At 39.9% G+C, this 144,179-nt stretch overlaps 1 protein-coding gene across 1 annotated transcript; it reads right to left on the bottom strand.

Annotated features, from left to right (window-relative positions):
- Nucleotides 1–42,626: 42,626 nt before the first annotated feature.
- Nucleotides 42,627–137,745, bottom strand: PHEX (phosphate regulating endopeptidase X-linked). Its single transcript, XM_057419614.1, has 22 exons — nucleotides 137,117–137,745; nucleotides 133,085–133,153; nucleotides 130,501–130,662; nucleotides 114,621–114,707; nucleotides 113,344–113,570; nucleotides 109,706–109,774; nucleotides 108,766–108,882; nucleotides 105,387–105,470; nucleotides 104,936–105,081; nucleotides 98,759–98,852; nucleotides 95,021–95,149; nucleotides 91,387–91,488; nucleotides 75,003–75,080; nucleotides 73,277–73,380; nucleotides 65,805–65,863; nucleotides 57,719–57,773; nucleotides 54,568–54,635; nucleotides 52,663–52,793; nucleotides 49,530–49,595; nucleotides 49,318–49,422; nucleotides 47,572–47,648; nucleotides 42,627–44,060 (listed from the first exon to the last, which is right to left on the bottom strand). Exons 1-22 carry the CDS (start codon nucleotides 137,226–137,228, stop codon nucleotides 43,958–43,960), a joined length of 2,244 nt encoding a protein of 747 aa, XP_057275597.1. The 5' UTR covers nucleotides 137,229–137,745; the 3' UTR covers nucleotides 42,627–43,957.
- Between the last annotated feature and the right edge of the window lie 6,434 nt (nucleotides 137,746–144,179).

The raw sequence follows: 144,179 nt of genomic DNA, 5'->3' as shown, positions 1-144,179 counted from the left end.
TTATGCCTCAACACCCTCAGGTCACAAAGTACTGGGAATTTCAGAAGCAAGCCAGTCAGGATTTTTACTGCAGAAATGCAGCTTGGATCATTCACTCTAATCTGATCAAAACCTCCAACATCAATTTATGACCCTTTCAGCTTGTTTGCCATTTACTAGTCTTGGCAGAGCTCCATTGAAACCAGCATCCTACCACATCCTAAGGTCAGACCTCATATATAGTTGATGTTAACCCCCTGAACCAATTGACAGATGCATGGGTCTCCTTCTTTGCCAGAAAATAGCAGCCGGCACCATTATCCATATAAGCTTATTTTATACAAGGTCTTTATACAACTTTAGTTACTAACCTCAATTCTTACTTACATGGGTAACACAGTCAGGTTAGTTCAGGAGAGCTCCACCAGAGTGTTGTCAAAGCCAGCAGAGTCAGGCTGATTAATGCCAACTGCTGACTTCACTCTTCTCAATTTCTCTTCATCCCCCTTTTCTTCACATGTGCATTCATGGGATGACAGAAACTCATTGCTCATTACATGTGTTCTTACTCACCAAATTCAACAAAGCTCAACCCCTCCTCAGGAGACTTTGCTACTAGTAATCCAGAACTCCTGTCCTTCTGTTAGGTCCATAGTAGCCAGCCAGAGGAGACACTAATAAAAGGATTTGCCCTTCAGCTGCTAACATTTCCTTAGTAAGCTGTTTTATTCAAATACAATTTTACTGTCTATGACAAGTGTGAAAGGCTGGATGCAGCCTGTATCTTCATGACAAATGACCTGGGCCATGTTACTTTTGGTTTGTGCGTGTTCCCCTGCCCAGTCTACCTCTTATTACTGTCTTCTGAACATTTGCTATTTATTACTATTGTCTGTAAGCTAGAGGTTGCTGGAAGCTGAGAAAATACATTGAGTAGGATCCTCACAGTTTATTTCTCATTTCTTACAACCTTTTCTTGGGCATATTCATAAAAAGCTGAACAGTCTTTTGGTCTTACCCAGTGCATCCGTTCTCACATCACTAAAATATGTGTTAGTCTGCAAAGGTTTTTCTGCTCTGCAACAGGGGAAGAGTTCCTCATACCTGCTCTAGAGCTGTTACTAGACATGTGTCTGCGTGTCATACAATATGTAACTTTTCTTTGGCAAAGTTGGTGTCTTGAAGACAAGCCTTTAGCAGCCAATCCATACATCCTCGATGTGTTGGGAAAATGAATATATGAATGATATTTTGAACAAATGGAGTAACTATGAAGATGGCACTTTGGCAGTAATGATGGATTAAACTGGGTGCGCCAGTTTGCCTGACAAGAAACTTCATTAAATGCAAGACATTATTGTGTTTGCACTCATTGGAAATGCAGAAATATTACAGTGATTGCAGTGTATGGAAATGGGCATTTATCCTGAAATTATGGGATTCACCTGTCCTTGACCCTCTCTTTCCAGGTAACCAATATCATACTTGTCACTATGCATACCACTAGATTTTTAGCTAGCTTTGATATCTGTTTAGTTTCAGTGAGTATTGAAGTCTTTCATTCACTAGTTCCAGTTTTCACTTTTTTTTTTTTTTTTTGCGCACAAGCCTTTTATTTTGCAGGTTTTCTCATACTGAATATTGCTTGCTGATTCACCAGGTACCTTTCTGACAGCTTGTGTGAAAGAATAAAAGATGACTTATTTCCTCCCTATTGACACCACCTCAAATCACCTCAAATTCAACATGCTTTCAAACTGCTGTGCTTTGTTTGCTATATGCCTTTAATTACTGCTCTTTTTCTTTTCGAAGAGTGGGGTTTGCTTTCCTATCTCCCCAGTGCTGTCCTGTTTCCCCTAAAGCTCCTCTCCTCTCCTCTCCTCTCCTCTCCTCTCCTCTCCTCTCCTCTCCTCTCCTCTCCTCTCCTCTCCTCTCCTCTCCTCTCCTCTCCTCTCCTCTCCTCTCCTCTCTCCTCTCCTCTCCTCTCCTCTCCCATTTGACAGGATCTTCATTAGTATCTGATTCTGTCACCTTTATTCATTAATAACGTGGCTCTGTCTCAGACAAGTGTTTTGAGAATTAAGGTTATGCCTCTGCAGGCATTTTGGAGCAAGGTCAGCATGACCCTCGGATCCCTAGCCACTGTGCCCCCACCATGGCCCAAGTAGGCCCATCATATCCTTACTCCACATGTGTCAGGTACCTCTGGAGCTGTACCAAAGGCAAAGAGAAGTTTGGATAACCTTCATTTAGCAATTAGCATAGTAGTGAGGGCAAGGAACATCCTAAGGTTCTTTAACAGCTCTAGTTGTTTAACTGCCAGGATAGCAAGGACAGCCTGGAGGGTGAGAGCTTTGTCTCTCCTCATACACTTCATTTTAAAAGCATTTTCTTGCTGTGCTTCCTGAGAGACAAAGTTAATACGTCCTTACTAAACATATAGCTACGACAGGATGATGTTTCCTAGGCAACGTTCCTATGGAAAAGCAGCCTACTGACCATTCTTACACTGCTCTTGTTAAGTCAAGCAGTAATTTCATTTATTATTGTTCAAAAATGTGGTGGACACTTTGCAGGTGAAAAAGAAGACAGAGTAGCCACTGGTATTTAAAAAGAGCCACAAATTAGTCTTTACACACTGGTCTTCAAACAGCATACCTGACAAAGTGCTACATAGGATCATAATCATTCCTGTGAAAATTAGCATCACCTATTAGACCTAGGTGTTCCACAATTGAATAAACCATAACTAGTCTTATTTAAACTAGCCATAAAATCCATGTCAGGACCCTAGATGGAGGTGACAATAAGTCTCCAAGCTCTGTTTGTGGAGGCTTGTGCTGGCTGCTGAGGTTAAAGTCACACACTTCAAATGCACACAACACTGCACAAAAGCTAGGCGCTGTTATTGAAGTGCTCCTTTTTTCACCATGTCTGTCTCTAGGGCACCATGAAATTTGTATTTCTGTAAGCTAATTCAACCCTGTCTCCCTGATAAGCATGTCTATAAACTCAATTTTTTTTTCTTTTCTAAGGAGGAGGAAGGAAGGAAGTAATAAAGGAAGCATCACACACTGATAGAATCAAGCACAGGAGAGAAAACCAAAATCCTTCAAGCAACAGGTAGCACCTAAACAAATGGTGAACAAGGCATTTTGTCGATATGCTGGTCCTGTGCTTCCTGGGCTGTCTTTCTCTCCTCAGATTCTTAACTTGACGGACTGTTGATTGCCCATTTTTTTCAGGAGACGGCACTAAAGCCTGTCAAAGGAACTTGCCGTGTCTATTCTTAGCCTCCAGATCTATTGCAGAAGAGAGGTGGGGTTCTTCTGCTAGCTGAGAGAAAAACGATCCAGCTGCCTGCAGGCTGATAAAGCAAACCTACAATTTCCATTTATTTTTCAGTTTCATATATATGGTGTTTGGCTGCATCAGCTCCCTGTCAGTGCAAGATTTGGCTTATATTAGCAAAGCTCATGTTGGGGGGGAGAGCAGCAGTAGGTAACAGAAGAGCTACTCCACTTTCTCATTAGAAAAGTGACTCCCAAGCAAGAAATAACCCTGTCCTTGCAATCACAGCAACAGAAGAATACAAAAGTATAAAATAGGTGGTGTGTTTTAGGTGGTTCAGACATGAACATGACACTAAACTGAGATTTTATACTCGGGAGGTGGGGATTCATTCTTCTCTGCTTCAACCTGAACAAGACATAGGAGAATACGAGCTGTGAGAGCAAGGTGCTGGCCATCAGTGATCCCCAGGGAATTTTCTGTTCCAGCTCCCTCAGCCTAGCAGCATTTACCACCACTGTAAGATTATGCAACTAGGTCTAGAGCAGAGTAGATCCATGCAACCCAGAGGCACTGACAGTGCAATTCTGAGTCCTTGCATGAGGGAACTAGTTGGCCTCACAGAAAGAATATGAGATGATATAGTTGTCTTTATGGGTCTCACCTCTGACCCTTAAGCATTCAACCATCAGGCAGAAAAGCTCCCTCCCCTCCACGCTCTAGAGGGATGATGCAGGTCACACATGGATGAAGGCAGCAATTTCACAGTTGGTTTCCAAACGGTACAGCATGCGCGTCTGGGGAGCGAGGAGAGGAGGGAACAAGGAAGGAGGAGGAGGAATGAAAACAGTGCAGTGGGTCTTGAATCTGCTCCTGAATCATTTATGACACTGGCTGGATCTAAATGCAATTCACTGAAAAGGCTTTGTTTGGGGGTTTTGTTTGCTTTTATCTTTATAACTTGCCCAGGAGAGACTGGAGCTTTTATTAACTTTGTGGGGTTTTGGAGTTCTTACGTTTTCTTTTGTCCTCTTTCTTTGGCTCAGTGTAGTTTGAGACTGCCTAGTTTATTTCCCAGTCATGAAATCCTACAAGCTGCACTCCCAATGCCTTTTAAAGTTTTGGGGTTATTCATTAGATACACTTGAAAGGAACAAACTAGATTAATTTAGCAATTACCACCCAATGCATACATGGCAGGTCAAACCCAGTGTAGCTTTTCAAGAGATATACCTATTTCAGCTCACACATGCTGTCCCTGATTCTGCTTTATAGATCTTTAGGTCAGTAAAAGCCTAAAATATATCCCAGATCATCTCGTATAGTGGAGAGTGATGAGGGTAATTGTTCGTGCCCCTCAGTATGCATGATTACAAGCCATGACACTTTCATGAAACCAGAGGGAAGCCTGAGTGAAAACTGCCTGTTAGATTTATTATATTTAGGTATATTTGCAGCTCAGGTTCTAAAAACTTTCCAGAAAGAAGAGGAAACAATGTTCAAATCTTGCTGAGGGAAGAAGTTTTGAATCAAATAATCTAAAAATATTTTCCACAATCACATATTTTGAGAGAAAAAATATATTTAGAGAGGTGGAAGAGTATTCTTAAAAGTGAGCAAAGGCAGCAAATGGGTGCAGAGTTATAGTTTTATTCCTTTTCTGCTTTGGGCTTACATACAGGATTTAGTATGAGTGTACTCAGTCTTAGAGAAAGGTCTCCTGAATGTAGCTTTTTAAACAGGTGATGGTCACTGTTCGGACAACTGGTCAAAAAAAATTGTTTCTCTTACACTTTGGCACAGGAAAAATAGCTTGGGGGTGTTAAAGCTATTGGCATGTATTTGCCATGGGCAGCACTAGGAAGGCTGACAGGTTTCTTCTTTTCAGGACCCATGTCACACTCTGTCAGAGACTGGTATCCCTGCTTATATCAGGCACATCCTGACTGGGATGTGTATCTGTCCCTGCAATCCTGTTCTTACAGCTTAATTTATAAAAGCCTGCACACATTAATTTTAATTCCTGTGACTATGCCAAGCTCTAAATTGAGGCGGTTCATGAAACATTCAGCTGGGGAGGCAGCTTCCAAGAGAGAGGCAAGGCAACAGTTGTGACAGCTAAGCCTCCCCAGCTATCCCAGGTTTCACTTGCTCCTCTAGGGCAGTATTCTTATTTACTCTGCCTACTGCAGTAGCGCAAAGACAAAATATTACCACTTCCCTGCAGCTTGTTCAGCTTTCCTCCTTCCAGGAGCTAGTCAGAGCTGTCAGCTCACCCATATTTGTCCCTAACCAGCTCCCAATGAAATGAGAAAAGAAAGCCAAACAGCTTCAGATGCAGCTTGTTGGTAAGAAGGCCCTGTTTGGACTGCAAGGGAGAGAACTTGTCTCAGAACCTCAAGCAGTAATTCAGAGGGACAGAGAAAAACAAGGGCGGGGCATGAGCAGTTGAGTTTTCCCTGGGCAACCTGGCAATAATGGTATCAGCATCAGTGGTATCAGGGGTATAATCAGAGATTATCCCAGAAGCCGGAGAGGAAGGTGGTGTACCTTACATTCTTAGTCATGGAGGAGTGTACAGAAGAACTAGAATGCTTCTGGAGGCAGGGAAAAGTGTGGGCCAAAGATGGGATGTTGCCTCATTATTATATTGTGTGGCTCACAAGCTAGCTCCTTACTTCTGCAAAGGGGAGCAGTCCTGATCTGCCCTGTAAAGATTTTATCTTAAGAAATCTCCCTTGAGAAGTCACACTCCCTCATTTCTATTTCCCAAGATCAAGGGTCTCGGTCTCCCTCTGTATCTGAGAGAAGGAGGGCAGCTTTTCCCCAGGCTGTGATGCACAATGCATGACAATCTGGGCAGGGCTCTTGAGCAGCTCTCCCACTCCCAGTGTAACTCAGCCCTTGCCTGTCTCCTAATTCCTGTGTGGTAAAGCACAGACACCCACACAGATACAGCTCTTGGCAATGCTTTTTCCATGGGGGATGCAAGAGCTCATCAGTGGTACCAGGGTCCAGCTCTCTGGTGGCTGTCTGAAGCTCAGTAGCACAGGGTTGTCCTTGGTACTCTCCTTCGTCTCCTAAAGCTCAAGCAAAATGTAAGGCATAAGTATGTACCCAAAGAGTGCCTCAAACTGAGTGTCTGATGAGAACGTGCTACTTCTGAGTCAGCTTTGCAGTATAACGGGAGTCTTTAAGACCAGTCAATTGAGAAGATGAAGGAAGCCTCAAAATTACTTCATTTGTATTGTATCAGTTTTGCAAATACCTTAGAAGGGTATAGCCAGAAACATTTCTACCAGTAGATAGCATTGGCTTTGCATAGTAATGAGCAAAAAGTGAAGGAAAGGAGATAATAATGTTCTAAGTTGCGTTATGTCTCCTGCAGTTCAACCAAACAACTCTCTGTTTTGAGCTCATGAACATTTGCTGTGTGCATATTTTATGCGCTCTGGGTAACTCTTCTCAGTCAAAGGATATTTTTCAGCACATATGGGCTTCCAAATATAGTGAAACCAATTTGCTTTGCAAAGCAATATATCTGCTAAAGGGCAGTTTTATTTTCCTTTAGGTAACACACATCTTTTATGAACAGCAGGATCCTGAAATACGAAGCTGTCTAATTGGGGGCAGGAGGAAACAGCCTACTAAAACTAGTTAAAAACTCAGTGACATATTTTAAAATCTCAGAGGATCCTGACCTCAAACCTTTTATAGCAGCTATTCTCAACTATTCAAGCTCTTGCCAGCGCTTGAGCAAGAATGAGCAATCTCTGTTTTACTAGCTGTGTCTATTAAATTAAAGAAATTGTTTATACATTTGAAGGATTCACTGTGAACATGGTCAACAGTGAAAGCAGGTCTGCCAGTCAATGAGACCTCTTCTGCAACACCTTGTGTACTGCCCAATTCAACCCTGACTATCCCACACTTCAAGCTCTGCTGTCATGAAGAGCTGAAGCTTGGCTTTCTTTTCTCTTGGGGGTGTAACTCTGGGAGCTAAGGCCAAAACCTGGAGTTCAGAGATATTTGGGGTCTAGATGCCATGTCCAGCCAGCTGAGGATAGCAGGAGTCAAAACTCTACAGTCTGAGAGGAAAGTTGCCAAGACTTTGCCAGTTGGACACATTAGCAGTGTGATCTTGCTGGCAGAGTGCAATACTTAAAGCTAAGAGTGCTATATGTTAAGTGTCAAGATGTCAACAACATGCCAAGACCCCAGCTGCAATCAGTGGGGAGTCAGGTTCCAGTTCAGCACTCCAGTGTCACGTCCTGGTGCTATTTGAGACAGCAAAGGGTAGCTGAGATATCCACACGGGGCTGGGTAATGTGATGTGGAGCTTAGGGAAGAGCTCAGCCTCCTGGAGAGAGGAATAGTGTAGCATTTAAGCAACTGAACCTTACCCCTGCTGAGTCCAGTCGCAGGGGCAAGGAGGTTTACCTACAACAGATGCCAACTTTTGGCCCAGTCACTAGTTCTCTGGCTCAGTTAACTGTATTGGCAGTATGGTCCACTGACTATAATGGGAGCATGGCCACCAGGTTCTTATGTATACAGCTGCATTTTGCTGTGTTAAACTGGAGCTGAATCTCACTCTAAACATAGTAACGCACCCAAATTCCTGCTTACCTCTGGAGTGTACGTGCTTCCATCCTCATGGGAACAGAGCAGATATTCTCTGCAGAAAGTAAGTATACAGCTGAATGAGGTCAGGTCTCCTTAAACAGCTGGTGAGGCCTGTAAAAGTGCTCTACTTTTCCAAAGCAGTTGCCATACACAGCCAAGCATTGAAAGTCATGGGACAGAAAGGTCCTTACTGCAGATGGAGCACTCCCATCGGAAAAACGATGTAGTTCTTGATCTTGGATTGTGAGGCTTGCGGGCTTTATTTGAGTTAGTTAGTTTGTTGTTTGTTGATTTTGCAGCAGAGGGGAGCAGTTAGTTATGGGTTGAAAAAAAACTTCATTATTCCCTGTACCTGGAAGCAATGTCTGATACTTTTTCTTCCCAAGTGACTAACTGGGTAAGCTAGAGAGCTCAACTCCCACTTGCCTGTTCTTGCCCTGTGTCATTAATATCCCTAGCTTCATCATGCTGTAGTGGAAAAAGAAGTTTTGGGGGGCCTCAGGAGCCTCACATTCAGTTACACAATGAGGAGGAAAAACTGAGAGAACTCTTTGCTGCATAAGCATCACTATTTGAAGAGAATACCAGGATAGAGAAGACATAAGTTTTCTACTGAGGGTATTTCTCAAACAAGAAACATAAACAGTGTCTTAGTCCATAGGACAACACAATACCCAGTTATAAACACAGCACAACATGTAAACAAAATAATACCCTGTAGGGATATTTGAATGTTAAATTATATTCTGAGAATCTCTCTATAGGATCTGGAAAAGCTTCTTCTCCGAACAGTGCAAAACCAGCTTTTATAACTGTGTCCACTGCTGACAAAATGGCACCCACCCCCTTCTGCAGTGACTCCACAGCTAGGGCTTGTGCCATCTCTAGCCGGGACAGGCATGCCTGAATTGTTTCCAGGACATTAAAAATGGTTAAATTTCATTAAAAAACAGTTAAATTTCAGCAACAGCTCTTTTCTTCCACCACATTTTGGCCTGTCCTTATTATGGGAGAAAAGGTTTTTTTATTACTATTCAGTATCTGCCACAATAAATCAAACTCCATATATTAACAAGAGGCTCAGAGTAAGTTAAATATCAATGGATTAACAAAATATGATGGATAATAATTCCTAGCTAACACAGGCATTTGTAAATGTATTGCGTGTTTTAAGAAACAGTCCTCAAATTAATTTTTGAGGACAGTGTGCATTCTGAATGCATGCTTTCTGCCTTCCCTCCCTTACCCCTCTTCAATAAGCATTAGCTACAGCTCTCATGTGATGGCCAGCTCCTCTGCATATGGAAGCAAGTGCTCCCTGGTTATCACAGACTGACATTCAGCAGCTTCACTGATGTGTAGATTATGTCAGCCTGGAAAGGTGGCGGGCAGCATCTTGTCCAACCTTCCCTGTGGTAAGGGAAGATAAGCATCTCCAGCTGTCAAAAACCTCCTTCCTTCTGTATGCAAAACTTACATCCCATTTGTGGCAGCTGAGAAGGAGAGATATGCCCTTGGTTTAACATGCTTTGCAGTTAATCCTCTCCAAAGTGTATTTTAAAGCCAACTGCAGTAACTCAGTATATTAAGGGATTTGGTCAGTGACCATATTTTAATGGCCATCAGATTGATGGTGTCTGTCTTTATATTGTAATTCTCTTGTGATACTTATTTATGTATTGCATGTACAAGCAAAAAGGTAGGAGGGAATTTAGTAAATCCTGGGGCCTGAGAGAAATACAACTTTTGCCAGGAATGAAATGTGCACCATTTCATTAATTTTTGTATCATTACCTATCTCAGCCTGCAGAAACAAGTTGCTTATAATTGTGATGAACAGACTGATGTATGATAGTTAATATTTTAAGCACTTTAAATAGCACTTGTTATAAGCTGAAACTATCATACTTGCTCTGGACAGTAGCCTAGTGCAATGTGATGACATGAGGTGTCAAATTGGAAAAAAAGAAATCAATCAAATAGGCATAGGTACTATAAGTTAAATTATTTTGGTAATACAAGGAAACATTTTTTTGAGGCACTGTGAGAGTGGCGAGGCACTGGCACAGGTTATCCAAAGCAGTGCTAAATGCCCCATCCCTGGCAGTGTTCAAGGCCAGGATGGACAGAGCCTTGTGCAACCTGGTCTAGTGGAAGGTGTTCCTGCCCCTGGCAGGGAGGTTGGAACTGGATGATCTTAAGGTTCTTTCCAACCCTAACCATTCTGTGATTCTATGATTCTATGTTTTTTAAGCCTGGTTTCCTGAGGTTTATGTGATTGCACTGAGTGTGCCTGTGTCTACATTTTTCTGAAACCTGTTGAGTCAATAGCCAATTTCAACCAACTTTCACAGAGATTCCAAGCTATCCTGCACTTCCCAGCTCTGTGACATGGGGTGTCTGAGTAGAGGTGAGATCCATTTAATACCTTCATGAAGGAAGAGGGGGAGATAAAAAAGGAAGGGGTAGGGAAGGAAGAAAGGAAAAGGAAAAGGAGAAAGAGAAAAGCTCTTGTCTTACTAGGCATCAGCACACTTGCTGCCAGACACAAACCTTAGTGTATTCACTGCTTGCCTTGCCCTGACACCAGCACCATGTAATACAGCCTGCACACAGCAGCTAAAAAACAGCAGCTGGACTTTAAACCCGGCTATACTCAACAGCACAAACACACCTGGATTGACTGCTGTAGCGTTTGTTCCCTGTGCTGCACCCTGCAGTGTGGATCTCCATATGCTGGGGGAGAAACAAATTCATGGCAAACCAGGGAGCTGGAAGAAGGCTTACCAGAGTTCCGCATCTAAGAGCTGATTACTTCTAACCACTACTGTAGCTTGACATCAGTTTCTCCTGAGTATTCGAGTGCAATTGCACTGCAACCAATGGGACTCTGAGCAGCCGTCTCTCCCAGTTCATACTACAAATCTGTTGGAGCAGAGGAAGATACAGATCCCAATCTCCCACAGCCTGGTTGTCCTGGGTTCAGCAGTAGCAGTCATTTTTCTCCTCCTTGGTAGCTGGTGCAGTGCAGTGTTTTGACTTTCGGCTTGGGAACAGAGCTGATAACAAGGATGTTTTGGTTTGGCCAAGGACTTTGTGAGCCTCATGCTCTGCTAGGGATGAGGGGAAGCTGGGAGGAAGCAGAGACAGGACACCTGACCCAAACTAGCCAAAGAGGTATTCCATACCACAGCACATCATGCCCAGGATGTAACTGGGAGTTAGCTGGAAGGGCTGGGGGACTGCAGGGTTGGAGGAGGTATGGGTTGGTGCTTGGTCGGGCTGGGGGGAGCGAGTTATCGGTCGGCTGGTGGTGAGATGTTGTATTCTCTTCCCTTGTTATTTCCTTTATCATTATTATTATTGGTGGTAGCAGTAGTGATTTGTGTTATACCTTAGTTACTAAACTGTTCTTATCTCAACCTGTGGGAGTTGCATCCTTTTCGATTCTCCTCTCTGTCCCTCTGGGAGTAGGGGGAGGGCAAGAAAGGAGGGAGTGAGTGAATGAGTTGTCTGACTGGGTTTAAACCACGACACTGGTGGAGAACTTTAACTGCTGAGTTGTTAGACAGTAGGACAAGAATGTGCCCACTTTCCTGAAAGAAAAGATTCACAACTTTCACAATGTTTTGCATCCATCTTGGAGGTAGGCATTTTACAGCAACTGAAGAGGCAAATTTTAATATCCACTGTCACCCATATTCTGTAGAGAGTACCTTTGGTATCTATGCTCTTGGCACTTTAGGTTCCATGGATCCTTTCTGTCATACCTTACCCCTCCTGTGCACTGCACAAAGGACCCAGGCCCCACACTCAGATAATATTGGTTCCTCCAGCCAAGTAGTGCCTCGCACTCAGTGCCCCATGCTAACCCAGTTCTGTTCATGAAGCCACAATCCTGCAGTTGAAGAATAGCCTTCCCAGGCCTGCAGGCAGGAAGACGCTTCTGCAGATGGTCAAGTTCTAGCCCCAGCACTCCAGATATGTCTCACGAGGGCTAAGTCACCTCACTTGTCCCGCTGGTGACACTGCCTAATGCAGCACAGGGTGCTGTTGGCCTTATCTGTAGGTAGGGCACATCTCCAACCTGGTGTCCACCAGACCCCTTCATCCTTCTCTGCAAAGCTGTTTTCATGCCTGTTGGCTGCCTGCATGCACTGGTGCATAGAGGTGCTCCTCTCCAGGTTCAGGACTTGGCACTGGTTGAACTTCATGAAGTTCCTGTCAGCCCATTTCTCCAGACTATGGAGATCCTGCTGGATGGCAGCATGACCTGATGGTGCACCAGCTACCCCTCCAGTTTCATACCAGCTACAAACTCTTATGCTTTCCCACAGCCAGCTCACTACTATGGGATGACACTGTGCTTCAGTGTGAGCTAGCTGCATTGTTTCAGCAGTTCTAGCCAAGGCTGAGCCTGCTGTTTGGGGTGGTAAGGGCACTTAGAGGCCAGGGCAGGAATCTAGTCAATTTACAGATCTAAATGTAAATGTACAGTTCTAGACAATTTATAAAGGAGCACACAAACTCTGAAAAGCCTCAGGTGTGTAATCGCAGGGATCATGCCCTGAGCTTCTTTTACATAGCCCACCTTCAGTTGTTAATATCTGCTTTGCAACTACTTGTCTGAAATGGTATTTCAGCTGAACTAACTGCTGTGCAGGACCTGAGCAGTATTTTGTTGTGAAACATGCTACGTGCAGCAGAAACCACATTTCTACCTCCAACACAGATGATTGCCTCCCTCATCTTATGTTTGCTCAGGCGCAACAATAAGTTATCTGCCTTACATTGTTTTTTCTACTGGTAGCACCAAAAATCAGTACAAACAAATAAAAAGTGTAAAAACCTCAGAATCTGAGAATTTTGGTGCAGTGCTACTAGAAATACATGCCTTAAATAGGCAGCTATATTTGGCTAGGTTAGCACAATCAAAAAAGGAGATAAACGAAAATACAATTATTTTGTTGGCATCATGACTGCCTGTGTTACCTTTCCACAAGCAGTAATAAGTTCTAAAATGTTGGGTTTTTTTTTGCCTGAACACATAGCATTTCACATGTATTTTTACTGCAGGTGGAATAAACAGAAATAATGGCAGGTAAACAAAATGAAAAATGTGTCTGCGGAACAGTAGGGAGGATGCCAAATCACACCTCTGTCAGCACGGCTGCTCACAGCCCTTGTATGGAAGAATGGTGCTCTCTAGGTATGATGGAGATCTATAAATAGCTGCACCATTGTATAACACAGCGGCAGTTTCATTCCCTTTCTAAATATAGGCTCTGCAGCAAAGGACAGTCTGGGGATGTGTTGCTGCTGATACCGATTAATAGCTTGACTCACACTGCCCAGCTAATAAAAATGAAATGTGTGCTTTGGCTTGGAGGTAATGCACTGGATAGGGTATATCTGTAGGAGAAAAAAAACCCAAACAAACACCAAAACCCACAATAATATTGGATTTGGGTTTGTAACTAGTGGAGAGGAAATTGAAATCTAAGCAATTTCATAATGCAGGGAAATGCTACATTATGTTTCCCTACTCATAACTTTAAAGAAAGGTGAAGATATCATTAATGAAATGTCTACTGTCCTGTGTTCTGTTCATTTAAAAAAAAAATGTTTATTGCCTTTGAGTAATTGCAGAAAACTCATTTGAGGGCTCATAATGATCTCACATTTCCTAGATTAACCTGGCTGGCATGCATGGGATGGGTTCAAAGGTGTGTCACATTCACTCAGGACACACATGCAGAGCTCCCACTACCAATCCAGGTTGCACGTGCAGAAGTGAGGCACAGATTTCTGTAATATACAAATTATCTTTATGTAAAGAGCTTTGACATCAATGCAGCAAATTGCATCTAACAAACACTTTGCCCTTCAAACTTCAATTATCATAAATAGTGCATTCATACGCTTGTTCAGTCATACTGCCTGTGTACTCCCTCACATCCAATCTGTGCAATCAATGTTGCCAATTCAGATACAAGGATTTTACATCCACCTTTTTTGTATTTCCAGTTAAGGTGCTCTATCTGGTGAAGCCCTTGCCAATGTCTGTAGTTCTTTACTTGGAGAAGGTGAATGTCTCACTTTAAGCTGTGAATTTAACTGATGGAAAGTGCTGCAGTGGAGTTCCTTATAGCTTAGGACACTGGTCTTTGCTCAGGAGTGAAAGATAGCCTTCTGTAGCAAAAAGCAACATTGTTTTGTACCATTGTCTCCACCAATTTGTCCAGACTTTTATGTCTGAATTTAGTTGTCTTCCAGAAGCCTCCTTTTGCGGTAAAGCAGTTCTCAACATGAGTAAAGGTCCTGAATTAATCTAACATGTGTTACTAGAAAGAGATTTCTTTGGGAATTAAAGTAGCCCCTCCACGCTTTGCATTAGCTAAGCATACAAGGAGGGGAGCTGAGCTCAGGTCTCCTATTTCTGTGGGACATCTGCTGTTGTTGCAACAAGGGCTTTCACACTTCCCTTGTGCAGTTGCTGCAGATCATTGTCTGCCTTTTGTCTAGCTCAGTATAACCCGGAAGCAAAACTATACCAACTCCTGGCACAGCAGGTACCCAAGTGCTTTGGTCACTGTGGGAAGCAGCCTCAAGGACACTGCATGGGTCCCCCTGATGTCTGGTGGAGCACCTGGGAAATAGGAGATCTCTGTATATCTGGTTGCAGCTGGCAATGGTCCTGGTGTAAAATAAGTGTACCCTTTTCAGCAGCTCAGTCATCCCATTGCTTCCAGCCCCCAATATTTGGGTTACCTCACATCCCCAGACAGTGAGAAGCCCCAAAGCCTGGCCCTTCCCTTCACTTGCAGGGAGAGATATGGCACTCCTGGCTTTGTTCAGCCTCTAGCACGAACATGGCTGTGGGATGCTCACTGCCTTCGCTTTCATGCTCACCTCTTCTAAACCGATCTCTCTGGTATTTCACACCCTCATTTGATTTCATCTTGTGAGTTAAGAGGTGGGTGGACAGACCCCTTGGTACCTGATGTCAGGAAAGACACCAGGTCTGGCTACCCCACTGGTTTGGGATAACTCTGCACCCCAATACAGACATGCTCCTGCTCAAAGCCTTCTCAGTGTCATTGGGCAGGTGAGGTAGTGTTTGCCCACCACTGAAAGAGGTGTTGCTGTTGCATGAGGCTGAGGTTTCCTACTTAGAAGGTCACAGAAGCATCAAATGACATGATCTGAAACTTGAGTCTCGACTTCCTTCTCTATTTTATTTGCCTCTTCTTCAGACTCCAGCCCTACTGTTCAACACTAAATCAACCATTTCCTCACAGCGCCGCATGGTATATTGATGAAGAAAATCTTATTAGTTTAGCAAGCACCAGAGAAAAGGTAGTGTTACGATCTTTTTTGCACAACTTCTCTGACTTCTCCCAGTTTCTTGTTTCAAGCAGTTCAATTCGCATCTCCATCAGCCACAGTGTCACTAATTCCTAACTTTTTTCCTAACAATTTAGCTGAGTTTCCCACCAAAGCAATGTTTTTTCTTCTTTTCCCTCAGGATGCAGAGCTGTGCTGCAGCTGCTTCCCTTTGACATATTTACGGTAATCAAAAATGAAATAAGAAAACCCTTACTCTTGCTTTCAAACACAAATCTTTTGTGACAGATCAGACATGGAGGGGTAACCTACCTGGCTGGAGGAGTCAGGTATTTATCTGCAGGAGTGCACAGCAATATTTAGCAGAGACATGGTACCAGCAGCTTGATCTTGGTCATGTGAATAACCTTAAAACCTTTAAACCCCAGGGAAATGCTTAAGAGATGCTCAAAGGGAACTTGCACAGAAATGACAAGCCTTATCCATGAGGAAAGTTTCTGCACTGAAAGCCTCATCTCCATTACTCAGCCCTTGCTGTCCCCACAGCTAAGTGCCTACACAGTAGCAGCAGTCAGCCCACGGCTGCCCCATGCCCCAGAAGATGACTCAAATCACTGAAATACAACTCTCAGGGGCTTCCAAGCCCAAGGACAAGTCAGGCACAAAGAGCTAAGCTACAACTCCGGTGAAAAGTCATGTACATAAAGATTCGCAGTGTTCCTAGGTGTATCTATCAGCCTTAAATGGGCCTGAAGAGATACTAACCCTGATGGACCCCCAGGCAGAAGATGACTTCCCTCCAGACCCTACTTTAATTATTGATCTGCATTTTTAAAGGAAACATAAAACATATGGATACTTTGGAGTTTATGGCACAGTGGCACACTGCTGCTTGCATTTAATGCAGGAGGAGGCAGAGTAGTGCAATTTAGATACCTGTTAGATTGTGAACTTTCCAGGGAAAGCCAGACTGTTTGATCAGGAGAGTGCAGATCCTGTGGGAGGTTCTGGGACAGGTGTTCTCTGATGCACCGGGCACATGGAATCCCACACAGCAAGGAAACACAGAGTAATTAGGTCTGAAGGCACATGCAAAAAGTAGCTCAATGGCGACACAGTAATTAGGTCACCATGCAAGCACCAGGAGAGCAGGGATGCTAGTCTATTCTGGTCTCTACCAGGAAGTGCTTGCATGTTCTCCATCACTGGACACGTAGGGAGGCCACCCCACTGGCCCTGCAGACTGCCTCACAGGCAAGATTTAAAACTTGCCTGGCTCTGGCATTTCCCCAGTGGCTACCTCCTGCAGCTAGACACTGAGCCTACTGTGGCTGTGAGCAGCCCCTTGCCAAGGCTCTTCACCTGATCCTCCTGAAGACTCTTGGACTCCCTGCATTCTGTTCATGAAAATCCCAGCCATCTGCATCCACACCTTCTTGGTGAAGCCACTGTGACTAATTTACAGCCTCTTCCCTGATTGTTTAGCAACAGATCATTACAACCAAGGTCTCTTATTGATAATTTGCAAATGGGAGCAACAGTTTGATTCTTGGAATTGATTACTTGTTAAAGCCACTTCCCCATGACTATGCAAAACATGGCATTTGTTGTTTGGATTGTGTAGGTTAAAAAAGCATTTAGGAAGAAAACATGCCTCCCTGTGGCATGCTGCAAAGGTATCGTGTCTTTTACAAAACAGCTGAAGGAGGAAAGGAAAAGCAGCAATATGCTGCCTATAAATAATATACTTGTAGTCTTCCTTTATTAGCTTCAAGAAAAAAGGTTGAGGTGCAGGACAGCATGGTGATTCAAACCTTACAAGCACAGTTGACTGGAATCTGTTGAATCTTCCAAGTTAATACACAAACAGCCAGGCCAAAGCAAAAAAGATCTACAAAGCTAGAAAACACTTCTGGCTTAATAAAAACTAATTTATGAAAGCTGAGAACTGAATATATGTCAGAAGAACAGTAAAGACCCTGCTGTGTCCATATATGTCTCCAGGACCCCTCCAGGTATGAAAGCTTCTCCCATCCCCTCCACTGCTTTTGGCAAGATGTGCCATGAGCCTGCCTGACCCAGAGAGGCCCAGAGCATGAAGAGGTTTAATATGACAAGCTAAGAGACAATACAATCAGGTTACCTTCCCCTGTGGTACAGATCTCTGACAGAGTATCTGGTTGAGCAACAGAGTAGGAAAATGTGAAAAAGCAGTCAGGGGAAACAAACAGCAGAATTCGTTGTGAAGATGACTGAAAGGTTCTGGAAGATTGCAGGCAATGTGGCTCATCCAAAACACATTGCCCATGTAATGCAAACAGGTCAGATTGTTTTCATAAAGTCTCTGTCCTGCAGAGTCACTGAAGCTGCAGTGATGGCAGCATCCTGCTCAGGGCTGTTGCACTTCCCTGCATCTCACCACTTACCCCTGCAGTGGGACAGGCTGCACTGCTGCTCACTCTTAATTCCCCTCAGTTCATGCTTTCATGTATTTCTACCTTCTGCCTTAATTCTTCTTTGGATGTTTTAACAGTGAAAACCAGCTACCCTTCACCCAGCATGTCCCCTTTACCCACTAGGGGAGGAAAATCCCCTACACAATCCCGGTTCCAGTAAGGTCGCAAATGGTGCTAAACATGAGTGAGACTGAGAGATGCCATGTAGTTCAAAGCAATAGCTTTGAACATTACAGTTTCTTTCTCTGCTTAGAAAACAGGATTTGTCTTTCTGGCAAAGAAAAGCCAGCACCCTCCATGCTTTGCATAGCCAAAATTAATGCAACATGGAGCATGTACTAAAGCACTCTAACCAGGCAAGGAAGCTTAGAAAAGTAAAGCTTGAATATTTTACTCTTCATGAACAAAATGCCATTACAGTTCATTCATATACTGGAATTACTTAAAATATTATATATATTAATCCAAAAGTAACTCTAAATAGGTGGCTTACTTAGCATCTGTGTTGAAGCCCCTGCTTAATCTAAAATAGGGTTTATTTTATTGTAGTAATAGCAACAAAACCAGATGCTTTATCCTACATTTGATGTTTGTATAATGCTATAAAATATATGGTCCTACACCATGCAGACTATGTCTTGAAAAGCCAAGAAAAAAAGGAATAGTTATGGAAAGAAAAATCACTTTTATTATATAGTTGAGGAACAGAGGCCCTGAGTGAGTAGCTCATAATACCGTAAGAAGGCTATAGTTGAGACTAACCAGACCTAAGAGGGTCTGGTTGTCCCAGACAACATGGTTTCACTACATTGCCATCTTTCTTCACCAATGTAAAAGTCTTATTTTAAAAGTAGGTCATCACTGACATCAACTTCATTAACAAACACCAAAGTTCTCATGGCTAAATCATACATTAAAGCTGAGTAGCCCTTCTTCTTCTGCCACAAATGATTATTATGGACAGCTGTAGTTATAGGAACTCTGGCACTGCAATATAATACATTAATTTTAGTGGAAAAAAAAAAAAAAGCCAAATCACTAAGGCTTCAGGACCTGAAGAAGGCATTAAGATCTTATTGCCATTACCTCTTTGTGTTCTTATACTGTCAGGTGACAGGTATGTGATTCTGTACAAAACTATTGTAAATGCATAAGATTAAAAGCACCCTAATCTCCCTGACATACAACAGAAATATAATAACCCAGGCAAACTATTCAAAACTCATCTGAGTCCAGGTGGCTGCTGTCAGAAATGCACACTGGTTAAAAAGGTTGGTGCGTATTGCATTTGTTCCCTGGTGTTTTCCCTTTGCTGAGGAATTTTCTTCATTGATGTGGACAGAGCTCTCACTGCATGCTCAATTTAATTGAGTAAAATCCCTATGATAACACACTGTAGCAAGATAAATCTTCCTTTGTGCCAGCTGCTTTGTTTACATAGCCCTGTACTAATGTTTCTAGCACTTGTGTATTTTATCAGCATATTTAATTGGAAATGTAACATTGGGTGTAGGGATTACAAATAAATTAATGCTGCATTAATTATAATTGTTTACCTTAAATTGCATCTGAGCTTCTAAATGATAATCTAACTAAACTAAGAAGGAGAAAACAAAATGTGAATTACTGGAGGTTTATGAGCAGCTGTTAAGGAAGAACTGGTGTCTGGGCACTAAGAATAAAGCAGTGGAATAGCAGACCTGATGTTCCAGGTGGTCTGTGTTCCTATAAACCACCATAAAGGGGAAAGCAATTACACCCCTGCAGCTCCCAGGAACTGACACAGACATACAGTCTTGATTTTGTGTTGCAGAGAGAGTTTTTCTACCTGAAAAACATCTTTCTTTGAGATTTCCTATTCTAAAGCACATCCGTACAGACTCCACTAGTAACTGTTGCTCTTCTGAGGACTGAGGGCCAAACCATGGCTGACACCAAAGTTAGTGTTAAGACTGCTGCTTTCCCTTGCTGTCAGATTTTCCTCTTATGATTCTGCTTTTACTCTCAATGTGCTCATGAGCTGCAGGAGCTCTATCTAGTGTTGATGCCTCAGTTGACTGACAGTGGGTAGGCGCAGTAATAATCTCTTCCCATTTTTATCTAGTTTCTGTTTCCTCACATTAGCTAGCTATTTTATTTGTGAGATACAATTAATGGCCTAGGTGCAATCTATTCCAAGACAGTTGGTTTTGGCAGCACCTAATCTGAGTGTCAGGGCTCCTGCTAACCAGTTTTCAGTTTCTAGCCGTTAGGAGGAGGAGCTGAGCCCTGTTGTATTTTTATACATATAATTGCTGCCATATTAACTGGCAACAAAAGATGCTACTTGGGTAAAAAGGCTGTTCTTCAGCATAGAGAGAATACAGCTATGGATTCATCAGAAAAGCACAAGTGATAGATAAAACAGATGTGGAGAGGACAAAGACAAGGCAAGGTGACACAGAACTCATAATTTCTTTCATTTACCAATCAGCTCTGAGAGCTGGCTGTGACCTCCTTGCAGCACTCATCACACTGGAAGATGTGACTTCAGGGACACCTCCTGTGTTTAAAGTATTATTCAGACTAGAAAGGGTGTTGTATTCTTGTACCAGCTTTCCCAGCCAATCTACCTTCTGCAGCAGACATCTATGCTTTCATGAAACTGCTTTTCTTTTTCCTCTTTTGCCAGTCAGATTTGTACATAAGTCTTTATCACAGAAGTTTGCTACTCTAGTGAGACCACTTTCTTCAATTTAAAGAGCTAGAAGCATTCTATGTTTTTAGTCAAACGGGCAGGACTAAAAAGGCTTGAGATTTCCAAATTAATTTGAGTTATTCTGTGCTTGTGTTGTGTGGTAGCATTAAGTAAAGTGTGTGCTGACATCGGTTTTCTACTGCATGAACCTCTTCAGGCCCTTTCCCCAACAACACTGCAATAATTCACTCACTGTAGGAGCTACCATACAGAGAATGACGTTATGCTCCAGGCCTGAAAAGAAAACCAAAACATGGTTAATAAGAAAATAAGTTTTCTTCCTTGTGTGTTGAGGCTTGAAGGCCAATTGATTTTTCAGAGAAGTCAAAAGTAATGTGTACTCTTCTCTGTTTCGAGATCCACTGATACTTTTTCCTTGTAACTGTGGCAAAAAGCCTGCTTTCAGGGTTTACAGGACATTTTTCTTCTGTTACAAGCAAGGTTGTTTCATATTTCTATTGGGAAAAAAGTGATTTCTGGGGGAGTTGGGCAACTGGAGATAGGTGAGATGGCATCATTTCTCTAAGTGCAACATAAGTGTTCACATTTACAGAAGACTGGGTTTTTAGATTAACATGCACATTCGGAGAGGAACACAGTGATCTTGTGGTAGGAGGGTAGTGCAGCTCCGTACTAGGTAATGCAGATGAGGTAGAGACAAAACCTTTATGTCAAAGTTTTACTTTTGCTGTTTAATTTGGATTTGCCATGGTGCCCGGGTCTTTCCTTTTTGTAATACACTCTAATGTTTGGGCCAAAGCCAATGGTGTCTGTGTCTCTGCTAGGGTAAAGCTAATGCAGATTCTCAAGCTAGAATTCCCTGCATGGGCAGGTTGCCTCCTGCCTTTGCAGACTGCTGTCATTTTAGGTCAAACTGTCAGTAGGAAATGTGTGTGAATTTTAATTGTAGCTAAGCCATAAAGTCACCTACTTGCTCTTTCAGTTGTTGTGTGCATTGGACAAGTGCAATCTGATTTCAGTGCACTCAGGATGTGAATTCAAGGTTATACTTTGGATTATCCTTTTGTTCTTTAAATCTTTCCCTTTTTTCCAGCTAGGTGGCATGCCAGGGCACATAAACCTCTTAATATTCTAGCTTTATCACACAGCTTTTACAAACAATGTCATATAGAACAGAGGAAAAACATATAATTGATAATTATCAAGACATGCTGCTGTGTGGGCTGCAAGTCCCTGCTTGGAAATTAGAACCAAATTCTTTCAGCCTTTAAAAGAGGTAGTTGAAATATCCAGCTTATTTAAATTAACTCCTTAAAGAGAGCTCCATTAGCTTCCTGCATGTATTTTGCTTCATGCTAACATGTACCATGTGTCTCAAATCACAACAGCCAGGTTCCTTTCCACTGCACTTGCCTTGAGCCGCACACTCCCTGAAACACTTTTCCACTTCCTTGTGCCTTGTCTTCTTCAATCCCAACCCCATGTTAATGCCAGCTGATCTGGAACAAATCCATAGATTATTAGGCAAAGGAAGTCAAATAACTGCAAAAATAAATAGAGTAATCCTAGTCCCTTTAGGAGTCTTCCAGGTTGGTTTCAGTCACTGCTATAATGAGAGGGCACTAGCGAACAATGTAAACCCTTGTCTGGGGTATTTATGAACAACATAATTTAGCATTATACGATGGCATTCATTATCAGAGTCTGAAACTTAGCCAGTGAATCATTAAGGTGTGCTCAGCTCGCTCCCTGGAATGTCTGTACACCAATGCGCGCAGCATGGGAAATAAGCAGGAGGAGTTGGAAACCTGTGTTAAGTCAGGAGGCTATGATCTGGTGGCAATTACAGAGACGTGGCAGGACAGCTCACATGACTGGAATATAGTCATGGAGGGCTGTGTCCTTTTCAGGAAAGACAGGCCAGCCAGGAAGGGTGGTGGGGTTGCTCTTTATGTGCGGGAGCAACTACAATGCACCGAGTTCTGTCCAGGGACAGATGACGAGCGAGTTGAGAGTCTGTGGGTGAGAATTAAGGGGCAGGCTGGCAGGGGGGATACTGTTGTGGGTGTCTGTTACAGACCACCAGATCAGGGTGAGGAAGTTGATGAGGCCTTCTACAGGCAGCTGAGAGCGGCCTCACAGTCACAGGCCGTGGTCGTCGTGGGGGATTTTAACTTCCCTGATGTTTGCTGGAAGGACCACTCGGCAACCCAGCCACAGTCCAGGAGGTTCCTCCAGTGTATGGATGATAACTTCCTCCTGCAAATGGTGGATAAGCCGACCAGGAGAGGAGCGCTGCTGGATCTCATCCTCACTAACTGGTTGAAGCAGTAAGGGTTGAGGGCTGCCTTGGTTGCAGCGACCACGAGATGGTGGAGTTCAGGATCTTGTGTGGTAGGACTAGTAGAATAGCAAGTAGAATTGCAACCCTGGACTTTAGCAGGGCAAACTTTGGCCTTTTCAAGCAATTGCTAGGGGAAATCCCATGGGCAAGGCTGTTTGAAGGTAAAGGGGCCCAAGATAGTTGGTTGACATTCAAGCATTGCTTTTTCCGTGCTCAAGATCGGAGCATCCCGACACGTAGGAAGTCAAGGAAGAGGGCCAAGAGACCTGCGTGGCTAAATAGGGAATTGCTGGGTATGCTCAAGTGGAAGAGGAGAGTTTACAGGTCATGGAAGGAGGGGCTGGCCACTTGGGAGGAATATAAGGCTGCTGCTAGAGGATGTAGGAAGACAGCTAGGAGGACTAAGGCATCCTTAGAATTAAACCTGGTGAGAAGGGTCAAGGACAGCAAAAAGAGCTTTTTCAAATACATGGCAGACAAAACTAACACCAGAGGCAATGTAGGCCCACTGATGAACGGGATGGGTGCCCTGGTGACAGAAGATACAGAGATGGCAGTGTTACTGAATGCCTTCTTTGTCTCTGTCTACTCTGCTGCAGGCAGTCCTGAAGAGCCCTGTACCCCTGAGACCTTAGATGAAGTCAGGTCGACGGAGCGGTTTGCCTTAGTCGATGAGGAATGGGTTAGAGATCAGTTGAGCAATCTGGACATCCATAAATCCATGGGTCCAGATGGGATGTACCCGCGGGTGCTGAGGGAACTGGCGGAAGTCATTGCTAGACCACTCTCCATCATCTTTACCAAGTCTTGGGAAACGGGAGAGGTGCCTGAGGACTGGAGGAAAGCAAATGTCACTCCGGTCTTCAAAAAGGGCAAGAAGGAGGACCCGGGTAACTATAGACCGGTCAGCCTCACCTCCATCCCTGGGAAAGTGATGGAACACCTTATCCTTGGTGCCATCTTAAGGCATATCAAGGATAAGAGGGTTATGAGGGGCAGTCAACATGGCTTCACCAGGGGGAAATCATGTTTGACCAATCTCTTAGCCTTTTATGAGGAAATAACACGGTGGATGGATGATGGCAGAGCAGTGGATGTGGTCTACCTTGACTTCAGCAAAGCATTTGACACAGTCTCCCACAGCATCCTCACAGCTAAATTGAGGAAGTGTGGACTGGATGATCAGGTAGGGAGGTGGACTGCGAACTGGCTGAAGGAGAGAAGCCAGAGAGTTGTAGTCTATGGGGCGGAGTCTAGTTGGAGGCCTGTAACTAGTGGAGTGCCTCAAGGGTCAGTACTGGGACCGGTATTATTTAATATATTCATCAATGATTTAGATGAGGGAATTGAGTGTACTATCAGCAAGTTTGCTGATGACACTAAGCTGGGAGGAGTGGTTGACACGCCAGAAGGCTGTGCTGCCATCCAGCGAGACCTGGACAGGCTGGAGAGTTGGGCAGGGAATAACTTGATGAAATATAACAAGGGAAAGTGTAGAGTCCTGCATCTGGGCAGGAACAACCCCAGGTTCCAGTATAGGTTAGGAAACTACCTGTTAGAGAGCAGCATAGGGGAAAGGGACCTGGGGGTCCTAGTGGACGACAGGATGACCATGAGCCAACACTGTGCCCTTGTGGCCAAGAAGGCCAATGGCATCCTGGGGTGTATTAGAAGGGGGGTGGTTAGTAGGTCGAGAGAGGTCCTCCTTCCCCTCTACTCTGCCCTGGTGAGACCGCATCTGGAATATTGTGTCCAGTTCTGGGCCCCTCAGTTCAAGAAGGACAGGGACCTGCTGGAGAGAGTCCAGCGCAGGGCAACGAAGATGATTAAGGGAGTGGAGCATCTCCCTTATGAGGAAAGACTGAGGGAGCTGGGTCTCCATAGTTTGGAGAAGAGGAGACTGAAGGGTGACCTTATAAGTGTCTATAAATATATAGAGGGGGAGTGTCACGAGGATGGAGCCAGGCTCTACTCAGTGGCAAACAATGATAGGACAAGGGGTAATGGGTACAAACTGGAACACAAGAGGTTCCACTTAAACTTGAGAAGAAACTTCTTCTCAGTGAGGGTGACGGAACACTGGAACAGGCTGCCCAGGGAGGTTGTGGAGTCTCCTTCCCTGGAGACATTCAAAACCCGCCTGGACACATTCCTGTGTAACATTATCTAGGTGTTCCTGCTCCGGCAGGGGGATTGGACTAGATGATCTTTCGAGGTCCCTTCCAATCTCTAGCATACTGTGATACTGTGAAGGATGCATAGATTTTAAGACTAGGAGGCACCAGGAGGTTACCTAATCTGACCTTGTGCATAATCCTGGATATTGAATTTGCCTTATGTTCCCCTAGGAAATCCAGTAATTTATTATTCTGGATTATTTTCTAGGCAAAAGTGTTTATATAACAATATAAGAGTCATTAATTTATGAATGATTTCCATAAAGAAATTTACTTTGGGTTTGGAGACTTGAAAGACTGAGTATACAATCCCGTAACAGACATTTGGAAGGGATGTACCAACACACTCTTAAAGAAACACTGCCTGAGAAGGTCTGTTCTCTTCATGGAAATCAGCTGTGTCTCAGATTTTGCATGTTTCCTCATTAAACATTGTGCTTGTCCTTTGCCCAGGGAAAAGGTCTGTGGTTAGTCAGATAGTACTTCAACGACATCTACTTTCTCCTGTGGAGACAGTGTTCTCACGGGAGAATGGATAATCAGTACATAAACTCTGAATAATCCTGAAAGATACAGCAAGGCCATGAGAGGCCCAAAGAAGCTTAAGCAAGCAAGATAAGAAGAAGCTGGAATTCACTGAGTTAATGAGAACTGTGGACTGTTGGCAAGCTTTCGAGGTCAAGTTCTCACACCTGTGCTTAACCAAATATATGTTAGTCACTAAGGGTCTTCAAGACATGTATCCAATCATAATATGCCAAATCACTGTAAGTGCATGTAAGAAATAGTATATAAGGAGTTAAGGCTTTGTAATAAATTTGGCAATTGCTTGATCACATTGATCGTCTCTGCGTTGTCCGTGACTCCTGCATCAACATTCTCCTACTAAAATAATGACACTTAAACTGTGATACAAACACTTTCACCTAGAAAGTAATTACTTATTTTCTCCTGAAAAATAATAAAAGGGAATCAAATTAAGAGCACTTATTCCGTAAATAAAAAAGTAAGGTTGTATCCAAAGATCTGTTACCAAACTAAATGCTTCAGAAACCCAAGTCCATTTGTCAATTGTCTTCTCTCTGCCAGGAATGCGACTGTTTGTTAAATTTTTGAAGCAGAGTCTTTGTCATTGACAGAAATCTCTGCAGGATCAGTGATGTGCAGAAAATATTCTATTTATAGAGAGGCAATCATTCCTTTCTCTTCTTCCTCCTCCCACCCACAGCTCTTTGCAGTGATATCAAGGGAGTCCCAGTACTGGTATTAATTTCTTTTCAGCTGAAATGCACCCATAAACTTTAGTCAAGAACAAGTGAGTAAGGGAAAGTGAAGATCATCTTTTAATGCTGAGAAATATTTTTAGATACCAGCGATAGAGTTTTCCTAATGTTAAAAAAGGGCAGGATTTGCAGGAATAGAAAGAACTGAAAAATAGCATTTAGCAAATAGTACAGCATCTATTATTTATCCTCAGAGTCTGCTGGTAAAGATTCAAAGTGAAATATGTGACTTTGCAGATGAAACAAAAAGAGGTGGCAATTATTGCAAATCTTTCTGTATTTTCTTTGTGAAAATATTTTATTGAAAAATGACATTTACTTAAAACAGTCTTGCTGGAAAATAATAATGATTTGAAAAAAGCTTTAGCTCTTTCCAAATGCCCAATATTTAAAAAAAAAAAAAAAATTAAAAAAATCTGTACCATGTTTCATAGATGTAAAGCATTTTGTGAAGACACCAGTTCTACCCTATGGAGCTAAGATGCTCCTATTCCACTGCAAGCACACTGTATCATAATCTTATCACACAGCAGTTCTTGGATTCCAGTCCCAGAATAGCTGGGTTTGATTGAGCACTTCTTAGGAAAAGGAATAGGAAATGTCTTGAGAAACTTTGTAATGAAAGATATACTAATTATATTTAAGAGTAAAACTTTTCAAAATTAACTGTATTTTAGAGTTTGAGGGTCTATTAAAATATTAAAGATCATATATTATTCACTTATGAAGAAAATTATTTATTACTCTAAAAACGAACATACACAGAAGGGCAGAAAACTCTGTCATGTCATACTTCTCTCTCACGTGCTGTCACACACAGAAGACTGAGTTGTGAATTTGGGAGCATTTTAGCTTGTAATTATTCTGTTTCCAAGAAATCTGCCTTCAACAGCTCAACAGGTTTTACACAGGGAAAGTTTAAGTAAAAAAGACTCCTATAAAGTGCATTTAACATCAAACAAATGCGCAGGTCCAAAGTGAAGGGAAGTTAATTGGGTTTCTGCTTACCATTCTCTTCATAATAGTATTTTTGCTCAACTTTCTGCAATGCCTGAAGTAAGAAAATCCCATACTCTGTCTTTCACCTCTCTGGTCAGAATAGTAAAGAATCTTAGGCTGACTTTGTGAAAATTGCATAATTTGATATAGCACAGCAGTTCTCATGGTTTCTCTGGGCTTTCCTCAGCAAAAGACATTGCACAAAATTAGCCAATTGTTTCACTATTCAACAGATGAATTTGTGTTACTGTGTGCAAATTTTTTATATGCATAGTCTATGCTACCAGCCACAACTTCTATTAGAAATGTTTCTAAATAATATTAGAATTTTTCAATGATCAGGAGATACGATTGCTATTTGTAAACACTTATCCTACAAAATATCTTAGTTCAGTTCATATCGAGGATAGTGTTAACACTATGGATAATATAGCCTGCTAATTGAATTGAGTATCTTCCTCAATTAGCTGAAGACCTTCCTGCAGCATGGGTGGGTGATGTGTTGGGTTTTCCTTGTCTAAGAATGATATCACAACATTTAAAAGTACTCTCCATGGAACCAGCTTGCCATGGAACCACCAAAAGACAGTACCACAACCGTCTACTATGTAGACTCCCTTCTTGATATTAATGTCAAAAGTTTTTGCAGGCTTGGTTCTACTGCTGCTTCTGATTCTGCAAAACATTTGAACTAGGCTTGCGTTGCCAATTCTACCAAGACCCACAAAACAGTGATTTATTTTTGCAACCCTGATAAGCCATCTAGCAAACTGATCTGTTTTTCCACAAGCTAAAATGTACAAGAGCCCAATATAATTTCTTGCATGTAATATAGGTTAAGTACTAAATAGTTCACATACAGCTTTACAAAGAGAAACCCTGACAACGTGTACTGTTCATAACTACTAGTGCTCATGGGAGACACAAATGGAAGCTCTGATCAGACACCAACTAATTTAAAAGCCCACATGGCAGAGCACATCATAGAAACAGCCCTGACTCCGAAAGTATTCCTGCCCCAGCAGAAAAAATGCCAGGAAAACGTTTAGCAGAGAACAGCTTGAGGCTAAACTCTTTGTTAATTAGCTTCCCTACTTCCATCTTTTCCTTCTACTGAAGGCTTTTACAACCACTGTGTTTGTCAGTGCCAGGCACAGATAAAACACAATACAGTCAGGATGGAGATTAGAACTGGCTGAGGTTGCTCCTTAGGTTCAGTCAAGTCCTTGCATCTTGGAGCATGACAGCTTGAATTTTTAAAGCAGTTATGTAAAATTGAGACTGCATTTGTGTCCCCTGAAGCAGCAGGTGACTCTGCCCTGTGCCCTAGCCAGGAAAGATCATCTTTCTGGGGAGCAAGGAGCAGTGAGAACACCATTTAAATGAGTCCCTTGGCTCCTTCACAAGGTGAAAGATCTGGGAAAGTGCCACACCACTTCTGAAGACAACCACACTTGCTCATAATGAAGGACAAAAAGCTTAATGCATTGTTTAATGCATTGTCCATATGTGTGGCTTTCTGTGGGCCTCATGTCTTTTCTCCTACATGGTGAGGCCACAGGTGTATTTGAAAACCAGGGAGTAGATAAATGACTTTGCTGTCAGCCCTTTTTTAAAGTCTGTGTCTATTTTACTTTGTTTTGCCAACAACCCCAGGAAGGAGTTTACTATCTGACCATTCTTAGATGTGTTTTTACATATCTGGAAGTAAATTATTACAGTTATATGTTGTCTTTTTCTTTTCCTCTGTAGCAGTTTGAAATGTGGGGGCTGGAGAGAGATAAGTGATACAGGTTTATTGTACTGGCACAAGTATAGCAGGGCTACAATTTAGGACTCAGCTCATTCATGGTAGATTGTATGCTCTTGAGATGCTGGATGATTTATAGCTGATGTAAATTGTGATAGTTACCATGCCGTTAGCAAAGCCATTATCCCTGTCGTGAGAACTTAGGATCAATATATGTCAGCAGAGACAGAAACAGTATTGTAAGCTTGCCGACACAAATGGGTTTGTGGAGAAGCATTGTAGGATGCCATTAACAGAGCCTTTTGAGAATTCTGAGAATAGCAATTTTATTAATGAAAATCCTGAAGTCAGGTAGCTATGTCCTTTGCAATTATTAGGTATGTAATAACGGCCAAAGTACATTAGCATCCTACCTCAAAAAAGGATTTAGCAAGTTGCAACAAATATTTTTACTTAAAAAAAAACAGCCTATAACATGATGCTGGCATCCATTTTCTAGATAATAACCAAGAATATGTTGAGATATTTTTTGTGACCATGAAAATGAGTTCTCAGAATTAATTAATTTTATTCTGCAGTTAAAGAAAATGCATTTTGTGGAGAAATGCAGTACTAATTAGGGCCTCCTACAAAAGAAGGGGATCAGCACCATACGTTCAGGTCAGTGAGCATAGACTGGGTGTCATACTGGATAGCTAAACATCTGAGCTAAAGCTATGGTAAGGAAGCCATTGACTACAGTCAGATCACAACAAATAGCCACACAAACTATTTATTCAGAGTCAGTTTAAAAAACATCACACTTCAGATGACAACTCTAAAGATTAACTTCACTAAATAAACCATTTTTTTAAGATTCTCCCTGCTACTTTTTCAGGAAGGGCTATTTGTGCAAAAACACAGCGGATCATGAAATGCTGGTCTCTTTAACTAAAAGTACTCGGATTGCTAACATGTAATTTTATGTGCACAGCATTAACAAGCATGTAACTATTCAGGATTCTCCATAACACTCTGAATAACATCACAGTACTGTATTTAGCCACTGCATCAGTTCTTTCCCCTACCTCTTGCAAACTAGCTCACCTCTTCAGACAAATCCCAAAGTGCCTTTGCGTCTACCCTTGCAACTAAAAAATTCTCAGTAACCCCATACCTAAATTGACTAACCAAAACAGCTGTTCTGACGGTGTTCTCTAATCCACCATCTTCTACTTTCATACAGTGCTCCTGTTATGGGACTAACACCATCAGAGAATCACAGAGTGACTCAGTTTGGAAGAGACCTCCGGCAGTCTCTCCAGGTCACTTTCCACACAAAGCAGGACCAGATAGAGCAGATTGCCTGGGTTTGAGCCACTCCATTTGAGCTTTGAGTAACTCCATTGGAGCTTTGAGTATTCGCTAGGATGGAGATTCCATAACCTCGCGGGCATTTGTGCCAATGTTTGATCTTCCTCACAGTGAAGATTTTTTTCCCCTACTATTTATTTACAATTTTCCTTATAGCTATATCTGTTTCTTGCCTCTTATCACTGCACCCCTCTGAGCAGTTTGGCTCTGTTTTCTATACAGCCTCCCATTAGATATTTGTGTACAGCAACTAGATCTCCTCTTCACTTTGTCTTCTCCAGGCTGAAAAAAAACCCCGTTCCCATAATCTTTCACTTGTGTCATGTGCTCCAGCCCCATGACCATCTTGGTGAGTGGAGTTGGACTTGCCCAGAAAGTCCCCCTTTCTTTTAACAGGGAGCCCAAAACTGAATGCAGAGCTTTCAGCGCAGCCTCACAAGTGCCAAATAGAGGGGAATAGTCACTTCCCTGGACCTGCTGGCTACATTTTTGCTAAGACAGTGCACAATGGGATTTGCCCTCTTTGCCACAAAGACACACTGTTCTTCCATATTCAACTTGTATCACAAAGGTCCCGAGCTCCTTTTCTGCAAGGTCACCTGCTAACCTCTCAGTCTTTGGCCAATACTGTTGCAAGGATTCTCCTTTGCTATGTGCAGGACTTTGCGCTTCCCTTTGTTGAACTTCATGAGGGTCCTATCAATGTGTTGCAGTGTCCCACCACTCAGGCAATTGAAAAAGACATAAAAAATTTATGTCCCTAATACCAATCCCTAAAGGCTTTCACTAGTTACCACCAACTACATTAATATTTCACTATTGATTACAATCTTTTAAAATCAGTAGTCCAGACAATTTCCCATTCAACTTACTGCTTACTGTCCACCCAGCTAAACCATATCTCACCAGTTTGGCTAGCAGGATACTATAGGAAACTACACCAAAAACTTTGATAAAGTCAAAATATACAATATTCACTACTCTCTTCTCATTGAGAGTCCTTTATGTCACCAAAGAAGGTGTTTGGTTTCATCAGGCACAATATGTCAGTAACTCCATGCTCGCTGTTTCCAATCCCCCTTTTGGCATTGAAGCCCCTGGACGGGACTTTCAAAAGGACTTGGTCTGTTAACTTTGTCATGCCTTTCCAAAGCTGCTACAGAGCAGCCACATGGTGATGTTGGCCTCCTCCCCTGGTGCTCCCAGAGACACCCCGTCGGGTTCATCTGGCTCTTATATGTCCAACTTGCTTGAGTCTCCCTTACTCTGAGTACTCCCTGTCTTCCTCTCCTCTGTATTGCTGCACTCCCACAAACTCTGCTACCAGGTTCTGAAGGCAGTCTTCAGTAGCAAAAAAGGCAAAATGGCACTGACCACTGCAGCCTTTGCCATGTTCTTTGTCCCTCAATCTATAGCTGTACTTAGCAGGAGGCTCACAGTTCCTTTAGTTTTCCTTTTGTGATTCTTTTGTAGAAGCCCTTCTCGTTGTCCTTCACATCTCTTGCTAATTTAAACTCCAGCTGCTCTTCTGGTATCTCTCTGTTTTTTTATTACAGCAAATTAGTTAAATTCATCCCATTGGTAGGAAGAAAAACTCTAAGGAAGAAATCCCTGGAGCCATTTACACAAGGGAACTAGTCAAACTCATCTAAATCTTTCAAGGTTTGGAAGCAACACACAGATGGAAAGGGATAATTTCCAGATGTCAACCTTCTATGGAAGATTTGAAATCCTCAAAGAAAAAAGCTTATAGAAAATTCATCTTATAAGACACATCAGAGAGAGAGAAAATTCATTGTTCTGCCTTGTTACTGTGCATCTCAAATACTTTCCCAAACTCTGACTTTTACGGTGTATTTTTTAAGTTAAAATGCACACTAATTACCAATTGTATTTTAACATTCTGCAGCACATTGTATCTATTTTCACTTGGAAAACTTTTTAATTTTCCCCATAGGGCATTAAGATAAGCACTTTATTAATTAATCTGCCTGGAATTGGATTCAGATGACTGGGAGTGCCACCACTGCTGTCAAGTGTGTTTGGAAAGATGAAAGACAGCTCTGGGAAAAAGTATAAATCTATGGTTGATCACACACTCGGGGGACAAAGGACATCCTTCATCCTTCAAATCCTTGCTCCCTAAGGCCTTCCTAGGAGAATCTTGGTGCAAACAAAATTTTGGAAAACAGTAAGGGTAATATTCCCATTTGTCTTCACAATGAAAGATTAGAATGTTTCCAACATGTAAATGTAAAAGCTCTAGAAGAGAAAATGTGTTCTTGATCTTTCCTTTAAAGATTTCAGTTTGCTGACGGGCATTAACCTTCATATTTCAGGTGAGCTACAGTGTAGCTCATAGAGAGTTCAACACTTTCACTGTCTTCACCAGCAGAAATCTGTGGCATTTTCTCATGAAATAAATAGGGTGTGAAAGTGGCAGGAAGAGAAAGCAGAGGCTACCGAGGAGGTGCTGCCTGGACTCCTGTCTTTTTTTTTTCTCAAGTGACTTTCCAGCTTGAGGTTGTCGTTGTAAAGCTATGAGAAAAATACCAGCTACCTTGCCAAAATTATCTCTTCTTGCCTTTGATGTCAAATGTTTTATCTCTTGTTAACTTTTTGCAGTGATACATAAAGGAAGAGTTCCTGTTTCACTTAATTTTCCACTAAAACAAAACACACACTTGGTCACACATTGACATCTACTACTTCTTATATTAAGGCCCAGAGCCAGCCTGGCCCCTCCTTTAGCCCCTGCCTTCAGGGACACTGGTCTCTCTACGGTAGGGATCTGAGGCAGCAGGTCTCCAACTTAAAATGTCAAAATAGTACATTGCTTTGAAGCTGTCTATTTATATATCATCTCTTGCACCGCTGTCCGTTGCCCCTATGAAATACTCTTTTGGGATGATATGATTGTTTTCATCTTGATTTTCTACACCTTAGATGGTTTTCTTAGCTCTTGCAGACTCTTCCCACATCAGCTTGAGAATCACCTTTCTGTTTCTCATTTTGTGTGAAATTTGGCTGATGCCCTCCTTGTTAATGACTGTCTAACCACTTCAGTTAAGGCCTGGAAGCCTTGCCTGGCAAATGAAAAGGCTTTCATGGGGGGTTAATTTTAGATCTTCCTGTATTCTTGCTGCATATTTTGACTCAAATCTCACTCAGCTTGCAATAACCACTTTTAAACCCTTACTTTCAAACATTCATGAGCTCTACCATACATTCAAATCTCTGTTGTACCACACTTAAAATCGTATGGTTTTGCGCCATCTTGATATGGAAAGCAGGGCTCTTCCAGTTCCTATACTACATAATCATAGTTAATTCCTGCCAGAATTATCTGAAAATTAATTTTAAAATCGTGTGTATCAAAACCAACTATTTTCAGGACTATATGCTCCTTCTAAACAGTTGTATTTGTTGGAGATATCCAGTCTCTGCACAAGCAGAACCAAGCAAGTCATGGGCAGTCTTCAGGTGCCCTCTGCGCTCCTGGGAAATTCAGCTTTGATAAGGAGACAAGGAGACAGTCAGTGTTTCTGTTCTTTCTTTTGGGGTCTATTCCACTGCACTCTTGACACCAAAGATATTTTACATAAACGCCCCAAGAGAGGGACATGGACAGAGAAGTGTCACCTTCAATTCCACCTGATCTGTCTTTGTATCCTGACCCATTGCCTGATATAACACCAGTATGACAAACTGATCTGGAAATGCCTTAAAATGAGAGTTCTCCACAACAAACATCAAACCCAGGTCAACCATTTTTTAAGCCCATATCTTCATGTGTGAAATCATCTCTCTCCAGTTAAATACCCCTCATGTACTCCCCGTCCTGCCAGTTGGTTAGTAGAAAGATGCCTTGGACCATACGGATATCAAAACTGAGTAGCTGAGTAAGATAACCAACAGAATTGTCACCATAATTCCTCCAATAAGGCCATATTTTGCAGCTGAACAAAGGAATGCACTTTAGACTGGCACCTGATTATGTCCATTAGTGAATGTCACTTCTTTCTCCATTTCTCCTTAGTTTGTTTTTTTGTTTGGTTTTGGTGTTTTTTTTTTAAGATACACTTAAAGTAATCTGAAATCTTTTAAAATAAATGTTCAATTTCCCATCAGAGCTGGACCATTTACACCTCCTGGAAGAGACCGTTTACTGTGAAGAGCACAAATGCTCAGACTTGGGAAACAGGTAAGAGACAGATGAGTTGTGCTGAGAAGAAAACTCACTCACTTCCAGCTGAACACAGGGTAAGCTAAGGAGCAGGAGCTAAACTAGGGAACTATTTCATCATCAAAAGACGATGCTAAACCTTGAACTAGAGTTCTGCATTTAACACAGAACAGAGTAAAAATGGTTTGCAGAGGGAGAGCTCTGTATTCTAGACAGAAGGCACCAATTTCTCTATGGTCAGTACTCCTACACATACAAAAGCAGGCAAAGAATAAGGACCTGGGCTGCACAGCAGTGCAGCTCCGTTCTCCTTCTTTTTACTGTGCCTGTATAACCCAATTCAAAAGATGGCGTTGGAGAGTTGCTTTGCAACAGTAGGTACAGAAGGAGCAAAAGAAGAACATCAGACCCTGAAATCTGGGGAAGACTGCAACAGACCTGCTAATCCCACTTGAAAGGATGGGCACATGTCCAATTACAGGTTTTTCCAATTCACTGGGGAAGCCATTACACGGATGGAAATAGGACTGGTGCAGCTATGGCAATCTTGAAAGCATTTAGGATATCTCTGATTAAATGATACAGTGGGCAAAGACTAAAATTGCTTCTCTAGCAAAAAAACCCAGCGTGGGTAGTTTTTTAATTAAAATGAGATAATATAGCACTTTTATTTGTCAAATCACATGAAAAGGAGAAAATTAAACAGAGGGATATGAGAGCAGGAAAATCCTCTTGTTTTCCTTCCAGCTGATTATCACCAAACTGTTTTAAAAGTCCTTTTGTTTCCCAGTGTAATCAGGTTGATTAAAATCCTCTAAAGAAATAAAACAGCTGCACAGACCTCCAAAATCACACTCTTCTCTACTGCGTGTGCTTTGTGTTCTTTTCAACAGCTTTGTTCTCAAATTATTCTTTTCCCTTCATTGCTTCTGAACGCCTATTACTGGATTTATTAAAACAAAGCCGAATAAGCATGCTGAATACAGACATACTGATTGCCTCAACACATGTTGTTCTTGCAAGGAGTACTGTGCTAGCAGGTCTGTTGCTAGTTTGGCTCTTGCTGAACTGACAGCAGAACAAAGGAAAACCCGGCTGAAATAATGAAAGTGTTCCCTAAAGGAAGGCTCCATATTTTGCTCTTTATCACATGCTGAAGAACGAAAATAATAATTATTAGCTGGAGCCATACCATGACCAGGCTAGGAGGAGGAATGTTCTTATATTGTCTCTAAAATGACCTGACACCTTTCCACTGTCTCAGCCTGGGACCAGGTGGGGCTGCTACATGCTATTGCTGCAAGATGAGCCTTCCAGTGAATTAGTCCAGCTGGAATGGCTTGGAAAAGGGCCACACTGCTTCCTTACCACTCCTGCTTGAGCTTGTTTCACCTAGTTGCAGGAGGGAGAAGGAATAAGGGAAAGGTGGTGGGCAGACTGGAGGCACACTGCATATGTGCACTGCACGTGCACACTGCCCATATGAGCACTGCACATGTGCACTGCCCATCCTCATGCTGCACCTATGCACGTTACATATAGGTACCCTGCACACCCAATCCCTGTTCGCAGGGCCTAGCTCCAGCAGTGACAACACGCCCACACAGGCTTGGCAACCTGCTGTGAAATATAGGGAATTATACGGGAAATATGGGAAAACTGATGAACCCTGGTACTTGGTTAGGTGGCACACCTCTTCTTGTGCCAGTCCTTGCGCCAATGGTTCTGTGAACCAAGATGCGCCCAACTGCTAAGACAGATCTCTGTGCGCAAAGCCTCTTCCTCCTTCCCATTTAATTTGTTTTTTTCATAGGCAGGCTTCCCTAAGGAAGCAAGAGGTTTAACCAAATCGGTTATACCTGACTGCAAGGAGGTGCTGAAGCAGGAACTGGTGCTGGAGCTGCTAGTGACTCCTGTACAAGCAGAACAGGGGGTCCCATGTTTCTTATCAAGCCCTCCTTCTGCATTCTCTCCTGATGGTGGGAGATTTTGTCGCTCAATCAGCCCATACAGCCTTTTGCGTCATCTCAAAATGAACCTGCAGGCAGAGGCAGTTCTGCAAATGCTCATGGCTGTAACATTGCTGGATCATGACATGGGTGCTTTTATTGTTGTCCTCAGTCAATATGGTAGCTAGAGTTTTCCTATCTTCTTTATTTTCAAAAAGGCAGTAGATGTCTTTGTTTGGCTAGGTGGTACCATTTAAATATGTTGGATGTAGTGCAAGGTGCACAGGGCAAACACTCACTGCCTTCTTGCCAAGCAGCTTTTACTTTCTCTGGTGGAACACCTGCATCATCCCTGGCCAACCTGCACCCAGGAGGGACTGTTCCTGCTGTGGATACTGTTGGATTCCCCCATCACTCCAGTAACACGAAATTTTCTGTCTCATCATGGAGACAAAAATGCCTCAGTAGCATAAATAAGTCTACATCTAGTTTGATAGGACATATTGTTTTTACTTCAATGGTTAATAGAGCCTCATCTGGGTAAGTCAAGTTGAAAGCCCTACTTTGCAATTCTGAAACAGTGATAAAGTAACTCGAAGTATTTAAAAAGGTGAAAATGCAATACACGCTAGATAAGTGTAATCAGAGGTAGTCCTATGCAAATGGCTGAGGAGAGAGCAGATTTTGAAAATCCCAAAGGATAGAAATTTTTTTTCTGGCTAGAAGAATACATGTGTCCCAAATACTTTTAAATCAGTAATGTCTATGTGTATTATCCAGATGAAGAAGAATCCTGGCCCCACAGACGTTAATCACCCAATGTAGTCAGCGAGGTCAGAGCTCTACCCCGAGACTCTATTTTTTTAAAAATAGTTCATATTTCTGACATTTTTGTATACACTTAAATAGCACAGACTTACAGACTTCCTGTGTTGTGCCTATGTATAATATATATTATCTTTTGTAGCAGTACTTACACTAGATTTATAAAAGCTTTCAAGGATTTACAACACTGAAGAAAGGCATTTCTAACTTCTCTTTGTTGTCCTATTCAGGGATCACTCCATATGTTGCTCTACTCTGTCCACTGCAAAAGGCTGAAGCTCCATTCTAGTGGAATGACATGAAAACATATGTGTTAAGTCTCTGATTAGAGCAGCCCTATTCCACAAAATATGTGGGTGTTTTTAAGATGGATGCAGTGGCATTGCGTTGTTTTGCAGCATAGACTAATAAAGGCACCATTTTTTTTTTTTTTTTCCTTTAAAATGCTCTGTTTTAGAGATTTGTTGACTCATGTGGCTTATGTTTGCTTGGAGGAAAAGGACAGAAAATATGCATAAAGCTAGAATTCAGTGGCAGAATTGCAGGCAAGCCTCCTCAGGGGCTTTGGACATCCTAGAAAAGGCACATAGCCCTTCCAGCCCCTTGGCTGATGGAGTGACCTCTGAGTGGGCACAGTGCTGAGAGCTCCCCAGAAAGACTGAGCTGTTAACACCCAGACACTCACCAGTGGGCTACAAAGGCAGACAGGTCTCCTGCTCTCAAGTTTTTTTCCCAGCAGAAGTGACCTGGTAAGTTTGTGAACCAGTCCTGTCTGGCAACCGCATCTTCCACAATAGCCTTTTTTTAGTTGTATATCATGGCATATATACGTATATTCATGTTTCCCTGGTTGTTGTATTTGATAAGATTTTCTTTTTTCCTTGTTTTACCTGAATACTCGCCTAGTGTTGAAGTAAGAGGATGTGATATCAGAGTTTTTCAGATTCGTGTACTGAAATCTCTGCTGCTCACATCATCAGAAAGGAAGTGTGTATTGTTTATATAAACCAACCATCACTGCCATTGCTCACAGCAGTGCTGGCCCGTTAAATAAACTTTGTGGTAGAAAAAGTTTTAAAATTCGTGTTGAAGCCCTCCCCCAAGCTTTGTTGAACAAACAGGTCACATTTTCACCAGTTCAAACACTAGGAACTGTGGATGTGATACAATTGTTAGAGACATTTTTAAATTTTTAAGAATGAAAAATAAATAAATAAATAAAACCATAAGTTCACACCCATGTATGCATCTATGTATGTGTCTGACCTTGTACGTAAAGATGTTTCAGCTGTGCTGCTTATGGATGATTAGGATTATACCATTGTATCTCTTTCCTCGATCACAAATCAACATAACGCATTATCTTGATTCACAGTAACTTCCAACTTTGACATTATATTTAATAAAACATAGTGCTCTGCTGGAGGATCCCTCAGGAATCTTTAATTCCTTTTCTTTTTTTTAAAAAATATATATTACATTTTAAATGGGATTAAATTGTCTGATTAGTGAAGGCTGGCTCTTGCTGTAAAAGATAAACCCTGAATTCCTCAGGGCAATCTACAACCACTGTTAAAGCATCTTTCCAAGATGTGGGCAAGCGCAGCAAACCCCATGAGAGTTGAGCAAAATACTTGTGCTGAGGCTGGTTTCATGCTGCAACCCCAACCTTTTCTTTGTTCATTCATCTTCCTCTATACAAACTTTGCTTTTGCCTGTAGAAATGTTAGTCAAGCTGCACAGTAAAGTCAGTGACAGAACTGATGTAAGCTTCCAAAACAAAAAGCGTCCCTACCACTGCAAACCAAAAGCTCTGTGGAGAATTGCCAGCACAAATTTATGGGCTTTGAGAAGCTGTGCTACCACAGAGCATCATTCAAAGGATGTGGCAAGGCCAGCTTCAGACAAAGTCCCCACCAGGTACAATTGCTCCTTACTGCTCACAGGCTTTGTGCTGCCTTAAGGTGGGGCAGCATCATTGCCTATGGGTATCCAAGCAGTGTCAGAAAACTGTTCAGAGACCAAGAAATAGGGCACTTAGCCTGGAAGAGCCAAGTTGGTAATATACAAGGCATTGGCACCACCCCTGTGCCCAAACAGCCCTTGAACAAATGCTTGGTCAGGCTCATGAAGTACGTGGTGAGGAACATCAGCAAGGTAAGCTACATGCTGTCACACCACAGCCAAGGAAGGCAGAGAAACTGCTCCTTTGTGCTGGCTGGGAAGAGACGTCGCTAAGCAGCAGCAGTTCAAACTCAGGCATGGCACTAGGGTTATCCTGTTGAAAACACTTCTGGAAAATGCTTAAACGCAATTAAAAAGCAGGTGAAGCTACACAGGGTGGGCCAAGACAGGAACAGACTGGGGCAAGAGAAGAAGAGTGAGTCTGAAAGGCAGGTGGATCTCCCACCCTCTTCTTCTGCCCCAATAGTTTCCAGTGGGAACACATCTGCTTCTTGTCCTGCTGTAATTTCCGCAGCATCCAGCCTGTGTCCACAGTAGCTCACCCTATGCTCAATTGCCTCCAGCAGATTAATGGGGGCAATTGAAGCCTGAAAAACTGGCTCAAGATGGCTAGACAGCTCTCACAAAGGAGGATCTTTTAGCCTGTCAGGCAGTAACAGTAGCCTTGAGAACCTGGGGCTGTGTCATTATGCTGTTTATTACATTTTACAAAGACTGCATATTACAGAGGTAACATTGTAGAGTTGTACAGTGACAGGCCAAGCAGCTTTTGCTGTACTGCAAGCATAGGAAAAATCTTCACCACTTTGGCTTTTATTGGCTAACAAAATTGTCTTTAAAACAATCACTGCATTATGCAAGAAGAAAAATTAAAAGTCAGACTGACTAGCAAAATAAAAATGCAGATTAAAAGACATAAACACAAAAGACCTTTTAACTGGCTAGACTTCTGCTTCTTGATTTGTTGGGCTTTTAATATTTCTTTGGAGATATGGATATAATATTACTATAAAATATGCTTCTAAGCCTGTAATCTGTTGAATAATACTAAATAAAAAGTTAGAGGTAAGACCACCTGATTATTTTATAAATAATTCAAACATTTAGTGTCATGATGCATATGTACCTAAAGAATTCTAAAGTCCCCTTGCGCAGAGCAAGAGGCAGAGCTTTATAACATAGCTGGGGTTTTTGGTCCTTCAGCATCCAGACCCAGCTTGGTCACCATTTATGTACCTATGCAGTTTACACAGGTGAATAGCACCTCTGCTTTTTCAGAGAGCTACTTGTGTATGTAAAGCTAGCTTCTTCACAATGCCATCAGCAGAAATACAACGTACAAGGTGGTGGTTTAGCATATGATTCTATGAATTTTCAGGGTTGGGTCACAAAAAGAGGGAACAGAACAGCATGGCATGGCATAGCATATTATGTATGGAACGGCAAGGCATAGCATGGAATAGCATGGAGTAGCATAGCATAACAGGTTTACATATTTTCAGAACCCAAATAAGAGGACATGGGACAGGAGAAGGGCTTGTTCCTTTATGTCTACACAGTAGAAAATATCTCTTCAAATTTACACAGGTAAAAAATGTTTCATTCAGGTGATCCTTACCCTCCTGAGCAGTGGAGCAAAAGATTTCTGAGCCAAAAGGAAGAAACAATGCTCAATATCATGGCAAGTAAAAAAAAATTAAAGGCCCTGGGAGAAGAATATATATGATGTAGGCTCTGTTTGCATAGGTGTAATAAGTGAGCCTGATGGGAGCACAGGAAGGCATTACTAGCATACACCCAGTAGGCACAATACAAAAATAAAGCAGGGCGGGGAGTCAGGCAGAACAGGGACAATGGGTAGAGCCCCCAGAAACCATCACTGTATTTTGGCTATTTTTGGTGACCAAGTTTTAAGAATGTGTTTAATTACCTTCTGCTTTGCTTTTCAAATGGTACCTAAATATCTGACTCTAAAATGAACTTTGAATTGCATCAGTGGCTGTTTGTTTTGAGGTAAAAAGAAGGCAGATGAGGCAGGCTAGAATCCTTGCATGGACATATGCAAGACTGAAGCCCAAGGCACCAAAAAACTGAGTCAACGGCAAGGATTCCAAAAACTGGGACCAATGTGCCAGTCAGCAAGGACTTCTGGCTTTCTTGACAGAGTGTAGGCCCCTCTCAATGGCTAAAATCAGGGTGCAAAATGTGGTCATGCCCTCTCTTCCTCCCTCATAGTGCATTTCCCCCAAACCCTCCATCCCCTGGTTATTCCCCCAGCCTGGGACCAGGACCCCTGCCTGCTGCAGCAGCTGCCCTAGCAAGGATGAGACAGTTTTGCTGAGGTGCTGTGCTGTTGCGAGTATGCATACCACAGTTCAAAACCCCTTGGTATTAAACATAAAAGAAGCCTAGCAAGAGTGACATTTAAGGCAGCAAGCATCAGGCATTTTCGAAAGAAATTGCTATCCAGCACAGAGAAACAACCCCGTAAACCACAAAATTAAGGACTCTCTCTCACTGGAAAATAGTCGTGAGAGAGGAACTCTTGGAAATACATCTCTGATCTGAGAGATAAAAATAGAAAACTTAAAGCTGACTGTTGTGAAACTGGCTTTGCATAGTCCATTAGTTTAGAAAGTTTAGATAAGTGTTTGAGTTGATGTCCTGACTTTTCTGAGGACAATGACCGTATTGGTAGTACCTTTAATGGGGCCACACTGTCACTGCTGCACTTTGGGTTGTTGATCCAAAGCAACCAACATAAGTCCTGTCAGTGCTAAGGAACTTTCCCATTAATAAGAGAATTGTATCATTTTGCTCAAGACCCATTTCCTTGTTTTAGGAAAGTCTCTATAAAAATATAAAAATATAAAAAGTTTATGTGAAAAGTACCTCCAGGAAAAAAATTTACTAGTGGCTATTCAAATGACAAAGTGTAATCCATGGAATTCAGGAACAGAGCTGTCTTAGAGGAAGCAAAAGTGCTTTTCCTCTCAAGACTGACTTTTTCAGGGAAAAATTGAAAAAAGAAAGTCCTGGTACCATAAGACATAATACTTCGTTACTAAGAAGTGACAACAGTACCTTGAGTTCAGAAATGTCTCCTTCCTTCTCTCTGAAGGGTAGCTTGAGGGCCTATATCTTTCCATAAATTATGGTTCCATGATGACACCCTGCTTTATAAAGAAACAGAGGAAACTAATCCCATATGCAAAAACTTGGCTTCAGTTGAACCTTCCTCCACCTTGACAGTTGGACAATATTTAATCAATCCTTGTAAAAAAAGTGTTTATCTTGTTAACTTGCTATCTATATTATTAGAATAAAATTTTAGCAAATAGAAGAATTCATAATTTTTTGTATATATCTATTAATGTATATATATATAAGATACGTACATAGATTTGCAATAATTAAATCAGTCTAAAGAAACTCTCAATTTCAAACAATTCTACCATGTAAAAATGAATTAATGCACAAGGTATAAATAAATAGCAGTTAAATACGTATCTTTTTGATAGGGAAGAAAGGGCTGGTTTTGGTTTCCCTCCCTGCTTAGTAATAGTTATGTGTTAAAGTCCTTCTGCTGCAATAAAATGTTTGGGTTTTTTTAATGAATATTGTTAGAAATCAAATTAAAAACTCAACTGGCCTGCATGTATATTGTATTTAAAAGTTCTCTGCTTCTGAACTGAACTTTTTTTATTCAGACAAGTTGAATGCTGCTGGCCCTGCTTTTCAGGCAGATATTCTTTCATTAAAATCAAAAGCCACCCTGCCCTGTCTAGAACACGAGGACAAACATGCACACTACTAACATTCCTCTGTAAGACCCAGACACTAAGAAATTCCTAGATTAAAACTGGTATAGTATTTCAGGCTTAAAAATTAATGTAGGTGAAGCTACCTTCAGCACAAGATAAAAATCGTTCCTTAGGAAAAAACTGCCCACACTGTAAATAGGAATAAGTGCTGTAATGTTTCTAAGTACCATGGTGCTGGGAATTCCCTCTGCAAGCCTCTGATTTTCACCATACATTGTTTTTTATCATAAGCTGTTCTAAAATTAGAAGAGGCTATGATCGGACAAGTATGCTTTCTGTTTAGTCTTAGCAGATGGAAACCGTGAGGTGCTTTCTCAGTTTGAAACTGTTCCAAAACCTAAGGCACTAATCTGACATATTAAACCTAATTTATATAAAGTCTTGTGTGCCTTTACATCATGCAACATCATTTATGGCATGCTGGGCAGTGACGGTTTAAGTTATGAAAATGCTGTATCACACAGTAGATCAGAGCTGCTTTATAGCAGGTCTCATGAATTCCTTCATCCAGAAAGAATAAATTTTGTGTGGGAGCATTCTGCATAGCACCCCTGCAGAGCAATAGATTAAAACTGGATTTTAGCATGTGTCTTTGGCCCAGCTATAAATCAGGAATTAGAATTGATAATGGCAGTTACCCATCAACAGCAGTGCAACTGAAGATGAGAGGGAGTAGTTTTATGGATAAAAAAGAAAACCTATCCTCTTCCATTTTGAGTGTTTCTAGGCTTTGAATAGAGAGTGATTAGATCCATGCAGGTAATGAGCATAGATAAGGTGATGCATTTGAAGTAACAGCTCTCCAGGTTGCAAAATGTTATTCTGAAACTCTAGCAGCAGGCTTGAGCTCAGGTGCAGCGATTCACATTGCAGACCCCTCTTGACAGAAGACCTGGAATGGACGTCTACCACAGCCGGCAGGATCCTGCCCCTCGGTTCATTGTTGTATTTGTTGGGCAATTGAAAGCTTTACGGAACTCTTCAAAGTTGCTCATGGCACCGATAACTCTGCAAAGAAAAGACAGAAGTGATTGACGTGCAGACTGTCTCTGGTTAAACACCACAGGCGTGTGTGTGTTTCACTGTGTTGACTTCAAGTTTAATTTTCAGGCTTTCCATATAATTTTTCAAAAAATAAACCCCAAAAGTTCAGAAGAAGCAAGCCCAGTTAATGTGAAGATAATATTGTTCCATTCACTGCTTTGAGAAGCATCTTACTTTGCTAGAAACTTGACAAAACAATTACACCTTGAGGGTACTGTGCCATTTAGAGCAATTTGACCCTTGGCAGCAGAGGTGGGAGATCAGCAGTAGCCTTGCAAGGTGGAATCCTTTTTCTAGTACCTGCCAAAATGCTGCAGTCCAGCAAGCAAGAGTGTGTAAAGACACATCACGGCTGTGCTAGAAGTGGTTTGATTTGGCTCATGCCAGCCAGGTTCTTGTAACAACATCCTCTGTCCACCTGTGCACACACACACACACTGGCTCCCTGGGACTTTGCAGCCTGAAGTTGGGGGCAAAGGGGAGCAGACAGAGCCTCTCTTGTTGGCTAGCTCAGCCTTACCTTGTGAGCATCTCAACTCCTCTGACATTTTGGAAATACATTTTCTGAGGCTTCTGCCCTGACCAGCTCTCAAGCTCTATTGCTTGCACCACAGATGGTGTGTTACTGAAAGAGCAGCACATCACTGCCTCATGCAAGCTAGACAATGTGTCTGCACCCGAGACTGGCACTTTCAGGCACAGAGGAAGAGCTTGCTCTTTGTATTCAGTCATCCTTGGCTCCTGCTTTCATGTCTATATTATTTGATGCTGTCAGAAGGTGCTATTTTACCATTGCTAGTTTGGGATTTTGGTGTTTGCTGATTTTTCCTATGCTTTTAAATAACTTGGAATTTACTAACCTGAAATATGTTACAGTAAACAGCATTCTGAGTTAAAAGCAAAGAAGTATTGACTGAGACATTAATTGTATGTTTTTTCACCCCCCTTGCTATGCAGTGGGAAGGTATTTTTCTCCATTGCAGACAATCAGCTTCTCAGTGTAGCTCAGCATGGTAGCAAACATTCTTACTATATTGATAGACTTTATGTGAGTAAGAAAATTTGCAGTCAGCTGGCACAAAAAATGTCTAAAGGTCAGTTTTTTAGGTAGAATTACAAAGAAAGAAGATATATGGTTTTATTATAACAACATTGCAAATACATATTCAGGGACTGGAACAACAAGAGTTGGTCATGTAGAGCTGCTGCTGAAGTTGGTGGGAGTTCTGCCTGCCATGCCAGGGATTTTGCTCTGAAACTGGCATTCAACTACAGTGAAGACACACGTTAATACTGAAAATATTAGAATATAGTCAGAGAAAGATTATAACATGCCCACGCACCTGACTTTTCTACCCATGGTTTGATACTGTCAGAGATTAACTGTGGAGTCAGAGTGGGTTGTCTGGATTTCATCCCATTGAACTACAGTAGAGACGCTTTCCCCTGCATGGGTCACCCTGAGCTCCCTTGGTGGTCAAAAAAAAACATGTACTTGCAAAGTCTAAGTAATCTAAACTTATTACTTACAGAAAGATGATAGATATCAATATATTTCCACAATGCCTTTTCTTCTTTTTTGGCTGTGAAAACCTTGAGTGACTAGCTCAGATGGACAGGCCTATGCTCAGGATATGTGTTGCTCATCTCTTACGGCTTTTATAGTTACTTTTTATAATTACTTTAAAAAGGACTGTTTGGGTTTTTTGGATAGCAGGAGCTATCAATGTTGAAACTAGCTGTACAGCTGTGACACTCATAATGGTCTTAGAATATAAAGCTGAAGGAAACAGATAATATGATTTGTTAACCCAGTTGATATGATTTGCAAGAACAGACAAGCATCACAGTTTCTCTTCATGTCTGAAACAGAAGCCTGTACTGAGTATCTTATATAAAAACTAAGAAAAAGTTTTGTCTGTATTTTCTAGACCCCAAATTAATCTAATTTTCTATGGAATTTTCTTTTGTTAGCCTGATTCCTTCATAAGCTTTCCCCATGAATGCTCTCTCCCCAGGCTTCCCTGTATATTTTGGGATTTGCTCCATCTCATGGGAATGTAGCTATATAATGATTCAGAATATATAATCATGTGTATAGGTAAATAGATCTGAGGACTTTAAAAGGCAAGAGATGGTTATTTTACCAAAATCTTGCCAAAGGTAGGAACCATTGAAAATATACCAATCTGTAGGCTGGAGATCAGCCTGAGACTTCTGTCCTCATTGTCATGGTGTACTTTCAATTGCTAAAAGGCATGCACCTTTGCAGGTTTCAATGCAGAGTTTACAAGTCTACCAAGACTGAGCATACACATCTGCAGCATTAGTTTATATTAAAATTTTTTGTATCATCATGTTTCCAGTTTCATTATTCCTTAACCCATTCTGGTTATAAGTAGCCTAAGGCGTGTTATGCATGCCAGTTTTGTATCTTCAGCTTTGATACGGCTGTGTCCAGGGAATATTTCAGAGTGCCTGTGAAGCAACTCCACAGCTGCCCTGTGAAGGCACTGTTGCTATTTCTAGTTTACCAAGAGAGAGCTGAGGCAAAGAGGGCTTTTATCACCTAAAGTAACCCACTGAGAAGGTGGAATCCCAGCTCCCTCTTTAGTCAACAGAAAGCAGCAGGAATTTCCAGAAGGCAACTAATCCAGTGTATTAGAGATACCTCCACTATGAATCAGCTTGGGAGTTAACATCCTTCCTCCAAATACAATGGTAATGTAGCACTCAACTGAGGATGAACACACAATTAAGTAAATGCAACCAATAAGAAACTCAACAGAAACAACTAGCTCTTGGTTACACAAACTCTGTGGAGAAGTGGAGAAACAAACATTGGCTTCCTAATTCTTATGTAGTCTTTAAACCTTCCCTCTTTTCCAGCCTCTCCTTCTTGGGGTTCATGGATATCTGTGGCTGAGTAGCCTGTGGGAAGCCTTTTGGGCAAAGACACAGACACTTTGTTATGGCAGGACTATCACAGCTCCTGCAAGCAAAGTGTATATTGAAGACCGGTTGAAGAGTTTAATCTCTAACTGAATTTACAGGGCATGTTTTGCTTGCATTATCAATATAATTCATGGTAATAATTTTAAAGCTTTTAATGAATCCAGGAAGATTAAATCAAAGACCCTCTTAACATATATAACTAGAATTGCACAGGGGGAAAAAAAATAAAGATGAGACATTTTAGATACTCAGGCCATGATTACAGGATATTACAGGGATCAGAGTGTGTTCTGGTTCAACTGCTTTTGAAGGTACATGTAAGCCCTTCATTTTTACAGAAGAGCAATTGTAATAGCACTAGATAACCTAATAAAAACAGCTCCATTTCAATCTAACCTGAGAGCACATGCTAATTTTGTGTTTGCTTTTAAACCTCTCTTTAACACGCTAAATATCTGCACTTTGTGCTGCAGTGACAGGTTCTATATGCACACTGACTAAATGCATTATTTGCACTTACCTGAACTCAGGAGGGCTGTGAGCTCCAGTATATATTTGCTCTCTTGCAGATTCTGGTCTAAAGGAGTTGCATCTTACCTAATAAAAGACAAAAAGCAGAAATAAACATGTTATCTGGGATGACTTCATAACAAAGCAGAATGTAAGGCCACTGTTTTTAAGATGCCTATTACTTACAGAATGCACAAAATAGAAAACCACCACAAACTTGCGTTTTGTTTCACCTTTGCTAACTTGTAGGTTTCTGTTGGCATATTCTCTTGGTTTTCAAATCCTGCAATGGATCCAGTCTTCATCCACTGTTATTCTTCACCCACTCATTCCCATCGTTGGCTCATAGCCACTTTACTAGTTCTTTTTCTGAATTTCTCTTCAATGGTAGCTTGCTTTTCAGCTTGTGCTGCAGCACCTTATGCCTTAATAATTTTAATAATTACCAAGCCTCCTTCTTTGTCTCAAAGCTATTACACATAATGGTGCTTATCATGTCTAGAATTGCAGCTATATTACCTGATGTATTTGTTCCATGTTGGAATGTCAGTTCTTTTGAAATTACACATTTTTCAAGTTTATACCAGTGGTACCCAATTTACTATTCCTGATACAATACTTGACCCAATTGTAACTAACCATAAAACAGGCTAGAGAGAATATTTGCACATCTGAATAATTCCTCTTATGCTGTATCCATTACATGAAAAATTCCCATTTAACCAGTCTCCACCTTAACTAAGCTCTGTGCTGAATGTTTCTTATTGACAACATCCTTTAAGCCAGACTGCCCATGAGATATGCAGACTTCAGTACAATTTTGCCTGGCTGAAGACAGCCCTGGCAGTTTGAATGAGTCTGTTGGGTGACTTGAGCTCTGTGGAAATAAGCTGAGCTCAAGGGTAACTGGCACACACTGCTATCACTGTGCATGTGCTTCCCATCAGAGGGTCCACTGGACATATGATTCCTGCAGCGGTCCTGTGAGACCCCCAGATCTTCCATATGGCTTCAAAGTTTTCTTGGAGAAAAACTGACACAGTGTGAAAGTCAACTCAGCCTAAAGGACCTAACTGGGGTCTTTCAATTGGTCAATATTGTCAAACTGAAATGGCCATAGACACATACACTGCCATACTGACTCTCAGCAGAGAGACAATTTTTCAGCCAGAGTTGGTTGTACTGCTTGCATTAGGTCATGTTTCTTCAGTTTTGATGATTAATTTCTTCAACTGGTGGGCAGTTTTATAGCACAAGTTTCACTTCTTATATGGGGTGTTTGTCCTGACTCTTAACCAAGTAAATAATTTCTGATTCTCTCCTTTGTTCTACATGTTTGTCTTTAAAAAAATCACATCTCTTATCAAAGTTTTGCAGTCTGTAGTGGAAGCATTCAGAAACTGCTGCATATTACAAGCATCAGAAATCTGGGAAGCTAAAATAGGAAGAGGCTCAGGAGTCAATACATGCAAAAAGACTCTTGTAGTGGAGGAAAGCAGCAAGAGGAAAGAAAGCTGCTCTGACAACACTGAGCAAAACCAAGAACAATTTTAGCAGTTCTGGCACCGCAGATAGAAGAGGACAAAGACAAAAAAAGATAAAAGAAATAATAGTCCTGGAAAAGCAAGTCTCTGCTTATAGCCTGAAAAGTCTTGATTTGACTGGTGTAGATTATTGAAACAAAGCAGTCTCATCTCTGCACTGCCAGCTGTGCAGGTTAATAGATGGGGATTTGAAACACATTTGTACTACTCACATGGGCATAACTCAGAAAGAAAAGCTGGTTGTGTGTGAACTCAAGGCCTGGCAGTAAAGGCTCTTCTTCTCCTCCCCTCTTTTCTGTAATCCATCTCCTGTATGCCTGATAAGAAAGATATACTAAGTGCCTTTCAGCAGCATGGAGCCTAAACAGCTTTTTCCTTTTTTTAAGAAATAATACCATGTTCCAGATATTTTTCATGTACTTACCCTGAAAGCCTCTCGCAAACCTCCATTATCTGCAATGTTTTCTGCCAAAGTCCTCTTGCCTTTCACCTGGCAGAGTGAAAGGACATCAGTCATTTGACCCATTTCTGAACTTCCTTCTTGATGAACTTCAAGAAGCAGGGGAAAAAATAAAACAAGGCAAGAACAACCTGAGCCAATTTCAACACCATATCTCTGGTTAAGAAAACTGGGTTTCAATGTGAAAACTTGTCAGTAAACAATTTTCTGTGATGAGTTATCCTGGCTCTGGTCCTAGATCTCTGTAGCACAAAATGTAATACATAAAATACACTCAAGAATCCGTCCTTGATCTTTGATCTGAGCACCAGTAATTTTCCCCTGAAGACTGATTTTATCTGATTACTCATGAGATCCACTAGCCCCTTTCTTAAACTTTTACCTAAAAGGTTATATTTGTTTCTCTACATAACTCTTCATGGGATGTTAAAACTAACTATATTATATAAAATTATTGGCACGCTAAAATGACCTTTAAGTCATAACATAAACCAGCATAATTAAAAATAACTGTCTGAGACAGAACTGAAATTGATTCAGTGCTCTAAAAATAGCTGCAAAGGAGATTTTCCCCAGTATTAATTCCAAAAGCAAGAGCAATAGCAACAAGAATATATCGTGAGAAGCAGAGCTATCTAAACTTTGTGAAAAAGCCAGTCTCCCGGTATTACCAAGTGCAGTATCATTATGAAGAAATCCTCATTTCTGCAGGTGCAGCTTTATCTCTGATCACCGGGCCCATTAAAGTCTTAGTGCTACTAAACTGTATTTGTAAGCAGTTTTATTTTCTACTGTGCCTCAAATAAGCACAGTAACAGAGCAGTTTTGAGTAGAGCTCTGAAGGTCAATGCTGGCCTGCAGATGCTCTGACGATAGGATCTCCCATGTTGCAGGGATGAGTATAGGAGGGGTTGGCATCAGTACTCACCTTCATTTCAGGACAGTAAAGGGGAAAATGGAGAAGAAGAAGTAAAAGGATCTAGGGGACACCCAGGCACATGTGCACAGCCCCAACAGTCAGAGCAGACAAGCACCCAGACTGGACTCAAGGCATCTTCCTCAAGGGTGTAATAGAGGAGGTATGGGAGCAGTGGAGGAAAGTGTAACCCTTTCCTATCAGCTCTCTCTCCCCTCAGGAGGCTGGAGATGGAGGTGGGAGAGAGGCTTTTAGGATAAAAGGGGCTAGGACAGCAGGGAATACGCACACACTGCCTTTTTTCTGGCCTACCTACTTATGCATTTTTTCCCACAGCAGGCTTGTGAAGTAGACTGATCTAGAGCATAAGATAAGAGTAACCCAGCAGTGGCACTTGGGCCATAGGTCATTTTAATAAGTGGAAGAAGTCTTTCTGCTCATCTCAGGCAGCTCTGGGTCAGGTATCTGAGACTACTCTGTACAGACAGTTCGTGACAGGGCTCAGGGACATGATAAACCCTTTATTTGATCAGATGACTTCATGTGATTATTGCACTCTGAAGCTATTTCTGTATCCACTTTTTCTTTCATTATGCTTTTTTTCTGGAGACATTTTTATTGCAACTCAATGAGAAAGAAGAAAAGTAAATAGCTTTCTTGAGCCATGAAAAATATGTGTACAGGGGTAAAATACCTGTAGGAAATCGATGTAAATGACAGACAAAAATAAATTAATAAATAAAAAAGCTCTTTGCATACATACCTCTTTATACAGGAGCTATAAAATATGGCAGAAAATATGAAGATTCTTCTATCATCTAAAAAAGTATTTTAATATATCCCATGGAAATAGGAGGAAAAAGCTTTGCAGATGATAAAGCTGTGGATAACAGGATCTCTCTAGTAAGCCCATCCAAAGAGTTCAAAGGCAGTAGCTATATTGGAAGGGAAACTCAGACCTACCCATCTCAAGAAACACCATAGAAGGTAAATGGGATGGCCAAGCCAACGGCAGGAGCCCTTGGTGAAGGTTTTAATGACCTTCTTTAAATGGAATTTTTGTATTAACTGTTTTTGTCCTGGAGACATTCAGGAATGAGCCTGAGAATTTTTAGTTGTAAATTGGCTTATATGAAGTACTTCAAGACTGAGTTGTTGGACTTTAGACTGAGCTACAATATGGCTTTGTTACTGTCGAGACTAATACAAACAGCCTAAGGAAAGTGTTAAGGCTAAGCATTCGGTGTGTCCTCTCTATTCTTAAAAGACATAATTGTATTTCTGATTCTAAAATGTAAGTAAAAGTGGTAGAATTAAGTAGGGGGTGGGGTATGTGTTTTTTCCTGAAAATTAAGATTAAAGTCATGTCCCAGCTGGGAATTGGAACTTTAGCTATTAATTTCTTGAGGTCAGGGATTTAACCTGGTTTAACTTCATCTTAGACACTTCTATAATGTGCACATTTTCAGGGAAGCCCATAGCTCTGATAGACAGTGAAACAGAAACCATTCCTTTGCACCTTCTTTCTCAATCTTTTTCTGTGAGCTACTGCTATCATACTCTTTCATTTGAGATACAAACTGGGTCTGCATGCACACATGGAAGAAATAGCAGGAGTTGAATCTGAAATAGAGTTTATGCATCCATTTTATAGCTGTAATAAATAACAGGAGGAATTGCTAAAGCAATCTATAAAACATGATATTATGTTCTTCTTTTTAAAAAGAGTGACTGCTCAGTTTTCATTACAGACCTCATCTTCAGAAGACATTTAACATGCTCACTGTAATTAGACCAGCCCTGATGGGTGGCTTCATCTTCCTCCTCTGATTCCAAAATGATATGATGTGGAGAAGTGGTTTAACCCTGTCACCAAGGTGTGGCTAGTGGTATTTGACTGGACTAATCAAATCTGACAGACAATTTTTATCACAATTATTCATTTCAAAAAATGATTTGTTGTGAGAAATGAAGTTGGTAGACTAATATCCCAATATACTGGGATTTATAAAAAGATAATTTAACACCCCCCCCAAAAAAACCAAAAAAAAACCAAAAAAAAAAAGCCTCACAAAAAACCCAAAACAAAACAAACAAAAAACCCAAATAAAAAAACAAAACAAAACAACAAAACCAAACTCCTTGTGCATCATTGCTTTCAATCACTGGTATTTTACATACATGTAAGCCAGCTCTCTTCCAGTAGTAATTAGTGTACTGATTAATCATGCATTTTGTTTTCTCTTTAAATTTTTCTTCAGAGTCAGTTGTCCACCACGGGTCTAAATTTCCATTTTTGTCATATTTACGACCTTAAAAAAAAAAAGAAAGAAAGAAAACAAATGGTTTTATAGGAGAAAACCCCATAGTTTTCCAGTTTTGGAATCTATCACCTGTACAGAAATTAGATGCTAATGTACTCATGCAAGTGTGTATACAAAATGTATAAGATCAATGTACAAAATCTTGATCCCACTCAAGTCAGTGGTGAAAAGATGGTGTTCTATTTATTGTCATAATTTCCATGTTTAGAAAGAAAAAAATAGCAATGACTAATGAGTTCTATATTTTATAATTACATAGTGTAAGAGGCATATGAGCTTTCTTGTAAGTATAATTGTATTTTTCATCCTCAGCCCATATGTCTCTGTTTCTGCAAACCTGATGATAACTAATTTGTTCTTAATTAATTATACGCTTGACCAGAAACAAAAAAAAAAATCCATTTGACGGAAACTTCTGAAGTTTCAATTTTTTGCCTTGCAGCAAAACCAGAACATTTGAATCCTATTCAAGGAAGCAAGGAGAATACATACATCCAATTCCCTAGGCTGATGGTTACAGCAATGGCTCACGGAAAATGGGGACTCAGGTCTCTGCTCTATCGCATTTGTAGGAGAGTAATCTCCATCATGTCTCCAGCCAGTCAGACACAAGACACAAGATATGTTAGGACTTCTTTCTGAGAGCAGGTTTAGCTGTCCGTGTGGACACAGACTTGCTCTATGATTTGAGTCTTCGTTACGACTGCAGGAAAGGGAGGTAGGGAGAAACCAGTAGACATGATACCAAGTACTGAAGATGCTTTCTTTAATTTTTTTCTTTCCTTATTTTTTCCCTATTAGTTCTCTTGTCCAAGACGACAAAATCCTTACAGATGTATTTTATTTCTATATTCAGAAGGTAAGAGCCTGGGCAAGAGGCAGTAGTCTGCTTAGGGTGTCAAATCTTATGCTCCTTTCTAACAGGCTGGAGACATGATGGAGATTAGATAACCTACAAATGAGACTCGAGTTTGGAAGAAATATTTCTCCGTTCTAGAGTGTTTGCTGACACAAAACATTGCATAGCAGCGCCAACAGGATACAAGTTTTCCCTTTTATTGTTTAAAAGGTATTCAATGTGATGAAACATAAGCAACTTAGCTCACTAGTTAGGCAGTGAGGCAGAACCCCCTTTTCCTTAAACTCCCTGTGTTTTCAGTGGAAAGAGGTTTCTCTTGACAATGAGTTACAGTGGAATGTCAGCCACTCGGAACTGCTCCCCGGAGGAGGAGGAGGTTTGTGCTTCTATCTCTCCTCCCCACCTTCTCTCTCAGGAGCCTGATTTTAAAAAGAACTTTATTGTGATAGCCAAAGTTAGATGGTGGTAATGCCCTGCTCCACCCAGTTTTTCAGGGCAGTTGGTCTGACATTTTTAGACTATTTCTTTTTTCTCAATTATATATATATATTTTGCAACAGGTTTTCTGTTCCACTTTTGTTCCAGTGTTGTATTTTAATATTGGTACATAATCACCTCTTGGAAACAGTCAAAACTTAAATGAAAAAGTTTCTTGGAAGTCATTTTCATCAATCGGAAGTTATCTCTTTACCCTTCCCGCTCTCCCCAGCCAGGACTTTCTGAGTCTCTTAGTTTCCATTCAAGATAAGCATCAAACTTCTGGCACAACTTACCAAAAAAACCCTCCATTCAGACAAGCAAGATATTGTAAACAAATTTAAAGATACAACTTTATAATTTCATTCTTTTTTTTTTACACAATTCAGCACTGTTAACAAAAATAAAATAAAATAAAATACTCACCGTTGCTATCAAATCCATGAGTGAACTCATGGCCAACAATTACTCCTATGGCACCGTAGCTTAATGACCTGTAACACAAAGAAACAGTTTCCTCAGAAAGTGTCCACACTCATAAATGTTAAAGGACAGCAAAGATGACTATTTATTTAAACTGGAGGAGGGGAATGGGTCTAAAAATCATACCTGCACAATTTTGACTTAAAGTTGTTGAAAGCCTGAATGTTAAACTCTTACTTCTTTGAAATCAACCTTTAATATAAAACTTTAAAAAACATTCTTCTAAACAATACCCTTATTGGCATCATGTGAGCTCCAAAATGTATCCTTCAGCTTACAGCATTGTGAGTATCCTAACTAAGAATGGGACAAAGTTACAGGTGAAATTATTCTCTTAATATCATAATGAAAAAATAATAAATCAAAGACTGCAACAAACAGACTTGCAAGCGACTGACGCTGGTTTGTAAGGCATTAAGCAGATCTCCTTTCAGTCTTAAAAAGAGAGTTCAGGCAATTTCCTTGCACCTGCCGAGGAATAGGACATGATCTATAGCCAGGTCTAATGCACTGGTGAAACAGAATAGAAAGACGTATTTTGCATTCCTGATTGACAATTACTTATATTTTTCTTGTTATATCTAAATAAACATACATCTGGGAGAAATCAGGATGGAAGAGGGAAAGGTTCAGGGCTTTTTTTATATAAATGCAATGGATACCATGGAATGAAGTGATCTACAAAATGCATCTTTCATATGTTATGTTGTTCTTTGTGATTTTATTTATTTCAGTTATTAAGATGCCATACTTCAAAGTAGCTTATAGTTATAGTATTTCTAACACATTCTATAGAAATAAGAGAAAGGCAGAGGGTTTTGAAGTAACATGTTATTACTGGACCTAATGATCCATAGCACACTAATTACTCATCTAAGTCATGCCCAAAAAGTATTATTTAATTCCCCCTTCTCCCTTGACAATTCTTCACTTTATATTTTTTTTTCCTGAAAAGTAATTTGCATGTGATAAAGTCTTCACTACTGTTTTTTTTCCCCCAAGTACTATTGCAAACCTTTACTAAAATTATACATTTCAGGAAAGATCATCCTTTTGTGCGATAAATTTGTAATCTTGTGTAGCACAGAGTGATAATTACCCATACTAAATGTAGTATTTAAGACTTGTTTTCTATATCTGAAGTCATTATACAGGATCTTTTGCAGCTGGAGAAGTATGAAAAGAATGGCACAAAACACATAAAGAGGCCAAGAAAAAACAACAAGCCCTAATAAAAAATATATTTCATTTTTCCTCTAGGCTACCCGGTCATCACAAGCGGCAAGGACAAAAATACAGGCTAGTGCCCAGGCACTCTTAGGGTTCCCCCCAGCTCCAAAAGACAGGGTGAAGTTTGGGATGAATTTTGGTCTTTTCTTCTGTGAACCCCTGTTGCATTTTGTCCAGCAACAGTTTTGCTAGAAATGCTCCCAGATCTGTTCATGCTCTTCACTTCTGAGGCACAGCTGGACAGAGATGGATGGGATTATGTGCAGCCTGACAAGTACCACATGAAAGGTGAACTTTCTGGGTCTGGGGAAGCTCAAGAGGACTGTAAGAAAGCTACCAGCTCAGGTAGTTTGAAGTCTATTTCAATATGCCTGACACTGAAGACTCCTAACTATGAATTTGAATGATGTTTTGTTTCATGTACTGAGATGTGAGGTGATAGCTTAGCTTCCCTTTATGCAAATAGATGCAATTGTTTTACAGTGATTATGCTGGAACTGGACACTAAAATGCCACTAAATGTTAAATATTTGCTAAATTGGTTTTCCAGCAAGTGCTGATGACTTTCTGATGATTTTTCTGTTCCAGTGCCATGTACTGTTTCTTTTAAGCAGACAGAAAACAGATCCAGAATATTTCAAGGACAAAAAGCAATCTGTTGTCTGATATAAACCAGCTACATTTGTTTACTAAATTTCATTCTGATACATACTCAAGCAAAACCAATTTAAGCTAAGGTAACCTTTAAAGAAGAGAAATGAACAAAGTATAATTCTTTGAAAGAACCACAATTTTATCTCTATCACAGAAGGTCAGGGTACAGAGAAATCTCTTCAGAAAGCAAGGCTAGAAACAGGTCTGCAATACGTACAGCAGAAAATAAGTTCACCTTAACAAGAAAGGACTTTCTTCAATCCCCAATTACCACTTAGAAAGTCACCTGGCTCATAAGAATTCTCTTTGAATGCAAATTCATTTGTTCCTAAACTGAATGTGTCTTTCTACATATATTGCCAAATATCCTGTTTACAAGGATTGGAAGATGGCAAACCCAAAATGTTAAAAAATTCTGATTTTTTTTAAAGAAAGATTTATTAAGGATATTCACCATTAGCTGACTTTATATAACTGCAAAATAACCTTCAGAATCTGCTGTCAGAAACTTTTCACTGTCATATCCTGGCCTGAAATTAAAAGATATTGAACTGCATAAAAGCAGTGACTTTTCAAAATTAAATACATGTGACCTATAATTATTCTTCTTTGGCCATAGTAGCACATGAGCCTGCTCAGTCAATTGCTCATGCACATGGAGATATTCTCATGCACCTCAACAGGCACAGATGAAAGCCCAATGTTAATCTTAGGTATTAGCAGAAAATGAACAATAAACTGACAATAAATGGCTTCTCGGGGTATTCACTTCTGTTCAGGAAGTGTCAGCTATCTGATTTACAATTCCTTTTAATACCTGCCATGTGCACACTGCTACAACTGCATGCTATAGCACTGAAACACATCCACTCGGGTGCATTTAATCATCAGTTCCTGAGAGAAATCAGTCATCAGTTTAAGACAACAGCAACATAGACAGCTCCCAAGGGTAAGAAAAGTTATCCCACAAAGCAGCACTTTTCAAAGTATGTTTTTTCAATAGTAAAAGCAGGATGCAGCAGGGAAGAACTCACAGCCCAAGGGCCAAGCTTTCCCTACAAAATGACAACGCAAAATTCCTGTGCACCACTTGTTAGTTGTCTTCAGCAGAGTAACCTTCTTCTCCATGCCCTCTTCTTTGTCTGTATGTATTTCAAATCCCTGTTATTCCTCATTTCCACTGTATGAGATTCCCTGATGCAGTACTTACCTAGGATACTCTGTTCCCCAAAAGAAAGGCTTTTGAAGTTCTCCTGCTGGGAATCCTGCAAAACAGCAAAAATGACAGGGAGTTCAATACAGCTGAATAATAGCTGTATATCACAAGACCCAAGGGTTTAGATTTTATGACCTTTTTTTTAGCTTCAGAAGGTTTTGCTAGAGGAGCTTTCCCCAGGTGGTAGTTTCAGAGTGAAGTAGAGAGGATCTTTGAGAAGAAACAGAGATCCTCCCTTCCTCAGGACCACAATGGTAACAAGATGCTGCACTGCAAGAACCTAATTTTCTTCCATGGCTACATACATGTGAAAGTGCATGTGTACCTATGAATAAACACCCAGTGTTTCTTGTGAAGAAAATTGTTGGGTTGCCCTGAGATATGCTGACAGATCCACAGGCAATATATATATAAAATACAACAAGAATTCAGAAAGTATTAGCTTAGTGAGGCTTCAGTGCAGCAAGAGACTGCTTCAGGGTATGAAAGTGATAAAAAGTAAGCCTTATTCTATTCATTCTATGAAAATCAAAGGTAAATGAACATAAACTAGTCATCTCATCATAAAAAGCTGGTCAAGGAAACTGTTCCCAGGATTTACTCCATCTTGTACACAGGGACTAATGTGAGGCTGACTAACCTGTAGTTCCCTGGGTAGGAGGTAGGAGTGATATTTGTTTTTTTCAGTTCTCAGGAACCTTCCCAATCACCACAACCTTTCAAAGATAGTCAAGAGTGGTCTCATGACGACATCACGAGCTCTTTTAGCACCCAGGTGAACCCTGCCAGATCCAACAGTCTTGTGTCTGCACAGTGTATTTAAATGCTCCCTAACCACCTTCTCCTCCACTGGGGGGAAATCCCCTTGATCCAGATTTCTGCTCTGGTCTCAAGGGCCTGGGATTCCTGAAAGCCAGTCTTACCAGTAAAGACTGAGGTAATAAAGGCATTGTGTACCTTGGTCTTCTCCATGTCATTTGTCACCAGGTCTCCTGCCCCCATTCAGCTGCGGGACCACGTGTTCCCTACATTTTCTTCTTCTGCTGCTACACTTACAGAAACTTTTCTTGTTGCACTTCATATCCCTAATAAGATTGCAGGTAGGCTTTGGCTTTCCTAACCCTGTTTCAGGACCTTTGGACAGTGACTCTTTGCTGAACTTTCCCCTTTCCTTACTGCTCGGGAGCACAGGGACATTTCAGGCAGCGGAGTACATCTGTTTCATTTCAAATATTTCACTCTGTATTTATGCTGATCTTGAAGCTCTGACAGCACTCTGCACTGGACTATTTTTAACTTAATTGAAGGTTTCTAGCTTCATTTTATCCATTATATTATTTTTGACCTCTCTCCTCAGCAAGGTGCTATAAAGGTTGTATTTCAGGTATGAAAGTTTGGGGGTTTTGTTCAATTTTACGAGGGCTTTACTGCCATTAATGAATGCATTTACCAGCTAATACCTTCATGGTATTGCTATACACATTTTGCAGATGAAAATCCTGAGACTCAGTGTAATATTGTTACTTCACTGAGGAGACACAAGCAATCACATTTCATCTGTTAGTTTAATGAAACAGTGCAGACTAAGAATAGATGAAATAAACTAAAAACACATGACATGGCTCACTAAATCATGAGGAAATTTGGAGTCCAAATCTAAATATGAATTCAAACTCTATAGTTCGATTACATTATTCAGTTATATTGCATGGTATCTTTAACTAAGAAAGACAAGATCTACTAAAGCCTTATTCCAAGTTAGTGCATTTACAATTTCCAATATTATTTGGCTTGTTTAAAGCAACTTCTGACAGGCTAGTGAATCCAGTATGTAAGCAATGGATATGGAAGACAGCTGTGCTAAATTGTGTGGTATACAGGGTACTCTGTTGTTGTACTGGCAATTCTCAGATGTGTTCAACAGTTGTAACTTGTTTTACAAGTGTTATTGAATGAATTCAGAGGGAGAGTTCTAAGGAGATAAGATATAAGCAGAAGACTAACTGCTGGTCAGTAAACAAAGGATAGTGATTTCACATAAGGAATTAACATAAAGACAACCAGGGTGTTTAGTTACCTAAAAACAGCATGAAAGGGAGGATACATTTGTTTAAAATGGTTCCACGGAGTTCTGTTTGAACAACTGAAGCTCTTCCCAGCGCCTTTTGACTTTGCATATCCTGCCTCTGCAAGGGTGTCCTGCTAGTTCTCTCAAATACGCCAAAATGGGGAAACGTTATGGATGCTGTAAACCATCTCAGACAGCTTTGAGCACCATACGTAAGTGATTAGGATCAAAATCTCTGTCATAACACGGACCTGAATCCTATGTTTAATTTCAAGTTTTGTGGAAAATGAGGATAGAAAATATAAATTGTGTAAGGCAGAGTAACTGTTCCATGCTATGTGTGAATACAAAGCTTAACTTTCTGATGAGTAGGAAATAAATTCATTAACAGATAAAAAGAAGTGGTCGTCTTTAAAGCAGAGGACTCAGCAGCCTCTGGTTCAATTCTTGGCTCAGTTTATGCTCTACCTGACAAAAGGCTCTTTGTGTTTATGAAAAAGCAAGAACCCAAATTTCCCAGCCTCTATGGGAGAATGGCTTGCGAGGGGCCAATGAATACTGTATGCTAAGGGACTAGGAAACCTGTGAAAACACGTTTTTACAAGAAACTCTGACGTTTATTTTCTGAAGGAAAACACTCTCTGGATTCCCTAGAAGAAGAAGAAAAAAACCAACCAAACAAACAAAAAAAAACAAAACAAAAACCCACACAAAACCACAAATAAACAGAGAAAAAAAAAAAAAATCAAAGAAAATGTTCTCCTGTTTTATACATATATAGATAAGACTCTTAGGAAGAAGAAATTAAGAAAGGATGTAAGGACTGGGCATCATCTCACCTATGACTGTAATTAAATAAAAGAGAATATTGGTCATTAGTAAACAGGGAAATTGAAATGAAGGCTCACTTAAGAACATTTAAAGCTTACTTAATAACAGGGCTCAGAAAGTGTTCAGTCCAAAACTGTTATGTTTATTAACCTCTTGGAAACTAATGGCACACTTGAAACTACTTCATCAATAACCTTCCAATTAGTCTAGTTCTTAAGAGAAGAGAAAGGGCCCCTATGAGCAGTTCTCTTGCCCTCCCCTGGCCACAGCACTGTGTGCTGTTTGCCAGCACTTCCCTGGCTCTTGGCAAGATAAGAGTTCTCCCTTGCAACTCACAGCATCAGCAAGCTGCCAGCATCAATATCTGTTTGCTGCTTTCTATAAAGATGATACTTACTGGCTAATATGAGCTCTCATCTGTGGTTCTCTCTATGGATGCTAATTCAAAAGTAATTTTAGAATTTTGGTTTAGATTATATCTTCTTCCTGTAACATGTAATGAAGCCGCTCTCTAAAGGGGCCTCTTGACTTTCACTAGAGAACTGCAATACAAGCACAGATGACTTAGAAGGAGCATGGGTATAAACTTACGGAGATAATATCAACAGTAGTTAATTATCCAATACATCTATTCAAGCTTATACCTCATGAATGTGTTGCTTATATTTTCCTCAGTTCACTGTAAATCCAGTTTTCATTACTGTTCACAACCCACAAATGGTACTTTTTTTGATATATTCTACAGACATACAGATTTACACTTGGAAAAAAAAATTAAATACACCAAATGTCTAATGAGCAATTCCCTTATATCCTTAACATATTCAAGGGCCAATATTTTAGTGCTGTAATAAAATAAAACCTTCTCTCTAAAAGAAGTATGCTAGCATACTTTGATCATCACTTGTATCTATTTTCAACACATATTTGTTGACTGCTTTTGAGTGCATTACAATAAACAGAGTCTTTCAGAAAATGTTTTTGCATTCCACTTATGATAGTTAAAAAGATAGTATGCTTAGAATATAGGAAATGCACTTAGACACCTTTTTAGAATCTAAAGGCAGTGACATGTGTCTTTTTTATTTTAAGTGCCCATACATCTGGGGAGAAATTGATGAGCAAATGCAAAGAAAATAAAATAATTATCCAAACTAGGATTAAAAAAAATATTAACAACCATTATAAACATGCATGGCTGTTAATCTAAGACACTTTGTATTATGGTAAAAGAGGAAATAAATAAATAGAACTCATGTAAAGAAAACATCAGGAGTGAATTTGCATAGTAATAGGATAAACTATATGTACCACTTTTTTAACTCTGCTCTTTCCAGCACATCTTATCTTGATACATCTACTTATTTCTGCTTTGGAGATATTAACAGAATTGTTGTCTATTCAAGTTATCAGTAGTTTAGTAATGAAAACTAAATGAAGCAATAGCAAACATATGGCTGCTTGCACTGATGTGCAGCAAGATTTGTTACAATTTACTTCATGTGCAAGTTTTGCTGTATTCTCAAAAATCTAATAATTTTCTAAATTATCAAGTTTCTAGTCTCCAATAATTTCAGTTTTTGTGAAGAAAGACCTTTTCTTTCAAGTAATGGAGTAGTCAAGTGGTCAAGTTAAAAACACTAACACTTTGCCTGCATATGAAGATTTCATAGACTTGTTTGGAGATTGCAGTGATTTCTTGTTTAAAGCCTACATCCAGTGATACAGACTACAGAGGCAAAAGAGCTTCTAATTCTTCCACCAGGAGTGTATGAGAGACCTCTCTGTGCTCTGAGCACAAAAAGCAAAAGCAGCTTCCTAAAATTCAGATGTGATCAGAATCTTCAAGCTCTCCTCCACTTCTGCAGGTACCTCATGACAGCTCCTTTTCAGGCTCCGTGGTTCAAGGCACTGATGCTGCTTTTTCTCTAAACCCTTTCACAAAGCCTTCGGTAACCAACCAAGTTTAGAGTAGCTGTGGTTATATGTTCGTAACATCGCACAGTACATTTCCATTTCCAAACTGAACAGTCTTAATTTTTAAAATCAACTTTGGGACCAGGTATTTTCCAGTTAACGTAGAAGCTGCTTTCCAGAAACAATTTTTATTGTGCATTTGCAAATTCTTGTTCCTGAAATTGTCCTTCTTACTAAACTCATTTACCAAGAGCAAAAACAGCAGTAACCAGTAGATGTGTAGGGAAAGAGCATCAGGCACCTATCTGGGAAGCAATTTTTCTACTAGTGTATCTTTCTACCCTCCAGCAATCAGTAGCAGAGAGACCTTTCCTCCTGGAACAAGTTTATATCCATCTGCTCTTTTGTTCAGAACAGAATGCCCTCTTTTTCAGATCATCTGCTTCCCAGCACAGATCCTCATAACTCCTATTTTGAAAACAAGGAACCTTTCTTTCCCAAGATAACGTCCAGTTAATAGCATTGGGAAAGTGCTCTATGGAATAAAGATAGCACATCATGAACACTTATTCGTTTTCTGGATTTCAAAAAAAAAAGAACTTTTTTTTTCTAAAAATTGTATCATATGGTTATTTCTTCTCTCTTATTCATTCATGTTGCGAACATAGTTTCCTTCAAATAGGCTCTAGAATGACTTTTTATGCAGATCCCTCTGGATTCCCTTTTGAAAAATAGCATTCAACACGTGCCACACCTATTCTTCCTGTGCTAAGGCCACTGTAAGTGATAAGCTATACATCAAAGCTGGTTGTTTGGCAATTTCTTGTCTAAGTTCCTTTGAAATACCTGGGAGAACATAATCTGGTCTTTATATTTGTCACAGTTCATTTATGAATTTCTTCTAAAGTACCTTCTATTGACCCTAGATTTGAATTCATGGGTCTTACTTCCCATCAGAAAAACCTCCAGGATAAGAACTTCACAAACTTTTCCAATGCAAAGAATTATCGTATGCTTATTTTTGACACTCTCCTCTTTCAGTGTGTTTGAAAAAAGGTTTTATTATTATTTCTTATGTTCTTAGAAAGTTGATCTTCAAAATATTTTTGGGCTTGCTTTATCACAACCTTATATTTTATTTTATAATTGCTTATTGTTCATGCTTATTTCTTATTCTCAACTTACTCTCTATTGTAGAACTTTTTTCTGTTGTTTAACTAAGCTTTAAAAAGACCACAGTTTTTGTAGCATATCACCAACGCTGGCAGAACTTTGTATGGATTACTACTGAAAGCTTAGCTGCAAAGCAGTAAGCTTGTAACTGCTGTGGGTGAGATTTGTGTGGCATATACATCACGCTATACAAGTATGTATGGGCTCACAAACTTCAGTTTCCTGCACTGAAGTTCTTTCCCAGCAGCATTAATGGGAACTCAACAGCGATGTGCTGAATATTCATCAGCAGCTTCAGGCCTAAGCATGTTCCTCCCACATCCGCTGGGGCCTCTTCCCTTGCAAATCACATCAGCCAACAGCGGAAGACTTTGTACTGTGCCTTTCTTTAAATCTTCCCTCTTAATGTACATTGCTTTTAGGGCATGATTACATTTGTACCGTTCTCTCAGGTAGGAGAGGGTTTTATTCAGAAAGAGCCACCTAAATCCTTTTCCTTTTAGGAACAGTCCTAAAGACAGTGAGCAGCAGTATAATAAGGTCAGCAGTTATGATAGAAAATACAGTTGCCTCGACACCCATGACTGATAGGTTACATTTGACAGCTCTCTGCTTTGTGACACTGTTAAAGACAGTGAGTGGGAAATTTAGCTTCAGTCACTCCAGCCTCTGTTACAGCTTTCTCTAATGTGCCATGGCAGAGAGGCTGAGACAGCCGAATGCTACTGAAACTTGAAAGGACCCAATATTAAAGAAGACATAAGAGCAACGGTTCTCATTTTGCAGTGGCCAGTCTTCCTCTCTCTTCACACAGTACATCTGAAGCAGCAGTGGTGGCTGGTGCTTAGTTCAGCAGAAAAAGCACTTGTCACACTTTACAGGTACTTCTGAGCTGTGATCAGCTCAGGGAAATCTGCCTCAGATGATCAGCAAAAAAGTGGCTGTTTAATGATGGGAACCTTCTAGTGAAGGTAGAGAGGTCTATGCCTAGAAATAGATTTAAGCAAAAGAACTGCTTAATTGTCACACACACTTTACAAATGATCTCACTTGGAGTCGAAAGAATTTAAGTGAGTGGTCTGACAGCAAAAACTGTTTACAGAAATAGGTAGGAGAAGATACCAGCAGACCCAGATTGTGAGTCCTCTGCTGTAACCTGTTCAGTGTGATATATTCACATTGTCCCTGTCAAAAAGTAATTCTCTCTGCAACCAAAAGAGATGCAGAAGTAAAAGGGGAAGTCACTCAACGATTTTAGACATGCCTGTCCTTGGGGACTGAGACCACAGAGATTATGGCAGCTGCCTTCCAGACACTGACAGCACAGAGCAAGAAGGCTGATTTAACCTGCAAGCCTTATATAAGAGCAAAGAATGTCAGGGTAAAGGTAGTGCTGTTGTACACAGAAATACTGGTGTAGACTTTAATAGCCACTTAGAAATTTCTGATGCAAAGTCCCATTAAAATAAATGGGAGTGAATATCCAGATCCACACACATCTTTGAAAAACTCAGCTCTTTCACCTCATGTGCTTCCAAATCCAGATTTATGCTCTCTAAAACCCGCCAGTAACTAAAATTAGCAGAAGAAAGGTTTTACTGTGCATGCGAGATAATTTCATCAGACTCTACAGGTAAGAATTTTAAGTTAACTACAGATACCACTTCTTGTCCTTGAAAGCATTGAACAAACCCACTGGCCACCAGTTCTTAGATTTTCTGGTCTGTCTCACAGTCTTCTCTAGTCAGGCTTACTGATACATATTTATTAAAACTAGAGGACTGAAGGCAGCTATCACTGTATATTTATGGAGGTATGTGTACACATCTTTTTGCTACAGAAAACAGAAGACAGAAACATTAAGCTTTAATAAAAGTGATTTAAGCTAATGGCCACTACGACTCAGCTGACATGTGGTAACTTGTCAAGCAACAGTAATTTAAATCTGTGGGAACCCTGGGGTTTCCAGAACTACCTTCTCACTTATTTTCAGTCACAAACACACAAAACTGTACAGATATTATCTGGAGCTTGACACATACAACTCCTAAACAAGCACTTTATAAGGAAGCTCAGAAGTCAGATACTCACTGATTTGGTTGGTAGATGCACTATAAAAAGCATTTACAGTCGTTGGGCTTGTAAACCACCTGTAGTAAGAGCAAAAGAAATAAGCTGTCAGTACACTTACACAACTTTATGAACAGAATGAGCAAAGGTAGAGTGAACTCAGTGAAAAGGAAGGAAAATGTCAAGGACAAGCTACATTAAAGTATTTCTCCATTTCAACATGTTACCTAGATGCTTTCTGGAACATTGAAAGCTACTGTTTAATGGATTTATTTTAAGTGCAATGAAAGTTCAAGAGAAGTGATTGTTAGGTTTCCTATTACCTAATCCTTTTAATTCTAAGTTACCCTCTTGCTTGTGAGATCTGCCAGGCTGATAAGCTGAAGTTCACCCAACAGAAGCTGCAACACTGATAGCAGCTGTGAAAACTTTGTTAGGTGCCTTTCAACCACGTGTGGAGAAACTCCCTCTTGAAATTAGAGAATTTTGAAACAAGTGAAGTGGCTTCAGGCACTTTGCTGAACAACAACTTGAATAATTAGGATGATGCCAGAAACATGGGCAGGTGCTTTCTGGGAACCTAAATTCAAAATAAACAGATTCTGTGCCCTACTCAATGAAAATGGCCATCAGCATGCTTATAAACACATGGACCTCTTGCAAGGCAAATCAAATTTTAAAAGAATATTAGGATTTCTTCTCATAGTTAGATTTCTCGTGCATACTGGAGGGAAACCTAGGTTTGAATAGCAAATAGGATTTATGAATCTGCTTAGTTTAACCTCATCTACACTGATAATGGCTTCACCCATATGTGTGGAAAATCTCAGCTGCCTTCAGCAAGATCCAGATCCCCTCAGATGAAACTCTGAGTTGAGTCCAAGATTCCACTCTGATCTTATAAGGAAGAACTGAGATAAAAGTAGTAAAATCATGAGAATTAGGGGTTAATTCATAATAAATTAGAAACAGCTCTAGTAAATGTCCAAACAGGAAGATCCTGATGTCTTTAGCAATGCATTACTTGGAAGTTTTGTAAAGTCAAATGAATGGAATGCAATTGATTTGGAAAATTTCTTTCAAAGATAAGAAATAGGAGCTCAAAACAAAGAGTAAGACAAAGGAAGGTCTATCAGAACACAGGAAGTGTGATGTCAGTGACAGTGGCATACACAATCTGTGCTTCAGAATAGCACCATCAAATGAATGAGTTATCTGCAGATCCTGACTGGTTTTCTGACAACTGATGTTCTCACATAAACTGAAAAAAAAAGGGGAGAGTTTTAGTATGGCAGAATTCTGTCTTTTATCAATAAATTTATCTATTTCTCCAATCTTCAAAGCTGAGTGGCTTATTTTATAGTGCAGCAACAAGAAAAACTAACCAATGAAAGCAAAGAGTGATATCATGTAAGTATCTTAACCATCCATTGCATTATAGGCTCTAATTGCCACGTATCACTCTCCCTGGGTTTTTTACTCGGAGATTCTGAAGGGGAGGAGCAGGGGGAGGTTGTTTTCCGTTTCCTCTATAATAATGAGATTAAATGTTAGAGGTAATGTAGTGAGTTAATGGGAAACTGAAGAAAGAATGCTTATGATGAGGGGATAAAGTAAAAATTAGGGGGCTTAATTAGCTATGTATCAATGTCAAGTTTGTTCACATCAGCAATCAGCTCTACTGTTTTGAAGGATGGAAGCCAGCCACCTGTGTGGTGGGACCTGCTCTCCAGAATTAGCGGTGGCTCTGGAGGACTCTATCCCTTTTTTCATGAGGAAAGAACGCATCTGACACACTCAACACTTTAATTTAGATTTTACTGTAAGTTTGAACAAAGACACATAGTGCTGTGACTTCTACCTCACCCTGCTGGCTTGTTCTACTTAAAACAGCCATTCTGTGCTCTCAAACAGTAAGTTTTAAGCATGAGAAAAACTTCCAGGGCAACAAATCCTCCGTTTTTACAAATCCTTCTCATAACAAGTATCTTACAGGGCCTCTCATTTCCAGTCATAGGATCAACAGTCTGAGATGGATAACAAATACTTCAAAACAGATTAATGTGCTTTGCTCTTCTCCCCACCCTCCTAGCTGCTCCAGCCCCAGGGGCTCACCACAGGTAGTTCAAGATAGGAACCCCCACAAGCATTGGTTAAAGAGCTCTTAATTGACATGCAACACCTCTGTAATAGAACAAGTTTGCACCCGTTTTTATTGAGGAGCTAACCAGCGATTAACATACTTGCCAGCAGAGATGCACCTCACTCTACTGGAGAACAACTGCAAAGGCTGTTGCCATTTAGTCTGCAGCTACTAAGGGAAGACATCACACCAGGCTTTCATATCTGTGAACTCATAGACTTGTAACTGACATGCTAGCAGCTAAGTCTCATCACAACATTCCCATCCCGAGAATGCTTCTTTCTTTATGATCTACCACTACAATAACAGAGCCCATCCTGTTTCCTGAACATAATATGAGCCAAAGACTGATATCAGCCTCCATTTTCTCACTATAAAACTGCACTAAGTTCTTTCCAAATTACTCTTTCATAATGAGGCCTCGAGAATTACCTTGTATAAAGTTTGTTATGTTTTTAAGCAGCTAGAAAGAGAAGACTTAGCAGCTGAGACAAGGAGTTGGGAAGAATATGATTTCTCCAGTGACAAGCAGAGTAGACTGCTGAATTTCATATTTGATGTTTAGACACTCAGCAAGGAGCATATTTTCACTCCAGCATTTTGTTGTACCATTCTGAGCCACCCTCAAAAAGATTTAGGGAGCATTTTACACAAAAAAAAAACAGAAATAACCAAGACTGTTTCCATTCAGATTAGCAGAACAGCTTCACCTCTCATCTGTCATCCTCTTTCAATGAGCTTCTTGAATTGTTTGAACGTTCAGTGACAGACCTTAACTAATAACACACTGAATTACTATATGAAGGTCTGTAACAAATAGATGTCACTGTTAAATTTTAAGGTGAAGCAAATTTAGAGATAGTTCTCCCATTCCTATTTGGAGTCAGGTTGCCTGGGCATTTGCTCTGGGTCTGGTTACAATTTCATTTGATCTATTAGCAGAAGGATAGAAAAAAAAAAGACAGGTATAACAGATGTTAACCTCTTCACCTATTTAACCTCTAAACTTTTTAAACGAAATACAAAAACATCTAGAATTGTTTACACTGTTTTCATTTGCTATTAACATGTGAAAAAGGACAGCTCTGAATGATGTCCCATAACCTTACCTATTGCCTACTGCATCAGAGGAAACCTAATCTGTAGACTTGACACTTGTAAGTTTGAAATTTTTCCTGTAGAATTGAAATCTGAAACCTGCACTGAGATAGCAAGTGGGGCAGATGCTCTATTAGGTTTATGTTCATTTAGGCTACAGTTTTCTCTGTGATATCTTCCTTTCCAAGTTAAGAGTATAGTGTACTACATTGCCAAGGGTGAAGAGGGGTGGCTGGAAATTTTTACTGTACAGGGAAAAGCTTGTTAATTTGTCTGTAAAGCACAAACTGAATTTTCAATTTTTTTCTGTCAACCATTTTAATTAGAAGAAATCTCTCAAGTGGAGCAGGATTTTGTGTTCAATGTCCCAAGTAAGATTTTTTTTTTTTTAGCTCATATAAGTAAAGAAAAAAGAACTTGTGAATGCAAAACATCTAACCTGGTTAGGAGTGAAAGGCTGTACAAAGTTGTTAATGAGGCTGGAATCTGGAAAATTGCTTCTGAAGAAAGAATTATAAAGAAAAACTTCTAAAGGGCAATCTTCAAGGTAACTTTCAAAAATGTATTTAATCTTCCTGTTGTTAGACTGTTTTATACATTTTTCTGTGTAGACTCAGAGAGGATTAGCCACCTAAGCCAGGCTGCCATCAGTCTCCCCTGGGACTGGGCATGAAACTGGGATAGTAAGGCTGGGCACAGCTTCCAGTGCCACACCACTGCTTAAAATGAGATTCAAAGACCAAGAAACGGTTCCAGGAGGCTTCTTTCCCTTCTTTCCTCTCCAGGGCAGGTCCACCCACAGGATTTCTGAGCTTACCAACAGCATCTCTTCAGCAGACAACAGCCTGCCCAGTGTCTTTCATGGCTTCTTTTCCCTTTATGCAGAAGGAGTTTTTATACTGTCCCTAATGGCATCCAGCCCAGCACTTCTCAGAGCTGCCCTCCCCTGTGGAGAACCAAGAGCGAGGGCTTACAAACATTAATGTGTGGTCAAGAAACTGGAATAGGTCCTGAAGGACTCCCAGGAATCTTCTCATAGTATGCTTCTGCTGTGTCCTCTTACAGGGTTACTAGATACCAACATCTCCAGCACTGAAAGCTGAGTCAAAAGTGAAGAAAGATTTGGCCAGGTCTAGAAAACTTTAAGGTAGATGTCCTGATTTCAAAGGAGAGTGATTAATAATAATGAAATGATATGCCCAAGAAGTCCTCTGATGCCTTGCTATCTATCTGTCACTAACTATTATGTCAGCATTAAGGACAGATCAAATCTCTGTTAAAAAGGTACGGATCTGTGCTTGCATATACACACACATGTATGTATGTTTGTATGTATGAATGTATACAGCTCCACTGATGGATAAGCAAATACCACTCAATCCCTGATTTTCCTTTATCTCTCCCTTCCACATGGCCACCACTTCCCCACACATTGCCTTTCACCTCCCTCTGCTCTGTGTCTCACCTGGGTTATAAACGCCTTCATACCTGGTCCACTTCCTCCCATGCTCCCCTCTTCCAGCTTCACTTTCTCCATTCAGCTCCTTCAATTCAACCTGAGGAATATGCATCATATTCCCCAGCTCCTGCCACAAATCCCTTTTGTATGCTTCTCTCCTGATACCTGAACACTTCTCTTGTTTGACAGAGCCAGCTGTGAAGATGACAACCATTTCCCCAGCCAGCTGTTAGGATCACAGCTGGCATCCAAATCAGCAATTGAGGCCAGCAAATTGTACCTCTGGCATCTGTGGTGCCCACAGGGAGCCCTGGCCCCTGGGACTGGCAGAATAGGAAGCTTCAGCACCCTCATGCCTTGTCACAGCTTCTTAGTACCAGCTTGGGCTGGGTATGTCCCCCCATCCATGCCCTGAGCAATGCCTCACCTGACTTCCCCCATACTTCTTTTTTCCTGTAAGGCAGATAACTGCTAGGATGAGAGGGAGCAGAAAAGAGGACAAGAATTTTTATCATTACTTCTGCTTTTGGGGAAATTTCCTCTTTTTAGATTACAAAACTGTTGAATTTCCAGAATAACTGATTTCCACTTCGATATTCACATTTCTCCTTGCTTTATCAAACTCCATTGTTTTGTATCTCCCAGCTCCTATGTGGTGTTTCCTTGGTGCTTTGAGTGAACCATCATTTTGATTTTCCATTTACTTGACTATGGTGAGGAAAGTGAGTCCAGTTTGAAATAATATTGCTGAGAAATCTGGACAGTAAATATAGCGGTTTACATTTTTGGAGTAATATTACTTTACCAGCAGGCAACTTCTTTAAGCACTCATTTTCCTATTTATCTTTTCCAGTTCACAATTTGGACAATCTCATAAAATTGATCTCGAAATGTAAATGCTATGCTACAACCTACTGAACTAGAGAGAAGAAGAAATGAAGCAAACAAACAAAACGCCAAAGGTAGGTCTTAACACAGTGGGAAGCTTCAGCGTGGACCAAAGATCTGAGAGTTCTATGAAGTACAAAAGCTCAAAAAAAAAAAAACCAACAAAAACCAAACCAAAACAAAAGCAGGAGAAAAAAAAGGAAAGAAAAAAAAGAGAAGTGAAAACATGAGAAAGCAGTAGAGTGCGATAGTTAAAATGTGGCAAGTACTGATATTTTTAAGACCACATTTGAGACGCCTCAGGTCAGCGGTTGGGAGTTACCGGTTTACTGCAATAAAAAAGACTGGAGATGACAATCGCTGTCAGCACCTTCACACCCCTCAGCAGACACAGAAAAGCAAACAGTGTGACATCACTTTCAGAGCCCTTTTCAATCACCAAACAGGCACAAAGGTAGAATAATCTCCTAGCATGAGGGCTCAGGTGGGGATTAGCCCTAGCCCTGCAAAGGCAGAGCATATAGCTATGCTGACAAAGGAAAGACAGCAAAAATCCAGCTGGGATCCCCCAGGCCAGAGTATGCCCTGCGGGATGCCAAGAAAAGCAAGATAATGTTGATGAAGGGACTGATGTCAAGTAGTCCCTGAAATAAGATGGTAAAGACAAGCATGACAAAGTGTTCAATCTTCTAGTGGGCAATCAAGTAAAACTTTCATTTTTTAAGCATATCCATGCAACAGTTCTCACATTACAGCCATTGAGGAGTACAGTCAGGGATTACCTGCTAGTTAATTTCCTTACAGGAAAGATTTCCCACTGTGCCAAGAAACTGTGTGCTCTGTGTTAGTGCTGGCCCAATGCTGTTCAAGGGGAAGAGGTTGCTGATCACCGTTGCTATAGAAGGGCAAGTATTATCTCACTGCTTTCATGAAAACTATTGGTCAGAAGAGAATGTACTGTCACAATCTAGCCCTGGCATCCAGGGCAGAAGGAAAGGCTGTAAATTCATTCCCTGGGATTAACCATTGCAGTGTCAGGCAAGGGTGTGATGAGAAAGTAAAATTTGCAATTAAACTATCTTATAAATAACCTCTCAAAAATAAGGGGCCAGGTTACAATATTCTAATCAGGAATAGCCTGTGCCTGTCTTGCTGATATCCTTTACCTGCCTCACTCACAGCTCAGTTACCCCCAGAACAAGGTATGATTGAGACTGAGTTAGAATTTCTGGAGCCCTAAGAAAATACCACAGAGGAGCTGAGCAGCAGCACCAATTTCAGTCTGTGTTCAGAAGGAATAATTTTTAAGTAGCATGATTAAACTAATTAAGTTCTGTTTAGGTTTTAATTTGCATTTTAAGGATTTGATTACCCACCAGTAAGGAAAGAGATTGATTCTCTCATGTATTTTATGACAGTATGTGACACAATCTGCACCCTGATGTTTACAAATAAATAAAAACATATATAAATTGTATTATGTTTTATTCCATATCATTGCTATCATCAGCAGGTAACTAACAATGCTGGTTATTATTACCAATGATAACATTATCTCTTACTCATTTTTCCATTCTTAGAAAATTTCTTTCATAATCCCTGCTGTACCATTCCAAATTTTAACTGTGACATAATCCATTTTTAGTTGAGATTCAATTACCCCTTTTTTCATTAAATTAAGCTGCAAGTATCTGACTGCTGTGCATCAGAGCAGGCATACCTAGAAATCAACAAAAAAAACTATCCACATGAGTTTCAGAATTACTGGGGGGTTCCCTGTAGGCCTTTAGTATCCTAATATGTTGCAGAGTATATAATTCTATTAAAACATCAACTGTATAAATCAGATAATATGAATTAACATATTGATAGAAGATTATGTAGATTTGCCTTTTGTCTACTCACTCAGTTTTTGGAACTTCTTTTCTCAGCCAGTAGAAATCAGATTGAGCTGCATATTTGCGAGTTTGCAACACATTGCCAAAATAGTCACTTTCTGTAAACTTCAGCTGTACAGACAAAGCACAGGCATTTTTAAAGCACATCCAAGGAAACAAAAGCTGACAGAAAACAAACATGACTTTCATTTTAAACAACGTAATCACCTGATTTTTTAGCCATTATCAAAGGAAGTAAAATGTTTACAGTTGGTAGGAGGAAAAAATATTATGCGAGCTTAGTTAAGAAACAGTGGCTGAACAGATCTACAAGAGGGACTGGAACACTGGAAAAGCTCTTCGCTGATCAGAGAGCAGCTGAGGAAATCAGAAATGCCCAATGATGAATTGCAGACTGCACATTTCTATGGCTGTTATTAAGACAACCTCTTTTCCAGAAGGAAATAGGTTTACTTTTATTTTTAAAAGTGCATCTTAAAACCACTTAAAAAAAAAAAAGTAAGAAAGCCCTCTTTTTCAGTTCATTTTGCATTTTATTACAAATTCTTCATACTCTGTACTCTCCAACAGTTCTGCCACTGCTTTCTTACTGTTTCACACATTAAATGTATACAGACAGAGGACTCCATGCTTCTATAAACCTCCAAATCTAAAACAACCCTTACACATGCACACAATTAACTATGCAAGAAAAGGGAAGATGATAAGTCCAGATGATATCCTTGTCACCGGTTTCAGTCAATCCTGGGACTTGTAAGGATGCGGAACTTCAGATATAAACTCTGGTTTTGCACCCATGATTAACAAGTGTTTTTCACTAGACATTACTACTTATCTGGGCAAAAAAAAATCTGCACAATGAGTGATAAAGTTGGTCACATCCTCTCTCTCATTACACTGCCTTCACAGCACCATCTTACTCTGCTCTTTCCAGGAACAAGTACTAGGTTGGTAGAGTTAGTTCTTCAAAGTTTTCTGAATAAATTATGCCTCTAGTGTCTGTTCATGTTCTCTGGCTAAAATGACTAGCACTCTTGTATCTTAGCAGTTCAGGATCAAGTTGTGATTCTACTTTGTCTGTAAAATAAAATTGAGGACATGCATGCCACATTTTTCCCTTTGGAAAATGGTAAAATATATTATTATTGATCATCTGCCTTCCTGCCTTAGTTAGGCTGAAGAGATAGTGAGTCAGGAAGGAGTGCCTCCACAGTATCCTTGTCCAGCAGCCAGCACACTAGGCCTATACGTTGGTTAGGACCTCTAGTTACAGTTATAAGCAATACAGTAGACAATGGAGAGGAGAGCTTACATTGGGCATCATAAATTGTGATATTTTAAGGAAATATGCATTACAATTTTTGAAGACCATTACTTTGAGAATAAATGCTTTTGGTTTGCTTCACTTATGTAAGTAATTGCAAAATTTATGGCTGTGTATGCCTAACCTTTAAAATGCTTAATAGCAGTAAGGTTCTTTGCAGGCCTCATGGTCATCTCACTTAGACAGACAGGGATCAACAATTTAGATATTAGAGTTAGCATGCTTAATTCAATATCTAAAAATAACCAGGAAATCAGAACTCCAGATGCATGCCAAACAAAAGAGAAGCTTTGATTTTAGATAGCAGTGAAACAGAGCAAAGAATGGATGCAATATGTAAAAGATGGATGCAATATGTAAAAGATGGATGCAATATGTAAAAGAAGAAATCTGCAAGTCTGACACTTACTGTTTTGATGTCTTCATTAATATATGTTTCATTCATTATAAATTGAGGGTAACCAACTTTTGCCATAACTGCGTTTGCCTTTGAAAAAATTAAAAATAAAACAAAGTGTTGGCAGATATAACTATTTCTCAGCATATGGCTTTTTTTAACCCTCACCAGCCACCCAGCATCTTTGTGGAAACAACATATTTCCAGAACAAAAGCAGCAGGATACAAAAGGGTAAGGCAACATACCATGAAGTCGAATACGACAAGTACAAAGAATAAATTAAAGACATGATGAAATAAAGGTAGCACAAAAGGGTAGCACAAAGCTTTTACTTTGTATGTTTTCAGGATGCTGAGTATAATTTCTCCTGAATTCTTTGGAATTCTCCTCGCTGATCAAAAAAAGCTCTTCTGGAAATTTGTTCTTCAAACTCAGATGTCTAAACTCAAATGAATATTGCAAGATATGAAGTGCTATAAATGGGCAGGTCTTTAAACCAACTGCAGCCATACCAACCCTGCATTCTGCTCTCTGCAGGCAAATCCTGAACCTCTCTGGGGTCCACCAACTTTCCCTCTTGCTGCAGCGAGTGACTGTTCAAGGGACAATTCCCCTGGAAGATCTCTCTTCCTGCACAATGAAATTCTCTCTCTGATCTCCCCATCCATACTGTCTCAATACAAGAGGGCCTCCTATGACAGCAAGAATTAGAAATGTCTGTTCCAGGACTGTAAAAAGGAAGCTCATGGAGGATTGCCTTCATTTAATCAAAATTATTTTGTCCCATCTTTTATTTTTCAAGAAGGCCTCTTTGCTTCATCAAACTTCAATTTCTTTATTGCATTTCCAACCCAAAGTCATAATCCTCCATTTGTGACATCACAATTAATTGTGGTTGAGATAATTAAGATGTCACAAACAGAAGATTACAACTTCAGGTAGGCAATTAGTGGCAGCAGCAGATGATCTCTTAAACAAGAAAAATCCCATTGTCATGCAAATGTCCCTAGTGATAAAAAAAAAAAAAGCAATGGAAGACAAATGCTGAACAGGAAATATGAAATGAGCCAAATTAACTCTCAACAATGTTTTCTCAATTTTCCAGAAGGTAGAGCAGTTTTTCAAGGTATTTTAAGTCAATGGCCTGGGAATAAAAAGGTGGTAGTGGGGGGAAGCACAGTTCATCTGCAAGTCTGTATATAATCAAGAGTGTCTCTTTTTTTCCTGATGGTGTTGTCAGGCCCAGGTGACTGAACTTTGCAAGGAACTGGAAAATTTCCTTTTCCATTTCCAGTGCTTTAATCCTAGTTGCAACTAGTCTTGAGAAAGCAAAGAGCAAAACTCATCAGTTTTACTTTCTACTAAATCAGCTGCTTAAACGAGTCTGATGAATCTCTAATCTTCTGCATGTGTTCCCAAGTACCTAACTGAATCACAGTAGTATCTGTGTTAAGTCTACTTAATTGAGCCCCTTCACATTTTGATTAAACAGATTTAATCTAAACCCCAACTTACACGATGAAAAGCAAACCCTCTAAAAACAATTTATAGCACAACTTGTGAAAAATCATGAGAGTCTTTTAAAGAAAAAGTAAGGATTATCTGTGTCAGTATATTTCATTAATGATTTAGCCAGTACAGTGTCGATCAAAAATTATTGATCTTTTTTTTTCTTGACACATAAAAGAATATTTTTGGATTTGAGCTGTGTTATATCATTTAAAGACACTCTTCATTTCTTCCTGTCTTCCAAATAAAAGCAAATAAATTCATGCCTCACTGGCTGTAAACACAGAGGACTATGAAGCCAGCCTAGATCCGGCAGTTCTTCTTTGTTGAAAGAAGCAGAGATGGGCCCTGCCCTGAAACCCATGGTGCACAACCATTGTTTGGTTGTGACCATGCTATGTCCATCCCCACTTCACTGCATGAATATTTTGGGGTCTTTGTGGAATATCTGCTACATCCATCTGGATCTCTTCTTCCACAGCAGATTCTTCCCACAGGCTTTGTATGAGGTCCAAGCCTATTCAGTGGAGCCCAGCAAACAGCCCAATTTACACAACAGACTAGTTAGAAAGCATTGTATTAAGAGCAGGTTTCTAAATTTCCATATTGCTTACTTGGCTCTTTTCTGTTCACTTGGGTAATATTTAACAGCATCTCAAAGACTCCTTATTCATACAGCACAAGAAGTGGATAACTCTTCTACAACTGGCTTGCTCTTTGATAATGAATTCAGTATTTTCCCGTTGATAAGATTAAAAGTATGTTTAAGAGACTGGCCTTCCAGGAGGTATGCACATACATACAGGGAAAGCAAATGAAATGTGACAAATGTACAAGAACCAGCCGTGCGGTAATCGCACATGACTCAACCATAAACACACCGTGCACAACTTTTTTATGGTTTAAAGGCTCATTTAACTCCTTTCTCTAATTTGCATATTAAATAACCATGTGTACAGGAAGAAAAGAGGTGATGGGGTTCTCCCCCCAGCTATTATTAAGTAGTCAGCCTACCTTAGGCTGTCGAATAAATTAAAACTCATCACTGCATGCTTCCTCCCCTGCCACTAAAACCAACAGGCTCTTGCAGGGGGTGACGCAGAGAAGCAGAGTGCTTTAGAGTAAGTCATGATAACTGTTTTCTATCCCAGCAGCCAGCGAGAGCAGGCTTCAAGCAGAAGACTCAGAGTGGGACTACTCCCTCTACCGCTAATTACGCATGGAAGTTTCCCCACTGATTTCCACACAGGATTTCATCATCAGTATGTCTTTCTGGCAGGATGAGAGCATTGCAAGTCAGTTTACTACAGACACAAAATAATAAATGACCTTTCACTTTTGACTTAACAACTTGCCAATGTGGGAATGCACATGTTTTTCAGTGCTACAAAGCATCCCAATTTCCAGTCTGGTTGAATTTTCACTTGACAGCCAAGCTTAGCATGTGAGCCTTCTGACAATTGGAATATGATTTGGGTATTTTATAGGCCTGCTAGCAACATCACTTACTGACGTATTGTACTTGCTGTAAAAAACCCAAACTAAATCAAAACAAAACATATATCTCACCCTGACAAAGTTTTATGAGTCTGACACAGATCTTCTATATATCAACTTGACTCACAATAACTTTGTGAAGATAATTTTCAAGCTTCTAAAAATATAAAAATTTAATACAATTACAGTTCACTGAAAAATTAGCATGAAATACATTCGGAAAGCTAAAATAATTCACAGCAATGTTCCATTTAATTACAAAGATTAATTCAGCCTTTATGTATGTGTCTGGTCTTTTCATTTTTCATTGAAAACAGATGATTCAAGAGCCATCTGCTAAAACTGCTGCATAAATATCACTGCATCTATGTAGGTTTTGTGTATAGAAAAACTAGAAAAATAGAGTGCAAAATATGGAAAACTTTCACCACAGGGCTAATGCCCAATCCTACAGAAATCGGTAGGAAGTGAGCCACTGACTTGAGTGGGAGATGGACTGGGCCCACCTTAATGGTGTGTATTATTTCATGCATTCATATGCAGGGGCCACATAAAATATCAGGGATTTGCACATCATCAACTGCAATTAAAAAGTGAAGTGGCAACTCAAATACAAACACTTGGCCTGAAATGGTTGTTTTTAAGAGTGCCTGACATGCAGTGAACTGACTGTAATCCATACTCCAGAATATAGCTAATCATAAAACTACTTATTGTTAAACTTTGGCTTTAACTTTTCTCTTATATTTGCATATCACAATAATGTAAAGTCTGTAGACTTTTCAAGATTTACAGAGTTGGTGTTTCATTTAATAATCATTCACATACCACCACCTCACACTGCACCATAACCCTCCCCTCTGTATTTCAGTAATTGGTTTTGGTATTCTAAATTATTCTATTATGAAGATGGAAAATACAGCTATCATTCCATTCCTGTAATAGCTTGAGGCTAGGGGTTAAAAATAGATAGATAGATAGATAGATAGATAGATAGATAGATAGATAGATAGATAGATAGATAGATAGATAAATAGATAGACTTATGTGAATAATCACACTCATCACATACACAGAAAGCTGTTTTCAGTAAAATATACACTGTGGTTTTAAAAGTAGTTGAGCCCATCTGACAGCTTTGTCCTGCCAAATGAAAAAAGTATGTCCTAGTCCTTGCTCTTCTCCCCTGCTCTTCACATCTCTCTCCATGCTTCTGCTCACTCACAGCCTCCAAAGGCTGCCTCACCTCTCGCCACATCTTTCTGGGAGGCTGTTTAGCTCACTAACACAGCATAAATCTATGCAAGTTTTTCCCCCAGCTAATTTTCTGACACATCAATGAGCTGAATCACTCACTACACGGACCCAGCAACTGTTGGAACTAGTACAAGACAAGTGCTCAGAACATACAATGTGGAAAACTGGGGAAGGAACAGCAATGGGTTGTGTGTTACATTAGTTACCTCTTTGTCTTCATCATCTTTTGAAACCAAAGCCTTATTCAAAGGAAACCTACCGACAAGAAAATATTACCTACTACACTTCAGAATACCATACCATACATTACCATCCTAGGAAACAGAGGCGAAAGGGACAAAATTTTCAGAGCAAACTGTTGGTTGGGATTATATACTCAGTCTTAATATCCAAAATTAGACAATAAATGACAATATTATTATTACTAACCATAAAGTTGCAAGCACCTAAAAGTTTACTAGGACTGCCATGCACAGAAGAGTGAAAAGCAACAATATACATCAAAATGTCACTCTTCCCAGCCCTAAATCCCTTTTGCTTCTGGCTTTCAGTGGTTCAAGCACTATGATGACAATTTCACTGGAATTAAACTTTCAGTTTAAACTAATCCTGTATATTATTTATATTCTTTTAGCAATAGAACTGAACTAGATCACAGAAAATGTGAAACAGTTTTACTTCTATAAATACACAAATTCACTGTGAAAAATTCACAAATGTAACTCCTCAGTTCAATGCAGCAGTATAATTAATAGATCTACTCATATTTTCTCCTACCAGCTTAGTTCCAATCTCATTCTGCTGCCAGCTTTGTCTTAATTTTGCTAAGAATTCAATTTTATTTAAATTATATTTTTCATTTATAACTTCTGTATGACAATTACCACAATTCCATTATTTTATATAAAGAATATTATATGTGACAGACATAAATGCTGTCTTTGATAAACAGAACCACAGCTCTGTAAACGAAATAAATTTCTTCATGGCATACAGCAAATGTCTTCTTCCTCTGTAATTATACAATACATACATGCACTTACACAGCAAAGCAGCACAACTGAGTCCCTGGCAAAAGATGTGTTTAGCACATAACCATTACTTTCCACAGCTCTTCAGGCAGATTTAAGGGTCTCTGGGTTCTCAGGGGACCTGGGATCATGCCTACAGACCACAAGAAAGGATAGTGCACAGATATGCAGAGCCTGCACTAGGTCCAGCTATGGCATCACAGCACCGTGGCAGCAGTGACAGGTCCACTCCAGCATGGAGATTTCTGCACTGGATTCCCCTCTAAAAACCTGCAGATCACTTAGGGTATGACTATACTGGGGTATATGTGGACAGTAGGAGCTCCTCCAGCTGCACTTTAAACAAGCCAGAAACAAGAGCTGGAAGCACAGACTGTAATTAATATTATGCAGGTATATATATATATATATATGCTGCCTTTCATGGGGCTCTAATAGCCCATGCACTCTAGTTAATATTGGATATGTCCTTAGCACTTTAGAAGACTGTACCTTGTCATGCCTTTATTTTCAGGCAATCCTCTATGTTTTCCAATTAAATTTTCTCTTAAAACAAAACCAAAACACACACACACAAAAACAAAAAAACAACCCACAAACAAAAAAAAAAAAAACTCCAACAAGCAACAAATCACAACCAAACACACATCCCTAACTCAAAATTCATGTATCTGTCTTTTGAAATTACGTTTTACATATCCTTACGAAATTAATTTTGCACCAGAATCCCAAGGATTTGGAATGACACAACAAAAAAAACTAACTGGGCTTTGGCATGTTAGTGAGCTGCAGAAATTGCTATATTGCATTTTTTTGTTGAAACTCCTTCCTGCATTCATTCCACTGTTCACCCCCAGAGCTCATCAGTCAATCCGTACTCCCACTTTAATGCCACTTCTTGCAAGAAACACACCCACCTTGCTGCAAAATCTTCTCTGTTGTTTTTGGTTTAGCTCTGGAAAACAACAGGTTTAAGAAAAACCACTGCACTGACAAAATAAAAGTCCCAAGGACCCAAAAAGCCTGGTGTGCTGAAGAGATCTCTAGCACCAAACACTAAGAGAGGAGCAGCCTCAGGGACCAGGAAAGGGCAAGGACTCTCTCTCTCCCTCACAGCTGTATGGGATATGGGTAACCACAGCTTTTCCTTTGGCAGTTTTATGCAAAACTCTGAATAACCTGTTCCAGGGAAGGACAACTTCTGACCTTAGTTTCTGCTTCCATCACTTCATATTCTTTTACCTTTTTCAAGGCTGTTTTTGTTTAAGCAAAGGTTGCAGAGCAATTTTTTTTTTTTTTTTTGTTAGTGAATAGGATGTGAAAAATTCTCTTTTTGTTTCTAGCCACCAGTGAGAATCAGATCCAGTCTAGATATAGCTGAGAGCAGGCATGGTAGAGACTTGTTCTTACATGATTCTAAAACTGAAATAGGGACCAAGGACCTAAACACAAGAATTACTCGGCTCAGGACTTGCAAGTTTTCCCTCTGGGGAGAAATTCCTTTTGCTTGAACAGAGACCCTGACCAGCAGTGTACCAATAAGGATGCTGCAGGTTGCCCATGCCTTATAATATATGGGAGAAAGCAAATGTATACACAGGCAAAAATGTAGGCTGCAGAATATAGAAAAAACATATGCAGGAAATGCTCTAATTTCTACTCAAGACCAAATCCCTCACTATTTCCTAACTTTGTATATTTTTATTTTTTAAATGAATTATACATATATATTTATTTTCACTTTGATGGAACTCGCCACTTACCCAGAAAGCTGGGCACAAGAAACCTCACAGCTCCCTCACAAAGAAGGACAGCTGAAGAAGGCTTTATTCTTAGGCACAGTGTCTTGGCATCTGAAAGGCCTCTAAAGGAATTACCTCCTTGTGATAAAGCACCTCTAAAAGTAAACTCCAACAATACTAGTACCTGAAGCCATTTAAATGTTTCACAGCTTTGCTTCAAACCTCCATGACTAGTACAATACCGGGGCAAGTTAAAGTGCTGCTCAGGCTGCTGTTCCTGGACAGCTCGATGCCCAAGGCTGAGGATTCTTGTGGGAACCACAGCCCACAGCCCTGCCTTGCTGAACTTTCTGCTCACTCCCAGAGGGCAGGCAGCTTTCCTCTTGGTGGCTCAGGTGGGCTGAACCCAGGACCACAGGACATAGAGATCACCTCAGTCAGGAAATGCATATTCATTGAAAATAGAGAGGTAATGACAAGTAGACACCTGAGCATGTCCTTGTAGACTCCTCCATACAGAGAATGGGTCTCACATACGTCAATATCTGTTACTGCTGAGCCAGGGGCACTACAATGTCTTTGTTCCTCTACAGAAGGAAGTTTGACTTGGTGAAACAACAAAGATAATGAAAGCTAAAGCTGGAACTGCCTGAGACTTCCAGGGGCAGTGGAGGACTTGCTGCCCTTTGGAAGAAGCAATCTGTCTTCTGGCATACCAATGCTTTCATGTTGCTTTTCTGCTACAAAAACTTCAGATTCACCCTGGTCCCTGGTCATCTGCAGGTGTGCCCATCCGTCTTTCTCCCTCTTTCTATTTCAAGCATGAGATTTGTCACAAGTGTTTGATGTCATGCACGTTCTGGCCTTACGGAGTTATGGCCAAGTCTGAAAAATGACAGCTGCAACATCGGGGTTAAATACAATTTCCTCTCCCTTCACCTGTTTTGCACTATCTGTTTGCACGGTGTTCAGGTTATTAATGGAACTGACATCCCTGCACAACTGAGTGAGCAGTAGCAGGAGCTGGATAACAAGGGAGAAGCTGACAGCAGTGATCTAACCCCAGAGATAAGAGATAAACAAACATGCCATGGGTATTAGTTTCAGCTCTGGCCAGTGGAGAAGAACATCTCCTGTGGTTCCTAAACAGGAAAGCCCAGTCCTCCTGAGAAGGTTAAATTAAATTCAGGATGTGAGAGAGATTATTCTTTAAGTTCAAAAATTAATGACTGTAATGAAAAGTAAACATTTGACTGAAAACAAAAAAAAAGAAAAAAGAAAAAAAAAAGGAGAAGTGTTGTTAATCTGATGGAAAGTGAAGACCTATTTTTTATTCAGAGGAAGTGTGGAACACTTCTATGTTAGAGGGAAAGCACCTTGCGTTCTTTGTATCTTCCAGGTGAAAAATGTTACTCTAAACATTGGCATTTTCTAAACAGCTTCTCAGGGATGGTATGGGAGCAGTAGCCTCAATGTCCAGACCAAATTCCAAAACAAGAAAAATAGAGCAAACTTTTCAAATCCCCTACATTGTTTCCAAGCAGCACAGCTTCACTTTCCGATTCCTATCCAGTTGTCCCCTTCTTTTCACAAGTCCCTGCACACAGCAAAATAAAGATGAGTTACACCACGAAGATAAAAGCTCCTGGTGATATATTTGATGTCCAAGGGAGCTTTAGACACGTAGGAAGAGAGTTAAAATGTGAGCCTGCCTTGAGCCTGCCTTTTCTGAACTCTAACTCATGTTTCAACTTTATCAGGAGACTTGCTCACTGTTCCTTGAAATGCAACCTCTACAATACAGGCAGGACCTTGAATTTTTGCATCCAGACAGAGACCACCCTGATTTCAGAAACCTTAATTCCACAATGGAAAAGAGTGGCCAAGGTTCAAGTGGCACTAAGCAGAATTATGCTTTCCAGTTTAGAAATTACAAGGTTGTTTCAAGAAGATCTAAATCAAAGTTTCAATAAAAGCAGTAAATTTGAAAGTCAGCAGTCACTGCTATTGTCTTTTAAACAGAAGTGAAGAGCCCAAATGCCTTTCAAGAGGCTTTCAAAATTTCTCCTTCTTTTCCTAGGTCTTCTGAAGTGAGTCTGGCAGTTTCTGTTAGTGCTCTGAGGCAGTCTTACACTTTGCAAAGTTCTCTGAGATACTTGAAGCAAAGATATAAAGTCATCTTAAAAGAACCTGGAAAGAAATGCCATCCCCCTCTTTTACCAAATGTAGTGTTCTGTCAGCCTTACGCTAGCTTTCATTCTAGAATAAGGCCACTTGAGATACAGAAGGCTGGTTCCTCTGTCATATTTTTGCATTATTTTACAAAGGATGGGTCCACAGACCGCACAAGACACAAAAGACATTTTTTCTTTTTGCAGAGCAGCCAGTGACCGCTCTTCAGATTGGATGATTTGTCATCTTCGTGCAAAGTTAGCATGGCATTAAGCAAGATTAATTTCCGTTCTTGAAGCGGTGGTGTCTGGCCTTTTTGTCTGGGTATGTCTCGGGTCTTAATTAAAAGTTGTTTTTCAGAACTGTATCTAGTGCACACCCTGGATAGTCTATGTGAACGAATGCAGGAGGCTTAAATACTCCCTGGATGTATTGCTGTGCTAGCTTTATACGGAAGCAAGAGTGGGCACAAGAAAAGAAGAGGCAATTATGATTCTCTTGTTTTCCCGCTACAAAAACATAGGAGGAGAAGGTGACATTTCCCAGACAAGCAAAAGCAGATGCAGTAAGGCAGCAGAACTCACTGTATTGGGAAGTTATGGATGATAAAAATTGTGGGTTCTGTCGTGGTTTAAACCCTACCCAGACAGCTTGTTCACTCACTCCCAGTGAGTGGCGCCGGGCTGAGAGCAATCGAGCCCCTCCCCCCCGGGGCTCTCCCCTTATCCTATCCCAGAGGGATGGGGAGGAGGATCGAAAGAGTGCAACTCCCACGGGTTGAGACAAGAACAGTCCAGCAACCAATGTACAACACAAAACACCACCGCTACCACCAACAACAATGATAAGGGAAAATAACAAGGGAAGAGAATACAATACCACCGGCCAAGAAACGAGTCCGACCCAGAAGCCTGTGTCCTTCCGGGTAACTCCCAGTTACCCCCCACCCCGGCCATGACGTGCTGTGGTATGGAATACCTCCTTGGCTAGCCTGGGTCAGGCGCCCCGTCTCTGCTTCCTCACGGCTTCCCCTCCTCCCTGGCAGGGCATGAGCCTCACAAAGTCCTTGGTCAGGGTAAACATCACTTAGCAACAACCGAAAAACATTGGTATTACCAGCACTGTTCCCAGGCTGGAAGTCAAAACACAGCACTGCACCAGCTACCACAAAGGAGAAACATGACTGCTACTGCTGAACCCAGGAGAGGTTCAAAAAGTCATTAGACAAACTTATACCAGAAAAATATGAATAAATACAAAGACAGTACTTCTGGTTCAGGAAGCAACTGGGCTGCAGGTTGTTAGAGGCCAGGAGAGGATAGTGGAAATATATCCCTTCATGCTTGCCCTGTCCTTATGTTCATCTCCAAACATCTGCTACTGTTTGGCCGCTGTCCGAACCAGACATTGGACCTCTGGTCTGAGCAGTATGGCTGTCACATTCGTAGTGAAATCACCGAAATGTGGAGAGAGAAAAATGACAGAGAACTAGGAAAGAGAGTAGGGGACCAGTTACCAGTAAGTTCCAGCTGAGAAGAGAATGGCTTCAGTGGGATAACCTATGAACACCTACCTCATTTAAAGTACCCATACTTTGTTAAATCGAGGCTTATACAGATGGCTCCTGATTTCCTAAGGACTACTGGCCTAAATTACACTGTTATCTAGGGAGGTTTGATGTAGCTCTCTAAAGCAGCAGAACAAACCCCTTAGGCTAAACAAAGGTACCTAAGGCTGCCTGAGAGAGATACAGATAGTTATGGACTGTCCTTATATTTTCCTGAGGTCCTCTTGCTTCAGCCTTCAGACTCAGAGAAATGCAAAGAAAACAAACGTTGCATATGCAACTTCCTTAGAGAGAAATACAGCCAAGCCGCAGGCAAGTTCAGAAGGCAAAAAATGATTGTACAGTGACCTTGGGATTTATGTTCTGTGACCTAAAGAAGTTAATAATGTTACAGAAAAATCTTATTATAGGAAAAACAAGCTTTTTTTGGCTTATCACCCATACTTTAAAAATAGTATTGCAAAGCAAAAGAAACCTCACCAACTTTTCTACAATACAGGCTATTTTACAGGAGATTTGCAAACTTTCAAAAAACAGACATTTATGTAAAAGTCTCTTTTTCAAGCTTCCAGTTAAAGCCAAGCACAAAAGGTATTTCATGAAGGAAAAATAGTGATTAATAGCGCCTGCCCAAGAAAGGGAACAATTTTACATCTCAGTGACGATCTTCCATTGAATTATCCTCTAAAGAGCAGCAGCAATAAATTACTATTTTAAAGATGAGAGTCACACAAGTCATGTCAATGAAGTTTCAGTTGCAGGTTCTCCCTTTTCCCTGCAGTCTGCCCTTATAAAATGCAGCTGTCAATACCATTTGGCTGACATAGCTGGCTGCAAGCTCCACCTCCATTGTAAGTGAAACAAAAGGCTCTCCTCTCTCTCCCCCCTCTCTTCACCTGCTCATCCCTTCTCTGAGGCTGCAAGGTGGCCTGAGCTCACCAGGTGCCTGGGCAGCCGATGGGGGAGCCTTTCTGCATTGCCTTAACTGTGTAACTCACAGACCACATACTTGAAGGCAGTTGCCAGACACACCCTTGGAGATGCACTCATTTGGATAATTTCTCTGTTCTTTGAATGAGGACAAAATTTAATGACCCTTACAAAAAAAGAGAGGCTAAATCCACAAGAAGATTAACCTTTGCTTGGTTTTTTGTTTGTCTGTTTGCTTTTTAAAATCAGATATCTCCGTTGAAAATTCGCGAGGTTGACAGGCACGATTTAAGCAAATTTTAGATGGTAGACAAATACAGAGCAATAAAGCAAGGTTTGAACAGAGCAGAGGAAGGACAGGGCAGAAAACAGAGCATCGCAGCACAGCCGACTGCTTCTCTCCGGCTCGGAGCATGCTTGGAAGCAGCATGAGCTCCATCCAGAGAGCTAGGTGAGAACTGCACGTGAGGACAGGCAACTCACCTAACCTTGTTAAAAACTTTCTTTGCAAGACTGGCTTTCAGAGAGTCTGGATTAAATCCATGTTTCGATCGCAGAAAGAGAGGAACGGAGGGAGGATAGAATGAATTTATTAGATGTTATCTCGTTACATTGTTTTGTTACAGAGGGAAAGTCAAACCTTCACTCCAAAGCACACAAGGGCTAAAACGACAATTCTCGGAAATCTAAACTGCAAGACAGTTGTTCCCTAAATCGAATAGCCTAACAGATTTGATGCTTTTGATATGGTTTGTCCTCATCAAATTAGTAGTATCCCCTCTGAGCAACTTAAAACAACAGGACAGACACAAAGAGAGTCACAGATGGAGAAACATTACTGTGATTAGATAGAGCTGACAGGCTGCCTAAAGCAAAATTCAAGCATCGATTCTACCAGAGGGCCTTTTGTAAGTCCTTTGGAGGTCGATGGTCCCTTTGATTGCAAAACATCAGGCTGACAGCAAGGTATACAAGTTTGGTCTCAGCCAAGCAAAAGAAAGGTGGGCACCAGTCAGAAAACAGGCAGCAGAAAACATGGAAACCAGTGAGTTTCCAAATCACAGAGACTATTTGCAGCTAATTCTCTTTAAAGCCTGCCAAGCCATTTGCATCACCGTGTTGTCATCTAAAGATACAATCACCATTAGGAGCATAAGAGTTTTTCTAGGAAGGCTCTCCATGCTCACAGTCCAGACACCCAGATCTCACACCGACCTTATTCTTCTTTCAGGAAATGAGTAAAAATTTTTTTAATGATTAAACTATGCCTGAAGTTAAAGAAAGGATTAATGACAAATTAAATGGATCAGGACCAGTAAACAAAACTCACTAGGTTTCTACAGTTCCTTTCTTTCCAGAGCATTTGAAAAATTAAAAAATGCAGTGAGATTAAAATTCAGAGAAAAAGAAAATTATAGGAATCAGTTATTTCCATGCAGCATGCGGTTCTGCCATAGAACTTTACTCTGCATTGCTATAAGGGACAATGTGACAGCTACTGATGTAAACAAAAACTCAAGATATTCTTTACCTAATGACTTCTTTTCTTTACTTAATTGATAAAAAGAAAAAAATAGAATAGAATATAGAATATTTCAGTTGTAAGGGACTTACAAGAATCATCTACTCCAACTGTCTGACCAATTTAGGGCTGAGCAAAAGTTAAAATATGTTGTTAAGGGCATTGTCCAAATGACTTAGTCATGGACAGGCTTGTCTAAGAAGCCTTTTCCAGTGTTTGAACACCTTCTCTGTAAAAAAAAATGTTTCCTAATGTGAAGTTTGAACCTCCCCTGACACAGCTTTGAACCATTCTCACACATCCTACCACTGGATACCAGGGAGAAGAGATCAGCACCTTCCCGTCCAATTCCCCTCCTCGGGAGGCTGTAGAGAGCAATGAAGTTGCCTTCATCTGGAAGAAGCTACATTCAGCATCCCACTGTACTGTCATAACACTTGCCTATATTTTGATAGTGGTCCAGAATGTGAACCTGAGAAGATCCACCCCACCCCCCCCCCCCCAGAAAACACAACTTGCTTTTCAATTCAAGAACAAACTAAGTTCCTTCCTGAGTTGTGAAATCCACAGTACTGGCACTGTCTTCAAGGTGTGGGTGACAAATATTGGCAACGAAATGTCACTTTTATAGATGCATATTATAAAGTAATCATAGAATCATAAGGAGCTGGGAGGGACCTGAAAGATCATCTCGTTCCAACCCCTATGCCATGGGCAGATACACCTCCCACTAGACCAGGTTGCTCATTCAGCCTGGACTTGATTTTTTTTTTAAACAACCAAACAATCCCCACTTCCAAATTCCAGTTGCCTGTGCTGCTGTATCAAAGTCTAAGTATTTAAAAAGTGACAGCATAAAGTGCTGGGCTCATGGGATTTAACTGGAACACAGTAACAGATTTTGAAGATTTCCCCAGTGAATTATCTGACAATACATCTAATGAATCTATCTCTTGAACTAAAAACATGCCCATCCAAATGTCCTGGGACAAAGCCAGTACCTATCATTAGCAATAAGTAGCATTTAATAAGCATGCACAAACTGCATGTCTGGAAATCTACTAGGGTGTCTCTCTGGAGGCTTTCCTTCTAGCCATCTAGCAGTTTCTGTGAATTTGAACTTAAATTTATAAGCCCTACTATGTAATTGTTGGTGTAATTTCTAAGTCATCACATAACGCTTGTGTCTTACAAGCTTGACCTTGCTCTTATATCAGTAAACTATAAAATTGTTTTTCAAGTAATTTTGATCAATTTTCAATGAGAATGGATTTAAACAATTTGCTATTTGTAGTACTATGTCTTATTGTATTGCTTGAATTTAGTTTGTCACGTGTTCAGCACAGACACACCCCATCAACTTTAGAAACTTAAAGGAGATGCCTAAATTGGGAGCAAAGTACAGAAAGCTTGCTCAGTGTGTCAACAGAAACAGACATCTCTACCTACAAAAGATCTAACCTACCTTTCAAACAAAACTCTCCTTAAACTGGGAAAGGGGGACCTTTTCAGAAGGGCTTTTTAGTTTGCAGCAATGCTTGTATTGTTTCTCTGCTGAAAGGCAGGTAGAAAATTGTGAACAAAATGGTTAAGCAGATTGTTTGCTAGAAAACTCAACATCAGATATGCATATGCCTGTAAAGTTAGATATATCTGTTAAGAACATAATTAGAAAATCTTCCTGCTCTTATTTTACACTAAATTTGTCAAATATCTAAATTAAAGATCATTATATTTCCAACGGTATTTCTAGTAAAAATCCAAGCATAACAGCCAGTAAGAAGTAATAACTGCAGTCTATTAACCAGCAGGTTAGCAGAAAATAAATGGCATCTTACTCTTGTTCTTTTGCTATTGAATTTATTGGTGCATTTAGGCAGCTCTGTTTCATTTGCACATCTGTGAAGAGCACTGCTGTGTAAAAGTTAAACGGGCTGTGTATGGAATTTAAAACTTTTCAATGAAAATATGTCTCAACAGCCCTTTCATCAGAATTTAAAAAAAAAAATTATAATTTGAAGTCTGTATCTGCTTTTAAAACAAAACACTGCTATTTTTATTCAAGCACAGCAAGCAGGAACAGTTCAGATGCATTTGCATGTCATTTTATTCAGAGGGTACTTACTAGTTTACTAATATCCCATTGCCTCAACAAACAAGGAGACAGTCCTACACATTGCCTTCCACTCTTCTTTGTTTATGCCTTTTCTGACTGCTGTTCTGGGGCAGAGCTCTGAATTTGGACAAGCTCCCTTGCAATGTATCATATGCTGTAAATGTGGGAGAAGAGTGAAAAGGGAGCTTTGAGTACTTCTGCCGGCCTTTGTCTTTACCTCCTGCATTTTACCATCACTCCATCTGAAAGTAATCAGGACCTGTAATGCCATCCTTGATCATAACACTTCATAACTGGCATTATTCTACTGGCAGATGGGTGTCAGCTGGAATGGTCATTGCACTCCTGGAAAACGGCTTTCAAGGTAGGCCTCCCACCATGGCACTGGACAAGGTACAGGACCTGGACCATTTGCATATTCCCTTCAAGGCTGGATCCTCCATCTTCAAGCCAAATACCCTCAACTGTCCCAGATATTTTAGACACCGTTTTCAGTTTGTAGGTTGGTGTGATCCTATGTCCTGGCTTCAGCAGTAGCAGTCATTTTTCTCCTTCTCAGTAGCTGGTGCAGTGCTGTGTTTTTGACTTTCAGCCTGGGAACAGCACTGATAACACCGATGTTTTTAGTTGCTGGTCAGAATGTTTACTCTGACCAAGGACTTTCTGTGACTCATACTCTGCCAGGGAGGAGGGGAAGATGGGAGGAAGCAGAGACAGGACACCTGACCCAAACTAGCCAAAGAGGTATTCCATACCACAGCACATTATGCCCAATATATAAACTGGGGACAGTTACCTGGAAGGGCTAGATCACTGCTCAGTTGGGCTGGGTATCGGTCGGCAGGTGAGTGGTAATAAAAGTAACTTCAGCAGAGAAGCAGGAGTTCAGACGGCTTAACTTCTAGCTGTACAAATGTGGCACGTGTTCCTTCATGAACAAAATGATGAGTAGCTAACTGGAACTGCAAGTACAGTTCATGACATTCTGTTTTCACTCAAATCAAACCTTCACCATAACAGGAATTTACCCATTCAACATTTATATTTGTTACCTTCTCATAAGCTTTTCTCTTTGTTTCAGAGTCCATCCAGTCATTTTCCTTCTCCAACATGTCAATAAAAGCCCAGCGAATTCCTTCAGTCAACTCCTCCATCTGAAAAATATTTAGCAAAATCCTCCCCAGTAAAATATGTCATGGCAGAATCATTGCAAGAAAAGGTTTGATGCATGCAGGAGTAATTGATTTGGTTAGACCAGGAATGATTCCAAATCAGACAGTACCTGCTCTTTTCCTTGAAGGCTAATTTGTTTTTTCTCCAGTTCTCTGGAGAAATCCAGAGGAGTTTCAAATCCAGACACTTCTTCTGAAAATATCTTTCTTTCCATTTTCTTTTCCTTCACATGTACCACACAACCTGTTCACTGCTGATCTTTTCATGTCACAATTGTGAGAATGTCTATCTTAAAATCATAAAAAATACTGGGAGATTTGCAGTGATTTGGGAAGATTTCTGATACTTTGGCTCTAGATCACTAGACCATGGAGAAGAAGGAGCTAGCTGCAAGGCATTTGCACAAACAAAGCCTTTTCTCCAGAAACAGCATCTGTAGCCTTGTTTGGTTTATGTCAGACTGAGACATGCCTTACAATACTGCCAAGGGGTGGAATTTGGGCTAACAGTATCATGATCCAAATACAAAGCAGTATGCAAATATTTGGCCTGTATTTAGCTGTATTTGTGAAGGACTCCTACCCTTTACTTACTGCAGGAACAGAGGGCATGGCTCTCAACACTGAGCAGCCTTAACTGTTTCTGTGGTCTTGAACCACCAGTGACAGCTTGCATTTGTGCAAAGCTAAGGAAACCCACACCCGTTTTATCTTAACTGCTTCTTCAGACATCTATACAAACCCACCAGCGTATCACAGGCAAGTAAAGAAATAATAATAGCAGTGTTTAGTGAGTATGCACATTAAATGACAGAAAACAAGAAATCTAGTCACTAAGACATGCATTATATCAGTCTAAAGATCAGAAAAGCCCTCATGGCTATGTATCCACCTGGTAACACAGACCAGAAAGGTGTATGCAATCAGCTGCTTCTATTTATATATCAATAGATGAACTTCATAACAGGTAGCCACTGAGAACAGTGTGAGAGTGAGGTAACTGGGGGGATCCAGTCATTGCTTGAGTCCCTTAGTACAGACCAAACCAAAGTTGAGATAGCACAAGACATGACAGATAATCATTGGATGAAGACTTACTGCATCTTTGTACTATCAGTTACGTTGCATTTAATAATAATGAAAACATCAAGTACCAGAGATTTATATAATTTTATTTTATGGACCTAGTAGCTCCGAAACGTGGGGACTAAATCCTGGAAAATAATGTTACCTTTACCTAAATTGCCATATATATATATCGGCTGTATATTTTAAGCTGGAACTCTTCTTTATTTGTGGTAGAGCCAGACAAAACATAGCAAAGCTCCACTGATTACTCAGTTTTTACTACTCTTTTCAAAAAACATTTTATTGTTTTTAGAGGCAATATGGAACAATTGGAACAGGTCTAGCATTAAATATGACTGAACATTCAACAGTCACAGTAAACTGCATCCCAGGGAATAGGGTAACTTAAAGATATTGATGACAGAGCACTGACTCAATTAACTTAGTGCACTAATGAGGTGAACTCCCTCTATTTGCAGGTTGCAAGTTCAAACTCAAGCTCTGCAGCTGGGCCCCGGTGCATACTTAGGTTTTACGCACCAGTTGTAGCTGCAGGGGGCAGGGGGAGAAACCTATTCCTGCTATCAAAGTTATTACTGAAACTGCTCAGGCATAGCTGTAAGAAACACCGCAGGCACTCTGGGCTAGAAACAGTGCTATATTTAGACACAAATAATGTCTTTCTTGATGAAAGGAGTGAAGTGTCTAAGGTATGAAACATCAGGCACAAAACGTGAGGAAAAAGAACGCATACTATCCACAACTCAGGATTTGCTTATCATAGACAGATATATGCCATGAGCCAGAAGGAAAAAAGAAAAATATATAAGAAAAAAAAGATAAAAAAAAGTCTGTACAAATAAGAGTACTTTTCTCAAGTGCCTCCTTAGTGCTTAATAAAGAAAAATAGAACTGAAATCCAGTGAAACAAAAACTATAACACCGCAAATGACTACCTTGAAAAACACACTTTTAAACAGATTGAAACAAATTTCACTTGTATCTGATTTATCTCCAAGGGCAGGTCGCTACAAGTCTGAATCTTTTGATCTACACTATAAATTGTATATTAATTTCTTACTATGGAGGCTATTGTGATTTCAGACTTAATAGTTTTGCAAAAAGTTGGTCTGAATTGAATATACACGCTAAGAAATATTTTAATTAGGCCACATTTCAACAGAAAATCATTCTCTATCGACTTTTCATAATTCTCCTTCCATATACAAACATGAAAAAGTGGCCTCCATAACGTGTACATTTCTTACAGTTTCTTCCCTCTTATCCTGCGCAGAAGTCATACTGTGTATCCCTGAAATGTATTTGCCACTAAACTGGCAAATAGCGCATTACAAACTCAATCAAGAAGCAGGAGACTGACAAACTGGATCTCATAGAGGAAACTCCGTTTGAAGGCCAAAGAAACACCAGCTGTAGCAGAAGAAATGCAGGACCTGAGAGGGAAACACATGTCACAGATATTTGGACAAGCCAAATCAGAGTGTTGGTCTGTCTATAATGGAGTCCTTCCCTGAGAAAACAGTCAAACCAGACAAAGTCAAACAGACAAGCTGAGGCTACTGAGCCAGGGCAGTGAAGGGCTATCACAGAGCTGTTGCTCTCAGTGCAGGATGCTATTTCACATGGTTTTGGCGCTCCTGCACTGAGAGATAAGTTCAATGACTAAATTAGCTGATTTTAAACTGATTATTGTTGGGAAATCAATGGCCAGAAAAGCAGATATTGGAAACCTTTATGAGAAAAATATTAACTGAAAGTCATAACTTACTGTGAAAAGTAAATAACCATTTGAATATATTATTAAGAAAAGTGATAATGCAGCTATGCTTGAAGATTTAGAGAGAGGATGAATGTCCAGCTAAAAGCTGTTTGCTGAACTCAGCAGCATGGAAGACTATTTTCCTTCACCATGGAGCAAAAGAGATTTGAAAAGGTTTGAATCACAAATATAAACTCTATATGGCTCTAAGCTTCCTTTAATTCAGGCCAGACATCAGTTACACTTTTCTTGTTTGGACTACAGGTGTAGCAAAGTCAGCTTTTAAAAGGGTCTCCCTGAAGCAGTCTTGACTAGTCTTTTAACTAGGCAGCTAAATACTATGAGTTACGCTAGCTATATTAAACCATTTCTCATCAATACCCCTCACTCTCTTCCTGCACAGCCTGATTGTCATCATTTACACAAATTAATTATGTTCAACCTAGCTTTGATCTGGTTACATATTTGTCTAAAGAGCTGCAGATGGAAAGAATGATAAGTGCCCAGATGGACAGAAAGGTGACGGTTCTTCAGATTTGTTCCACTTTTTCCCTATATTTTTTTCCCCTATTCAAGTATTTTAAAGATTCTTGTCTCTTTTTAAATTTTGATCTAACATCGGGGCAATTTGAGAGGAGGAAGCCACAGAGATCTCAGAGGACTCACCATCTCTTTCTTGTCTTCTTGGAAATGGGCATTCACAAACATCTTACCCACAACATAAGGGAGAGCATTTTCAACAAGGTCCACACATTTATCCCACTGGGGCAGCAAAGTTGTGGTTCCATGGATCACCTGTTGGCAGGTGTAGATAGTAGGTCATAACATTATACTGTTTAAGAAGAACAAGTCTGCATCTTTATACAGGATAGTCTAAAGTGTGCTTGTCAAATAGTTACTAAAAGGAAACAATAACAATACAGTTATTAACATTTTCATCAAGTGCTATGACAAATCTCTGAGCTCAAGCACATTGCTGCTTTTGTTTCTGTTTCTTATGAGAATAAAGTTACTGCGGTTGCTTACCCCCTCAACATTACATTTTCTCATCAAGGTAGAAGTTCATTTAAAAAAAAAAATACAATAAGAAAATACAACAAAATACAAGATGGGTCCATGTAAACAATAGCAGTGCTGATTTAAGAAATTCTTTTTTGTTTTCAAGGTTCAAAGAGTTCCCTTTCCACTTAAGGAACTTCTTAAGATTTTTCACAGAGAATAAGCAAAATCACAGTTCAGTAGTTAACACCAGTCAGCTATGTAAAAGCAGAATACAGTCAACACCAGACCAGGTTAGGATGGATAGGGATTTTGGCCTTTCACAGATTATGAAAGCCTTTTAAGCATTGATCAGCAGTTTTTGAGCCTTTTTCCCAGTTTTCTCCTCCTTTGAGCTCAAGATTAAATTTCTAGCAAAACTGGAGGTTTTGGATTTGTTGTTTTCCAGTAGGAAAGGATTCCATTGGAAAATTCCAGAGTAGCTTATCCCTCAGCTATTGAAGGTTAGATAATTTGGTAGCTCAAAGACTGATTTTCTCCATCAAATTGTCTGTAATTAAGCTTAATCAATGACTTGTACTTAAAGCCACCAGTGAATTGCATTTTCAAATGCTCTTTATTAATACTGTAGGTTTGCAAATAGATTTTCAATGACAGAGAGAACACTGTTTCTGTAAGAAAACCACGTTAGCCAAACCAATACATAATAAGGTAATAGTTTCCTAAATAGAGCCAAGTTTGAAAACAAGCTCCTTTTCTAAAACATATGACAAAGCATTGAAAAAAAAAAAGGAAAAAAAAAGGGGGGAAGAAAAAGGAAAAGAAAAAGAAAAAAAAAGGTAGAGAGGAAAATTTCTCTCCAAGGTCCAAGCAAAACTACAATAGAGCTTTTTCCTGATGCAGGGAAAGAAAGGGAGTCATGGCATTAGTCATCAGAGCTTGAAATTCCTTCCAAAAGCTTTGACTATACATCAGCCGCAGAAAAAGTCAGGAGACAAAGCTGGCTTTTAGAATGTGACGTATTATTATTTCAACACAATAATTATCATTATTTTGAGAGCAGCTAGACTGTAAGGAGGACAGAAAGGCAGCACAGGCTGTGAGACCAATAAAAATAGAGCCTAGAGGAATGGATTATACCTCACAGCTGGTTTATTGATATTTACGTTACAACAGCCAACTAGAACTCCCTTAAAACAGTCCTCCTAATATTAATATACCACTCTAAAACACAATACTTCAGGTAGTAACAGCGACTATAAATAGCAGGTTTCAAGCCCTCCCAGTCAATTTAGAGCTCCACGGCACAGTTAACTGATCTCTTCCCAGGTGCCACTGCACATTCGCTATGACTCAAAGCGCCACTGCAGAGGAGCTGCTAGTAGTTGCTGATGTGGTAATCAGAGTATTTTCTCTGGAGTCAGCAGGTCTGTCCTATTTCTCAACCTGAAGATTTTTGACGTTTCATCATGCCTTTTTTCCTCTCTTTGCAAAGATTTTAAGTGTCTCAATACAAAGATGTAAAAAAGCACCACTAGAAAGTGAAAACCTAGTGAAAAAATACTATGTTTATGATGGGTGAGGCTGAATGAATGAATGAATTAATTAATTAATTATATCGTTTTCTTTAGGGGTCACTGATTCATCTAATGGTCATGACTTTTAACAAGTCATCCAATGTTTTCTTCACTCACCTGGCAAGAGGTTGCTGGGTTCCTTTTACGATCCCAAAGGATCTGTGTGCCCTTAGTCATCCAGCCTCTGACAGAACAAATCTATTCAAAAAAGCCTTTCAAACCTTTGCCTTGGACTCCATTTCCCATGTCCTTTCTGTTGACCTCTGAAGTCTGTTCCCCTGAGCTCTTTACTGCACTTAACCTTAGCTATTAACTATTAGCTATTGCTGTTTACTGCACTTAACTAACTCTCCATCTCCAGATCCCACGGGTAGATAATGGGAATGAGCTGCTGACTCACTGCCATTGCTGTGCTGTTCTTAAGTTTTCACAGCTACTTACATGAAAACCCTTGATGACATTGTTAATAAGGACTGAATCAAAGTGAATTAGATTCATCCTTAAGCTTCTGGAGAAAGTACCCAGTGTCAACAGCTACTTACCATATCAAAAAGCATAATATTCAAAGTTTAAGGTTTCCTTTTAGGAATTTTCCTGGCAATATTATAGTTCAATATAACTCAGTATTATGCTGCAGAATGGCTAATGGCCAGCATCAATCTATTTTACCTGGCTAGCTAGGAATACCCAAGGAGGGGACACACAAACTTGTCGCTGTGATTCTGACAGGCTGTTTCTCATATTTTTGGCATGAAGAAAATGGTATCTTTAGCAAGACTGATTTGAATATGATTTCAGAAATGTAAGAAACTGCCTTTCCTGCATAGATTCCATCAAGATATTTGAGTTGATTTTTAGGCATGTGATCCACTCAGAACTGTTCCACTACTGTTCAAGGAAAGACATTATGGGTGCTTCAATTAGGCACCTGCATGCCTCACTAGGGAGAACAGAGCACCCGCACCTCCTGTACCACATCACTGGCAGCATCATGCCAGACTCAAGTTGTCATAATGTCACCAAGCAGCTAATTTTCTCAATGACAAACAAAAAGTTCACATTTTAAACTATGGTAGCTTAGAAACAAGACAAAGCATCTTTCAGTTTCAGTTTCATCCTTGGCTTGCTTAAAGAGCCTCTATGCTGCCTATAGGATTATCAGGGTGGTTTTCTGTTCAGGCTTCACTTAATCAAATAAATGTGCTTTACATAAATGCCCATATAACTTCATAGATAATTAGGTCTACTCTCACAGACTGGGCTGGTGACGAATGTGTTCTGGGGCTTCTGCAGCCCCAGGCTGGAAGGCATCTGATTGGCTTCTCTGTAGAAATGGCTGCTGTATGTATATGCCAGAGCTCATGTAAAGCTGGCACTAGAGCATGAGAGAGGTTTGAACAACCTCAGAGAAGATGAAGTCTTGGACTTTAGTTTTACCAGAGCTATATTCACGCATGTGTAAACAGTAGGAGTTTTTTCTTAAAATTGGATTTTGGCTAAACAATTTTGGCTTGCAGGAACAGCACAGGTCACAGCCTTGGCATTTAACTGGAAAATTTTACAGCTTTCAGGTTTCTGCATACGAAGACTAAGGTTTTTAAAGAGGTGTCTCAAAAACTCCTTAACATAAAAGTTTTCCTTTGTGTCATATGCAAGAATATGTATGTCTTGATTGGTTTAGAGGGAGTCTTCAACAACAAATGTTCATTCAAGAAATTTACCTAGCATGGAAAACATTCCATATTTTGCAAAGGTATAAGCAGCTGTAAGGGAAACCAATATTATTGACACTGGTACTGTTGTAAATGCTATAAAAGCCCTAACTTACCCGAGAAAATTCCAGCCACCGGTACTGAAAACGTCTGCTGAGGTTAAATAACCTTGAATAAACCATCCTCCACACCAGATAGTTAGCAAGAGTCCTGTTAAATTAGACATATTTTTATCAGACATCTAATAGCATATGAGGTACTACAAACTACTCACATAAATATCTCTGCAAACATTTCAACTGAATGGTGGAAATTTCACCTTGAAAATTAATGAGTGACGACCAAATTGATAAATCCCTATCACACAGAAGAATCTGTACGAATGCAATCACCTAATATGTAATTGTACCATGATAATCATCTTCTAGGGGATATTTATAATGAGCCAATTTCTTAGTATGTTATTTTCAGGTAATTATTTTTTTCAAAAGACCATTTTTGTTTTCTATAGAAGTGGCAAGAAACATGTCATAAGAAGAGTTGCATAAAAGTTCTATCCAGAGATAAGAAAATAACTCTTTTTTCTTTTGTAAATAAAAGTGAATGTTATCTCTCTTCATTGCTAGACCACATAAATCATAACTATGAAACAGAATAGATAACAGTTCATCTCAAATATCCTATCAATACCTCATATTCGTATCTTACATTATAAGTTATCAGTATGCTTTTAGAAGTTCTTACTACCCATACAGTTATTAAAGTACTACCCCTCTTATTTTGTCAGATGAATAATTGAAATACCAAAAACTGAGGTCTCGGTAACAACAATCATAAAAAGTGAGGCTGAGAGATCCTGGAAGAACTTGTTTAAAATTCCCAGGAGACCTGACACCCATGTCCCTTTTCTAAAACTTCAAGCGCTTGAATGGAGGATTTATCTAGTCTAGGTTGAGAGCTCTCCCCATGCTCAGCAGTGGCTCTGTGAGGTAAATGTGCATTGTGAAATATGCAATTCAACTTCAGCCCCAAAACAAGTCCAATAATCACCTACACATATTATTCTCATCTTGTGTTACACAATATATTTTGCATGGATAGCCATTGCTCTAAGATTATGGATATCCACGTGTTGTTTGCTCTACATTGGGATATATATAACATTTGGGGTAGGCCACAAACTTCTCCATAGGGAGGAAAACTGCTCCTTTGCAGCAAATATGCTGCTATGGACTGCTTCTAGCCAGGCTCCAGTACACCCACACAAAGCCTCCAGCTCAGGATATGTTGATGGAAGCTTATACTCTTTATCACCTCCCTGGCTGGGTGACCAAGAGGTGAGAATGGAGAGGTTTAAGGCAAACTATAACTACATATTTTCTATAGGTGACTGAGCACATGATGACCCAGTAACTTCAGCAGCATGTACACATCCAAGTGGGACACCACACCAAGAGCAGATGGGTGGCAATCTCAAGCCAACTGCCACTTCAAAGGCTTGATACTTACTGGTCTTTGTGACCAGTGCAGCTTCTACAGGAGAGTAGAGAATTGCTGTGGTGTATATATAAATCCTGCCTGTTATACACTTCGTCTCTCACACTGGACATATTCCATCTTTTAGTATACAGATATATCATATAGTATACACAAATTCCCACAACAATTGTAAAACGGATCCAAAAAAGTTCTTTTTAGCATGAATAATGTACATTTATAACACAGTACATGTTACAAAATTTAAAACAGTTAGCTCTGCTTAGATGATCAAACCATTCTGAGATAATGCTTTAGGGTCATCAAAAATTAATTCCAACCTATGAAATACCAGAAAGTATAGATCTTCCATTTAACATATTTCTGACAATGTGGAATTTCCTTACTCAATAGCAACTGAAGCACCCTAAAAATGCTCAGCTCTTGTTGTTTTTGTAAATGACTAGAACTCCACAAGCCTCACAACTCTGCCTCATGTTTTTCAGCAGAGCTGAATAGCATCCATGCTCCTGCTGTAACTACTCTGTGGATCTACAACAGTACTTATGCAAGTCCTAAAGACTAAAAGGTTTAAAGACTTCATTTCGATTAAAAGTCTTAGGTTAAAAACCCCAGCTAAACAGATCTCTATCATAAACCAATTATAGGTTACAATTCAGTATTTAATTGCTACCAAAAAAAAAAAAAAAATCAATTCTCCATTCGGTGTGCTTCCTGTTCTCATCCAGTGCTGTTTTTCCTTCTGGTTAAGCTGGGGAATCTCTGTCAAATTGGTAGTGTATAAAAGACTAAAATATGTCAAGGATGAGTCTCCAAAAGGTGACTTATTCACAGACACTAATGCCAACAGGAATTCAGAAACTTTTGTATCAGACGTAAATAATGAAGGCAGCTGTCAGTTTCAGGAAATATCTCGCAACTAATTGAGGTTTGTTTTAATTTGGAAAGGGAAAGAAGGCTGACACATCCTAAAACCAAGTCGCCTGATGAGATTATAATAATTCCTGATTGCAATCACACCAGAATTCACCAATGCATAAGATGAAAAAAAAAACCAAAAAACAATAGGAAGGCTTTGCTTCAAAGCCCAGATATGTCTATTTGATGGAGGGCAGCAATGGGGGCAAAGCATGAGGGGTTTTGCTGTTGTAAGTTTCTTCGAGGGGCAGTGTTCTTTATTTTGTTTTTCAAAACAAAAAAGAAATCATATTTTGTTTGAATTTGTTTACCTATTTTGGGGATGATCATTTTACCTTTTTTGGCTAACTATACAAAATTAATTGGTCATCTTCATTTGGTTTAGAAACCGACACATTTTGGTTAGTAAATGCCAACAGTGATATCTTGAGGTGATTTTCATCCCAGTTTCACAAGTAAGTACACTGAGGGTCAGAGCAAAATCCAACGCACACATAAAACATAAAAATCTTCTCTATTCTTTCAATAAAATCAGGGCATTTGTTTTTGTAACCTGTCAGAAGAGTACAGTACATAGTACCCTATTTTAACATCAAAAAAGACTGTTACAGAAAGCGTAGGCTTGCTCTTAACCAATATGACCATTAGTGTGATACACACTCCCACAGGAAGTGGTAGAGAGCTTGTTTGCTGGGACAGTTAAAATTACACCACATCTTATGAATATTTACTAAGGAACTCTCTACCCTGTCTGGGAATAAAGTAGATTGCTGATGTGAAATTTTGTGAATTTGTAATATTTTAATCAACAGACATTGTAGTAATTAAAGAGGATAGATTAAATATGAGATAGATGGACAAATTACTTGACATTTTAAGGAAAAAATCCCTTTCAGAAATATTGAGATCTGTTTGAAAATCATATTCAGAATTGAGTCAGGAATCAAACTATAAGTACTGAAAAAATTCCACCTCTATTGCTAGAGGCACTAGTTCAACTCAAGCTATTGTAACTTCTCTCTAATGTTTCAGAGGATGTGAAGACCAGAAAGGAGATCTAGTGCCCCCATCCCTCCCTAAAGAAAATGCCTCTCATGCTTCAGGAATTACAATGTGCTTCTCTATTAATTGTCCTACACTATAAAGATGGAGGGTAAGGTAAGGCAAAGGAAACCAGTTATTCATTCCGACATCCATGAGAATGATAAAGCTGCTTCCTTCAACAGCTGAAAACATTTCCAACAATGACACAATATACTGTGTCCTCTTTACAGCTTACACATAAAGCCCCAGCACACAAGTAAAAAGGGAAGGGGTATAAGGGGCTCCCAAGAGGTGATAGCGCAGTCCTGTTTATTGTCTTACATGGCACAGCTGTATTTGAGCTCTGCCATTATCTTATTGATACCGCAGCTACATCTAGGTTTTCAACAATACTCTTCTTCCTGTAATAGATATAAACTCCATTTAAAATTAGTCAGTACCTTAAAAAACTAAAGAAATCCCTGAAGACTTCTTACAAAGTTTGATTTCAGCACTGAACACCTGGCATGATTTAAATTTCCTAGCTCAGGGCTAATGGAAACTCCTGCTAGGCTAGTTACCCAGCTTCTTGGGCAGCTTTCAACAGACAGCCATGCTCCTAGGCTGGATTCACAGGAGTGCCCTGGCTTGGGAATTTCAGACAGACCTCCAAACTACACAGCTACACATACTTCAAACTCTACACAGTAACATGATTATATGCAGCAGGGTTGTCAAGTAGATAACTTCCTCATTCTACAAAGTTCACTCTACAGCCTGCCAAAGTGCTATTTTATAATAATATTGCCATGTGAATGATTTCACAATTCAAGATTATTCAGCAGGTTCTCCAAGGAAGCAATTTTTAATATGATTATTGTGAGTCCGCACAGCTTGTCACCTTCATCATGAAGAACAGCTTCTGTAACTAGACTTAATTTTCCCTCCATTCTTCCCTCCACCTGAAACAAATTTCACAGAGTACTTTGACAGATCCTTACTTTTTTCTGCCATTTTGAATAGTACCTATGACAGCAGGTTGCTCATCTGGGAAGGGGACACACAAGGCATTGGAATAAAAGTATACTTTAGGGATAGAAGGTTTGTAATGGAAAATGATATGAATTTGATGAAAGTACCTGCTTCTTCTAATGACGCTGCATCTCCTGAAATGGTGAGAAGTTAATTGGCATTCTAATCACTCAAGTAAATTCAAAATTTGGGAATGCTTTACTACAAATTCGATTGGTCTAGATATTTGCAGTAAAAAACCAAATTCATGTTGTTTGCATTAATTTAACCTTTAAAATATCATATGGAGAACAAGAAATGAGATTACCTGAAAGAAAATGCCCTTTCTTAGCTTTCAGAGTTTGCATTACATGGAAAGGTTAAGACCTCATTGTTAGGAGTTCACGTTAAGATGATTTCCTAATTTTCTCAGACCGGATAACAAGGTTACTTCTGGAGCAGACTGTGACATTTTAAGTAATGAAAATCATCATCTAACATATAAACATGATCTTTGTTACCATGCAGAGACTGTTTGGATGGGTTTTACAAACAAGAATTTGAAGCCTGCTTGGGTTGAATTTAGCGCTATTTGCAACTTCTAACATTTCATGATGCAAATTTCTAACAGTAAGACTGAGAAGAAAATGCCCAAACCATTATCATCTGTAAGATATGCAGCATGAATATACTTCTGCTTTTGCCCACTTCCTGACCTGTGTGAGTCAGGAAGCTGGTATTGGGCTCTGCTGAAGACAGGCATTGCCATTCTCTCTAGTCATTATTCCAGCCTCCCTCTGTCATGTCACCAGCTGGCTTAACTCCTCTTCAGTACTCAGATTTTCCCTGAATAAGACCTTAACAGGAAAAGTCTCCAGGTATTTACCCTGTAGTTACGGAATAAATTTGTGTTTAAGTGCATTTGTAGAGAGGCAATAGCTAATTATCTGTTGTCTTGCTATATACACATCCTCTTAAATCACCACTTTATACCCAGTGATGTAACTAACTATGAGATACAAAAAAGCATGGACAGCCCAAAATATTTAGAAGACCTTCTTCAGTAGATTAAGATTGGTGGCACACTAATGATATCTGTTAGAATTTTATAAAGAAAGGATGTTTTGTTTATCTGAAGGCAGATCAATCATTTTTATTTTTTGTATTGTTCAATTTCTGTGTTATTTTTACAGGTACTACAAATTAATGTAAACATTCTGTCACTGGAGACACAGAGCAACAATATAATGCTTCTGAATTAGTCTTTTTTTCTGAAACATAAGCTTATTTGTGGCAGTACTGCATAATCAGCAAAAAATTATTTTTTGAAACAACAGCCTAACAATATTTTTTTAAAAGCTCAGAGACATGCCCCAACAGAGATCACTTGGATGACATCAATAATGATGTTTTGAAATCGGTTGTCATGTTCACATACACTTTTTCATCACACTGCCCAAAGGTGTGTTGCTTCCCTGTGCAAAGCACATCTACTATGTTTAATCTAAGCTACCTGCATGTTGCAACTATGTCCTATGGGTGTAAATAATCTGACAATGTACAAGACCCCATAAAAGTAAGAGATGCTGAATGCACCTGCAAAGAGCAGCTTTAATGCAACACGTTTTCCATAAATTAAGGTGTTGAAACTGCAAATTCTCCTGCTACACACAAGCTAATATCTATATCCTCATTCAGAAAAAACCAAACAGACCTTTTGCCTAGAGACTTGATTCCAAGATTATCTGAAACACATTAAAAAAAAAAAGCAAATAAAAAAAAAGAAAAACAGGAAAAGCGATGTCCTCTCATAAATGTGCGTGAAACTATCATAGGATCCTTACTTTTTCCTTTCATTTTCTAGTATCCTGAATAAATCTTTGAAGTACTGGGGAACACGGACAATCACATTTTCTGAAGGACCTATATCTTTGAGCTCAGGATAGAGTCTGGTGTCAATCACCTTCTTGATGTATCCCAGCCAGTCAAACTGCAATGACAAAAGAGAGGCTGGTTAAAGCAGATTATGAAGACAGATGATTTATTAACTAAAGTGCACCATTGAGAGCAATGGTCTCAAATCTTATGAAGACTTTAGAAACTATCTCATTTTGTCTTTACATGTGTTTTCAAACCTCAGTAAACTCGTAACTGTATTTAAAATGACATCTGCCATAATTGAGTACACACATTCCTGATGATGTTCCTTTAACATGCTGCTCTGACCACTAAAGGCAATCTAAATTACATAGGTTAGACATTAAAAGAATAGCTTTGCAATTATTCCCAACGAACCTGTGGAATCATGGCACTAAGCTCCGATATGTTCATTTTATTGTACATCACCTCACTTGTTCTATTTTCGTATGGAATCATGATCTGGGGAAAAAAAAAAAAAAAAATCAAAACCAAACCAAAATCATCAAAATAAGGTAAGTACCTGCTCTTACATTATTGCTGTCCATCATAAATCCTAGTGCAGAAATATCTCACCACCTGCTTTCCAAGCAAAACATTAACTTCCTTTTCTAAGGATGACATTTAACTAGGAGAAATGGAACACAGCCCATTGCCAGTTTAACTCATTACTGGGAAATTTAATGAGCTGCATGTCTTCTTTCAAGATATTAGACCAATTTTAGCTCTGATTGTTCTAAGGAAATGCATGCTGATTCATAAGAGGTAAAAGCATACTGAGACCACTAATATTTATTCACCCCATCATGTCAGGTAGAAGCCAGCTCCAAACTATATGGTTTAAAAGGTCAAATCTGAGATAGGTATGGTGGAATTGCATCTTGTCTCTTGGATTTGAACACTTTCTTGCTATGGCCTGTCTCTATCTGAGGGAAGAGCCAGATACATACAAGTATTTCTTCACTTTACTCCACCATCCTCATTACCAGAAAACCTGGGTATATAGGCCACACATGATCTAAAGCATTCTCCAACTAGGTCTCTCATCTGGGTGACCAGAGGAGCCAGCCCTCAGGATTTTCTCTAGTGCCAAAGCCCAAGGACACAGCAAAAAGAAACCCTAAACACAAAACAAGTCCTTTCGTAATTGACAAAGGACATTCAGATTCCAAGATGGCAGTATGATTCATAAGAGAAAAAAAAAAACAAGCACAAGACAGAGCTCAAAATTTTCTCAGTGTTCAAGAGAAACAAGAATTCCTGATGGCAATTCCATCCCTGCTCTAAGGTAAATCTTATATGACAGGCTGTACGCTATGCAGTTTAAAGAGGACAGAGGTCGACGCTAGAGTAACCATACAGCTGGTGGTTCTCCAACCAGAATTCTCCAGTAAGTGCCTGTGGTTTTACTATTGCTCAAGCCACTCAGAAAAAAATATAACTTTCTTCTCCCTTTTTGCTAATTTCATTTACCTGACAAGTCTCTAAACTCTTCTTGAACCTGTCTGCTCCCTTCCTCTCGAATCTTTTCCCCTTCCTCCAGAAATTCAAACCTAATTGAAATCTTCCTTGTATGTAATAAACTCTCTTGAAGCATGACACTTCTTCCTATATCCAAAGTATCCTTCCTTTATCCTTCCTGTCTCTTCCTGGACACATAAATTCTCCATTACATACATTCACTTAAAATGAATGCAGAGGAGCACAGAATATAGTAGAAGCCTAGAAGAAACAAACAGATCTCCTTCGAAATCATGGTAAATGTTTATACAAATCATTGTGCTCGTTAGGGATTATCCAAAACCCTTGTCCCTGGACTCATGCCTAATAATCTAGATATATTTTAAGAGTATTCATACTAAAGAGAAATTAGGTAACCATGAGCAAGTCAAGTGTGGCTTCTTGCATAATTATGCATTACAGAACCTGAGAAAATGACAGTTGCATGACTATGCATTACATGATCCATGTCATTGTATATGGTAACTGCACCTATATATTTTGTGGGTTAAAGCTCTGTAAGACATTTGCTAAGTAAAGCATTAGAGTTACCAGAAGCAGCAATGCATCTTCTTATCACATCACCAATAAACACAAAAACCAGTTTCTGTTTTTCAAGTCTACTGGGTCACTATGAAGTATATGCTCATTAGTCCATCTACATTGCATATCTGAAGCTGAATATTGGACTTTATTTAAGAGTCCGGCAAAATTTCATCTCTTTTGGCAGAGATGAAAACACTGATTTACTACTACTGTTAATGACCCTCAATTCTGTATAAACCACTAAGAAGCATCACTGCCTTTCCTCCTGCAGACTGCAACAGCAGAACCAGGGGAAAAGTACTCTGCTGCATCACCTGTCCTATGAAACAGGTTTCTCTTTTAACAGGATACTCAGCATTTCACAAGGGATAGCTTATTTCCATGGTGATATGAAGAAATAGCTCAGCTGACAGTTCTGCAAATCAGTGTCAAGTTTGTAGCCTTAACTTTTGCTGTTTTCCCAACACTGAGGTTAACTCTTCTCTCTAGCTTTAGAAGAAGTGGAAATGATAGTGGATTTGCAGCTCTGAGGAACAGGATTCCTGCAGCAGCCATACTGAAACAGGGCTATGGGGAAGCAGAAATGCTCCTTCAGCCTGCAATAGTCCTAATGCATAAATTAAAATCCACAAGGGGGTAAATAATGTCACCAAGTAAATAAGTCAGAACCAAGTACCAGGTTTAACTCTGCTTAGCTTTACCAAATTCAGTTGGTCTGCTAAATCAAAATTCATGGAGTTTCTCGGCCCCTCTCCAAAGGTGCCCCTTGAAGCAATTCAGGAGCTAACTGCCATGTGACTGTAACCACTGCCCTCTCGCTATCAAGCAGCAATGTCACACCTCAGTGTTGCACTGCTTTTAGACTGTTCAGAGAATCAGCCTGATCTGATTCTTGAATACATGGTAAAGTATTCTCAACATAACTGCACATCAGGGACTCAAATTCTGCCCAAGCTCAAAATTATAGAATCATAGACTCACAGAATTGTTTAGGTTGGGAAAGACCTTTCAGATCATTGAGTCCAACTGTAAACTTAGCACAGCCAAGTCCACCACTAAATCACGTCCCTAAGCACCTCATCTGCACATCTTTTACATACCTCCATGGATGGTGACTCAGCCACTTCCCTGGGCAGCCTGTTCCAGTGCTTGAAAACCCTTTTGGTGAAGAGATTTTTCCTAATATACAATCTAAAACTTCATACACTTGGCATCAGCCCATTGATCATAGGTTTCTAGCTGCACAGTGGCTTTCAATGCATTGGTGTAGATGCACTTGAGTTGAGCTATTGATGCCACCACATTTTGGAGGGGGAGAAGCCCAAATTCCTACATGACCATTCTCAGGTGTTTCTATGGTTTCCAATAGATCAATAACCCTTGTGTCTTTGCTGCCGCATGGATCTCCATCCTTTACCTCCACTGAGACGGCAAATCAAGCAACCTTGTCAGCACAGTCCTGCAAACACTGGAATGACAACCCTAGGCTTACCTCTAGTGAGTCTGGTTAACATAGGGTGGCACTGGAACAGGTTGCCCAAAGAAGTGGTAGACACTCCATCAAGTGGTAAATGCTCCATCCCTGGCAGTATTCAAGGCTAGACTGAAAAAATTATTGCTAAGGTTGTTGATATAATGGCTTTTCATTTTGAAGAAGTATTGCACTTTTGTGAGGTAAAAGCTAGCTTCAGGCCTGCATTAGGTTACCAACCTCAGCTATTTTAACTTCTAGTCTTAAAACCGATTTCATATCAGACTCAGCTCGTGAAGCATTTGCTCCCAGAAGCACTGCTGTATCAACCATGAACTGCAAAAAGGCATCTCGATACTGTAAAGAAACAAAAAGAGTAAAATTACCACTGGATTTATTGTGAGCACAGCTGTAGCAGTAGACCAGAAATGCCCAGCTATTGCAAAGTGTATAATACTTTGTACTTTCATGACCTAGCAACCAAAATTGTCCTTTCCTTACATTGAATGCCAGCTGTCATCAAGGAAAAAAGGAGAAATAACACTGTAAACATACTGCGCATAACAGAGAGATACCCACTGTGGTTCACGGAGTATAAATCTCAGGGAATGCAAATGACACTTCTGGATTAGACTGACAAAACTTACATCTCTTAAAGTGGGATTAGACAATGTGTATGAAAATCATACTTAACCTACCTGATTACTTTCTACAATTACATTAATTTCTTGGTGAAAGACAGGAGAGCAGTTCTGGTTGTTTACCAGGTTGAAAAAGTACAGGTTAGAGAAGTGCACATTGAAGTGGATAGAAAACGAGCCGAGTCAGATCCAGAGGATTGTGATCAGCAGCACAAAGACTTGGAGGACAGTCACTAGTATTGTACTCCAGACATCAACACTGCTTGAGCAGAGGGTTGGACAAGTTGAACTCTGGAGGCCCCTTCCAAGAAAGAACAAAAGCATGGGGACCCCAAGTCTTACAAAAATCTTCATTTGAGAAATTTTGCAAGAGTGTTTGTAGTGGTGGTATTTTCTGATAGAAGATACCCTGAAAAATTTTGATCCAAACAAGCTGCATTCCTTTCTGAGTCTGGAGTTTGAGAAAAAAAAGCAACAATGGAAAAAATGGAGGGGGGGGGGGGGAATAGTCATTCTCATGTCCTGTTAATGATACTTACAGATTTGGCTTCTGTGGTGTTCTCCAGGTAATCCTCTCGAGATGCAAGAGAGAGGCTTGCTTGGTCAAGCTGTTAAAAATGACAAGCAGCGTTCAGTGTGTAAATTCATCAGAATTCAAAGGTAGCCCAGTAAGAAACCTTGCAAGGTTTGTTCTTCTGGCAGTTATGGTAGATGTGTGAAAATATCTAATGCTTAATACATTGCACCAGCCTAAGTTTCACAGGATTTCAAAACAACAGAAAAATGTTATACTGTGCTGACAGACAATACTTAAATCACATCACTGTGATCTGGGAAGCCTCAGATGCCCACTGCAATATCTGAGCCACATACTACAGCAAAGAATCACCTACACAATGTATGTGTTTATGACTCTGTTAGCAAGCAGGTAATGCACTAGCACTGGGTCTACAGTTGGTGGTGATGACCATTCATCCTATAGATATTTCCGGGGTACAACAGTCAGCTTGAGACAAACACTAGTCTAGTACATGGACCAAGTTCTCATTAGGTACAGGAGCATATTTGCTGCTGTGTATCTGGAAAGCATCACTAGCCTTTTTGATCAAAATTAGGTTACACTTTTGATCTTCACCCTAGACCAGCACTAAGTGCTGTATTTGGGTTTATTGAACAGATGTACTAAAGCAGCTGGATATTAGCCACAGAAATTACTGCCCTTATGCACAGGAAATTGCTATGCCTCCAGTACACTAGCTAAAAACGTCTGGTAATTCCAGGTGGATCTTTGACTTCTACTTATATTTTTGACTTAAACATGGATCAAATTTGTTGGTCTACAGTCACCCATATATTGGAGTAAGGTTCTCAAGATAATTAAACCAGACCTGAAAGTTCATTGAGATCTGCGCTTAGCCTTTTGTGTGAAATGATTACATGGGAGAATTTGCTTACTATTTCAAGTTCCTCACCAGGCAAAACTCACAGCACAGCATCTATCTTAAAATCACCACTGGAAACTGAGATTTCTAAAAATATTTCAATTCAATGAGGTCAAGTTAGGGTATGGAAGCTGAAGCTGAAAAAATTCAGCCAGCATCCAGACTCTGAATAAGATACTAACTAGAGCAGAAAGAACAGTTTTGATGTTTTAAAATTGTTATTTTGATGCTGTATTTGCTTTTACAAGATAAGTCTAGTGAAGAGAGACTGTATTTATTAAAATAATTTCACAGTCTTTTTTAATCTAAATCCTGCATCATTTATATTTCACATTTTCTACATTTATAAAAATGACCTAAATAAATACAACCTAGAATCTAAAAATGAATTAATGAATGTCATTTTTTCCTCTACTTGTTGATGTTCTCAACCTTTAAAGCATACCATAAATAAATAAATAAACCACCCACTAAAAGGAGAGTAGTTGTGATGCTCAGTGCAACCCTGATTCTTTGAAAAATAATATCACCTTTTTTCATATCAAAGCAAAAATAATATACTCTTATGCTCTGCATGTGTGTGTCCTGGTAATAGTCAACTTCAGATGATTTGATCTATTTCAATTATGTGATTGTTGCATAAAATGCTTATCCAAATTTTCCTGGCTGAAGGGTTACATTTGACAACACATTGAAACCAAGAAGCACAAATATGAAATATAAACAAAAAAGTTCACCAACTTCTTCAGCTCTCAAAAAAAAAAAAGAAAAGACCATGTTGAAACCTGAACAAAGTTTTATTTGGAATTTCTACTTTTTGTCTGATCCACTCATGATTTTGCAATGCTGAACAAAAAGAATTTTGCAATAGAGCCATTTTCACAGGCATATTTGAAACACTCTGTGGTATTACTCTGCTCCTCTGGGAATTTGTTAAAACACGAACAAAGTCAAATACTGTCGGATACATTCTGCAGATCAAGATTTAGTAAAATTTACAACAACAGAATACCCTATGGAATAATAGATCATTTATACCACGTAGTGCTTCAGTTATTTAGATGTCTAATTTTTAGGTGCCACTAAGCATACTGAGTGAAGATACTATATAAATATATAAAGGGGGAGTGTCACGAGGATGGAGCCAGGCTCTACTCAGTGGCAAACAATGATAGGACAAGGGGTAATGGGTACAAACTGGAACACAAGAGGTTCCACTTAAACTTGAGAAGAAACTTCTTCTCAGTGAGGGTGACGGAACACTGGAACAGGCTGCCCAGGGAGGTTGTGGAGTCTCCTTCCCTGGAGACATTCAAAACCCGCCTGGACACATTCCTGTGTAACATTATCTAGGTGTTCCTGCTCCGGCAGGGGGATTGGACTAGATGATCTTTCGAGGTCCCTTCCAATCTCTAGCATACTGTGATACTGTGATACTGCCAGGTATAATTTGTTTCCAAGAGACCAGGAACAAGGATATAACTGCCCAGCCTTTTGTTGACAGGTGACTTGTCCTGAAATATCATGACAAGAGACAACTAAATAGCTCTCCTGATTCTACTGTTTCAGTTCTTTTAAAGAAATCTCCAGGCAAAGTGGTCCTCACAGGATCTGAACAATGTCTTAGCAGTGTGACATCTTTAATACAGAGAACTGTTGATCTGCTGTTGACCTGACTATTCAGCAAAATGTCCTAGAGATGGGGAAAAGTTACCCTTCAAATATATACCAGGTTAATGCCTCAGTCAAAAGGCATTTCAAAAAACTGTCTCAGAATCAACATCCACTCTAGTACCACCACAGTTAACTGCTGTTTGATCCTCAAGTACAGCGTATTCCTGACTACATCCCTACAACTAGCCAAGATGCTAGCAATGTAAGGATCATAGATCCTATTTTGCTGTGATGAATGGCATCATAACTTTCTTCTTTGTCCTTTCGCTCTTGCTTTCATAAACTATTTTCTTGTAGCAGTGTAGGGCTGGTCTGCTCTGGCTACTGATCTGTACTTCTTAAACAGCAATGCATCCGGCCCAGGCAATCACTCTTGCCACAGTGACATCTCACAGTAATAAAACTCTCCCTGGAGTTTTGTCAGACTACAGTGAGGCAACATTTCTAGGGTCTTTTTCTCAGTAATCTAAACTGTTGTGTAATGCCATGCACTATTAACAAACTGGTAACCCTTTGGTCCAAAAGCTATAACATTTCAGTAACAGGATCAATCCTGTATTTCAGGTTTAATAGTGCTTGGGATACACCTGTGCTATTATATGCAGTATAGGCACAAAGCAATGTGTTTCTATCTCAAGAAAAATAGCTCAAGCTATATGCTATTGATGCATCATTCTTCATCTTCACAAACACAAAACATTCTTCATGTAACTGATGAGTCATAAGCAGCAGTCATAAGCAGCACACAAGAACACCACCTGGACTAGATGTGCGCCTTTCTCATTTTCATGTACCTACACCCTGAACATTGGTCCAATGAGAACTTTTTACCTTGTTTGTCATTTGAAAGAAGAAAATATCCTTTACAGAAATATTTTTCAATAGCATGTGGTTCCTAGTGGTTTCTACCTTCCCACAAATCACCTCCTATGTACATCTGTAAATCAGTAGATAACACCAACAATAATCAAGTGTAAACATTTGGTATGCAAACATGTTTTTTAAAAAATGAGACCACAAGATACCATGCAAAGTAACCCATTAGATGTGTTATCCAGTACCTTCAGGATATAACGATTGGAGATTTTGTCATCAGCAGCCACATATAAACGGATGAAGACAGAGTTACTGTGTTGACCACGAAGAGTTGCCAAGGCTTGGACTAAGCTAAACCTCCTTTCTGACCATAGCCCTTCAGGTCCAATGTTGGATTCCAGCACAGGCCACTGGAAAGGTGAGTGTCTCAGTATACTTAACAGGGGTTTCACGTCAGCTTTTTCAATTTTATCTGAAATGTCAAAGTATGACAACAATTACATTCCAGACAATTCAAATCCAGTGGCAGCCGCACAAGCACAAAGATTTATCGGTGTTGATTGACTTCTAGGCAAGACAAAGCACAAAAGCTGAAACCCAAAGGCTCTGCTATTCCTGTAAGCACAGAAGAATGGGAGTCCAAACCAGTTTATCTGCATCAAGAAAAAGAGACAAATCAGTGCCTTTCAAAAAGGGCAAGGGCTAGAATTAAATAAATTAAAAAAAAAAAAATCCTCACTTAAGAACGAGCATAGGAACTTCACTATTTCTGGGAGGGAGCTATTGTACTTAATCAAAGCTAGAGAGGTCAGCATCTTGGCACCGAGGTTGCAGGGCAGGCTGTCTCAATTGCTGACAGTCAGTCTCAGGCTGTGCTGTAAGAAAATTGTGCAGGAAATAGTCTGAAAGAGTCAGGACAAAGGGCACTCCCAACTCATCTTTCACCCATGCAGATACATAAGGTAGTGATGTGTCCCAGACTAGTGTGCATCACCTTTCAGCAACATTTCAAACTCAGGAAAATCATTCCACATATGTGGCTATATGGGTCCTTCTCCAAACTTGCTTGGCTCATTAGTTCATTTTAAGCTAAAGAGTCACGGGCTGTCTGTACCCAGCCCTGTGGAAGAGTTTTGATCAAGTAAATTTAAAGAAAGGTAGAAGATACTAAGCAATAGGGTCTTGAAAGTGTCAGTATGAAATTTCATCAGAGGATTCCGCTGATTTACTAGGCGCTACCCCCACAACTCCAAGGCATGGTTTGGCATACTTTTGCAGAGGTAAACATCCCTTCACAGTTTTCTGACAAGCAGAGGTCTCCATAAAACTGACTTCTTGTGCCTTGGTGTACCTCAGTCTTGATAGACACCTTCAGAAATATGTAGAAAATCCTCCATGTTCAGTTGAATCACTGAAATCTGTGCCTCTGCACAAAGCTTTACTGTCCTCAGCAGAGAGCGAAAAGGCCTGCTTTATAAACACAGGTAATATATATGTGTTCCTCTCAAATCAGGCCACTTACTCTCATTCATGCAGGATGCATAAAGGATCTTGGCCTTCTGCACAGCTTCACTGTCTCGCCTTTTGCTGATGGGTTTCTCAAGCAATGCTGAAAAAAAACCAAATTATTTTCAATGCATCAAAAAATGTAGAAACTGTCTGTTTGTCTGTCCCAGCATTTACTTTAATCGTAGCGTTTAATTAAGGTTGAGGTTCTGTGTATATTTTCTTAAGCAGTAACAAAGACATAATTGCACTTATTTCGATCCCCAACAGAGAATAACTATTTATTTATTTATTTATTTATTTATTTTTAAGAGGACAGATTTAAAGGCAGGTAACAGATACTGCGTATGACTCATCCTCTCAAACGGCAACCCTTAGCAAAATGAGTGGATAGTGAATCACGGGATGAGGATGGAAGGGAACCAGTGAATAGGGCAGGGAGGCAGAGAGTCTTTCAAGTGGCTCAGCCTCTGGTGTTGGTATGTTATGAAATTGGGGTCTAACAGAGATGACAGAATCCCAGGAACGAGACCAGTGGCATTCACTTTTGCCAGATCTGCTGCTGTTGAAAAAAGTAGCAGAGAACTACCCTGTGGCTGTCAAACACACACAGCCTCAGTCTTGTAAATGACAAAGATGGCCAAGTGTCCAACTATTACCTGAAAAGCTACACTACATAGCTCCCTCACACTGTGGGTATCAGTCTCCTTGGTGACCGAAAGCCAAACTAGCTTTTCTAAACCATCATCTCTCTCTACTGCTTGCATTCCCCACATTTCCTTATGGAAGTATAATAGCGTGAAAACTGCATGTGAATCTGAGCAGTCCACTTTCAGCTGCCTCAAGCCATTTTATCCAAGCTGTAAATCAGCCATGATGCAGCTGCAGATACCCATACTACAACTAAATACAGAGGCAACTTAGCTTCAACAAGATCTATCTGCTTAGGTGCAGCATAGCATTAGCACTTCCATGGTGAAGAAAAGCAGAGTAGTACTTAAGCACAGCACAGAAACCTAGTAAACCCTGTTGGACCTCACCTGGTTTTGTAAGACCCAAACAGGTCCTGCACAGCATTAGCTTATTGTTACTAGGACTACTGGAAAGAGTGGCTTTGCTGGAACCATCCCAAGTCCCTCCTGCTGAATGCTCAGCCAGAGCTAAAATGTCTTAAAAAATTCAGAAGTGCCTTCTCTGTGCTATGGTTTCAAATGAGTAAAGGCACAGTGCAGATTGGCCCTGTGTATTGAGCTAAGAAGCATGCCATACACAAAAGGGGGAAAAATGTGCAAAAGAAGATTCCCAGGTCCATACTGCTGACCTCAAACTGTTTAGTAGTCAAAGAATGCCCTGGTGATGAGAAAATGCCACTTGTATGCTCCCTTCAATCCTTTTTCTCCTTAAAAAAAAAAATAAAATAAAACCACAACACACCCCACCCCCCCCCAAATAAAAGAAACAAAAAAAAAAAAACCCAACAAAACAACCAAAACCAAGTCAAACTCATTTGCTTGGATCCCTGGGAGATGTAATGAGATCCTTCTCTCTTATTTATAGATAAGATTTTCCCTAAAAATACTGCTGGATACAATTCCCAATAGTTTTGGCTTCAAATCCTCAGCTTGTTAAATACAATATAATGCAAATCATCAACACATATCTTCAATGTCCACAGTTCTTAGTAGAATAATTGGACCTGTTCGTGTTTTAAGAATGGCATTTTAAAAGAAACCGTAACTGAAACCTCCATTAAACTGAGGATGAAAAAAATACACTCCTATTAAAGCCGTTGCAATAACTTTTGTTCCTTGCCAGTGAACTGCACAGCCATGAAATTTTGAAGCTAATAAAATTCAATGGCTGAAGCCCAGCTAAAGCTCAGGAGAGATGCAGAGGATGAGATTCAGTAAAACAAAATAAACTCTAGGAATACACTTGCATCAAATCCTGTTAAAATCAGACCTGATGTTTTCCCATCAAGCCATTTTATTATGCAACAGAAGAAGCTGTAACACTCCTTGCTCTATTGCAAAGGATGAGGTAGGGTAGATGCTGTCAATTTGCTAAGAATTCATTTATGAAGAAAATTCTTGGTTCTGATGATGTACAGTCCAGTGATCAAACAATGAAAGCTTTGATAAGGTGGTTGAATCCTGCTGTCACTGATATAGAGGATGTGATCCAGGAGTGCTCTTCAGGCTATGAAGTTTTCACAGCCTTAATCTTAAGCTTCCAGAGAGATTTATAAGCTCAAACTTGGAGCAATGGTTACATCCACTTGATTTCTGCATTAGCTAGTATAAAATCCAATACAAGGTCTAGAATTTCACTTCTTATTTAACTCATAAATACATATGGATTATATATGTCCTTGAATATCTAACTTCTTCTTAAAGAAGAAAAGCAAGAAAAGACAAGAAGCAACGTATGCTAATCAAAAATATGGGTAATCAATTAGGCTACCTACCATTTGCTGTATCCATGGAAAGAAAGTCAGTACTGTGAATGAAATCAATGTAGACACATCAAGCTATCTTTAAATTAGCAATGTCAGGTACTGTGAGTAGCTTCGCCATAGCAGCAGGTTGCAGCAGCCCCCCTCCTGCACTGAGCATTTCTGATCATGTGGGTCAGTGCATGCCAAGTTCTGCAGCACAGCATTCTGGAGAGCTGGAGCCCCTCTGAAAAAATTCAGCTCTTAATTATATCTGGCTGGAAAGACGCTTCCCACCTTGAAAAATTTTAATGGCTTCAGATACTTTCCCTTTGGACACCAGAATGAAAGCAAAACCTACAAGGTTTTCTAAGGGATAGGAAGAGAAAGACCACCACACATCAATTAATGTTCAGCTTCATGAGATAATCACAGACCTGCTGTTTAGTTCCCCACTCTGTCTTTCCAATCACCTGCTCTCACCCCTCACTAGGGGATTCTGTATTTGTACAAATACACTGAGAAGTTCAGTTTAGCAGGCTTTTCTCAAGCCCAGGAGCTGGAGTTAAAAACTGTGGCCAAGTTAGGGAGATCAGGGTTACCAGCATTTTGACTAAAGCAGTTTTCTCAGTCCTGAGAAGGATATTGAGTTTGTTCTTATTGCAACTTATTTCTTTTTCTTTAACTTAGCCTTCTTTCAAATTAAAAGCTCCAATGCCCCGAAGCAATATTCCAGTTTAGGACTCCAAACATTTATTTTTAAATAAGATTTTTTAGGAACAAATTGTTTTGGCCAGACAAGAAACACACAGCACTCCAATGATATGAAAAAACAGCCCTTGAAATAATAGTTCATTTGTTAGCTCCCAGTTAAATGTCACAGTTCTAGAGTTGGAATTTAGCTTTAGAGATTAAAAAAAAACCACAATCTAAGCTGATTTACAACCTTCTGAAAAAGAACAGAATCATTATTAGCATGAACCACAATTTAACAACTTATTGCAGCTACTGACCCACAACACCAGCCTGCCAATAATACGAAGCAGAAAATCACAGCAAAAAGTCACCAGGACATGCAAAGAGAGCCAGGGTAGCTTAAGCCACCTTGAATATAAAGTCAATGATCATGTTTCCCCAACCAAACATGAAGTACATGTTTGAATGCAAAGCAGCTCTTATTTAGTCATATCTCTTACTTCCTTCACTTTCAAATTAATTCCAAAGTCATTCTTTAAGACAAAAGGGATCTTGGCCTGTGCTCCTGATCTCAGCCCCTAATTGTCCATGTTTCCATATGCACAGGATGTCCACACACAAAATTTGTGCTTTCCTTCGCTTAAAACTTAGTTATGGCAAGTGTCAAAACCTAATGGTAATTCTGCTCCTCAGCACTGAAATACCGTAACTCATCTTATTAAGCAACTACCACTTATACAGTCAGCAACTGGCTAAAGGTGTTCATGATATCTTAAAATTTCTGAGGTTGTAAATTGTTTCATCATTCATTTTCTTCTAGCCAGGGGATGAGGGCAGGGAGGTTGCCATTGCAAATCAAAGTTCTTGCACTTCTGGCAGCCCAGGTTGGCTTTGCATCATTGTTTTCCCTGGCTCTTGTACAAAACACAAAGACTCAACATCACCAACAACAAAACACTCCATAGCTGGGAATGACCTTCAGTTGTCTGAATGGTAGATGCTCAGATAGACAGCCAAGGAAGAAAAGCCACAGCTGGGATAGGGGCGTGGGGAGCTGGGGTTGGGAAGGGAAGGAAGAGAGTTTAAAGAGTTTATATTGAGTTGCCTTCAGACACTTTTTTTTTTTCCAGGGCAAGAGCACTAAAAAAGGCCAGCTTCCTGTGGTTTACTACTCTGCAGTAAATAGCAATCATCTGCTGTTAAAAGTGAGAGCAAGGCACTTTACAAAGTAAGCTTTGCTGGTGTGTGTGTGTTTATTTAACTGCATACTATTCTGAAGCTGCTAAGAATAGTCTTGTGGCTAAGTGTCACCTTTAATCTAACTTTCCATTTCTAGCCCTTGTTGATTTTCCAGCCTACTGTCTTTCAGAGCTTCACTTTGGTTTTCAACTGCTGCATTTTATTTACAGTACTGAGAAATCCTGTACCTTTCTGTCTTCAGACTTGGAGTGCATTAAAAGGGGATTGTACAGCCAGATTTGCAGGGAAAAGAATCATACATACCATTTATTCAGATTAGAAATATTGATTCAATTTATCAGTGTGATCTGCAAATTGTATATATTCTATACACTATCAGACAGTATTCTAACATATACAGTTGAGTTGCATTCTTGAGAGACACTGTGATTTGCTAAGCTATTTCTTGTTCTAGAGCGAAAAAAGGAAGATTTCTCTGCAATTTCCAACCCCAGATATGGAGAATACATTGCGCTAGTAAAGATAGTAACACCTTTTTTTTTTTCCATTATCCTTCTACAAACATCTTCTGTATGTGGAAAATGCAAACTGAAGTGTTTGCACAGTGATATAAGATGGTGATCTGAAATATATTATAATACTTTATATCTTGAAAAAAAAAACAAACAACTGCATGTGCAAATGTCCCAGTGGGAATATGCTTGGGCTTTAAACAAAAAACCCCAAAACTATACAAGAGCCCAAAGGGAACATCCCATTTCCTCCAAAGTTGTAACTCGGGAAGAGTGAAAAGCTGGAAACAGACAACTAATTCAGCATGAACTCCCAGAGCAACACAAGCATCAGTCTTGGACTGCAAAAAGAGAAAAGCATCAGATGGGGAGATTATCTTATTGTTGTACACAGACTGGTGAGACAGACTGGAACACTACCTGCCCTTTGGCTGTCCATACTGTAAAAACAATGTTGAACAGCTGGACAGGGTGCAGAAAACATCACAACCATTTGGTTTTTCTTTGAGTGGAGTATCTTGAGAAATAGAAGGGCAAGGGGAAGCCATTTAGTGAGGGAGCATTATCTGTCTCATGAGAGATGGTGGAAGGGTGATTGAATCACAGCATGAAAGCACTCCACCCTTAGAAAAATCTTGGTGCCAAAGAGGTCTTTATCGAAAAAAGGCGCAGAGAAAACTAACAGTTGGAAGATGAAGACAAATTTAGCAGTGACAGTGATTAATCACTGGAGCCAAGCGACCAGAGGAGATAATGGCTTCTCTAACCCTTAACGTCTTCAAGACTTGATGCATTTCTGGATGATCAGCTTTAGCCAATGTGAATTATGTTTTATCCCAGTGCAAGCTATTGAGCTTCATTACACAGGTAATGTAATTGTCTGTGATACAAGAAAGGTCATAAGAGATAATCTAATGGTTACTCCTGGAGTTGCACTTTATACATTTAGGATAAGGATCTCAAAGCACTCTTAGACATCTGGGACCAAGGAGGTACAGACATTATCCATTGTTGCAGACAAAGAAAGTGAGCCACAGAGGATAAATTCCTCCTTATCTAATTCATATCAGAGTCCTACTGATTGTAATGGTGCTCCTTTATGAGCTTGCTGAAGCTGATCCAAACACTCAAAGGGCTTGATGTTTTGGAGATGGTGAATGCCCCTTTAGTCCCTTTAATGTCAGTGACAGTGGGAGTTGGTCAGCACTGCTTAGATGATGCTCAGTACTACAACTGAAAACAGTTTGTAATGTATTGTTTCCAGAAGCAGATCCAGAAAACAGCCCAAAGACTTCTCATATACCCATGCCTTCCCATTCACTGGGCCAAAGGCAGAAGCTGCTCTGTTGTCCACAGTAAGGCCCTATAAAAGCCTTAATGCAATAGCACACTCTCCCTTTGGTTTGGGTAGCAGTAGACAGCAACCAGTATTTGCTCCATATTGCATGTTTATGAGCTTCAGTTTCTTAGACCAAAATACAGGAATTCTGCCTGTGGAAAGGGAATTTCTTTGCAAAATAATGATGACAGAAAAGGTGGATATTTGTTTCAATTTTTGAACAATACTTTGTTCTTCACCCTCCTCTCTATGCTGGTCTACACCTATAGAGGTCAGGTTTCTAAACCGATGAGAAGAAAAAATAAAAGACCTATCAGCTGTCAGCCACAAGCTTTGTTTCCTTCTCAGGTTAGCACTATTATGTGCTACCTCTGTGAAGCAGCAAAACCCAAGTTATCCTTTGGAAATTTGAAAGAGATACTCTGATGCCAGCAGCTGGCTGTTTTAAGGATGTCCTGTGAGGAATTTCGTCTTAAAAGTAGAGAAAAACTTACTCAGAGCTTGGTTTGATTGCCAAAATATAAACAAACACACAACACTTGTTCTCTGTCATTCCCAGAGAACCCTGAGCCATAAGTAAATTATGATTAATCTAGTCTTCATATAGAATGTCTAACCCTTACATCCCCTATTTTCTTCACACTAAAGAACTATGGCAAAAGAGTTCCTGAAAAGTAACCGTAACTCCTAAAACTGAAGTAGAAAACTACACTTGTGCCACTAAGGGTATCTAAGGAATTCAACTGTGTCATGAAGACACTGCCCTTTCTTCAAACTCCCTCTAAACTGGATTTAAAAAGTCAAGTTTAGTACAGTTCACAGAGCAATGATGTGGCCAAGATGCCAACAGGCATACAAAAAAACTTCAGAACCATGCTGCTGTTATGGAAATCACAGCTAGACTAATGCATAGTCTTAATTACTGTAATGGGAACTTGCATCTTCCAAGAGTGATTTTTTTAGAATGGTTTGGAGTCAGCTGATATTCATTTAGAATATTTGGTTTCCAATTTCTTTTTTCCAGAGCCTGAAGTCAATCAAAGGAGAGCAAACAATGGTAAGTTTTATGATGAAGGCCTACCAGATGCACAATGTTCTACCTCAAAATAAAAAGCACTGGCCACATCATCTGAATATTATACACCAGACTGTTGTGATCACTTGACCAATGGTAACTTTCCTGTCTTGTGACATGAAAATATGAGTTTAATGTACTGCAACACAAGCAGTCCAGGTTACAATATCGTCCAAGTAGAAAATCTGATACACATATTTTTATTCTCGTCAGTTTTAAAACCTGACCCCTATAGCTGGAGAGAGGTATAGAGAGGAGAGTGAAGAATATAAATATATACATATGTGTGTGTATATGTTCTAAAAGGAAGTGACAGACTTTACTGACATATTTCAAAGCTGCATGTACTTCTTGGGAACAAGACAAGTATAGTCAAGCCAAGGTTATTCTTAGATTTAAATCTGTTCTCTTAGAGTACTCTCCTGAAAAAGACATGGACATCTCCTACTGTAGGTCACAAGTTTTAATGTTTCAGTACAACTTTATCCCTCTTCACAGGCTTATAAGCGTAGGTCAAACTCCCACATTAATGCAACTGCCCATCTTCCATTTCAGAGCTGCTTTGCATCTGGAAGTCTTGGGAGAAAAGCAGAGCAAGTTCTCTCTTGCCTGGAAAACGCCAGAGTCAAACCTCAGTGTAGGGTGCAGAAGCCTACTTACAGCTCTTCCGACACCAGTGTAACCCCACTTCAAATACATAATTTCAAGTCTGGATTAAATTCCTTTATGCTTTTAAAAGACAAGTTATTCTGAGAATTTCTCCTGCTATTCAACTTTAGTGTATAGTACAACCCATTTCCTCTATTAACAATTGATAGCAATATTTGGGTTTTGAGGCTTCCCTAAAATATGAACTGACCTAAATTCATCTACTATTTTGTAAACTACCGTTCTGTGAATCATCCTGCAGTGCTTCTTGCTACCTTAGGTGTCTGGTGCAGACTTATAGTTTGCCATGTACAGTCTGGAGTCCTCATCTCCACCAGACTCTTTACAAGAAGTGAGCTGCAAATGATCAGATTTTAAATAAAACTTTGTTTCCAGGATTCAAAAAAGGAAAACACGCTGTTTAAAGATGTAATTTTCACTCCCTCACAACTAAGATGACAATTAAGGAAAATTTTCTCACCACTGTAGTCAAAAAATTTTTAAAAATACCTTACTGACATTAAGGCTATTTGTTCCCTTTTTTTTTGGTGGCTGTAAACATTGTTCAGTTTCAGAGGACTGGAAAGGAAGAACTTAGAGTCTAATGCACTACAAAAATTATTTAAATGCATTTTATAAATACCTATTTTAAATTTCTAATGTGGTATGGTCCAGATTTCTCTTGTGTTTGCTAAATATATACATGGAAAAACAAATATCAAAGGCTTGCAAAAATCTTTCTCTATATGTTTAAAACTATCCTTGCCTAAATAAAGCTTTTCCCTTTGAGTCTAAAATAAAATCAAATAGCTAGTAAATACACTTTTCTAGTGCTTATAATGTAGCTTTTAAATTTTACCAAAGTATATATTATTTCCACTTTCACATATTTTGTGTTCCCTCCTTAATCAGCCTTCTGCTACTTTCTTGTTTTTCCCCTCAGTTCCCCATAATCAGGTCACCAGAATCATCTTACTGGAATACATAAGAACTCAAAATAATTACTTCAAGCAACTTTCATACAAGCAAACTCCTTGTTCACACAGGAATATGAAATAATGCGGGGTACAAGACACAACTCAGATTGTCCTACCACCTGCCATATTCTATATTGCTACGTCTTCGGAAGGCAGTAGCAGACAGGATGCCAATCAATGTGGTTATTGGTCCCTTTTGGAAGGCCTTTTTTTACATAGCCTCAGATATGCCTTAAAATATGATCATTTCCATATTTTCAAACCATTAAATTTTTGTTTTGTTGCTTAAGTGGGTTTTTTGTTGGTTTTGTTTGTTTGTTTGTGTTTTTGTTGGTTTTTTTTTTTTAATTTTCAATAAAAGTTACTGTGTATTCTGGAGCTCCAGAAGCTCATTCTGCAGAATTGCCTTTGTAGAGCTGATGCTTTAATCTAGGCCTGCCTTGTTTTGATAAACTGTCTCCCCCACCTCTTCTTTTATTTTGTGGCTTTGGCTGGCAGGGTTCTTTGTTTATTTCTTGGTTTTTTTGGGTTTTTCTTAAAGGCATTTAATGAGGATCAACACATTAATCAATTCAGGCAAACGCTTTATACTTGCTACAATTAATGCCCATCAACCTATTTCTTGATGGCAGCGTCCATGTCACTGTGGATAGACTAGTGACTCTTGAAAATAACCAGCCCATCATTACTAGTTCCTCTGACATTATGATAGAACATTTAATCATTATGAATTAATTTTGTGTTAATAGAGGATGTAATTAATATGCATGTCCACAGGAATGCATGAAGATTTAGTAATTAATTAATTCATTTATATTCCCAGGTAACATAAATCAAGTAAATCAAACAAATGTTCCCAAATAGCAGTTTCATGAAAGGATGCTATATTCACACAAACCAGCCCAACTAATATGCTGACATTTATGGGTTCCCCCTCACCCTTTGAGAAGATGAAGACTTTGCCCAATTCCCTTCTTGAATATCCATTTTGGCAGTATGGAAGTTTCCATGGAAATGGCATTCAAACAGCTGTGCTTACATAAGTGCTTCCTAATGCTGCTCAGTGCCCAAATATACAGTGTGTTTCCTAAATGACAATGTTGGTGGCTTCTAGTTTCAGCATTTGGTAAATTCTCTGAGTTTGTATATGAAAAGATAAGCACATCCTGTGAGCTCCTCCAAAAGTCAATTAACATAATTGTACACAAACTACAGCAAAACCAAAAATCATCTTATGGGGATGTGAGAGCCTCTGTTCATAAATCTAATTTCAATAATGTCTTAATCCATTGAACAATATTCCCCCCCTTCCCTTCCTTTACCCCCCCCCCCCCCCCCCCCCCCCCATCCTCCCAGTATTATGCTGTATGAGATAACACATGCATTATAACGTTAGGCACAAGAGCTTAAACTGCATTTAAACAAGAAGACTGCAAGATCCCCAGTTGTTATAATATAGGCAGATATCTGTACTAAATGGCAGCATTAGGTTTACTTTATTATATTGAGACTTTCAACACATATTTGTGTAATTATTTTTCTCACTCAGAAAACGGGAATAAGATGTGGTGGGTCGCTATACCTTCCAAGGTACATTATCTTCTTTCTGCAAAGCTACCAGTCCAAAGTACAGACATATAGGCATTTTGAAATTCAGTATCTGGAGATATAATAAACATATCATCCTCCTACAGGCAACAGCCAAAACAGAGGTTCACTGTAAATCCAGGGGAAATGTGCTGCATGTGGAACAGCAGCGTGCTTTAAGGCCCACTACCATTCCAGTGCAGGGCTCTGGATGCCACTCTGGCGTCCCAACAAGAGAGATGCTGTGGGAATCATGTGGCTCCGTTATTCTACTGACTTAAAACCTCATTTAGGAACCAAAATTATCTCCTTTCTGTACTCATGGTTTCCCAAAATCATCCATTTCAAATACAGTTTTCATATTGAGCAGCCACAAAGCCTGGAAAAAATCCTAACTTCTCCACCTTTAACTCAGGTACCTAATTATAATGAAAAGCTCTCAACTTTTTGCTCAGAGATACTTACCTGACTTGTCCACTTATGTTTTCTCTTACATTTAAATGAATAAACCGTTACAGGAAAGATCTGGACCACTGAGAAAAAAAAAAGTCTGCACCATTGAAAAGAGATCCATTTGTGGTAGAAAAGATCAAGCAAAATCGCATTAAGCATCGTTGCTGATTGCTGCTATCTTGTTATCTGGGAGCACCTATCCAACACGAAGATATTGGAGGCAATAACATAAATACCTTCTGAGTTTGGGGGTTTTGCTTTGCTTTTTAATTACTGTTGGTATTCTCCCTCTCTGCTAGGGGTAGGTCTCAACCAGATACCTCTGGAGGAAAAAAATTCCAAGACAGGTCAGCTAATACAGAAACCTAGGGATGGGTGTCAGCATCTACATTACAGATTTCATGGACCACATCCAAGCCATCCCAGTAGTCCCAGCTGAGCACCTGTTGAAGGGTGGGAGAAGAGAAAACAGCCCCAGAGAGCCCTGCTGCACAGGGCCCTCCATGCAGGACAGCAGCCACTCAACACTGACAGTAGCTACTCAACACCAGCTTCTGGGATTTGCCTGAAAAAACTATGCTATGGCCAAACAGTATGTATTTCCACACTGAGATATTTTTATCTTACTGGTTCTACTTTAAAAACAATATATTTTCTAAAGAACACCACTGAAGATCATCTTGGGAAAAGTTGCCTACACTGCCAAGTTATTTTGTTTGCTGTCTGTCTCATGTTCTATAAAAACCCACACACCATATCCTCCTAAAAGTCTCCATTTCTTTCTCTTTGCCACATTGGAAATTCCTCACTTTAAATTGACTGTTATTCGGAAAATAGCCACACTAGAAAGCTTAGTGCAGCAAATTAGTCTGAAGTAGGTCTCTCACTGGGCCAAGATCAGTATGGAGACCTAATCTGTAAACTGGTTTCCACAGACATAAATCAAAGTTAAAAGGCCTGGAAGACTCGTTCACAAATGATTCACATAATTCAAAGCAGCTCGTTTGCAGTGCTGAGATTTAGGAATGTTTGTGTGGTTTGTTGTTTTTTTTTTATTTTTAATTTATTGCTTCCTGCATGGTCACTTGGAAAAAAAAAAATGGAAAAAAAAAAAAAAGCCGAGCAAAAGCCCCAGTTGTACATCATTGTTCTGCAGACTTCAGAGAAAGGAAAAGAAACTGCTTGGTTCAGGATCAACATTCACCACAGGCAATAGGCACTGATTTACTTGCCTCAGACTTCCAAGTTCTGAATTATTCACAAAAAAAACACTTGCATTTCAATAGTAAGACAATAGTGCTCCTAAACTCTTAATTAAAGTCACCAATCAAACTGGAAAAAATCATCAGGAACACAAAGAGCTTTGCAGGAAATTTTATGGCAAGTGAAAAACATTTATTAACTCACAGAGACATTGCAATCTTGACATAAGGCTGAAACAGTTGCAGTTTGAGGTAGCTTTTGCTTTTTGCCACAGTCAAAGCAATTTTTTCCATTTTGAAGTACTCCAAGAACTTCCGCAGAAGCCCATCGACCCTGAAAGTGTTTAACCAGTGAGAGGGACTTTTTAACAAGCCTGCAGCATATGAGCAAATGAAAGGCTGTCTTCAAGTCACAGACAGCCTGGTCCAGATAGGAACGCTTAACTGGAAGTAGGAGTACTTTGATCCAGGACAGTTCTATAAGGAACTAAAAATTTTAATCTAAATATTAGATGTTCATTACCTGGATCTGGGTCATAACCAAGCCCCTAAATCTCTGCTTTTGACATATCTTTGGCTATCTACAATTATCTTCTGTGTATTTCTCCACAATGCATGAAATCCTGCTGTTGATGTCCAAGGAGAGACCTACCACTGCTTTCACCAGGTTAGGACTTTACTCATTTTGCATAGCTAGGAGACCAACGTGAGTTACACATGTGGTTTGTAGAGTCCTCTGTGAGGAGAAAAAGAAATCCAAGTGACCCTCAAAGGATGGAAAATAAAGAGAAAATTGTTATTTGATTTTAGTTTGAATCCATCCTAAAACAACCAGAGAAAGCCATGGGAGTAATAAATATATATGATTGCTGGTTCATAGTCAACTTATCACCTACCCATACTCCCAGGTCCTTCTAAGCTGAACTGCTCTCCAGGAGATCAGCCCCTAACCTCCTCTGGTGCTTGGGGCTCTTCTTCACCAGGCGTAGTACCCTACACTTGCCCTTGTCGAACCTCATTGGGTTTCTCTCTGCCCAATTTTCTAGCCTATCAAGGTCACACTGAATGGCAGTACAATTTTCAGTTGTATCAGCCACTGCCCCCAGCTTTGTGTAATCAGCAGTCTTGCTGAGGGCATATTCTAGCCCTTCACCCAGGTCATTGATAAACAAGTTGAAAAAGACTGATACAGAAAATGTTCTGCTCTGAAAATGTTCACTGATACAGAAAATGTTCTGCCCTTTTTTGAAGCTGACACTTGCAAAGTTGTATGCTCTTGCGTGTCTGCAACCTCAAAAAAAAGGAAAAAGAAAAAGCTTTTCTCTCAAACCCAGTAATGCTTAATGCAGGGTTCAGTACATTATACAGCTACACTTACCACTTTTTGGTAAGGCAAAACTAATTCTTACACTTGCTACCCATTATCAACTGGAAGATCTTCCCTAGCAATTGTCCCTCAACAAGAAATGAAGCTTCCAGAAGACTGAAGATATCCTTGTGTAACAAAGGCTACACACAGGTCTTTGCACAGATACTTTTTTTGCCTAAGGCTCAGGAGAATTCACAGACCAGAAAAAGGATTGGATGTTTTCAAATAATTTATTTTAAGTAGCACCATTTTTTAACATATTGCCTGAATAAATACTTCCGTCTATATCACATCAAAGAACATCAAATATGAAAAATGTGGCTTTCTGGCCAAGCCATGTTATCACTTGGAGATTAATAGTTTTCTTTAATGTGATAAATATTTCATAAAATAGAACTTACTTCATAATCAGCTCTTTAAAGACTGAGTCTTTTTTCATCTACTGAATGCAAACAGGGATATTTAAAGGGAAGTATATAGTTCCACTAAGTGTTCTTTAGGAAAGAGAAATTAAAATGGCGTCCAATGTCTGGTCAGCCATATACCAGTTTCCCTATGCAAGAGTTCTTCATCTTGCTAAAACTTTTGATAGCAAGGTTTTGGTCATCCACAAATTAATAACTCGGTATCAAGCTAATTTATCAAGGTGACTCAAGCTGAAACATACACGTAGAGGCTGAAGTGATGCCTTCTTATTTCAGGTACCAACAGTGACATCCAACACTGTTTTTTTTCTTTCCTTTTCCTTTTTTTATTACCAATATTACATTTTGAAAACTTTATTAAATAGAAAGCTAAGGAGAGGATGAAAAATGTTATATTAAATCAACTCCTCTACACCACCCAACGTTTCACATCTTTGTCCTTTTACCATGCCAAGGAGCAGTTTAGGCCACGTATTATTATCAGGCACTTCATTACACCCCTTTTTTGATATAGAGTTTCCATTAAGCAAATACTTCTCACTTAGAAGTTTCTTTCTTTGTCTTACACTTTACTAGCTATGGATTAGCAGCTTCTAAAGGGACTGCAGTAAGAAAACCATATAAAAATGTGGCATAGCATGATGTTCTTGATTAGGCTCTGTAAAAAGAGGAAATTAAGGATGAGTCACAGCTTACTACTCTATATTCAATTAGGACTGGCTTCACTGTGGCTGTGGTTTGTGCAGGATGTGCAGTTATCTAATACAGCCTGATTCTGGCAGCAGAACAATTAGAATGCAAAACATAACTTAAAACAGGCCCTGGCAATATTTTTTCCTTTGTGTGACATCTTTCCTTCTGTGACATCTTCAGCAGACTCAAAACAGCAGTCATCAGATCATATCCTATACTGAGATTCCAAATTAATATTCTGAAACTGAATGCAGCTTTAAAAATACTCAGTGGTGGAAAAATAGAATATGATATGGCTGAAGAAAGCAAGTGGAGAAGAGCTTTGATGCCTACACATGCACATATGTACAAAATCTAAGAGACAAATAAATGCTACAATTAAATACAGCATTGTGAAACTGACCTCTGTTCTGTGGTGACCTCAAATCAGGCTCTTATGTCAACAATGTGCTCAAGGTGTGCAATGCTCAAGCAAACCACCAACAATAATAAAATCTTGCCCATCTCCCTTCTTATGCATGACTCACTTTTAATGAAGATTATAAGAATCTGGCAGGGTTTTCCTACCCAACAGTAATCATCACCCTTTCTCCCCAGTTGGTCTGCACAGCTTCCTGATGAAGCCTTTGGCCTTGCTGCAAAGTATAGCACAAAGTCAAGTCACACGCACATTAAAATACCTCTCTTCCTACACGCTTCCACCCCAGGGCTATTTTTTCCTCCAGACACACATTCTTAAGCAGCATTCTGTTTCACTGATGACAGCTCAGGTACTTCAATGGCAGCTTAAACTGCAACACGAAGGAAACTCAATACCCAAACAACCTCTGTCTCCGGAAATCTGTAAATTGCCTCCTGCCAAGAGCTAGGTGAGTGTACTGAAAAATATCACTCTGGTTTTGCCTTATTGTATTTTTTTCCTGCTATTGGCCACTGCTACAGACAAAGCATTCTCCTAGCCTGATGTTTGTCTGGATCTGTGACAATCTTAAATGTGAGTGCTGTGCTCCTGCACTCCAGTCTACACTGCAAGGTGGAAAGTGGTCAAATCCCTTCGCCTTTTCTTTTGGTATAAGGAATATCTTTTTGTCCCTCTATTCTTTACTGGCAGGGTTTTGAGCAGCTGTATTCTTCCTCCCAAATTCTGATTCTGTTATAATTCACTTTGTCTCAATGTTACTTTCAATAAGAAACCAACAATAACATATTTCATTCATTTCAAAATGAGCCCATTAACAAGCTACAGTAACAGGGCAACCAACCAATTTCAGTAATGACATACTTACCCTTTAGTTTGAGGTCTACATTGTGTCTCAGCCAAGGATAAACACCATAGTTTGACATGTCTTCAGGAATAGGGTGATTATATATCCAGCCATCACATGCAAATCGATAAAAATTCTCACACGGATCTACAGATTGATTTATCTTGCTTAGGATGCCAGCAGCTGTAAAAAAAGACACCACACAGATTTTGTGGAACATTTTTTCCTAAACGGAGAATTCCACGAGGCCACATTCCACAAACGAGTATTAACATCTACCAGTCTCTGCAGCATGATGCTGACCTCACTTGCAAGCTAAGCCTTGCCCGTTTTGGGACTGATGTTTGCCCTGATCTCTGTAATTTTTCAAATAGTGTCAAAAATACCACCCAGCATCTCTAGCATCCAACAGTGCCTGCATGGGAAGCAAAACCCCCTGCAAAATGCCTCCAATGAATGTCCCTAAGTGCTGTACAGCAATGACCATGGAACCACTGCAGGAATGTGAACTGCTGGAGCCAGGCACCTGAAGACAGGCTCTTCATTGTTGCCATGATAGAATTAATTGCCTGAAGAATTTAGTAGCACACATATCAATCAGATTGTAATTAGTATTCCAGAAATTATGCACTGTTTACCTTAAGCTGAATAGCTGCACAGGAAAACAAATCAAGTTCTCATCTACCATTCACTGGAAAAGATAATTGTAGTATTTTCAGCTCCATTTTGTGACTGCATCCTCGCTAGTTGCTATTGCAGGTGAGACTGGTAAGAGATTCATCTGACAAGCTAGAGACTTAGTAGTTTCTGAGTACCTAATCATAGAATCATAAGATAGACTGGGTTGGAAGGGACCTTCAGAGGTCACCTAGTCAAACTCGCCTGCAATGAACAGGGACATCTTCAACTAGATCAGGTTGCCCAGAACCACATCCAGCCTGGCCTTGAATGTCCCCAGCAGTGGCACATCCACCACCTCTCTGGGCAACATGTTCCAGTATTTTACCACCCTCATAGTAAAACATTTCTTCCTTATATGCAGTGTCAGTCTACTCTCTTTTAGCTTAAAACCATTAGCCCTTTCACACATTATAGTGACCGTGCCATAAATCTGCATGGGTTGAGTAACATGGAATATGTGGATACTCTACATTTTTTTGGCTGAATGACCATGTGCTTTGAGATTTAGCCAAATAACTGATTCAAATTTCTAGCAGGAATTCACATAACTTTTACAGACTTTATGGTACTATTTCTATCATGCAGTAACTTCTTCATACACTTAGAGTAAATCTTCCAATGGTATATCTCAGCTGCAACTCTCTTTCTCACATAAGAAACTCTCAAACTGACTACATTGAAGACATTTCCATCCTTGGTAATTTTCTCTCTTTCATGAAAAGCTGTACAGCAGGGCAGGGCTTAGGCCTTGAGATACTATGTAGTCACTACTCAGTGCACTTTGAGCTAGAAAGTGCAGGTGTCCAAGTCTGCTCTGGTTAAAATCCCAGCTCCGGCTGAGCCTACCCAAAATTCCATGTTATTTTGTGTGCATGGGAGAAGAAGAAAGCCAATTTAGATTTAAACTTGTGACATTTTTTTTGTTGTGAAGCTCATGATGAAGCCCCTACAATTGTTTGTTTTGGTTGGGTTTTTGGCAGTGGTAGTATTTTGATTAGTCATCACACCTTACTTAGGTATTTGCACTCATTCAAGAATCAGCCCTAGAGCATGGTGCTCACGGTGACCAAGAGCACCATCAGCGCATCACAGAGTGGAAGCAGAATGACAAGAAACATCCTGGTAATGCTGAGATCTGCAAATTTTGCAATTTACAGAGTCCCACAGAATTTCTCATGCCAAACACCTCACAATATCAGCTTCAAATGACTCAAAATGGAAATAAATACTCTTATAAATTCGCACAATGTCCACTTTGTTTCCAGTAAAATAACTCTAGGGGCAGATTTCCAGATGTGGTTACTACTGTTTGATCTTTATACTCAATTGTAAGACTCTTATTTAGTGTGAGGAAAACTCTCAAAACTGACCGGCGCAAAATTGGTGTCCTACCAATCTTGGTCCCTTTAGCTCACATTTAATATGAATAGATGTCCCAGCTCTACGAAGGTTACCACATGTATCTCTGTGTTGGGAAAAGAGCCTGCTGATAGGGAATTAGCAGATTTTGAGTCACAGTCACCACATTACAATTGTGCAATCTGTGCAAGATCTGGCCCTAATGCATTTCTGTGCTTAGCAATTCACTTGCTAGTTTGCTGACTACTGGAACACCAAAATACACCTGAAGGTCAAGTCACCCAATATTTTGTTTCTAGACAAAAAATAAATAAGCCCTATGGGAAACTTTGAGTTAACCTGGGTAGAATAGAGTTAAAAAAATTTAAAACATTAATTTCAATTGCAGAATATACACAGATCTTTAGCAACTTAAACAGTGACTTTCTAAAACTCTGTTGACTTTTTTCCCCTCATTAATGATGATTTCTGAGTAAAATGTCTCATGAAAAAAACTAAACAGGATAATTATTTCATTAACATACTACAATTGTGATACAATAGAGAAAATAAAATTGTTGCTTACCAGCTTCAATGCATTCTGCGGTCAAACAGTACTGTTGCTTTGGCTGAAACTTTATAATACCTTGGCTAACTGCAAAATGGAAAACCATTATGAGATCATTTGTAGTGAATTTTGACCATTGCAGCCAAATGTTGTGTACCTGATCATTCAAATGTCCGTGCAAGCTCTGGCCTCAACACATCTCTGACTACACTGATTTAAAGAATTTAGAACTCATATTAAGTAAATACTGCAGCTTGTAAAAAAACCTTTGCCCTCCTGTGCCTCATTTCTCTGCCTTTGCTTGTAGGCAGGATGGAGAAAGGGCTGTTTCTCAGCATATGGTTTGCACAGCACCTGTCACAGCATTTCAGCCCTACTCACCAACACAATGCAGACAATTAATCATTGTCACTACCATCCTCCAGAGATGCAACTTCCGCAGCTGGCAGTGCAACATGGAATGATCTAGCCACCTTCCACAGGGTATCCACAGCTCCTCCTGAGCTGTGGGGCTCACACTGCTTGGAAGCACCAAGCTGCACAGCCCCACCAGCATGACCCAGCACCAACAGGATGCTTTCAGGGTCCCCTTATTCCAGCCTAGAATACACCAGTCAGCAATGGGCATAGGGATAGCTGTGGTTTATAAAGCACAGCACAGTTTCTGTCTGAATTGTCTCCCAAATGTATTGTAACTGCATTTGCTTCCAAAACCTTTGCGGATGAGAACTATGAAATTGTCAGTTAATTTTGCCCATCTTTTAAAAATTTGTATTACAGCTGCCACAGAAGCTTAATTGCAGACACTGTTGTCAGGCAGCAAATACGCAGATAATTGATACTTTGGATGAGGATGGGAGAATCCCAAGGGGTAGATGAAGACTCAGTAGATGTGTTCAGTAGACAAATGTTTAATTATATTAATTATATTAATAACTTGGTCCATGGCAAAATAAAAAATAAATTAAAAACAACAACAACAATGGAATGTATCAAGGTATCATAATTTCACCAGCACTGATAATTATAAAGCAGTTTCTCCTGTGGTTATATACTGCTCAAAAGGGATAGGAAAATGTGAAATGGTATTTCAGCACAGGAAAATTTTACGATAAAAAAACTAAAGTAAGAGTTTAATCTCTTCCAGCCCCATAGCTTTAATGACAATTAACAACAGAAATTGATGGATTACAATCAGATTTACTTAGAAACTGAGAATGTAAAACTGTTTCTGGATAACTTTACCAAAGCTTGCATGAACACATTGAAACCACCTTTGTAAATTAGCCAAGAAATACATGAGATTTTGAAACATATAAAGATTGAAGAATAGTAAAAAACAAGAGAAATGGAGGTCTCCAAAATACGATTTTGAGCCACATGAAGCACAAATAATGAATAATATGCCTACTAATTGTTGCTCTCCTCTCAGCTCATCTTGTCCCTTTTTTAAAGTTAGCCTTTTACAACCCATCCAGGTCTTGAAAGTTTTCTAGATTTTTTTCCTTAACAAAGCACATTCTTTCGCACTTAGTGGGAAGTCAGGGAGAACTAAAACGAATCAGTAGAGAATCTGAAGTAGCCCTCAGAGTTTTGATACTTATAAACAAATGCAAAATACCATTTCAACAGGTTTTATTCCATTTACAACATCACCATTAGAGCAAACTAAAAACAATTATTTGGCAGTAACATTTACCTTTCAATGAACAGCTAATATTGATTGAAAATTTTTACTTGGCTTCTTTCTTGTACCTTTTTGTTGTTGTTAAGAGAACTAACCATTACATTATTACCTACAGTTGTTATAACACTCAATGTCCCAGCTTCTTCCTTTATAAACCTGTTTCCAGATTCTTAAGCAAATACACATTGTAGTTAAGTTCTCCTAAAACAAAACGGAAAGGGAAAACACCAATATGCAGAAGCAAATGGTGTGGATGTTCCTATAATCTGAGAAATCCAGGGTCTACCAAGTCGGGAGGAGAGGCTACCGAATTAAAGTTCAAAGTTGCATGACTTCTTTCCTGCCCAGGGGAACTGGAGAATGAATTGCTTCCTTTTGCTCTGACCCTGGCTCCTAAGCAGGAAGTGGCTCCTTTCCTGCTACAACCCACACTACCGTCCAGAGAGCTGCAGGCAGGACCCAATCTGATGCCAAGTGACTCCCCTGGTAGCTCCTGCTGGAGTCATAGTATGGCTACAGCTGGAAAGACCGAGCAACAGTAAATAAAAATACGTAATTCTCTCAGATTCCTTCTTAGAGTTGCAGGAACCCATGAGAAGAAAAACAAGAGAAGCAGAAGAAGGCTACGTGTCACTCCTCAGTGTGAGAAATTGAAGGGAAATCATTCCAGGTGTACCAGAAACAGCAAGTTTTGTAAAATAAATGAAAACTGAAGAAGTCATTTTGAGGTGCCTAAAATGTTTCACAGGACCAGTAATAACAGTCTCCTTTCTACAGTTTAACAAATCTAAAAAAAGAGTTAAACTTACAAACAAGAGTGTCACAATGAAACTCTGAAACATTGTATTGATAAAACGTTGAGCCAAAACAATTTAACTTTTTTCCTTTATTCTTTTGGTTGAAAACCTTGGACAACTCCCAAATAAATCCTACAAACATTTTTGTTGACCCACAGCCAGCGTTTTTATTTTCTCAGCAGTTATGCCAATGAAAATTTTGACACTGGCTATGGAATAGACCTCAGCACCCTTAGAAACTATGTCTAAGAATTAATATATTGGCTTAAATTTTTATGTCTGGTCTATGGATAAAACAATTCTATCTCTGACAAGCTACGGTGGCAAATGTCTGCTTTTTACAAGCAATAAACAAACAATCTAGTGCTAAAAAAAATAAAATGGAAATAAGGTCTCTCCATTACCTTCTGGTGTTTGATACTTTATTCTTGAGATTAAAAACATTGTTTTTCATCTAGAAACAACATTTTGTACTAGCAAGTTGAAGATTCAAACCTACTCACATTTATGAAGGGTTTGGTTGAACCGAGTGGGATTACTCACTTGTACACAAGCTACTTGCCTTCAAATGTTTGGAGATTTTGCTCTAGAACAGAAAAACACTAACTATTTGCAACCTTTTAACAAGATCACAAAATTATAAAGGATTGGAGGGAATCAAAAGAATGGTTAGAGGCTACGTTCCCTCTAGTCCAGGGAAATCTGTGTTGGTCTAAAGAAATGAAGAGTTGGGCTGAATTATTCTCAGACAGTATCTGCCTCTGAAAGTTCTTACAAGATATAACACTGGTTTCTCTTCTTTTTTTCTGCTTTGTGGCTCTGGGTTCGTTTATACTTCTTCACATCATTTTATAGGTGCAGATGTATGTTTCCAAGCAATACTCCAACAAAACCAATCTACAGATGAGTCCAAATGCTGGAAAAGAAAAACTAATTCCTTCTCTATTTCATCCAGTTACAGCTTATGAATGTGATCAAAAAGTTTTAATCTTATCCTGGATATAATCTTTCTGATTTTTGCAAAGCCGACTTTGCGATTCATCATAGAAGACGAGAAAGATCTAAAAAATGTGCAAGCATATGCACTATTGAAGCCTTCTACAGGAATATTAGTCAAGCCCTAAATGAAAACCAAATGAAGGAAAACCCAAAAGATTCCATAAAATGTGTGCACTACAGATTCATTTTCAGGAAACAGAGAGTATTATTGCACATCGATCATAAACTGTGCATTTGGAACCAGCATTAGTGACATGCATAGTTTCACCCGTTTCTCCCTGTTTTGTGCAAGAACCCAGTTCTGGTGAGAACACATTCAACTGAGTATCCAAACATAAATTTAGCATTCAGAAAGTTACATGAGCTCACATTGCATCTTCTAGCTCTAGTGTTCCCACAACAAATCCTTCTCCTGACACATTTCCATTTCAGCATAAGTATAAAATGAGGGGAAAAGAAGAAAAGACTGAGATTTTCACGAAAACAGACTGTGGAGCACAAACTCTGGCATCAAGAAGCCACGCTGGGGAGGGTTGCATTGAGGTTATCCTCAACCTTTTCACTTACCCAAGAAAAGTGCAGTGCCAAGCACAACAGTGCCACTCACAAAGATCCCAAGAGCAATTCGCGTGGCTTTGCTGGCTGCTCTGCTGGACTCAGGTACCGTCTCTCCTTCCATTGGGATGGCCTAGGATGTGCTTGCTCTTACAGAAGTCTGGGTTTCCTCTGCTGCTGTAGTATCAGTATTTCAGCTTTCACAAACTGCACCCATGAGCTCTCCTCCTCCTCTCTCCTATTTACAGCTCCAGGTTTCTGTCGTGAACCATTTCCTAGGCACTTCCTGCTCTCTGCCTCTCAAAGGAAAATTGCGTGTAAAATAGTAGCTGTCTCCTACGTTTTCCTCTGACCAGGAGGAGGAAAGGCGAGTGGTGACCACTGAGTGTACAGCCCTTGCTGCCTGTAGAGCCGGTATGAGCCAATCACTCAGCAGTCCCCCTTATCAAGGGCTCCGAAAACGATGATTTCACAATGTTGCTGAACAGATGTTTTAGCTATTCAAACATATAGCTGTAAACTCTTTACAATCAAAGCAGGATAGCTGACAACTTTTATGAACATAAAACTGATGGAAGGTTTCCTTTTTTTCTCCTCGTGCTTATTTAAAATGACTAATTATCTGCTGTTTAAAGTTTTCGCCTCTTAAACCATTCCTGCTGCATCATTTGGCTTCACCAGAAGAGATACCCACTCGGTGGACAAATCCCTTTTTAAAGCTTCTGAGGCGCTCTTAGAATATCATGTAGCATTTTATTTTGGGAATTTGGTATGTGACACTGCGTGCCAAAAATCACAGTCCTGCAGCACAAAGCAATAATCAGCACAACCTACGGAATAGGGATGCTTTAAAAGCTAGATTTTACTTTATTTTTTTCCAGTCAAGTTATTTGAGTCCTTACTGATACATAACGAATCTTAGGAGGTGATCCTTTGTTTCCAAGTCAAGTACTAGTATGAGTTTAGTGGAAAGTATCTATTTAGCACTTCAAGTTGGTGGGTAATAATAATAATAATAACAATAATAAGCTTTATTTAAATGGATTTTTCAGTTTTTGGCTTAGACTTGATAATCATTTCAGGGTGAATTTCTCTGAGCTGACTGTGACATTCAGCCTTCTGAGGAGCTCTCACTCCCTCCAGAGCTGGATTCTCAGGTAACACAAAAAGATGCAGGGAGAGGCATTGCCATGCTCATGCTCCCAGAACAGTTATGTGTTTGAGTTATTTCTGTGCAGATTTAGGAGTTCTTTTCTCAGCCCCCACCCATGTGTTAAAAAAAAACTGCACAAGCAGAGAGAAGAAAGGTATATATCACAAGGTGCATATGATGGCAAAGTTGCCAATTTAGAGACTGAATGTTTCTTCCCCATGTGAGCCCCTGCACACAGGTTGTCCCGGATACCAGATGGACATAAAGTGGAAACCCACCCCATCCAGAAGAGTTTGAAGGTCCTGAAACCCTCACTCCTCAACCCCTGGACAGCCCAGCTGTGGTCCTGCAAAGAAAACGCCCTCATTTCTTACTCCTGTCCTTCTTTGCCAGCAAGCTCCAGGAAGGAATTTTCATCTCTGCTTGGCACAGAACAGCAAAAAAGCATTTATTTATTTTCACCTGCCTACTTTTCCCACATTTAAACTATAATTTTTGACATCCATCTGCTGAAGAAAGAGGGAAAAAATGCCATGAAGCCAAGAGGACCATGTACCTTCCAGCACAAGAGTTCCCATTCACACCTGAATGACTCCATGGGTGTGAGCAGATCCCTGGAATAAACAATCCTTAACACAAGAGTAGCACAGGTTTGAGAAGGTATTTAAGTGACACTTGACTATTGAGTCTTTATATCAGAAATTACTAGAAGTCTCAATGTGGATGCCAAAAGGGCAAGGTATTGACACAGAAAATGCATGGACATGCTGTGATCTCAACATTGAACAAACTTTGCCCATAATCTGAATGCTGAGTAAATCTCAAAACCATCTGACAAGCATTTGCTCTTGGTTGCATGATGGTTTTCCTTCTGTGTCAGTATTGAACCACTGACAGTACAAATGCTGAACAGTTATTAGACATATGCGTACTGTCCATCATCTTTCTATGCCTCCAACCAACATTAAATGTTCATATCCTTGCTCAAACTGTCCCATACTTTATAACTCAAACTTTTGCTTCCTAGAGAAGTGCTACCATGTACTGAATATCATGCTCTGTTAGTGTTTCACTAACAGCATTTTGCTTTCAAGGTGTGATCTCTCTCTAGGACAACATCAGGCCAGAAACCAAGAACAGCTTTCAACGGTGCAAAGCAGAAACCAGTTATTTCCCCTGGGAAAATTGTGGCGGGCGGGGGGGGAAGAGAGAAAAGGAAGACAGGGAAGAAGATTAGAGGGAGAGGCTGGACAATTCAGTCCCCTCTCCTGCGCAGCTAAAGAGAAGGTGAGGCTATGGGAGCATGGAGATATCCCAAGAAGAACCAGCAAGCTCCAACTGCAGGACTTCTCTGGAGGGTCAGCCACAAGCAGTACGTGACCCATCTGGCAAGAAAATCACAAATCAGCTGCCAGAAGCAGTATGACTTCTCTATGTTCGTGTTTGTGGCCTTACTTACATTGTGGCATAGTATGAGTCCTTCCCTGTGGCTGTAGAGACTGGTTGCAGTCACTCATCTTGGTTTCTCCAGCATGTACAGAGCTATGAAATCAGGGCTAAAACACAAACAGCTGCAGGCAACAGCTGCAGAGGTCTGTTTCTGGCAATACTTGTAAAGGTGCATGGAGCACATGTGAACCAGCTTCTGATACTGCTGATCAGTAACAGAAGTTTGTGGAATTTGATACGTGTTTCTGATGAGTGTGGTAGGATTTGGTTGGTTGCTTGTAATAACTCCTCCAGCTCTTTGGCAGGTACACAATACATGGCCACGCTTACTGGTGGAAAGGCTAACAGCACTTCTGGCTATTTTTGCCCAGTAAGGCACTTAATGAAGCTAGGCAAAGATTCTGTTAAGCATTCATAAAAACTGAATAGTCATGGGGGAAGGGGGGGGGGAAGCAATAATTAATTGCAACATGCTCTGAATCACTCTTCCCTCAGAGTGAAGGCGAATCGCCTCTGATCAAGATCCTGTTCAAACAATGGGATTGCTCTGGCACTTAAAACAATGGCAGGACAATGTGCAAATATTTCCACCCAAACCCATATGCAGAAGCTGGCAAATCCTCTGGAACATGCACTGGCCTGAACCACAGCAAGAGTATCCCCACTTCTAGAAAAAGTCTGTCTACATATGTAAGTGTGCGTGTATGCATATGAACGTTCACTAGCAAATACAAGCATGTGTGTATGACCTTGTTCTTTCACAAGCAAACACAGTTCTCACTTCCAACCACTATGCCAGAGTTGGGCAAAAGTGCTTAATCAGAGCCAAAATCAATAGTACTATGTCAACTTCTCCCTACATAGGCTGGTTCAAGGAAGTTCACATTTCTTGATCTTTGATGCTGAGTTACACAATACATTAGCTACAGAAGACATTTCCTTGGAGATGCTGTCCTCATGGTGCACATTAAATACTTGCCCTATGTGGGAGGCAACTGAAGGTTACCTTAGAGGAATTAGTTGAGCTTGACAGGAGCAGTTCAGAATCAAAGCATCACAGCTCTGATGATGTCCTATGAGCACTTATAGCTCATGGTAAAAGGAAGAATTTAGCCTCTACCACTGTTGGTGGCACAGCCACCAGATACAGCTTGAGTGGCTTCAGCAGAAAAGCAGAGATATATGCTGGCTTTGTTGAAAAAGATTAATAAGCATGAGATTAATACAGCTTGACCATTTGTAAAGGCTGCATTCCATTTCATTTCAAGTCTTCCGCTATGGGGCCTTGAACTTTTTTTTCAAACAATGCAGCTGTTTGTAGCCAGAATTGGCCAACTGGGCTTCACTTACATGGTGTGCTTGAGAAAAACCCAGCATGTTGCATTTGAAGACAGATTAACCATTTGTCCTCAGACCTCTAAATCTTATAAATGATACTCTCTTTGCCACAAACTCCCCCAAATGTCCATGCTGCAGCCAACAGCAACCCTCCAGCACAAATTCACGTCCTTTATTCATGTGACAGATACAGCTGGAAACAAAGAACTCCATTGTTTTCTGCTGGTACAGCCACATCACAGAAGGTCTCTGCAGCTGTGAGAATGCGGGTCATTAATTAAGAGCCAATACAGAGCCAACAGGCCTTGCAGAGCTCTGAACACTGCTGGTGGCAAGCTCTTCCACTAACTATAAGCACAACTGTGGAGAGGACAGCCTGTGAAGGAGAAAATTTTGTTCTCTAACACTTTATTCTCTAAATCAATTACTATTTTTCTTTTTTAATTCCAAGTAGGTTAAGCTGTTCTTATTACTCCAAGAAAAACTTGTTCCTGCTGTAGGAAACACTGCATTCTCTGACTAAAAGGTGCTTGTATCTAACCCAAACAGCAACTCATTATGAAAGCAAACATCTGGGATGATTAAAGTTAAACCACTCAATTTTGCAAGCTTTTTTAGAGCTGCTCTTGAAAAAGCACTTTAATGAAACAATCCATATATTCTTGAGCAGAAAGAACTGCTTTAGGTCTTCCAGCAATTTTTCTTCAAGAAGCAGATTACATTATAGCTAAACACTACTTCTCCTAAAGGACACATTCACACTATAACATGTGTGTCAAGTCATCACATGCGTCTGTCATCCCACAGATTAAACCTGGAGTCTGTGCCCAGTGTACATGCTGACATGGACTCTAAAGAGGCATGTTAAATGGGGATTAAACCTGAGGTAACTCAGAGTAATTGTTTTCACTTTCTCATATGATCTAATTGAAAGAGCACTGAAAAAGACATTGCTGGAAAATGTGACATTTCCAATGGCCAGAGCTGTAGGTGCAAGGGCGTAGATAGGATACAACTATCACATCTATCAATATTGCATTAGGGCCACCAGAGCTTTATCCGCTTATTTTGTTCTGTCCCAAAGGCTCACTCACAACTGACTATTTATATGAACAGTGGAAGCAAGGAAGCTTGGTGTCCAGTGAGTTTGTGTCTAATGGATGAATTTCCAGATGTATAATAAGAAATATTAGAAAGAGTCAGGAATGTTGTAGACAAGAATTTGAGAAGTCTGCTCAGGACTTGGACAGGTCCACTAAGGATTGTCTGGACCAAAAGTCATGGGATGGGAGCTTCATGCAGTTCTAACCACATAGATAAAGCCCAAAGTCTGAGTCACACTTCAGTACAAGGAGGCTGGGAGGGTGCAGGGAGCTGAGGTCTCTTTAGACCTCTCCTATGAAGACAGGCTAAGAGAGTTGGGCTTGTTCAGCCTGGAGAAGGCTGTGGGGCGACCTTAGGGCAGCTTCCAGTACGTGAAAGAGCCAAAAAGAAAGCTGGAGAGGAACATTTTACAAGAGCATGTAGGCATAAAGCAAGGGGCAATGACTTTAAACTGAAAGAGGGGAGATTTAGATTAGACATTACGAAGAAATTATTTACTGTGAGGGTGATGAGGCACTGGCACAACTTGCCCAGAGAAGCTGTGGCAGCCCCATCCCTGGAAGTGCTCAAGGCCAGGTTGGATGGGGCTTTAAGCAACTTGGTCTAATGTAAGGTGCCCCTGCCCATAGTGAGGGGGGTTAGAACTGGATGGTCTTCATGTTCCCTTCCAACCCAAACAATTCTATGGCTCTATGACTCTACATATTCACTGACACTTGGAAACAAAAGTGAAGGAAAGCTACCAGACCTGCGTGTGGCTGCTCCAAAGAGATTCCCCCACTGTGCTCCCCCATCCCTCAGAGAAGCATGACTGTCTCTGCAAAAGCAACGGCTGCTGCCTACTCTCACACTTGGATCTCCAGCAACACAAATCTATCTTCAGAAGCCTTTGTATCAGAAACAAGAGACCCTTTTCACCAGGGCAAAAAGTTGTTAGAATTTAATACCTTTGAGCCCAAATTCCCTCTTGTCAAATCTGGTTTAAGTTGGCTGACAAGCTCCAGTGTTACTGAGCAAGGCTGGGCAGGAGGGATTGGGCACACATAAGGGAAAGCACAACTGCATAATCTCTCTTTTCAGAGGAAACAGGCTGGAGAAAAAAACAAAACCAAAAAACCCCAACCTTGCTCTTCCAGGGTATTGCTACAACCAGCTTGGGATCTTCCTTAAGTTAGTTTTATTTTGATGCATTTCACTCAAGTGGATTCTTTTTCTTCTCCCTCATCACAAAATGAGATCACAATTAACTTTGCACACAGGTAAAAGCCATAAAAAAATCCCACTTTAAATACGATGTCCTAAATAAAATGCCCATGACAACATGAGATTTATGGATGATATACATATACCTCAGTGGAGGTATTTCTAGATATTATATATTCTTGTCCCAGTCTTGGTGCTATTCCAGTGATTATGCCCATGTCTTACAACAATGCACAGCAGCTCCTCAGGAGGGTTTAAATGCATTCGGTCAGGTTCCTGGGAAAGGGAAGGCAGATCAGATGAGGTTTAAACCACAGCACCATCATCAAGACCAAACATTTGCTTTCCTGAAGCCACAGAAATCCTCAAGAACCAAATAGTTAGGCACCAAATATAATCATCTTTGCAAGCCAAATTGCTATGTCTCTGACAGCCTTTCCCTACAATTTCCAACATCTCTATTTAAAATAAAGCTTCCCTGTTTTGCTTTTCTATTGGCACATGGCTATAAAACGTACACTGATTTGTCACTGCCTTACATTTTACCCATCTATAACCAAACCTGATTAAAAACAAAACAAAATTTGACTAAAACCTGTGGACACTCACATGGACTAATTACTGTACTCATATATATGTTTCCCAAATGTAGTGCTAAATTTGAGATGAGTAGTGTACTGGTTGGGTACAGGATTTATTTAGGACCAACCAAAAAAATGTAGCGATTTTCTTTTGTGACTTACCTGCGTACACCGGAGTAGGAAAGTAGGTGTTCTGGATTACTTGGTTTCTAGCATCAGAAAAAACTTACATGAGGAGAGCACACAT

This window comes from Pezoporus wallicus, unplaced genomic scaffold (genome assembly GCF_028554395.1).
Source record: "Pezoporus wallicus isolate ANWC-B61680 ecotype Strahan unplaced genomic scaffold, APGP_CSIRO_Pwel_v1 contig_5767, whole genome shotgun sequence".
Taxonomy (NCBI): Eukaryota; Metazoa; Chordata; class Aves; order Psittaciformes; family Psittacidae; genus Pezoporus; species Pezoporus wallicus.
This window is presented reverse-complemented; position numbering and strand designations above follow the sequence as displayed.

Bases quoted from the DNA above. Each gene is read 5' to 3' on its own strand.
- PHEX (XM_057419614.1), bottom strand. From the start codon at position 137,228: ATGGAAGGAGAGACGGTACCTGAGTCCAGCAGAGCAGCCAGCAAAGCC. The intron at 98,853-104,935 runs GTAAGGATCCTA...CTAATTTAACAG, and splicing joins CTAGAAAATGAAAGGAAAAA to GACTCTTGCTAACTATCTGG. The intron at 75,081-91,386 runs GTAACAAATATA...ATTTTTTCAAAG, and splicing joins AGAGAAAAGCTTATGAGAAG to GCAAACGCAGTTATGGCAAA.